We start from the raw sequence: 118,051 nt of genomic DNA, 5'->3' as shown, positions 1-118,051 counted from the left end.
AATGCCTATTTCCTCCTGTTAACATTAGCTTCAAGATGGCACTTTCACTTTTTTTTTTAAAGATTTATTTATTTGTACAAGAACCAGGGTACAGACCAGATGTGTGGGAGGGTGAGAGGAGTCACCAGAGACAGAGCGGGGAACAGAACAGGCAAACTGACGAAATAGACTGTTAAGGGGAGCAGTGAGCGAGACAGTGGGACCCTTGTCAGCTGGCGGGGATCAAACCCACACTGCAGAGGCTGCGGACAGCTTCACGGTGCGGTGCTCAACCGCCTGCTCCACCAGTGAGGCCCAAGATACTGATTTTGCAAAATAAAAACTCTCATCCTTTTCTTAGGATGTTTAGTTTCCTGAGTTGTATCTATCCTCTGTTAAATTTCAGAATTTATTCATAAAATTATGTTTGTGCAAATTCCACTTCGGAACATGTTTTGAAATTAGTCCCAAATTTATAAAAATAAAATCCACAAACAACTGTGGTAATGTCAATTATCTATGAAGATTCTTCTTGTTCAAAGAAAAATACTGTCAGGCAAGTTTCTTCTTGTTTTCAGTTTTTCTCATCACCATAAAATCTGCTTACTTTTAAAACATGTAAACTAGAAGTGCTAAGTACATAAATTAACTGATTTCATTTATTTAAGGAGAAATTTTCTGGAAAAATGAAATTTTTATGTAAACAGTTTATAAACTACATGTGAGCTTTTGTACCTTGATATCTTTGGAAAGGCAGAACCATTCATTTCTAAAATGGGAAAACTTTCTCTTTTAAACTGATTCCTTTTGAATATTCTACATTCTGATTCAAAAGAAATGCTAACATTACTCAGAGGCTTTGACATTTCAGTAGAATGAGAGTGCTACCACAGGGGTCCCCTATTATTAGTTCTAGCAGCTTTTACCTACTACTATCACATGTCTCCAAACCTGGAGTGTTAAAAAGTCCAGTATGTTCTTATTGGTGAATAACTGTTTTGACTGTCATCAACTATCTGAACACTGAGTGTGTCTGGTCCTTGACATTGACCTAAAATTCACATGGTGTTTACAGGTGAACTAGGAATCATGTTGTTGGCACTCTGTGAGCTTAATAAGTCCTGAGAACTCACACGAAGAGGACAAACAGGATGGAAACATGGCACTATTGATTCTATTGATCACCTGCTTTGTGATTATTCTTGCTTCTTCCCAGCCTTGCCAGACCCCTGATGATTTTGTGGCTGACATTTCTCCAGGACATATCATGATTGGAGGTTTGTTTGATATTCATGAAAAAATGCTGCCCTCTGAAGACTACCCTAGACGACCAGAATTTCAGAAATGTGTTGGGTGAGTAAAGCTTCAAAGAACACAGATTTCAAGATTATACCATAAAACTAGAACATATGAATATATTTGTATTAGCATCTAAATGGTTTTAATATAATCTGAACATATATTTTAAATTGCATGTAGTCTTTCGATCCTTCATTATCAGCACTACATGTATTTTTGACCTCCAAGTACAGAGGCAATGAATGCTTCACATTAACATACTTATTTGAATTTTGCCTAAAAAAGTAATCCCTGAAGACAACTGAGAAGACCAATAGGAAGACGCTATGGTCTGTCCATTACAAGTGAGCATAGAACACTTATATTTCTATTGCACATAACATGTATTTTGTTTTGAACATGAATCCATAATTTCTTTGTTTAAAATAAACTATATTTAAATTTTTCCTCTATATTAACATGTTTGTCAATATGGTATTCATTTTCTTTTCGAAATAATCTTATTCTTTCATGCTACATTAAGACCTTACCTAAATTCAAAATGTTCCTTCTTCCTGAAACACTTCACATTATGAAATTTCGACTACAGAGAAGACATTTGGCACAATGTACTATGAAAAGGTAATGCTGGGTGAGGATGTTACAAATGAATTTTATTTAGGAGAGTAAGAGATTAGAATTATAATTTCACTTTGGGGACAAATTCATTTTTAACTAAGATAAATCACATAAACTCTTCAAGTTCCAGTTTCCAGTGTTATCCTCTGTAAAACAAGGGTCTGCATAACTTCTAAGACAGCATCAGTTTCAGTTGCCATGGCAATGTGACCCCAGGCTTATTTCTAACTCAAAAATCCTGAATTCTATCTTGATGTTTGTGTGTCCATTTAATCTCTTTTTTACTCCTCCCTTTTCTCTTTCTTTGTCTACAAACCTTTGCCCAGTCCTGTAAGAATGCTTTCAGATAAAATGTGAGTTATCTGCATCACACTGAGATTCCTTTCTGTTATTCTCCCCAGAAGCTGGGCACTAAGAACTACTTTGTCTTAATTGTTACTTTTTGGAAATACCAGGGGCCACTCTAAAAACAGTTAATAAAGATTTTCTCAACCAAAAACTATGAACCAGAGACACACTATGGGGGGAGGGAGGGCAGGGAAAGGAGAGATTGGGTCAAAATAAGGGGGTTGCAATTGTATGGGGAATATAAAAATAAAATTTTAATAAAAAAAGTTCATTGGGAAAAAAAAAGATTTTCAGAGCACTAAATTGGTATCCAAAGAACAGCTATGGATTTAAGCCCCCAAATCAAGAATGGAAAACACTTCAGGGTCAGGGTCTCCCTGGTGGTGCAAGGGGTTGAGATGCTACCTATGAAGCTAACCACAGCCACTGCAGCATGAGTTCAATCCCTGGCCAAGGAACAACCCACATGGTGCAGCAGACCTCTCCAGGCTTGCCCGCTGCTCCCCTCAGCAGTGTATTTCAGTCAGTCGGCCTGTTCTGTTCCCCGCTCTGTCTCTGGTGAGTCCTCTCAACCCCCACACCTCTGGCCTGTACTCCAGCTCTTGTATTCATAAATAAATAAATCTTAAAAAAAAAAAGAGAGAACACTTCAGGGTCATTTGATCTAATAAGGAGATTGATGGTAGAAGATGTCTCATGAAATTGAACATATTTTCACCTCATTGTTACAGTGAAATAGTATTCAGTCAACATTAAACAACTATTTATTGAATGTCCAAATTATCTAGACCCTTTTCTAGGTACTGAGGTTACGGAAGTAAATACATCAGAGAGGTTCTATCCCTCATGGAGCTAGTGTGGGGGAATCTGAAAATGCACATTTTGTCAGACAATTTGTTACTTGAAACTTACTTTGTCCTTTTTTCCTTTAAAGTAAAAACTTAATGCTGGTTGCCAAACTTTACAATGAAAGAGCACACTATGACAAGTAGCATTAGTTAAATAGTGGTATTTAATGTATCATAACTCAATGAATGAAAAAGAAATTTTAAAATATCAAAACCCTGAACAATACCACCCTTTATTATTCATTTGAAAAACACTGATTAAACATTTACTGTTATTAGGCACTTTCTGTTACCTTTTACATACAGTTGTGGACTAAATAAATTAAAGAGTAAATAAACAGTCAAATAATTCAGTGCTGAGGATAATCACACATGAAGAAGTCAACTGCAAAAGCCCTCTGAATGAGGAAGCAGCCAGCCTCAGAACTAAAATAGTTCTTTACCTGGAAGAAGGTTATTGGGTTTTCACTTAGAGCTGTTTTAGATGTAATTTTTAAGAGACTTATCAATCTGGATTCCAACTACAACAGATTAGAATCAAGAAAGTAAAAGATGAGCTTATGAGTCTAAAAATTAGATACTTGTGCAATAAAATGATGCTAACATTAACTACATGAAGTCACAAGAATCAGACACATCTTTATACTACAGAATATAGAAGTGAATAGCCAAAATGACGCCAAAGTTAATCAAGCAAAATTTGCATGCTATTCTACAGACTTCATTTGAGAAACTGTGGATTATTACATACCAGTTAGATAGGCTTCCATCAAAAGTTATTTTTTAAAAATGTTTACACCTTTCAAGAGCTTCACTGATCCAGAAATTTTCTCTCATAAGACAGAGATGAAGATAAAACCAGATATCATGTTCTGACTTAGAAAAATCTTGTTTCTCAACAGCTTCGAAATATCAATTTTTCTTCAAACACTTGCCATGATACACAGCATTGAAATGATTAATAATTCAACACTGTTATCTGGAGTGAAACTAGGGTATGAAATCTATGACACTTGTACTGAAGTCACCATGGCAATGGCAGCTGCTCTGAGGTTTCTTTCTAAGTTCAACTGCTCAAGAGAAATTGTGGAGCTTACGTGTGACTATTCCAACTACATGCCAAGAGTTAAGGCTGTCATAGGTGCTGGCTACTCAGAAATAACCATAGCTGTCTCCAGAATGTTGAATTTACAGCTCATGCCACAGGTAGGTTTTGTTCTAACTCCTACCTAGGAGTATGTTCGAACTCTTAATATAATGGTTTTGCTTGTATTCATTATTATGAAAGGCTTGTGGTGACCTGGGAAACTAGTTAGTGAGTAGCTTTTATGTTAACCTTTCTTTATCCTCAGTCAAAGAAAATATGGGTCTTATTACAAGTAGGATAGTGGACAAAGCATGCAGGGAATAGTCACCCCTCAATCTTTCAGGTCTAGTTTCTGACAGTTTTCAACATGATTTTGATAAGACACAAACTTCTGAGGGCTTCAACTGCCTTGTTTCTGAAATAACATTAGTCAAGTGCTGTGAAGAAACTGAAGACAGAGTGAAAGGTAAGAAGTTATATAGGTCAAAGACTTCTCAAGGAGGTAACACTTAGCCTAAAACTTGAATAAGAAGAAATACTTCTTATTATGAAAGAAGAAATACTTAGAAGAAATACTTCTTATTCAAGGAGCTGGGAGAGGGGGAGAAATCATTTAGGTCAAGAAAGTAGGAAGTGCAAAGTGGAAATATCCAAAGAATTATAAAAGGTCAGTATGGCTAGATCAGTTGAGCAGACAGAAGCATATCAGAAATGCATTTGTAGACTTAGCAAAGGCCAGGACAGGTAGTACCTTCTCAGCTGTGATATGATTTGCACTTGTTATCACTGTGTTGTGAAGGCTTTGAGCAGAGATTGTGGAGCTACATATCTCCTGATAATGCAATCCAATAATCAGAAAGTAAGCAAAAAGTCTTTGAAAGACCAAAACAGATAGTAGAGAGCCCAGCACTAAGTTCTTACACATGACTCAGGCAGGGCCCTTGGCTTTCATCTTGAGCTACTTACTTTCCTATCATATTACACTATAGCTCGCTAAGTCACTGCTTCCCAAACTCAAGGAAAATTGAAAGCCAACTGTTAGAAAGGAACAAGGCTTATAGTTATATGATCAAGAAATGACCACCCAATGGGTGAAAGCAGTCAAAGATGCCAATTTCCAATTATAAAATAAACAAGTCATGTGGATGAAATATATAGCATGGTGACAATAGTTAATAATATTGTATTGCATATTTGAAAGTTGCTGTGGGGTTAGATCTTAAAAGTTCTCATGATGAGAAAACATTTTGTAACCCAAGCATGGTAAAGGACACTACTAGACTTATCACAGTCATCACTTCATGGTATGAAGTGAATGAATCATTATATTACATATCTGAAGCCAATATAATGTTACAAGTCAATTACACCTCAGTATAAAAAAATGACCACATTTTGAATATAAGAGTTCAAAATATATAGCTTTCTGGAGCTACAGTAAATACACTGGCCGATGAAGAACTTTGAGAATTCCATTATATTTTAGTCTAGTGAGAGGTTAATAATGAAAACTTTATGTCCAAAAGACAAAAAAAAATAATTACTCCCCCAACTAGCTCAGAGATGAGACTTTCGACTAAAAATTTCTGGACTATGTATATTGCTAGTTATATGATAAGTAAGAAATGATAGTATAGCAATGACTCTAAACAGACACCAGGTATTAAATATCATAATCTAAGCTATTTTTATAGTAGGAATTCAGTGAAGGGAAAGATAGAATGGACCTGAAAATTTAGGGAAAGTTTATAGAAACTTACAGAAATCAATGAGCGGAACATCTACTATGAACAGCCATCCAGAACTCATCACTACCATAACTGAAAATAGTCTGTCAATTTTCAGGTGAGTTTTGAATCAACTGCAGAAATCTTAAGTGACAAAATTCGATTTCCTTCATTTTTACGGACTGTACCCAGTGACTTCTATCAAACTAAAGCAATGGTTCATCTGATTCAAAAATCTGGATGGAATTGGGTTGGCATCATAACCACAGATGATGACTATGGACGACTGGCTCTCAATACTTTTGCCATTCAGACCACAGCAAATAACGTGTGCATAGCATTCAAAGAAGTTCTCCCAGCCTTCCTTTCGGATGATACCATTGATGTCAGGATCAGTCAAACTCTCAACAAAATCATGGCAGAAGCCCAAGTCAATGTCATTGTGGTATTTCTGAGGCAATTTCATGTTTTCAAGCTCTTCAGTAAAGCCATTGAAAGGAATATAAATAAGACCTGGATTGCTAGTGATAATTGGTCAACTGCCACCAAGATTAGCACCATTCCTAACATTAAAAGGATTGGCAAAGTTGTGGGGTTTACTTTTAGAAGAGGGAATATGTCCTCTTTCCATTCCTTTCTTCAAAATTTGCACGTTTCCCAGGGATAATAACAAGCCCTTAATAGAATATGCTGTGCTCTTGTCTGCTTGTGCGTACGTCAAGGACAGTGATTTCAGTCAATGCATTTCCAACCATTCTCAAGGGACTTTGGCCTACAAGGACAACAAGGATATTGAAAGGAACTTCTCCCTGAGAAATGACTTCCTGTGGGATTACACTGAGCCGGGACTTGTTCACAGTATTCAGCTTGCAGTGTTTGCCCTCGGTCATGCTATTCGGGATCTATGCCAAGCTCGCAACTGTCAGAACCCCAATGCCTTTCAACCATGGGAGGTACTAATTCACAGTTGAGAAAATTTCCCTACAAAATTTTCTCCATTTTTTTCCTTGGTTTAATTTGCAAAAAGTTACATTAATTACTCCTAGTTATAAGTTACATCAATTACTCCTAGTTATAAGCTACATTAATTACTCCTAATTATAAGAGTTACATTAATTACTCCTAGTTCTTTCTATAAGGAGATAGACTTGACTTTATTGGTTATACCTGATCTTGCAGTTTTCCAATGCTTTACATAAATATACACCTTTAACATAAGGCAAGGCATAACTGATTATCTTTTTTATCATTATTTATTATCATATCATCTTTATGTATTGTGGATGAAGAAACTAAAGCTAGGAAGTACGGAAATACAACTCCAGTCTGAGTCTTCTGATCCCATGTCTTTGCTTTTCATGATGTCCTGTGTAATATACACCCAAAGCCTCTCCTTATGAATTTACTTAGGACAGTCTCCCTAGAACTCAGATCTCCTTCAAACAAATGTCGTTAGGTCAATCATAGCAATTCCTATGATATCTCAGGTTTATATTAACCATGAATTTTATGTGAAAGAGGTATTCCCTTTCTTTAGTTTATAGAAACTCAAATTAAAACTTGTAAATGCCCATAAATGTCATTTAAAAGTGAGTTGCTGCCTTATATGTTGATGAATTTCATTTATTAGAAATAAATTTCTCAATAATGTGTGTTCAAAACGAAATTTATCTTGAGATAGAATTAAGTTCCAAAAATATATTCATTTTAAATTTGCAAGACAAAAAACTTGAAAGAGAATAAGACTTAATTCTTCTGATCATATGTATGGGTATCCAAAATAGACTATTTCTCCTACTTTTGTCATCAAATGCCCACAGACACAAGCTCCAGTCTCTGGGATGACCAGTTTACATCTGGCTGCATCATTTGATAGTCATAGGGTATTTAAATTTGCTCATTTTAAAACTAGCTTTCATCTTGTTAAATAAGACCAAAGACCTAATGAAGCCTAGAGACTAGAAAACTTTTCAAATTAGAATACTCTTTTTAAAAGAATATATTTAATTGTCAATATTTTAAGATACCTGCTTGAAAACATATTTTTTTCTTGTACAAACTTCAAGAGGGATTGGTAAAAACTATACATTAAAGGGACCACAATAGTGAAAGTTGAAGAACAAGAAGTTGAGGAAGAGTAATGGAGAGAAAATAGACAACCACAGAAACAGACCAGACAAGAGAGGGGATATAAACAACCTCATAAGAAAAGAGAAATACAAATGGCAAAAAGCTATTTATCCACTAAAAATCTGGGAAAGCATTTTGAAACAGGAAAAAGGCTTAAACATTCTGAGGAAAACACTTGAGAAAATATAAACCAAGCAGTCTTCCAAAATATTTTATTTAAACACTACGAACCTGAGGTCATTCTTTATGGCCCTGGAGCCTGTTTATCTAAAAACAAACAGAAACAGATTGGAAAGGATAACTAGGGGAGTGATTTGCTTCTGTGACCATGTGTGAGTGAGCCATGTCTGTGCCAGATTCAATGGAACAAAAAACACAAATAATTGTCTTTTCATGGAGAAAACTTAGACCTTTACTTTTAAAGATCTGTCACTATCAGTGATACAGTCCCAAGGATTAATTTTTCCTCTAGCAAAGTTCATTACTGTTTAAATGATACTTCCTGAATGATTTTAGGTCCAAATAACTTTACAGGGGCTACTTTACCCCCAATATGAAGATAACCCTCACTTTGGCTCTATGTTTGGGATGGTTAGGAGCAGTATTGTGGAAAAGCATGTTTTAATTCAATCACTTTTTAATGTTCTCAGATGTATGTATGAGGATACCCACTCCTGTACTAGTGATATAGTTTTCTTTTGTGTTTCCCTTTATTTCTTGTGATATACAAGGTAGTAAGTGATGACTGTGGGATAAAACGATGTCTAAGAGTCAAACTTTTATTCTTATGTGAATCAAGCAAATGTTGGTTTGATGTCTCAATATTCCAGACATTGTGCTGAATGAACAAGACAGAATTCTCTCCCTAAAAGAGTCATCTTTCTTGTGATAGATTATCTAACAATTTAAGAGCTGATTATAATGCAGGATGATGTATTTCAATGTTTCCCATGAATATATGATGGCAGAGAAGCAGGGAATTGAGGCAACTAATTTAGATTATTGATTCAAAGAACATTCTCCAAAATCAGGACAGCTCTGTGAGCATGACAGAGGAGTAGGTGTTACCCAGGAAAGAAATATTCCAGCAAAGTTCCAGAAGAGAGAAAAATTATGGCATCCTCAGGAAGCAGAAACTAGTGTCATATTGAAGGAGTATTTTTTGTAAACTACAGGCAAATGAAAATGGAGGGATGAAGACAGTTGAATTGCCTGGAAAAGTTTTTACTATGCAGATGCTAATTCAGTAGTCCTGGGGGAATCTGCAAGTCCAGAATTTTTATACTCTCTTAGGTGATGCTGAAACTCTGGCACAAGAACCATAATTTCAACAGAATGTTTGCAAACTATGTTTAAAGCTTTGGACTTGATAGAGTGAAGAGGAGCCAATTTCCAAACTGAAGAGTAACGATGTGATATGCTTTCCATTATATAAATATCATTCCTACTGTACATGCATTGATTAGAGGACACAGGACTGGAGGGAGAAAAGTAATCTAGGCATAGGAGAAGGATATGTTGTGCTACAGATGTGAATTGAAGACAGAGAGATATTATACATGGATATTTAAGATGAAGGATGAAAAGTATTTGGAGATAGACTGGATGTCAAGCATTATAGACAGAGAGAAGCTAAATATTATAAGTGATTCTAAATATGGGCAACTTGTACCAGTTGTTGATATGGAAACATGGAGAATAATGGTGGACTGGTGGGGAAAAGAAATTCTAAGCATTCCATTTGGAGATACCAGATTTGAAGAATTTAGAAGACATCCTAGTGGAGCCATGGTGGTTGGATATTAGGCCAGAAATCCAAAGAGACAAATGTCAAGCAGAGAGTGATTTTTAAATAATAAAGAAAATATTGACTAAAAAATATTAAGGCCTACTGCACCGGCACTGACATACATCACCTCTAACATTTATGTTATGGTAGGGCCACCGGTTCATGTTTTTTATATGTATGGGGAAAATACCAAAAAGAAAATGCATACATTATGCAAAAATGAAAAATGATGTAAGAATTATATAAAATAAAATACATTTTAAAAAAAGAAAGAAACAGACATAGGTTGGCACCATACAGAGATGTAAGGCTGCCTTCTCTGCTATTCTTTAATTTACTTACATAAATTCCTCTTTACACAAGCACAGCTTACTTGTGAAGATGGAGTGGACATCAGCACAGTTAGAGAAATGGAAAACAGTACCAATCCCGGCAGTTTAATTGGACCTCCTCACCTTATGTTCTCGAAAACAGGACAATACCATACAGAGGAGAACTGTGCAATAAAGGAGAAGCAAATCCTTCTCTACAAATTTTGTAGTGTCAATTTATAGTGACTTTCAGAGTTTCGATGAAAAAAAAATTAATAGCTTAATGGCTATAGCATTTATGTTCAAAATTTGCCTTAACCCAGAGCAAATGTTTTATTGTGTTTAATAAATAATGAAAGAACAGTTTTATTTGCCTCTACCCTCCTTCCCGTAAGAACAAGCATAGAATTGCACTAGTTTACTTACATCATAAAATGTTATCATTATTTACAAAATGTACATGTGACAGAACTTTACCCTATAAAATCAAATTAAATTTAGGAAATAGAAGCAGTGGAAATTACAGTTCAAATGCAAAAGTAGAAGAGGATATACTCCCTAAAGGACTGAGGGACTGGAGCTGATATGTGATTGTCCCTTAAGGAAGAAACAGATGAAAAGGGTAGAGGTGGCGACACTGAAAACAGCCCTTATTTGTACTTTTATATTCATTCCCTCCATATTTTTTCTTCCAGACAATTGCTAGAATAATATTTTCCTGTTTAATTTCACCACATTAGATCTGATAGCCTGCTTCTCTAATGTAATATTAATTAATTTAGATTCATTAAAAGAACTATGAAATATGTGAGTACATAGAGTAAAAATAGCTGTATTTTGAGATCATACTAAGTGACACTGGGTCACTGACATGACCATCACAGTTAATATATTCATCTTAAAATATAACTTGATTTTCTTTTTTTTAAAGATTGATTTATTCATGCATACAAGAACTGGGGTACAGGCCAGAGATGCAGGGGGGTGAGAGGATTCACCAGAGACAGAGTGGGGAACAGAACAGGCAGACTGACTGAAACACACTGCTGAAGGGAGCAGTGGGTGAGACAGGAGAGGTCTGCTGCGCCATGTGGGTCACCTCCCTGGCCCGGAATCCAACTCATGCTGTAGTAGCTGTGGATAGCTTCATAGTGGTGCATCTTTAACCCCTTGTACCACCAGGGAGGCCCCACTTGATTTTCTTATAAAACCCACATGGTATCATAAATTTAGATATTGAATGGGTCTGCTATGCTTGGAGCAGGTAATTTACTGCCATTATTACATATGACGTTAGTGGTGGAATCAAAACTATAGCCCCTTCTCCTTTCCTGCCTACCATGCTCTCATGCACTCAATATGGGTGTCTCACTCATCAGCAAAACATTTCCTGCCCTAGCTACGGTGCATAAAAGTCCTCACTGGACAAGTTGGGTAGCAAGACAATTTTTCATTGCATTTCTCTCCTCTCAAGTTAAAAAAAATCATTTTGTGAATTAAATTAGAAATTGTATTTAAAAGTCACTTTACTATGTACTCGATCACTGAAGCATACTTGAAACCACTGGAGATAAAATATATACCTCTCACAAAATGAGTAACAAAGCATGGACACAGAAGGCAGGTGCTACAGTGACCTTACTTACCCCTAGCAACTGAACTTATTTGGGGGGGCAGTGGGAGGCTACTCAGTACACACCCCAATAGCCAAATGCTGTTGTTACTGGACTGTCTCCCAGATTTTTAGCTGGGTACCTTCGGCTTTTATTTTAGAAATGGGGAGCATGATAACCACTAGTCGTGATTTCCCTTCAAGCCTTGTGAAGGATCTAAGTCAGTTGTGACTCTACAAGAAAAGAATACATTTTCTTGCCTTCCGTAACTCCAGATGGCACAATGGTGATTAATTTTGAGCCACAAAGAAAAAAAAGGAGATTTAAGTTAATATTTACTAGATGCAATGAAATGACCCCACAATGAAAGTCAGGACATGTGTGTCCTCAAATAAATCCCTTCACCCCTAGCCTGGAGGTCGTCATCTAAGAAAGGAGGAAGATTATATCTGCTCAGTTTGCCTCGCTGTCATGTTACAGAGTAGAAGGATGTTGCAGATTTGAGTATTAGGAATTAATATATATCAGGTGACATTATTAGTTGATAGGCTCAAAGTATTTTTACTTAGTTGTACTACATCTCTATTAGCTTATAACTACATCTCTATTAGCTAATTAGCTATTAGATTCATAGCTAAGTATCAGTCTAAACTTTATTAATCCTTAATCCATGCCAGATACTGGGATAACCTCTTTACATGCATATTGCATTTAATCCTTACAATGATCTTATAAGGTAGGTTTTACTTAACTCATTTTACCAATAGGAAAATTGAAACCTAAAAAGAAATGGTAACTGGCAAGATCACATCACTAATGATAAAATGAACCAGAAATGGAGCACAGGCACCCGCTCCATAGAACCCAATGTGAAATGTTGCAGTGTGAATAAATGAAGATGCTCAGATTGCAGTTTTATAGCCTAGAGAAGCTACTCTCCATAAATGTTAACTCACTTTCTCAAAGCCACTAAGTAATAATATGGCAGAAATTAAACTAGAATTCTCAAATAACTGCTGGTGGTTAAGAAGTTCTCAAGTGGTTAGCACACTCACTGATCCAGAATGCCCTTTTCCTAATTTTCTAAATGATATTCCTCATAAGGCTGTGCTATCAGTGAGATAACAGGTACACTTACAATATTTCTATTACTGTTTGTTCTTTAATTTCTTTTAGTTACTTGATGTGTTGAAAAATGTGACATTCACTGATGAAGGGAACTCATTTCATTTTGATGCCCATGAGGATATGAATACTGGATATGATGTGCTCGGGAAGGAGATCAATGGCCACATGACTATCACCGAGATGGCACAATACGATCTGAAGAATGATGTCTTCATCATCACAGACCAAGAAACAAAAAATGAGTTCAGGAATCTTAAGGTAATTTTGTATAGGCTGCTTTGATTTAAACTTATTGGTGGGGCCTCCCTGGTGGCACAGGCGGTTGAGCGCTGCGCTGTGAAGCTCTCCACAGCCTCTGCAGTGCCGGTTCCATCCCCGCCGGCCTCGGAGCAACCCACATGGCAAGCAGACCTCTCCTGTCTCGCCCGCTGCTCTCCTCAGCAGTGTATTTCGTCAGTCTGCCTATTCTATTCCCGCTCTGTCTCTGGTGAAACCTCTCACTCTCCCGCACATCTGGCCTGTACCTTGGTTCTTGTATAAATAAAATAAATCTTTAATAAATAAATAAATAAACTTATTGGTACCTCAAATGCACAAGTCCTTAATTCCAGCAGGACAAACTTCCCTCCTTAAATTCAATTCATGTCCTCTAACCTCCTGTGGGTCTTTAGTGCTGCTGGATAATGAAACCATTCCCCTAGTCCACTGCTCAACCACCTTCTATGGTTGTCTTATACTTTCTCTACACCCTCTGACTCCAACCTATCATCCCATCCTCACTTTGAGTTGGTATTGCTACAGTGTTCCCCTACTAACACATCTTTCCCTTATCCCTGCCTTCCTTCTGAACTATGGACAGACTGTCTGTGCTTGCCAAGGACAGTTCCTCCATTTGACCTCTGGATCTCAGCCCCAGGATGCCATACCTGCATTCTCAAGTATTTTCTATTCTGCATTATCTACATGATGACACAAATATGCTGTTTTCCATCCCATCTTATAAAAAAGAAACTCCATTTCTCTCCCACATCCCCCTTCTACATACTTCTCCATTCCACTATCTTTACAGCAAAACCCCTTGAAAATGACAAATATATACACTAGCTCCAGTTTCTCTTATCTAATAACTCCTTTGAACTCTTTCCAATTCATCAAAATTATTTCTGTTGAGTTCACCAATGTTAATAAATCCAAACACCATCATACTTCATTTATAGGTTAATTCTTCTCTTCTCTATGATGTGCTTTCTTTATTTGATTCCATGACATCAAACTCCCTTGAATTTTCTTCCTGTCTGGAACTGTTTTTGAGTCTCCTTTGCTGACTCCTTATCATTCCCACTGCCCATAGATGTTGGTATGCCCTGAGCTCAGACCTGTTCCTCCTTTTTGTCTACACTTTTCCATGGAGATCTCATCCAGGCTCGTGGCTTTACATAATACCAATATATAAAAGTTAACTAACGGGCCTCCCCGGTGGCACAGTGGTTGAGCGCTGGGTTGCGAAGCTGCCCGCAGCCTCTGCGGCACCGGTTTGATCCCCGGCTGCAGGCGAGGGTCCCACATGGCGTGCAGACCTCTCGTGCCACGCCCGCTCCTCCCCTCAGCAGTGTATTTAGTCACTGCCTGTTCTGCTCTCCGCTCTGGCTCTGGTGAATTCTCTCACCCTCCCGTGCTTCTGACTGTACCCAGTGCTTGTATAAATAAATCAATCTTCAAAAAAGAGTTAAATAGCTCCCAGATTTTTAGCTCCTGAAATTCAACCCAAATAAATATACAATTCCATAATTGGTATCTCTACCTGATGTTTAATAGGCATCTTAACCAATTATCTCCAAAATTGAGCTCCTGACATTTTCACCCAAACTTACCCCATCTCAATAAATAGCAACTCCCTTCTACTAGTTACACATGAAGAACCTGGTGAAATCCTTGTCAAATTGTTTTTCTGTCACAACTCATATCCAGTCTAAAGTTTACTTTCAAAATGAGTCCAGAATCTGATGATTTTTTGTCCTTATTCTGTTACTGACATTCTACTGCACGCTACAGTTATTTGTCACCCAGATTATTGCAGAAAGCTTTTAATTGCTCTTTGTTTTTACTCTTACCACCTTCAGGCTGTTCTAAAATAGCAGCCAGATTAAAAATACAAAACTCTGCTCAGGATCCTCCCTATAGATCCTTGCAATAACATGTTTTTATAAAAAGGTCTGCCAGCAGCACTCTGTGGCCTCACCTTTTACTACCTTCCCTTTAGAGCTGCCTCTTCTTAGAGGACTCAAAAGGATCACCTGCCTTCTTATTCTTCTATACATGCCTTTTCTTCTAGTTCAAGGCCTTATAGTAATCATGGTGTCTTCTCACTTGCTCTTTGTCTTTACAAATCATAAACATCACAGGAAAGCCATCCCTGTAACTCTATTTAAAATTTCAAAGTTAACCTTCTATTTTTTATACACTCCCATCTTTTGTTATCTCCTTAATGCTTATTACTATCTAAAATTCTGTATATTTTGCTAACTTTTATCCTGTTTATTGTCAATTAGAACTGAAAGTCTGTGACAGCATACATTTTTGTGTTTCATTTTGTGCTATGACTCCAACAACTACATCAGTACCTGGCATTATTAAGAGTGTTGAATAAAGAATTAATATACTAATGCTTTAAAGCTTGACTTTTATTCCAATTTTCCCTATCATAAGTTTCCATAAGGCAAGATACTTTTTGCTTGGAAGATGGAAATGTCGCCATCCTTCTTTGTCTTCATGCTGTCACCACCATCTTGATTATCATGAACCCAGAACTCTGGTACTCACTGTAATTTTTTAACCACACTGTGATTCATTTTCTACTGAACACAGAGAGAAGTTTTATTTGTGCAAGAAGTACAGTTTTTATTATTACTAAAATATCTCCAGACTTTGAAGAGGAGCTTGTCAATGAGGATAAGATGATAGGATAATAAATGAGTGGGGCTTCTAGTGGCTAATAAGAAAGGGGCAAACCACCATGAAAAGAGGGAGAAGACTTTCCTTCTGATGCTAATATCTGTGAACATTTCCAGGAAGTAATAAAAATCACAATGATCTTATTTCAAGGTACACTTGTCAAAAAGTAGCCTAGTTGTGGGTATCAGCATTTCTGGAAAGTCTGAAATTCTTAGTGCAAATCACCAGACAATCCTAAATCTATTGTTATCTCAAAGTTATCAATACTAGATTTTAGAAAGCTGTTCTCTCTTGATGTGGAAGACAGAAAGAACTGTTGCTGGGGAGAAAGGTTTACTTTTCTCCCCCTAATGATATCCAGCTTTATTTCATAGTTAAGTCCTTTTGAGTCCTCTGAAGCACATTCTTGGAGTGTGGCTACTTCAGTTTACTGGGGAATCCATAAGGCAGATATCCCAACTGCTGCAAACTCAGGTCAGCAATTACTATATTGAGAAGAAGAAAGCCAGTGCTTATCACACAGGGTTACTGAATCTCCGCTGCATTTCTCTGTTAGCCAGATCACTTTCATCTCCCACAGAAAACTGTTTAGTTAGTGCACTGGGTGTGCTGCATGTTCAGGAATGGCTGGTAAATGAATGAACCTCATTTATTCATTCTACTCTGGTGTATCAAGGGTAAGAGTGAGATGAAAACAGATTTATTTCACAAGCCATGCCATGAGAAAGAGACAATGAATAAAAATAACGTGTAGTGAAAAATGTTTGACTAGATTGGAAACAAAGGGTACTATGAAAGCAGAAGGCTGCATATTATTTTCAAGGTGACAGGAAGAACTATAATTTAAATTCTCAGGGTGGCTCAAACATTATTATATAGCTAGGGTTATCTTTTTAACTAAACTTCAATGGTTTAAATTTTTTAATTTCAGTTGTTTTGCTTTTTAAGATTAGACAGCGTCCGTAGATGGTATGATTGATAGCCTCCTTCTAAAAGAAGGTAAAAGTCCAGTAATTTACTATTTATGTAGATGAACTCTTCATACAGCACAAAATTAGAAATTTCCATACATCATTTCCTTCTTTAGTTCCACCACTTAACATTTCATCCTTTTCTGGGGACTTTTTGAAAGAGCTGTTTTCCGTTGTTTGCTGACAGAAATTATTAGTGGGACAAAATTAAGTTCTTCCTCAAGCAGTTTCTCTATGTGAAATATCTATTTTTTAAACTTGGTCACATTCCTTCAGATGACAAAGCAATTCCATTAAAAAAATGCTACTTTACTAATAGAACTTTACAAATAGAACTTTAAATCAAAGTTAGTTAGCATCGATCTTTTGAAAAATCTATTTGGTATTTCCTTTCATTTTGTAGCGAATTCAGTCTAAATGTTCCAAAGAATGCAGTCCTGGGCAAATGAAAAAGACAACAAGAAGTCAACACATCTGCTGCTATGAATGTGTGAACTGTCCTGAAAATTACTACACCAATCAGACAGGTAATTACAGTCACTACAGCAAGTACAACAACATACCTCAGCATTTCTTCCTAGATTTTCTTTCTTTTTCCTCCCCCCTCCTCTCTTCTCTCATCTCTTTCCTTTCTCCCTTGCCGCCTTTGATTCTATGCACGTTTTATTTTAATAAGTAACCAATGTGACAATTATCTATATCCATTTTCTAGGAAGGACTATTCCTGAGGAGTCTTATTTGTAGTAGCATGTGGATGATCATGTGATTTAAACGTTTGCAATGTCACTGAGTCTCCTCTGTCTTTCAGATATGGATCATTGCCTTGCATGCAACAATGAAACTCATTGGGCCCCTGAAAAGAGTACAATGTGCTTTGAAAAGGAAGTAGAATATCTCAACTGGAATGATTCCTTGGCCATCCTACTCTTGGCCCTCTCCCTCTTGGGAATCATGTTTGTTCTGGCCATTGGCATAATATTTACAAGAAACCTGAACACACCCGTGGTGAAATCATGCGGGGGACTGATGGTTTGCTATGTGATGCTCTTCTGTCATTTCCTCAACTTTGCCAGCACAGGGTTTTTTGTTGGAGAACCCCAAGACTTCACATGTAAAACGAGGCAGACACTATTTGGTGTGAGCTTTACCCTCTGCATTTCCTGCATTTTGATGAAGTCCCTGAAAATTTTGCTGGCTTTCAGCTTTGACCCAAAGTTGCAGAATTTCCTGAAGTGCCTTTATAAACCGGTCCCCATTGTCTTCACTTGCACGGGTATCCAGGTTGTCATTTGCACACTATGGTTAATTTTTGCAGGACCTGCTGTTGAGGAGAATATCTCCTTGCCCAGAATCATTATCCTGGAATGTGAGGAGGGATCCATCCTGGCATTTGGCACCATGCTGTGCTATATTGCCATCCTGGCCTTCATTTGCTTCATATTTGCCTTCAAAGGCAGAAAACTCCCTGAGAATTACAATGAAGCCAAATTCATAACATTTGGCATGCTCATTTACTTCATAGCCTGGATCACATTCATCCCTGTCTATGCTACCACTTTTGGCAAATATTTGCCAGCTATGGAGATTATTGTTATTTTAATATCTAACTATGGCATCTTGTGTTGCACATTCTTCCCCAAATGCTATGTTATTCTTTGTAAGCAAGAAACTAACACAAAATCTGCATTTCTCCAGATGATTTACAGTTACTCTTCCCACAGTGCAGGCAGTCTTGTCATGAGTCATGCTTCATTGGACTCCACCAGCAGCAATATCACGACCACCCATCTCAGCTCCAGCAGTGAGTTCGCAGACTGGCAGAAAAGCAGGGTGCTTCAGGCACAAGCATTTGCACTCACACACAGAGAAAATGCTGCAAGTGTATCTAGATCTTGGCCTCGAAAAAGAATTTCAAGTATATGAACGAGTCTTTAAGAGATGGAGTTCCAAACTAAAATATTTCTAAGGTCATTGCCGTTAAGATGTATTTACTTTTCAAACAAGTATGTCCAATGTGTTTCTTCACTGCCATTGTTTTTACCAAATTTGTGTAGAATATTCACTCTGTCCACCCATAAGTTTCACAAGGAAAATAGAGGCCTCCCTTGAAACTCCCTTCATCCTTTATCACCTTCATCTGCCTCCCTCTTTACCTCTTAGGCCCTTAGAGAGATCTTTTCAATTAAAAAGTAACCCATAATATATCCTTCCTATTCTACCCTTTACTGCCTCTTCCCCGATCTCTTTGTATTGGTTCTACTTCTTTATCATCTTCACCCTCATGTTCCCACTGCTCAGTTCAGTCCATGTAGGCATCATTTCTGGCCTCATGGAGCTCAAAATCCAGAAGGCATAGACTACATTAATATCCAATTTTCCTCCCAAGTCTAAAATTCTACAGTTCTAACAAGATTAACATATGAATTCCTTCAATGGAGAGTTGTTATCTATTTTGGTATCCAGAATTTCTGCACTTAGTAGGATCTCAATAACTGTTTTCTATCAAATTGAAAAGACGTTTTAGACATATGTTCACAGGTTCTTTGTGCTGGAAAGGGAGCTACATAATGTAGATTAAATTACTGAATGCGCTTAATCACCAAGAGAGAAATACACATTGCACTGTAAATCTGATTTCATGGGAAAATTAAATATAAAAATAAGTTATTTATAGGCATAGTCCTAACTAAGGAGAAAAATTACTAGTCATTTATTTTATAATGAACTTTAAGATTTGATATTTCTTCCATTTGTAGGAAAAGGGGGAGGGGAGACATAGAAGGATTTATTGCATTAGTAGGTAAAAAAGTTATAAACCAAGTTTTGGAATTTTATCTCATACCTCAACTTTTAAGTATCCCTCAAAATATATATATCATTTGACCCTCCAGAATGGGGGAGAAAATAAATCACTTTGCGGGCTTCCCCGGTGGCGCGGCGGTTGAACGCTGGGTTGTGAAGCTGCCTGCGGCCCCTGCAGCGCCGGTTCGATCCCCGGCTGCTCCCCGGCCACCGGAGGAGGGTCCCACATGGCGCGCAGACCTCTCCTGCCGCCCGCTGCTCCCCTCTGCAGTGTACTTCGGTCCTTCTGCCTGCTCTGCTCCCCGCTCTGGCTCTGGTGAATTCTCTCACCCTCCCGTGCTTCTGACTGTACCCAGTGCATGTATAAACAAACAAACAAACAAATAAATAAATAAAGCATGCCTCTATTAAAAAAAAAAAAAGAAATAGCCCTGCATTTATTTAAAAAAAAAAAAGAAAAAGAAAATAAATCACTTTGCTAAGACGCGAAATAGGGTCCTTTGCCTGTTCTCCTGTAAGACACAGAACAGCATTCTCAGACCAATGCTTATTACCTAAAGTGCAACTTCCCCAGAAGTTTTGCAAGGTTCCAAGTCAGCATTGTAATGAAGTTCTAGTGGAATCTGAGAAAACAGAATTTACTGGTTAGATGCATAACCAAAGCTTAAGTGATGACTGAGGAAAGAAAACTTGACCATCTTATTTTCAGTGGGCATAAGTGACATGAATTAATATATAAAAGCAATATCTGTCCTGTAATTCTCAGTATTTATATAACATACACATTTGTAAGTCACACAATACACATATCTATTTTCTGGTCATTAAACTTTTCTGTATAACAATATACAAAGAACCTTGTAAGGAAAAGCAGAGGAAGAAGGGCTTGTCATAGTAAACATCTGGAAAAATATTGAAAGAAGAAATCATGCACACACACTCACACACACCCACATTATTCCTGAAGCTCCTTTTCACAAAAGATTTATAAGGTTTCCTTGGCCTTGGTATCACCTCTGCATAGTACCTTTAGCTTCTCAAAGAAACATTTCTTGATATTGTTAACAAATCTGTGACTTAGTTTTCCTATGTTAAAAAAAATGATTAAAATATTTGTCCTGCTGCCAAATGAGGTTATTACAAGGATTAAAAGAGATAATACACAGCAAAGTGTTTTAAAAACTATAGAGCACTACTCAAAATATTATTACTATCCTCATCACTGCTATTATTTGTTTTCACAACAATCTTGTGACTTTGGTAACTTTACTAAGGAGGAAATTAAGGAACAGTAGGATTAAGTGTCTTGCCTGAACTCACACAGCTGTTTGGTGACCTAGTTGTCATAAATTCAGACATGCTAAATTGTTATTCAGTCACACAAATGTGTGTGTGCTGAAAAACAGATTGCTAGAATAGTATCTGAACACTTTTTATCATGCCTTTGATTAAAAATGTTTAAACTTTTAAGGAAAAAACATATTAAATATTCTTACAGATAGGCTGGTCAAAATATCAGGGTAAGGACCTCCCCGGTGGCGCAGTGGTTGAGCGCTGGGTTGCGAAGCTGCCCGCAGCCTCTGCAGCGCCGGTTCGATCCCCGGCCACATGGTGCGCAGACCTCTCCTGCTGCCCGCTGCTCCCCTCAGCAATGTACTTCGTCAGTCTGCCTGTTCTGGCTCTGGTGAATTCTCTCACCCTCCCGTGCTTCTGACTGTACCCAGTGCTTGTATTTATTTATTTATTTATTTATTTATTTATTTATTTATTTATTTATTTATTTATACAAGCACTGGGTACAGTCAGAAGCGCGGGAGGGTGAGAGAATTCACCAGAGCCAGAGCCGGGAGCAGAGCAGGCAGAAGGACCGAAGTACACTGCTGAGGGGATGGGCTGGGGAGCAGCCGGGATCGAACTGGCGCTGCAGAGGCTGCAGGCAGCTTCGCAACCCAGCACTCAACCACTGCGCCACCAGGGAGGCCCAAATAAATAAATCTTAAAAAAAAAATAAAATCAGGGTAAACTCGTAAATCTGTTTCTCCAGTGAATAAATAAAAACTAGACATGAAACAAGACAAGAGTGTGTTCCATAGTGTTTACCCAACCAGAAAGAGACAGATATTCTCAGACTTTTAAAATATGTTAATAGAACTAGTTTTTCAGTAGGAATTTTTACATACCCTATGTGGTAAGAGAATTCAGAACAACTATTTATAGGCTAATTTGTTAATATTAATCACCATTAAAGAAGCAGTGTGACCTACCAATTCCCCTGCTAGGAATTTAGAACTCAGGAATAGATTTTCAACTACACAGAGATACACTTATTTACAGGATGGTCTTTGTAAAAATCCTTAGAGCAAAAAAAAGTTTATAAGCTCCAGAAAACTTAATTGTCCACAATTTATTTAGGATTCCCTTTTTAAGTATTATTTAACTAGTACATTTGCTGGCTTAGAATTATTCCAATAAAAATCATAAAAAGATGTTTTATGTAATAAAAATAGAAAAATAGATGGTAACAATATTCTAAATGAGACTAATGATCAAGAAGGGAGAAGTGGCACATCCCAAGTCCTTCCAGATAAAGTAAAAATAACTAAATTATGCAATACTGACATGAAAAGCAAACACAGCAAAATGGCATTTTAAGTTTATTTATATATTTAAATATTCAGTGAAATAAGATTCACATAATTCCAGGAAACTAAATGTAATTGTAAATAGAGGGGGATAATTGTAGTGCAAAATAAAAAGAACTTATTCAGATCTAATCTACACCCAAAATGAACTCTATCTCATTTGACTATAGAAATGCAATATATATATATATATATATAGTATTAGTTATAAGGTATAAAGCTCTGCAAACATTACTTGAACTTTAAAAAAAAAATAATATGAAGAAACATCATAACGTCGTATCACTCAGACATTTTTTTCTTTGAATTGTTTCCTTAAATCAGATTCCCGAGGTAAAACTGTTGGCAAACACATAATCACACATGAACACACACGCACACATGTTTCTTGACAGGTGTTGGCAATCAATTCAGAACACATGTTTTGACAAATATCAGAATATTTTGCAGAGAGAATTAAACAAAGTATCTGAATCAAACCCAACCAGAGCATCATGTATTCTGTAATTACAACAAATAAAATTCGAATCTGTCTTCACCATAGAAATATAACAAATGCTATCTTTATAACAAAATACTAAGATGCCACATAAAGTTAAATAAAATGACTAGGTTGCAAAATGGAAATGGTTTGTGAACTAAAAAGTTAAACTTTTTTTATACAGAGACTCTAATTAGAACTCTGCATAAGGGGCCTCCCTGGTGGCTCAAGGGGTTAACTAAGCACAGTACTGTGAAGCTATCCACAGCCTCTACAGCATAAGTTCAGTTCCCAGCTAGCCAGGGAGCTACCCACATGGCACAGCAGACCTCTCCTGTCTCGCCCACTGCTCCCCTCAGCAGTGTATTTCAGTCAGTCTGCCTGTTTTGTTCCCCACTCAGTCTGTGGTGAAACCTCTTACCTCCTGCACCTCTGGCCTGTACCCCAGTTCTTGTATGCATAAATAAATCCTTTAAAAAAAAAACTGCACAAATCTGGATTCGAGACTTTGAGGAAGCACAAAGAAATAGAGAATATTCATGTTCAGAATTTGAAAATATGGGATAATTTTATGTAATCTTTAATGTTATTTTAACAATAAATAACCTAATATAGTGAAATATGTAAGAGATAAGAGTAAGATTGTGAACATGCAACTCTGTAGCCACTAATTACATTTAAATGTGCATGGCCTGAACTAAAAGCACAATCACTTTTTTATAAATAAATGTCAGTTTCAATTGCCTTGAGCCTGAGAAAAATCATGAAAAAACACAATGACTGAACTCACATATATATTTAGTGGAAAGACTAGCACAGATGCCTGCTTCATTTACATTTGAGGGATGTGGTGTGTGATGCTATTTTATAACCTGATTTCAGGTATGTCACATAACCACTTGGTAGCTTAGGCTCCACAATGGCAAAATGGCTATAAAAATTTCATTTTTTTCTCCTGAAAGTTGATTATAGACTAAACTTAGAATTTTTAACTACCAAAAGAAAAACAAAATGTGCATATATTTGAGCTTCAGAATACAGACTGTGAGTTAGTTGAGGGCAGGGACTCTGTAGGCCTTTGCAAAACAATTTGCAGATACTGCTGCCACCTGCTGGACAATTACATTTTTACACATAACTGGAATGAAGTCCTTGGAAAACTTCTAGAATAATTTCATAATATACTGTAATGTTGATGTTTATGTTTAGCCCAAGACTGATGAATATAGACATTGAACTATAATGCACATTTTATTGGTTTTCCAAACAGAAGTAATTAAGAAATTATAATGTAAAGGCATTTTTAGAAGCAAAAATTTCCTTTAAATTGATTCTTAGTTGGAAAACTAAAACTTTTCAATTTGGAAAGACAGTAATCCCTCAATTTCAACTTTAATGTATTTCTGTCTTCTGGGGAAAGTGATCACAGAAAGTATCCTTCTTTCCCAGATCCTTACATGATGATGAACAAAATCTTCATGGAAAAATTTTAAACTTTTTCACCATTTAGTCATTAATTCAGCATTTTCTAATGTTTATGATATTCACTTTAGGGACAAACAACAAGAAAAGTTACTTCAAATGTGTTCCCTAATTCATGCCATGGATCACTGCTATAATAGTTGCTAAACATCATCTGGTGTCACTGGTTTAACTCTTTGTAGCAAGTCAGTACTAAATGTATTCTCTAGCTGTATATCTGCATCTACATTTATCTGTTTTTCTGGAGAATTCTAATAAATCTCAAACTCAATATATCCAAAACTAAACCACAGATTCCCCCCCAAACCTTTTCCATACTATTGTCTCCCTATCTCATTTAACGGCACATCTTTCAAGTTTTTGGATTCTTTAATCCTCTCTTTATTTCATACCCTACCACCATTCTATTTGGAAATGTTGTTGACTGAACATTTGAAATATACCCAGGATCTGACCACTCCCAACTCACCTCCTCCACTGCCAAGACAATTCACTTAACTGTTTGCCTGGGGTATATGCAATGACGTCCTGATCAGCCTGCTTATGTTCCTGCCTCACTACCGGCTATTCTGAATATAGTAGCCATGATGATTCTGTTAAAATTACTGTTTGTTTGCTGGTTTGTTTGTTTTTTCAAAATCTTCCAAAGACTGTCAAATTTATTTAGAGTGAAAGACAGATTTCAAAGGGTTTCACTCGTCTGCGGAACATAAACACCTGAGAAATAATTACAAGCAAACTGTAGAAGAAGAAAAAAATTGAACTGGACAAAAAAGACGATAACAGTCAGCAGAGGGAATAAAGGAAAGGATGAAGGGTATGAGGCACCAGGGCAGGTGGAGTATGGACACAGTGGTTTGGTGGAGGAAAAAAAAAAACACATAATTTCTACAATTTACCAATATTTTATGTAAAAAATAAAAAAATGCTTCAAATGATCTCCTCTCCAGGTGTTCCAAATATTCTTTAACCTTATATTTAAACATTTTCTCCTACAATAGTCAACACACTAATTTTTTATTTACTGTTCTTTTTATTATGTGTCCTCCAAATAGACTGTGAACTTTAAAAGCACAGAGATTGTTGTTTTATTTATTGATATTATCACAGTGTTTAGAGTTGTTTGTCACAAAGTAAGCAATCTATAAATAATTTAAAATAAATAGTAAAGTTAAAAAATAAAGTTGACAAAAATCTCCAAAAAAATAAGTTAAAGACAAAGAGGTGAAAGTAGTAGGAAGAAAATGAAAAGACCTCTCTAAAAGACTCACATCTAAATAAAGTTTCCAGAAAGACTGCAGAGAAAATGAAGTTGAATTACCAGAGAAATATTTCAATGAATTTTCCATTACTCTCATTATTAAACGATGTTAAGTGTTTTGAAGAAAAAAGATCTATACCAAAGTACCATAATTCGAAATTTAAAATCATGAGAGCCAGGAGAACATTCTAAAAGTTTTTAGGGAAAAAAAGTTTACTTCTAAAGATTAAGAATCAAAATAACATCAGACTTCTCAACAGCAACACTAGATGCTAGAGCTCAATGAAAACATCTTGAAAATTCTGAGGGAATTTTTGGCTTACCATAGAATTCCAGGCCCAGTCAAGTTTGTTTGTTTTTTTAAGATTTATTTTATTTATGCATATATGAACTGGGGTGTGGGGTGAGAGGATTCACCAGAGACAGAGTGGGGACCAGAACAGGCGGATTGACTAAAATATGCTGCTGAGTGATTAGCGGGGAGACAGGAGAGGTCTACTGCGCCATGTGGGTCACCTCCCTGGCCAGGGATTGAACTCATGCTGCAGTGGGTACAGATAGTTTGACAGTGCTGAGACTTAACTCCTTGTGCCAAAAGGAGGCCCTCTGGTCAAGCTTTATTTTAAGGATGAAGGGCATTTTAAGAACTCTATTTGTTAAATTAAATTCATCCATGTATCAAAAATAATATAACATGACAAGCAGTTTTTAAGCTAAACAGCCAAGTTTCTGTTTGTACCCTCATTTTACCTAAAAATATAGAATTACTTTTAATAAAATAATATTATTTGTTTAAAGTTTCTTACAAATTAAGGTAGAAGAAACTTCCTTAACCTGCAAAATTCTATACACATGCTGAATAGCACCTTCTCATATTCATGGCCCCTGAGACCTATGAATATGACTTTTGGGGGCGGATAAGATAAGACAAAACCAATACAAGCCCTAGAGATCTGACTTTAGAATTGAGGGTCACATAGTGGGAAGGGGAAAGTGCAGAGCAAAGTCTGGAGGGTGCCCAACAGACTGTGGTGGAGTACAATGGGTGCCTTGGTAGGTGTGTGGGTGACGTACTCTGAAGGGGTGTGACCTCATACCTTTGAATCATACATTTCACACATTGTGATAGAGTCAACCTGTCTTCATTGCAGCCAATCACTATATAAGGCAGAATATTTTTCATTTATAGTATTACTAAATCCATTTTATAAAAGCAATTTATAGGATTTATAAATTGACCTTAAAATTCAATTGTTAATAAAACACATAACTTGCGAGTGCTGTAAGTATCAAGTACTTCTTTAAAGGTCTCTTATAAAACAATCTAGCTTTTTTATGAACTAGCTTTCAAGATTTCAAATGATGACCAGAGGAAGCTAGGAAACACTTCAAACTCAGAACATAATTGCTGTAATAAAAGTAAAGACTATTTTACACTTAGATGCGCACGTGTCTTTCCCCATTACCTTTCTTGCAAGATATAAACAGAACTTTATTATTGAATCAAGTCACCTCATCCTGTCAGTGTCAGATTATTCTTCTTCAGAGTTTGCATTTAGTCAAAGTACTCATAGATGTTCAATAACATTTACGTATATAGTCAACAAAACAGCAGTTTGTATTTTTAATTCAATTTTGTATAGCTAGTATTTTTAATTGATACTAGACAACTCTTGGAAATCAAGTAGTACCTAGCTCTGTGAACAGATATTTAATCTATACTCTTTAGTACAATGAAAGAATGTAGGAATTGGGCCTCCCTGGTGGCTCAAGGGGTTAAGATGCACCTATGAAGCTATCTGCAGCCACTGCAGCACGAGTTCAATTCCGGCCAGGGAGCAAACCACATGGCACAGCAGACCCCTCCTGACTCACCCACTGCTCCCCTCAGCAGTGTATTTCAGTCAATCTGTCTGTTCTGTTCCCCACTCTGTCTCTGGTAAATCCTCTCACTGCCCCCCCACACCTCTGGCATATATTCCAGTTCTTGTATGCATAAATAAATCTTTTAAAAATGTAGGAATTAATGAACAAATAAAACAGCTGATATTTAACCACAAGAACTTCCTGTCTTTTAGGTTATCCAGTATCAACCTGGATGTCTGAGGGACAGTTTGCATAAACTGTATTTCAAAAATGTGCTTGCATTTCATATTTGCCATTTCTAGCAAAAAACAAAAGCTATGTGTAATTAAAGATAAAAAAGATTTTTTTAAAGATTTATTTATTTATTCAAGAACAGAGGCACAGGCCAGAGTTGCAGGAGGGTGAGAGAATTCACCAGAGACAGAGCAGGTAGCAGAACAGGCAGACGACTGAAAACACTGCTAAGGGGAGCAGCGGGAGAGGTCTGCTGTGCCATGTGGGTATCTCCCTGGCTGGCTGGGAATCAAACCCCTGCTGCAGAGGCTGTGGACAGCTTCACAGCATTATGCTCAACCCGCTGCACCACCAGGTAGGCCCAAGATAAAAGATTTTAAGCAATGCTAGAGTACTTAATTTAACCTGTTTTCTTCTAACTGTACTTCTCAGGCTAATGTTCAGAACCACAGGACAACAAGCAACTCAACCAAACAGAATTCGGCCATGTTGTGATAAGCACCTGCCATTATGCACAGCGCTAGCAAATAGCTGTCATGTATCGCTGTTAGTAGAGCAATTTAATGTTCCACCTTTCTGCAGGTTAGTGACATTTTAAATGTCTAGGGACATAATGGCAGAGAATTTAAATCAGAGTGTCCTCTTTGCTTCCTTATGATTGCTCTCTGGATCTTTTTTTGTAGTCTGAGGAGAGCCATGTGGGTGCAGGGTTAGAAAGGATTAAGTAAGTGATTGGCACCATGAACGTTTTACATGATTACATCTATATTCTAGAAAATTCTTTCTGGAGGGTGGGAAGAGAAAAGATTAGAGAAAGAATTGACCAGATATGGGCCTCCCCAGTGGCGCAGCGGTTGAGCGCTGGGTTGCGAACCTGCCCGCAGCCTCTGCAGCACCGGTTCGATCCCCGGCTGCTCCCCAGCCACCGGAGGAGGGTCCCACATGGCGCGCAGACCTCTCCTGCCGCCCGCTGCTCCCCTCAGCAGTGTACTTCGGTCCTTCTGCCTGCTCTGCTCCCGGCTCTGGCTCTGGTGAATTCTCTCACCCTCCCGTGCTTCTGACTGTACCCAGTGCATGTATAAACAAAACAAACAAATAAATAAATATAAATAAACATGCCTCTATAAAATTAAAAAAAAAAAAAATTGACCAGATATGAGGAAAATACATTGGAGGTCGTTCTAAGATGGTGGAGAGAGATTAGCAGAGTGAAGGAGAGCAATGTAAAAGGGAATGAACAGGAGTAACTTGATATGGATGGGGGAATGCACTAATGGTTTTTGAAATCTTACTTTGAGCAGGGTAAAGAGCCAGTTTGCTGAGAGCTGAAATGTGAATATGAGAAGGCAGAATGGAGGATATCGAGAGTATACATCTTTTCTGAGAATCTTGGTGGAAATTAGGCAGTATCTATCATTTTTTTCTTGCACACATTCATTCATTCAACTATTCATGCTTTTATCCAATACACACTTAAGAACTTATAAATATGCTAGGCATTGTGCTAGATCCTGGCCATGCCTTAATGACCAGGACAGGCAAGAAGATCTTGGTCATGGAGCTTGCATTCTGGTGATAGAGACAGATCCTATACACAGACATACATAGCATGCCAACTGCAGAGAAAACAAGGTAAGCAGAGGATGACTCCCAGCAGCCACGATAAAAGTGAGGTGGGTTTACTTTGCTAGGATTGGCAGAAAAGGCCTCCATGATGTGATAGTAGCTACACTGGGACTTAACACATAAGAATATGTGAGGAAAAGCAAATGTAAAGGCCTTGAGATGAGTGACACCTTGATCTGTTTGAGAAACTCGAAGGAGACCAGTGTCACTGAACATGAGGAAGAAGGGAGAGGGTCAGAGATGAACTTGAAGAGGGAGAAGAGCTACATCCTGTCGGGTCCCATAGAACATGGAAGACTTTCAATTTTATTCTAAGCACGATGTGAAACTGTTACAGGGTAACCCCAATGTGAAATGGATTGGCCTGCGTGTGGGTCCTCACCCACACTTTAAAAAAAAAAATCTAATAGTAAGACCCAACAGCAGGCACAAAAAGGTTAATAAAGGGTTTATTTACAAAAAGGGAGAATGAAGAGAGGAATAACCCAGCGAGGGAGAGAGATAAATTGGTGAATGCATCCTACCAGTTCTGCTGAGCTGGGACCTCAAGAGCACGCTGAAAGCCAGCAAAAAACCAACCAACCTAGGCTCATGTGTCTCTGGTTATGCTAAGTCTGGCTGCTTAACTCCACCCTCAGTTCCCAGCAGTCCTCCATTTGGTCCTGATGACATGGGATTTGCAGTCCTTGGTGCCTTGGATCTCTTTGGTCTGGGGTGGGGGTGGAGCCCATAAACCTGTGTTTGTGGAGTTCATTCAGGACAACCTCTCCCCTCAACAAAACTATTAGAAGATTTTACAGGAATAGGGAGATTATCTAATGTCTATTTTTTTAAAAAAGAAATCATAAAGGGGCCTCCTTGGTGGCGCAAGGGGTTAAGACGCAGCCTATGAAGCTGTCCGCAGCCTCTGCAGCCCGGGTTCTATCCCTGCCCGGCCAGGGAGCAATCCACATGGCAGAGCAGACCTCTCCTGTTTCACCTGTTGCTCCCCTCAGCAGTGTATTTCAGTCAATCTGCCTGTTCTGTTCCCCACTCTGTCTGGTGAATCCTCTCACTCCCCACAGCTCTGGCCCGTACCCCAGCTCTCATATGCATAAATAAATAAATCTTTAAAAAAAAAAAGAAAAGGAAAGAAATAATAAACAAACCAGGTTTTGATGTTATTATCACAAGAACCCAGATGAAATGAAGATTTTTGGTATGCTCAAGTGCTGAAAACATTCTGGTCTTCCATAGAACATTCATCTGTATTTATGAAATAAGTGGAAGGGCTTTAAACACTTGTGATGTTGCTGTGAGACTTTTTTTTAAGGTCTAAATGTCAATATTATTTCAAAACGTTTTTCATATTTTGGTGCCCATTTTTTCTGCTGGGTCCTAAGCACTTAGTGCCTACTGGGTAATCAGGACCTGACCTGGACCACCCACTTAAGTTTGCCTGAAGCGCTGAAGACTTCTCTGAGCTGCGTCTACAGGTAAACTGTCAAACTTCAACACTTCCCCTATAGAGAAATTGAAAGGGGTTGGAGGACAAGTTATTTAAAGTCCCTTCCAAGCCCATCCTTGGAGCAAGGCATTTCCTGATGGGGGTACCATCCCAGTCAGATTGGGGGCCTCTCCAAGACAGCCCTGCAGTGATCTTCATATCTCCTGCCTTAGCTTATTGCCCAGCACTCAGTAAATCAGTAATAAAAAAATTACCCACACTTTCCAATTAGTCTACAAAATAGCTTTACTTAAAAATTTTTTCCTCGTTATAACAGTATATCTTAAGCAGCAAGTTAACTGTAGTAAATGGAAATATAAACCATACTAATTAAGACCAAATCTTGAAGGAACAAAACTGAAAATAGCATAAAAAATTGGATGGATTATTGGATTAAAAAATAATGTACTATAGAATGGGTAAACTGAAACCACTGTGGATTAATAATAAATTCTGTGAGGGGCAGAGTATTCTGTGTTTTACCTAATATAACCTCAAAGCCTAGAACACAGCCCAGCACATAGGAGACATGCCAATATTTTTTGAATAAATACACGTTCTGTCCTGGCTTTTTAAAAATGAATACAATTAGCTTTTTCTTCTATTAGAAGTTGGTTCAAGTTTTTAATTTGTCCTTATTCTGGAGCTAAAGAAAACATTTCCCAGGCAGCTGTAATTTTTTTTAATGGCAGGCCACTGCCAAAGAGTGATGTTTTAATCCCACTAGGAATAGAGAGAGAATGCAAATTGTTCTTTCTCTCATGACATGAGCCCTTTTTCTCTTGCCCTGTCCTTCTGCTGTCTCAAGAAGCTTGAGATAGAAAATCATGTGTAGATGCTTGACATTTGGTTCTCTCCAGGGAAATAAATTTACTTAACTAGCTTAATATTCCTCGGTGAACTCTTATTGATTGATTCAGAAAGATGCTTCTCTAGTTCTACTGATAGTAACACAAATAAAACTAAAAAAATTTTTTTAATTACGCATTTGAATAATGGGATAATTTTCAAGTAGCATAGTCCTGTAATCATCAGATATTTCTCTTTTTTTTAATTTTATTTTTATATTTCCCATACAATTGCAACCCCCTTATTTTGACCCCAATTCCTCCTTTCCCCGCCTCCCCCACCCCCCATAGTGTGTCTCTGGTTCATAGTTGTTTGTTGATTTGATTTTTTCTTTCTTATAGTTATTCTTTTTCCTGGTCCCTTATTTAGGTTTTCTAGATTCCTGCTATGAGTGAGACCATCCGGTATTTTTCTTTTTCTTTCTGGCTTATTTCCGTGAGCATGATCCCTTCCAGCGCCATCCATGTTGCTGCAAATTGCATGTGTTTATCTTTTTTGAATGCTGAGTAACATTCCATGGTGTATATGTACCACATCTTCTTGATCCAGTCATCTATTTTTGGGCATTTGGGTTTGGAAACAACCCAAATGCCCAAAAATCATCAGATATTTTTTTGGCCACCATATTTTGCCAGGCAGGAATTCTTTCAGTTCATTGCGCACACATTCTCAAGCATTTTAGTCCTTTCTTAAACTAGCCCAGAAAGAATATATTCCCTTAATGAGATTTTCATTCATCCATTCAGTTATTTAACACGTACTTATTAACTATCTAATGTAAATTTTTCAGCTAAGGCACAGAGAATTTAGTGGTGATAAGACATAAGAGCTCAGAGGCTCCTGCAATTCTCTTTAGATTTCTCATAAATTAAAATGCCATTGTGTTTTGGGAATAAACTAAAAAAGGGAAGAAACCATAACATTTTTTGAAGTGTAACAATGTTCCAGACACATTTAGAGGGTTATAACCATCCCTTCCAAATAGTTTCCACTCTACCCCTACTTCCTTTCTTTCAGTTCTACTTTATTTCTCTGATGTACAAATCCCTACTGGACATTGTTTACTGCTCTTTTACCAGCTCTAAGAAATGACTGTCATATAGTAGGGTTTTTGCAGTTATTGCACGAATGAACTTGAAAGATAGAAATTCTTGTGTTACAAATGAGATCAAGACTGATGAGATCACTTGACCATGGATGTTCAACTCTTAAGTCACAAATTGTAGATTTACATCTTGGGATAAAGGCAAAGCCCATGTTCTTCCCACAATTACTCCTGCAAATGCGTATCTCTGCAGAGTTTTAAACTGTTCCTTTTTGTTGAACCTGTTACATGAAACACAGTTGGAGTTACAGAGTTCTTTGCCTTGCTGAACCTGACAGTCTAATTAGGGAGAAAAAAAAATCTGGAAATCCAACCAACGGTATAATTAATGCAGTGTCTGAGTATGGACGAACCTTAGAGACAAAAGCACGGGAGAGTGAGCTGGGTCTGGTGTTGGGTCCTGCAGAGAACATTCACCTGGCAGGGGTTGTTGACGCTGCAGTAAGAGTTAGTAGCATTAGTATATGCCTTCAGAGCAGACAGCTTTCCTACAAGCCTTTTCTCTCCACTAAGAGTCCCCGTTCCCATTTAGATGCTAGAAAACAGTAGATTCTGTGCTCCCCTCCCCTTTTGCAAAGACAAGGTGGTGAAAGATGGAAGACTCATTTTGAAGGGAGCTTAGAGCTTTTGGCCTTACTGTGAAATGAAGAGGCCGAGAGAAACAACCATTAACAACTGAGGACGTTTGCCTAGAAAAGAGGAAAAGCATAGGAGAGGAAGGCGAGTGAGAAGCTAACTTTAAAACATTTCCCACCTGGGAAAATCAGGAGTTTGTTGCATGCCTTTAAAACACTTACTTGGTTAAATATTTGAAGTTTCTTGCACTTGACAGACTATTGGCGCTTTCTGGAGGGGAGTTTAGATTTATTTCCACCAAACAGTGGACCCAAAATGTGACAGCCTTAAGGAAATATATTTCTACTTAATATATATATTTATATGTATATATTCATTTACAACACGAAGCAGGGAGCTGTCTCAGAAGGGGGTGAGTCCCTGCGCGGGACTTTTCTAGCAGAGGAAGCAGCTTGCAGGCGAAGGAGCTGGCCCCCAGAGTCACGAGGTCCTGGTGGGGCGCCCGGGGGGCGGGCACCCGGAGCCGAGAGTGCGCGCGTCGGGTCTCCAGCTGCGCAGTTGGAGCTCCCCCTGGAGCGCGGCGGGCCAGGCTGGACCCGGGGTGGGGGACCTCACGTTCTGTTGTGCCTGAGGCTGCGGGCACGAAAACGGGGCGCAGCATGCTGGTGCCCGTGGGGAACCTCGTTCGCCTCCGGTTGGGACACTTAGTCCGTTGCGCCCCGTGCGCGCCTCGAGAAGCCCTGCGGCGACCCCTCGAGTCTTTCTGTTCCCAGGGTCTACCCTGCTACTCCAGCGGCGGGGCCCCCAACGGCTTTGGGCCCCAAGGTCAGGGTGAGCCTGGGCTGGGACTGGCCGGGAGGGGAGGGGTCTGCGGAAGGGCCGGCGTGGAACCCGGCCGGGGTTCGGAAGGCGAAAGCTTGCCCTGACCCGCTGTGCCCTCGAAGTGTCCGTTCCCCCATCCTTCCTGTCGCCCAGCAGGGAAGGTTCACAGGGTCCCCGCCGAGCACAAACCTTCGCAATTCGACAAGAAAATTCTGCTGTGGACCGGGCGTTTCAAAGCGATGGAGGAGATCCCGCCGCGGGTCCCGTAAGTGCGACGCGAGCCCTCGCCTGGGTTTCAAGCGCCCGGGAGGGTGGGGCCGGGCCTGGAGGGCTGTGGGGTCCAGTCCCTTCCCGAGCTGCGTGAGCCCGGGTGCGCGGGTGGCCACAAAGCCTCAAGCTAACTCTCAGGAATTTACTTAAAAAAAAAAAAAAGATTTATTTATTTATGCATACAAGAGCTGGGGTACAGGTCAGAGGTCAGAGGTGTGGGGGTGTATGAGAGGATCCACCAGAGACAGTGTGGGGAACAGAACAGGCAAATTGACCGAAGTACACTGCTGAGGGGAGCAGCAGGCGAGTCAGGAGAGGTCTGCTGCGCCATGTGGGTTGCTCTCTGGCCGGCCGGGGATTGGACTCGTGCTGCAGAGGCTGCGGATTGCTTTATAGTGTGGTGCTTAACCCCTTGCACCACCAGAGAGGCCTCCTCAGGAATTTACTTATCTGTGCCCCACTAATGCAGTTGATAGTCAAGTTCCTTCACCAGACGTTGGTAGCTAACCTTTCCGGGGGAGATTGTTGAAGCTGGGTCAAAACACAGTTTAGTGACACTTTCACCCTCGCCCATATGCCCCATCGCAGGGCACGGTACTGGAGTGCGCCCCCAGCTGATTTCAGGGGCAGAGTGCGAGGGGGCGCTCTGATTTCAGGACGGCTCTCTGCGCCACCCAAGGCAGGGGTCAGTGATCATCGCCTCATGGGAGATGAGGGAGACGCCTGGTGGACAAGGTTTTGCTGCCCTCTGAGCACTGGGTTTGGGCCTGGATGTGGGCCTCTGGACATCATCCCAAGCCCAATATAGAGGTTTGCTAAGTGATAGAACTCAAGCTACCGATTTTCGGGGTAAATGTAACTTGTAGGAAAAAAGTACACGTCACCTATGAAAAGTCATTTGCCTACAGTTCCAGTCATGCCAAGCCCAAAACCCTCCCCAGCACTTTTACTAGGATGGGGGCGGGGGGTTGCCGCGGGAAAGGGGGGGAGATTATGAATCAAATCTATCTAATATTTTTTAAAACTGATCTGTTAAAAAGAGGGGGTAGGGGAAACGAACTATGAAGTCAAATATGACTTGAGATGTTCTGTATGCTTGTAGAATGTAATCAGTGCCTGTTGGGCTAGATAATGGACATGGCCCTACATCTTTTTCTGTGCATAATGCTTACAGCTTATTGTTTATTGGTTTACCAGTTACCAAAAGCACCTCCAATAAATGGGGAAAAAATACGTGGGAAATGTTCACTCAGTAGTGAACATTTTTATTCATCAACCATTTTTATTCATTTCTTGGATCAAGTTATTTAATGAGAAATGGACATGGAATTTGAAATCTTTTTACAGCATTTATTCAACCAGAGACATTTTTTGGTATGATAAAACAAATTCTGTTTTCTTTGAGATCTAGACTGCAAAGTACAGACTAATCCTGAAGCACAAATCAGCCCCAGAAAAGTCTTTATCATCACAAGCTCTGGCTGTCAAATTGGAATTGATATCGGAGGATTTTGTACTTTCAATGTGAAATGAAGAAATAAAGAATGCATAAACAACAATAAAAATAAAATTCCATCATCAGTTTTTGTGGATTTGATGCTAGTGTTATAAGGGAAAAAATGAGAATGCAGAAACCAGTATAATATGAATTAATGTTTGTCAAGCAAGAGATACTATGGCTAATATTGCATTAATATAGCTGAATATGTGAAGTGACCTATTTTACAAAAATAATTTTATTTCCCTAGGATCACTGTCAAAAGAGATATTAAAAACAGGAAAATTAAACTTTTAACAAGATGTCAGGAAAAGTATTGTAGTTTTAGGTTGGAGACACGAAAGTATTTAAATAGTTTTCATTTCATTTATGTAATTTTTTTAAAGCACTGATAATCGGGAGATTTTTCTTTTGAGCAAAGTAATAGACTTACAATGTAAACAGCTTTCACTTTTTGTTCTCTTAATGGATATATAATTAATAAATCACCTATAATTTTTGTACCATGCACTAATGATATTTAATAACTGTTCTTTTTTTTCAGCGCTAAACTAATTTGGTATAACAGATCAAAACCAGATGGATGGCTTAAAAAAAAATCAGGTCTTTCAGGTTCCATTTAGAACAAAAATCAACAACAAATATAATCTAATAATGTCTCCATATTCATCTGTTTGCAAGTAATATCTTAAAACTTACCACTAATCGGCTTCAAATATAAAGAAAACAGGCTAGATAATTGGGTTTTTATGTTCTTTAAACTAGTGGAAAAGTTAAAAAGTTCTTTTAAGAGAAATGGTGATCTGTTTCCCTGAAGGTTTTTTAAAATATAATTATGTTCCATTTGAACTTGACAGATAAGAAGGAATACTGCTGAATATGTTCTCAAGAATCAAGGGATCAGTTTCTTGTGTTTCAAGGGATCAGTGTTTATAAACTGCCACTTCATATTTTTGCATATTGTTAAGGTTTATTTTGATATGAAAGGCCCACAGGCATGATTACTTTTGTAATAGTACTTGGTAATAGTTTGCTGAAATCTAGGAAATGTGAATAGAATTTTTTTTAATAAATTAGACTACCCAATATTCAAATAAACCTATAAAAATTCAGAATAATAATAAGAAAATAAAGGTGTCTTTGTCTCTTTTTTGACCAATTAATGTGATTTTGATCACATTTTGGGAAAACGTCATGCAAAAGCCATGAAGCAAATACCTTTTCCCTAACATTCATTCTCACAAAATGTTTATTATATAATTACAGACACCCTCGGAAAACATATAATGGACTCTTTAATAGGGTTAGGATGGGAGGGGAGCAAAAGAAATTGGGAAATCAGTGGGGAATAAAATGATGAGAATGAATTTTGAAAAAGTAACCTGTTCACAGTTGTAAACAAAGCCTACTTAGTAACACAGAGGCCAAATGAAGACAAGTCATAGACATAATGCACTTTCTTTCTTACCTTTACCCTGATTAGTGGGGCAGGGGGAGGGGACAGGATGGAGAGTACAACCAAAATTTCTAATAGTTATATTTTGAACAATTAGAAACTAAACATACTATACTGTGGTTTCATAGTGGCTGACATTAGTTAAGACGTGACTCAATACCTGTTATTTTGAAATTAGTAATGGTTAGCATTTAGAAGTTTTTCATATTTGCAGTTTGTATTCAGGAAACTGTCGTATTTACATAACAAATAGTTGTCTGTTATAATAGTCAGGAAATCATATTAATTTAATACTATTAACAATTCTATTGGTTTAGGCCAGAAATGATAGATGCTGCAAGGAACAAAGCTCGAGTGAAAGCTTGTTACATAATGATTGGACTCACAATTATTGCCTGCTTTTTGGTGATAGCATCAGCCAAAAGGGTGAGTACCTCTTTAAAATAAAGATAGACTTATGATTTTTAGAAATAATATGGATGTTGTTCTCAATTTTAGGATTATTGCTGTTCTTTTTATGTAAGAATAGTTTTGTCTCAAGATACCTGGAGCCACCCACATATACCAATCACACTGGAAACAAATTTGTTCCTGGAATTTTGAGTCACCAAATTAACTTTGTAGCCAGGAGGCACAAATGCTCGTTTCCATTTATAAATATTAAAAAAAAAAAAACCCAAACAGGTTAGCAATTGGTTAAAATCTGCACAAAAAGGAAAACACTGTTGTGTTTTACACTGTTAGTGTAAAAGTTATGCAGACTAGATCATTCCTTAATTCGAACTCAATTAGCTATTGAATAGCATCATAAGATGCAAAAGTTGGGAGTCCTCACCAAAGTTTAATTTGTCTATACACTTTCCTCGCCATTATTAGTGTGTGGCTTGTGTTTAATACTCTGCAGAGAAATTAAGAGCTGATTACTCTTTTTTTTCTGCCTCCCTAAGTTACCCTTTTCAGTAGTGCCACAATAACTGGAAGATCCCTAAAATATCCCTTTAGTCTCCTCAAGTTTTAATTTCTCTATTCTTGACAACTTCCCTCTATTTTGGAACTCTTCTGGTTCATCACACAAGTTCAGCAGTGTACCTCTATGACTGCACTAGATTGCGATTATAACTTCCTCGTCAATTTTGCATTTTAGCAATGCAGCCAGCGTTGGAACTGATTTTGGCAATGACATCACAGAATAGCTTGTTGTGTCCATACATCTTCACTTTCTAGCATATTAAACCAGTTACCATTCTGGCTGGCCCAATGATTCTGTCCTTTCCAAGTTTTTAAGAGGATGTGATCCCAATAATTCACTAAGGGCCTAGGGCCTATGTACTGATGTGTGTATGTAAGTCCATTCATTTCTATTACCTTAGCAAATAACTTATGCTTTGAAATTATCCTCAGCAAATGGGAAATTCTAAATATACAAACTAAGCTGAACATTTAACATAGAAATAAGTAAACTAGGTCATCTCCTACTTTTAACCTTCTCTAGGTAAAATGATTATTCATCAGTCTGGTGATTCTCTAGTTCTTAAGGATATTTTAAATGTTGATACAGTATTTTTTCCACAACAACAACAACAAAAAAGAAAACTATTAATTAAATAGTGGTTTACTTATAGCCCTCTAATGTTTTATTTATAAAAATCACCTTAAAATAATGTTTCCCACACTGAGAATCACAAATCCCTAAATTTATTTTTTTTAACTTTTTTTTTATTTTTTTACATCATTGTTCATTTTTAAACAATATTTGCTTCCCCCCACCCCCTCAGGTGTAGTCCCCATAGAGTTTCCTTCACCAATGCACCTGTGCACCTTCACCTCAGTCCCCTGTGCTCCTCCCTCCCTCCGATCCCTCTCCCTCCTCCTCCACAAATTCCTAAATTTTTTTTTTAAAGATTTATTTATTTATTTATTTATTTATTTATTTATTTATTTATTTATACAAGCACTGGGTACAGTCAGAAGCGCAGGAGGGTGAGAGAATTCACCAGAGCCAGAGCAGGGAGCAGAGCAGGCAGAAGGACCGAAGCACACTGCTGAGGGGAGCAGCGGGCGGCAGGAGAGGTCTGCGCGCCATGTGGGACCCTCCTCTGGTGGCCGGGGAGCAGCCGGGGATCGAACCGGCGCTGCAGAGGCTGCGGGCAGCTTCGCAACCCAGCGCTCAACCGCTGCGCCACCGGGGAGGCCCCAAATTCCTAAATTTAACAGAAAGGCCAGTTATACTCAATTTATCTAGTGGCATATTAGTGTGCTACTGAATGTCATTATTTGATTTTTGAAAGATATGATTTGACATGAAAGTTTTTTCTTGTGGATAAAAATCCCATATTTCAAATGTAATTATTTTGTGAATGTATCGTCAATAGCCAACACTTTTTCCTGTGTGAAGCAGACACAAATAACTGGCTAAAAGAGCAACTGATAATGTATTCCAGTTATATTACACCATTTATTTTTTTCAAAATGTGAGAGCAGGCACACCACAACTAAATATCCCGGCCACTTGCCAGGTATTATGCTTTTTGCTATGAAATTCTGTGGCAAAAAGAAAAATGATAGATTTGTAGCTTATTTCCTAGTGGAACAAAATGAAGATTGATCAATAAATGAAAAGAGAATTAGGAATTTTCAGTGCAATGAGGAAAGGAAAGGATGCTAACAGAGTGAGTAACTCTACACGGCCATTTTAGATTGGGTGGTCAAAGGAGAATGATCGGAGAGAACTAGTCTGCTAGGGCAAACTCCGGGAAGGAAGGACATCATGTTCAAAGCCTGGAGATGAGAAAGTGTTGGCTAACTAGTGTTGCTGGAACACCATGAATGAAGGGGAGATGGACCTCACAATAGTAGAATACCACCAGGGCTTAGCCCTGGTTCTCCTAGTTTCTAATCTCCAGTTACTCCCTTGAGGATCTTATCAAGTTTTATAGCCTTATATACATTATATTCCAATGACTGGCCAATTTCTATCTCAGCTAATCTCTCTGGAACTTCAGATTCACATGGTCAACTATAAACTTGACATGTTTCCTGGGATGTTAATAGCTATCCCAAACTTAACATGGTAAACATTGAACTCTGCACCATCCCTGAACAACCCAATGCCACCCCACCCCTATCAGTCTTCCTTATCTCATTTGATGTCAGCTCTATCTTCCAGCTGCTCCTGAGTCATCACTCATCAGCAAACCTGTTGGCTCCACTTTAAAATATACCCACAATTGGGTCACTCCTCATCAACTCTCCTGATGTCACCCTGGCCTGAGAGACCAGAAACTGTTTATTGTCCAGTTTATTGCAACATCTTCAAAATGGTCTCACTCCTATTGCTCCTTCTTCTGTTCAGTTCACTTTTAATTTTGCATAAGTAATGTTATATATACCTTATCTATTTTTATTTGTTCTGCCAATGATTTTGTTTTTCTCATCATCAGAGGACTATGGATTTCCTCACTTCTGAAAAAGTCTAAGCTTTAACTTGAAATGTAGCTTCTATTTTATCTATGCTCTCACCTATCCTGTAAGCATGTCGTAATTTCTATTCTCTGTGACGTCTACTTTTCTATTTTTTGGTATCTTTTTCTTTGAGTTATAGATTATTTCCTCAGATCTATTAATCTAGCTAGAATTCTTTTCTCCAAATTATGATGTTCTTTTCGCAGTTGATTTGCCCCCCAGATAAATGCCTCATTTCCTTGCCAGTTTATAGGCTGGTGAGAGGAATTTTAGTCATTTCAGAGGAGGATATTTTCCTGATTCCTCCTGCTGCTTATTGATAGCTCCACTCTATGCTCAAGATCTAAGTACACGATTTTGCTTCCTTGTGTAAATTTAATTCCAAGCCTATGGCTGTTGAAGCCAGCTTTTCTCCTCAGTGCCCACTGACTGAAACCACGTCCTTCCATCTCGGCTTCAATCTTTTCATTCCCCACCAGTTCATGTCTTTTGATTTCCTTCCATTTCCGGTACCTGAGAATTTCCCTTTTTTAATTTTGAACTTAAGCATTTGAAAATAACTGCTCCATTTTATCCAACAATCATGTCATATCATGTTTGGGGGTATCCAAATATTACCTATTGCCTCAATTAAAAATTACTTTCTTTTAAAGATGAAAAGAAAATCCATGTCACGTCCCAAGGGCGAGTAGGGTCAGATTTCTGACATCGGTGTTCCTATTGACTGGAAGTCTAACAATTTATGTATTTTTTTATACCAAATCATTTTTCTTGAAGAATATTTTTCTCCTTTCTATTTTAGAGTCTGTCTCTAAAATATTTTAGTATGTCTATCTAAAATACAAATTCCTTCTAGAGAGTAAGTGCTTGGTTTTGCTTTTTTTGCAGGCTGCAGAACGACATGAATCTTTAACAAGTTGGAACCTGGCAAAGAAAGCGAAGTGGCGTGAAGAAGCTCTGGCCGCACAGGCAAAGGCTAAATAATATTCTAAATGACCAAGTGTGCATTAGGATATCATCACTACTATCAGCAACAATAAAAGATTGGTGAAAGAGAGTAACAAAATACTTGCCATGTTTTCTTTTGGTGACAAGAAGTATAGTCTTTATTTTTAAGTAAACTTTTTTTTTTAATAGAGGCATGTTTTTATTTATTTGTTTGTTTATTTGCTTTGTTTATACATGCACTGGGTACAGTCAGAAGCGCGGGAGGGTGAGAGAATTCACCAGGCCAGAGCGGGGAGCAGAGCAGGCAGAAGGACCGAAGTATACCGCTGAGGGGAGCAGCGGGCGGCAGGAGAGGTCTGCGCGCCATGTGGGACCCTCCTCAGGTGGCCAGGGAGCATCCGGGGATCAAAACTGCGCTGCGAAGGCTGCAGGCAGCTTCACAACCCAGCGCTCAACCTCTGCGCCACTGGGGAGGCCTTAAGTAAACTTTTATTGAAGTATAACTTACATTCAGCTAAGTACACAAAAATGTATACAGCTTGATAGATTTTTCCATAGTAAATACACCTGTGGAAATACTGCCCAGATCAAGCTGTAGAACATCCGTTACTACCACCTCCAAGGCCTCTTTTCTACCCTGTCACTGTCCTCCAGATGTAACCATTGTTCTGACTTTTACTAGTATAGACCAATTTGGCTCATTTTTAAACTCTTTATATAAAAGAAATTGCACACAATACCTGTGAAGATTCTTATTCTCAACATTATGTTGTGAGCTTCTTCCACCAGTTGTTTGTGGCATGAGTTCATTTATTTTTATTGCATTGTAGTATGTCACGATTGATTTAATACTTTGGTCCAGTTTTGGCTCTGCAGATAATGCTAAAATGAGCACTCTGTCCATGCCATTAAGTGAGGTTGAACTCAATCCCTACAAGCTCTTTAAAATCTAAAGTAATTTCAACCAAAATTCTATATCTGGTAATTGGATAGTTCCTCTAAGTTAGTCTTTTCATAGTTAACTACTAGGTGAAACAAATTTGAAATAAAAATTTTTTAAATGGAATTTTTTTTTAAAATTAATATAAGCACTGGGTACAGTCGGAGGCACCAGAGGGTGAGAGAATTCACCAGAGCCAGAGCGGGGAACAGAACAGGCAGACTGACGAAGTACACTGCTGGGGGGAGCAGTGGGCGGCAGGAGAGGTCTGCGCGCCATGTGGGACCTTTGCCTGGTGGCCGGGGATCGAACCGGCGCTGCAGAGGCTGCGGGCAGCTTCGCAACCCAGTGCTCAACCACTGCGCCACCAGGGAGGCCCCAAATTTGAAAAATTTAAAACCCAAGAACTCTTGATTTTAAAATCTATTCTGATTAAAAAGTAGTAAAATAATAATCATACTTTTGAACAAAAAAATTAAAGAAACCTGTTTAATGATTTTCAAACTTGCTAAAACCCTAAGATAATGATCCATGTCCTCCTCATATGGACATTTGGCATCTCTGATTTTTAAAACATTAAACCCAAGTCAGTGATATAACTTTCATTTTATTGCATATTAAATTTATTTTCCACCATGAACTTGAAGTTACATAATTAGTTCATTCCATTTATAGAGAATGTCTGCTTTGTAATGTTAAGGACAAGGTCAGTTGTTACTGTCAAACTAATAAGCCAAATCAAACTTAGACTTTTTGTGAAAATCTGTGATTTGAAGATAAAAATGTTAATAGACATTCCTGGGATAATCCCATTTCTAATTTGATGCTAAGATCAATAAAGCACAAGGCATTAAGAATTCATCCCTTGAATGAACCATGATATTGGCCACCTCAGAATTTTGTACAGTGGGTAGGGTCAAATTTCTCTGTTCTTTGTGTTTGTGGAACTCTTGCTCAGATCACCAGCTCTAATTATCCCTTTGTCACCCTAAGGTTTTTGCCCCACAGCCCAAAGCACAAGAAAGATTCAAAAATGGATATTTTTTACTCTACAGTAGTACAAGGTTGATGAGGAGAGGAGAAAGGAGAGCCAACAGAACATAGGCAACTGGCTCGTCTTAATTTTAAGAGGACATATGGAGAGGGGGGGATTGCACAGGGACTATAATCAAGATGAAAATGGATACATTGTGCAAAAATGAAAAATAATGTAAAAAATATATAAAAGAAAAGAAAAAAAAAGGAAAAAGAAGAGTACATATAAAGTTAGATCTGGAAACCAGTTCTCTTAAAAGAGTATTATTCTGTATGCCTTTTTCAAAATATTTTGCTATGTCCTGCTGAAAACTCCTAGGATTTTTTTAAGTTGTATAGAGAAATACCAAAGAAAATATTTCTAAGAATGAATGTGGCATTAATATTATTTCTGGTCAGATAAAAGAATTGATGTCCAGAAAAGTCTTCCAGTATTGAACTAAAATTTCTGGATAAAATATTTTTAAACTCATCTTTTGAAATACTTTGCTGAACTATTGGGAAAAAAGGGAAGATCCTTTACTATAGACAATAAATTAAACTTGAACTCAACCTACCTGATGCTACTATCTGCCATGGGTATCAGGCTGTCTGGCTATCCCAGATGGTTGATGGTATGGAGAAATGACAAAAACATGAGGCTTCTAAAAATGGACAGGGTGGGCTGGGAAATCATCCACATAAAGCCAGAATCCCAGAAAATTTACACTGATATATGTGGAGGTTGTTGTTGGGGGGCAGGGGGTGCCTCTGTCAGTCAGGATTCTACCAGAGAAACAGAACTAGTAGATTATATGCGTGTGTATGTGCGTGTGTGTATATACCCATCTATATATAGATATAGAGGAAAAGATTTTTTTATAGCTATATCCTAGGTGAACATGTGTTTATTACACATATGAAAATATATTTATTGCATATTTACACATATCTGTAACTTATTTAAAGGAATTGGTTTACACAATTGGGGGTTGGAAAGTCAGAGATCTGAAGCACAGGCCAGAAAGCTTAGAATTCTCCAGCAAGATCTAGAGCTATAGTCCAAAGGCAGTTTTTTCTCCCTCAGGAAAATGTCAGTTTTGCTCTGCAGGCTTTCCAACTGATAAGATGTGATCACCCAGAGGACATCTCCTTTACTTGTAAAGAAGATAGTATAAAGAGTACTTGAGCCTAGTCAAATTGATACATAAAACCAATGTGAGAGAGAATGAGAGGGAAGTTAACCTGTTTAGCTTCTTTAGAGTTCAAGTAAAGACAGAGGAGTAAGTTTGCTATCACATGTGTTGAGGGTCAGAATCTATGACCAGAATTTATGTTTACCTACACCCCCTGATAAATATACACCAAGTACTTAGTAAACAGTGCTCACAACAGAACTTACTGTGGTGATGGAAGTATTCCATAAGTGGAATGCAGTAATGCACAATTTATCAAAACTCAAACTGTACTTAAAATGGGTGTAAGGGCAGGAATGACACCGAGCAGGTTTTCTATGATCCAGCAGACCAGACCGTTAGTAAAGGAGGAGTCCTGGAGCCCACAGTGGCTTTTGCAGGCTTTTATTGGGATTACCAGGTACACAGCAGGCAAGGGCGCTAGGGGGCTGGGAGGCTGGCAGGCCTCCCGGTCCCCCAGCTTAATCCTCATTCTATCTGGGGTCTCCGGTGTTCTCCCTCTCTCGGCTTCTGTTCTGCTTCCTGCTTCTTTCTCGGCTTCTCTGCTCCTCTCTCGGCTTCTGCTGGCATCCCCATGATGCTGCCCTTAAAAGCCCAGTCTCAGCCCAGGTGAATCCCATCTATCTATGCCCACACCCTATTCCAGGTGCCCGCCATCAGGCATGCCTTCAGGACCGCAAGGATCCATCCTCTATCCTGATGACGGGAGGGCAGAAAAGCCTGATACTTTTTACCTTACTCTACAATGGGTGAATTTTATGGTTTATAAATTACACTACAATAAAGTTGCTGAAAGGAAAAAAAAGTAACCTGAAGAACATAACTATATTTTCAAAGCTTTGAGTAGGAGGTCCTCTCAAATGCTGCTTTTCAAACCGAAAGACAGTATGACAGCTATATAGGAAATTTGATAATATCTAGCAAAACTGCTTATTTATTCATTGAGCCAGCAATTTACAGTGATATTTATTGCCATGCCATTTACAGCAGCAAAGACTGAAAACAATGTTAATGTCCATAAATAAGGGATAATTGAATAATGGTATATCCAAAAAAAAAGAATTCTATGGAGGTACAACAAGGAATAAAGAGCTTTATATTTTGCTATGGAATATGGTACAGAATATGGTCAGTTGAAAAAAACTACACCAGAGAAAAGCATATGTCAATTTACTATTTATATTAGTATTTCACATTTCTAATGTCTATTATTTTTAAAACTTAAAATGTCGTGCTTTGCATTAAAATCTCAGAAAAAAAAATAAGCTCAGTTAAAACATGTGAATATCCACTAATTGCCAAAGCTTGAGATACAAAGATAATTAAACATGTTCCCATTACAGCAGAAAATGTAAGTTTTAAGGGCCTCCCCGGTGACGCAGCGGTTGAGTGCTGGGTTGCGAAGCTGCCCTCAGCCTCTGCAGCGCCGGTTCGATCCCCAGCAGGTTCCATCCCCAGCCGCCGGGCGAGGGTCCCACATAGTGCACAGACCTCTCCTGCCGCCTGCTGCTCCCCTCAGCAGTGTACTTCTGTCCCTCTGCCTGCTCTGCTCCCTGCTCTGGCCCTGGTGAATTCTCTCACCCTCCCGCGCTTCTGACTGTACCCAGTGCTTGTATAAATAAATAAATAAATCTTTAAAAAAAAAATGTAAGTTTTAAAATAAAAGCAATATACTCCTTTATCAGATATGCTACAAAAATTTTTTTTGGTTTTAGAAATTAGATGAAATTTTAATCAATGAAGGCACCTTTTTTTTACTCTATTAGGAAAAACATTAATCACAAGTGACAACAAAAGACACATTTATAAATGCAATTGTAAAACAGTATTTTATTATTTTTAATATAATACTGTAACATTTCATAATATTGCATACTGCTCAAATGGTGGTTTAATTAAGCAAGAATATCCTTCCCTTATCCCACTCCTCAATCAGAATTTAAAGACACATTATCCTTTTAGAGCCTATCATACAGCTCCTAGCAAGTCACATTTCATAAAACAGTAACGCTATGAACTAAATTGAATAAAGGTTAACAGTTATTTTGATTTCACAGTTTCACAATTAAGTAGTCAGATGATTGCTGAATTGAGAACAGCAGCAAATATCCATTAAGACTTAATAATATTTTTGCCATAATGCTCCTTCGTAAAAGAAGAAAAAATACGAAGGCAAAGGTAATGTTTCTTTTAGCCCCTAATCTAACAAATCAACCTTTAAATGGAAACAGGTTTCAGTTACCAAATGATATGTTATTTCTGTGCCAGCAGATTTTACTACTTTTTTTTTTTGATGTGCTTTCTTGTTCCGGTGCTACCAATAAGTTAACAAAATGACACTAAAAAATATGTCATAAAAACAATCTCTCAAAATACATCATAGAGTTAAAAAAAAAAAACAAAAACTAAGCCAGTGAGTCAAGTACTTAAAAATATAAAACAAATAAGTATAATTGCATAGATTAGTAAAAATTCAAAGTTAGTAAAAATTCAAAATTCAAATTACACAAAACAGAACACCAAATTAAATAAACAAAAAGAACTCTTTCAAGTAATGTCTTGATTTTTGCATTAATATTGCATGCATTCCCCTTTAAAACGTATCTTAAATATTTTTGGCACAGTTTCTCTCAGATTTAAATATACCTTAAGAAAAAGAGTTAAAACAATCTGTTTTTCAGTGAAGATTAATGAAGATCCATGCTGGAGTCCTTTAAATGGGGTATTTGAAAAGAGTAGTCATCTTTAAAAAAATATGTAAGAAAGAAGTACGTGATATTCTTGGTCAATAAACATATCCCCAGGCCAGTAGGTGGTCCCAACTATGAAAGTGTGCCCCCTTGCCTTCAGCTCTAACCAAATTAGTTATGCAACAAATTAAAAATGCTATCTTATTTAAATGTTTAAAACATAAATGTTTAAGTGTTTAAGATTTAAATGTTTAAGATATAAGAGAGATAACATACTTCATACTTTGCTTCACTGGCAAAAATTTAAAAATCCTCCCCTCAAAGGTCACTCCATTTTGTGTGTCTGCATACAGAGAGACACAGACACACACATCTAGTTTATCTCCCATAAGAACTATTTTGCTTGAAAGACTTGACTTAGAGATCTATTAATATGACCACAGGGTCCTCAAGGAAAAAAAGCAGGCACAGCTGGTTAGTTTATGAATTATGCTGCATTGTCAAGTTCAACTGATTAGAAAGAATAGAATATACCCTGTCACCTGATACTTAGAACCATTTGCACCACAAGAAACAGTTTATCTGATAAAGTCATCATCAATTTGGTGATCTTTCATATAATTACCCTGTTCTTTTGAATACACAAAATGCAAAAGAAAAACTTTTTATACTAATCTTCATAACGCCCACTACAATAAAAGGGACATAGATACAATCCTCTACTTAACAATATAAAAAAGGTTTGGCAGATGCAGTCAGCATTACAGACACTATTTAAACCTTTATGTTATAGTTAGAGGTTTTAAGTGTCTTGCCAAAAGCTTCATTTCATGATATATAATTTACAAAGTGTCATACTATTTAAAAGTACTCCTATATACTTTTTTTCCTTCTTGTAACATGCCCCTGATTTCCAGCAGAAACATTATAAATGCTATCATAAATGAAATCTTTCTTTACAGAATAGACTATGAATCTTATCAAAAATGATTTAGGTTTCGTCTTAAAACAGTTATAAACTAATTTTAAATAAGTGTTTTAGGTATATAAATGGAAATGTTAACAGCCTGCATGTAACTTATACATGAAAGACTAATTTCAACAGTACCATATTGGCTTAGAAAATACCATGTTAACAGTGCTGTGAGAATAACAAATACACAAACATATGCATCTATATGTATTTGTAAGTAAATACATATATATAATTTTTCTGTTGAAACTTTTTAAAAGTTTCAGTTTCAAGAGGTTTTCTCTGTTACACATAAAACACACACAGTTTATATTGACCAGTCTGATATAAATGTAATCTGATATATTGACTCACAATGAGCAGCAGGATGACACGCTATTAAAATTTTTTTTAATATAGACTTTAGCCATATTAAATAATCCTTAGCAATTTTCACAAGTATCATCCTTTCATTGCCAAAGATTATGTGCGCTTAGTAAAATGTAACACATAAGATGTTTTCTTTAGGATAATTTTGCCTTTCAAGTACCCTAATTATTACACAGAAAGTGAAACTTCAATTACTGCTCTGGAAAATCAGAGGAAGAACTACAGTATTATTTTTCTATGCAGCACTACTTTAGATTCATGATGGCATCTTGATCATGATGCTCTTTAAAATAAAGAGTGAAAAAATAATAAAACACTTTCAAAAGTGGTAGCATATTCAGTTGAAATATAAAACATACTAATATAATGCCATTTATATGTTAAAAAAAATATTAAATGTTTCATAATCATTTTAATGTGTTCAACATGAAGAACAGCTTCTCTCTTCACAATTGCCACATTTTAATTGATTATCGGTATATTTCTTCCATTTTTTATAAATAAATTTTACAGGTTCTCTATTGTAATTTTTTTGCAAAGTATAACCTACAGCACAGTGATTTATAATTTTAAGTAATAAATATTTTCACATTCTAATTTAGCTTTTACACTATTTCATGCTCCTGAAGCTTTTCTGTTTTGTGTTTGCTTCAAGACAGAGGTAGATTTAAAAGACTGGCTGTGTCACTTGCTGCCAAAATGTAATTATCAATAACTCTACTGCTAATATGCAGTTCCAAGTATACTAGAAAAAACTCAGAGCTATTATGTACTACTTTACCAAAGCTCTCCTGTTTAAGCTTAAGTTGTTAAATGATTTCATAATGAATTTAATTGTTCACAAAAAGATAAAAAAAATAGATAAAACAATAAGAGACATAAATATAGGCACACCAATATAAAAACAAAATCATAAAGTAAGATTGCATATGAATGGAAACTTGTGTTTCATTTTGCTTTTTAAAAGTGCACGAAATTATTTCTATTCTGTTCTATGTAAAAACGTATCATACATTCCTACTGATACTGCAACAAAGAAGTGTTATCTAAAGTTACCCTTTTTAAACATTAGCATTTCCTCCCACCAAGTTAAAGTTGAAACCCTTCCATTGGTGTTTCCTGCTGCTGGAATACAAACTGTTGTTGGTTTTCATCCACCTGAGGTACAATGCTGGGGTCATCGTCTTCTACACCAAAATAATGTTCAATCAGGTCAAAAGCCTTTTGGTAAATTTCCTGATTCTCATGGCTTTGCAGAAATTCAATTTTATCCAGACCTATTATACAAAGCATATATATTAATATACAAAATTTTACGTAAGTTTCAATATATATTTAAATCAAAATAAAGAATCAATAGGACCTATCAGTCCATCAGCAATGGGACTTTTCCCTTTATTTTTTGCACATACTGATAGTTAACACTTCAAGAATAAGAGCATGAGGCAGTACAGTATGAGGAAGGCTCACAGGCCTACGAGGAAGAGGATTAATCTCTCATTCAGGACAGGGAGAGTACAAAATAGGGGTGAGAAGAGCATGGTGGAGTGGAGTAAAGGACTATGGGGCACTCTCTGGTGGTGGGAAAACTATGTGATCACACCTGAAGAGAGAAATCTTATGTTGTCAAAATATAAACAAGGATCTTTAAAAAATTTTTTTGATTTTTTTTTTTTTAAATATCACAGTCTCTGTTCTGCTAGCTGTGTAATTCTGTCCAAGTAAGTTTGGTGCCTCTGTATTTTGGTTTCTCAATTTTAAAGTGACAGCTTTCGATTATGTACCTCCACAGGTTCATTCCAGAGTAATTATGCTAAAGAAAAGCAAAAAAGGGAAAGCAACAAAATAAAAACAAATGAGGAACCTAAAACACAAATGCAGCTATACGTGCATATACACATTCTCTCACAGAATGAGCTACAGTATATCAGTGAAGTTTAAATGAGTTTATTTGCAAACCCAATATGGCTCATCTATAATTTATTAAATGAACAATTGATAAGTGAAAGAGAAAGGTCCATTTTGAAAGGATAAGGAGAATCTACAGCATTTTTTATTGCTTAAAATAAAAAAAGGACATAGAAATCTGGGTAATGCTGAAAATATATTTCATTTAATAATTGAAAAACCTCTTCAATCATATTATTGGTGAATAGAAAGAATAAACGAAAGTAGTCATATTTATACAAAGAATAATCCAAACTCTAATCTAAGCTGGAGTCAAAATGACTATACTAAAATTTAAATCAATGATTAACATCTTGTATTTGACATTATACAATCTGAAATAAAGGCAAAGTGACATCCCAGGCTCGGTTTAAGAATCATAATAAAGCTTGAATTAACCATTCAATTTAAGAGGACTAAAGGCAAATAAATATTTAATGGAAATAAACTGAAAGGAAAAAATCAATTTAAATTCCTTAGTTCAAAAATAAATTCCATGTGAATTAAATGTTTTAAGAATCCAATGAGAAAATGCTAACCAAAAAAAAAAAAAATTAGTTTCATCAAATCCATGTGGGGGCAATGATTATGTAAACTTTGAAGGAATAGAACATTAGACTGAGTCATTTGTTAAATATGAAAGAACAAGGTTTATCGCATTACAATAAAAATGCAAAAGAAAACTGGGAGAAAAGCTGCATGAAAATAAAGAACTTTAAAATAAAATAATTCAAATTGTCAAAAAAGAGTCATACAGGTAACTGGACAAAGAAAATTATTTACAATTATGTTTGCAATTTGCGGCAAGGCACTAATGCATGGAAAATACACAACATCTTCTATATGAAATAAAACAGAAAAATGTATAGAAAAGCAATTTAAGATATTGCTATTTCATATTAGCTAAACTGGCAAAATCAACAAAACAAGAAGTCGTGGAATAGATTCAAACAACACCAGTAACACTGTCAAGTAACATGCCTCTGGAAAGTAAAAGCAGAAAATATAACAAAAGCTTAAAAGGAAGCTTGTGCCCAAGATAGCAACTGCATTCCTGAGAATTTTTTTTTTTTTTTTTTTTAGAAGCTGAGTACATTTAATTATTGAAATGGATTATAATATGTATTTTTTTGGGGGGGGAGGATTTTTTTTTTTAATTGTTATATTCCCCATACAATTGCAGCCCCCCCATTCTGACCCCAATCCCTCCCCTCCCGCCCCCGCCCCCCTAAAAGTGTCTCTGGTTCATAGTTTTTTGTTGATTTTGATTTTCACTTTTTTAAAGTTATTCATTTTCCTGGTCCCTTATTTAAGTTTTCTAGATTCCTGTTATGAGTGAGACCATCCGGTATTTTTCTTTTTCTTTTTGGCTTATTTCGCTGAGCATGATCCCTTCCAGCGCCATCCATGTTGCTGCAAATTGCATGTGTTTATCTTTTGTGGCATTCCTGAGAATTTATCCCAAGAGAGTAACACAACAGAAGGAAAAATTAATTGCAGAGAGATGCTTACTTAAGCATATATAAACTAGTAAACAAACTGAAAACAAACTAATGCTCAATTGTAAGAATATGCCTCAACAATATTCACTCAATATAGCATGATGTGGCTATCACAAATTATAAAAATTGAGTAGAAACATAAAATATCTCTGAAACATTAAAAAGTAGAAACAAAATTATATGTATGCTGCAATTAGATCAATATAAAGTATTGGTACAAAAGGACATTGCAAAAAAAAAAAGATAATCAGAAGAATTTATTAGGGTAAAAGAATTAAGGTAACTTTAAAAAAAAAGGTTTCTCAAATATTATACTGCCTTTTTTTCACAATAAAATATTTTTATAGTACTAGAGGTGGGAAATACCAATGGCAACTAATTAAAAATTGACTTTAATTATAAATTTTTAACTGATTGCTTACCATATGCTTCTTCAATGAGAGCACAATATGGATTAACACCTAGTCCATTTTGCTTAGATTCTTGTTCTCCAAGACGTAAAATATTTTCAAGTCCATTTAAAGCCACTTGAACTATTTTAGAGTCCATAACAGTCAAAAGGTCACAGAGTGGTTTAATGCAGCCCAAGGCTACCAAATACCTTTAAAATAATTAAAAAATAAAAGTGGGGGGAGGAGGCATTTAAAAAGACTTAGTTATTAAAATATTCTTCATAAGGAAATGTTATCTAATCAACTAAGAAAATTACTCCTATACAAACTCAACATTAAATTTTCACTTATATAGGACCTAGAAAACTTTTCACAACATAATTAGCAATAAATGGTATTGCATTTATTATAAAATTATACACACATATTAGTGCTTTGGCTGTTTTTGCATGGCACATGAGCACAAAGAATAGTGGGTTCAAAAAATGAGAGTAAGATACTATCCACAGACAAAGGTAACAACTGATTAGGAAAACATCAATATTAAATACTGATATTTAAATATTAAGTTTTTTAAATATTAATTGATAATCTATTTTCCATTCTTAGCATGCAAAGTTACAGGTAGAAACGAAGAGAAAGAAAACTCATCTTGAAGTAAATTCACATTTAATTAAATGTCACTGATATTAAGTTATCATTTTTGTGTCACAAAATTACATGTATCTGATTTTAATGGCATAATAAATATTTGAGGCTCACAGTAGTGTATTTTGCAGATTAATAAGGACTTTGGTTTTTCAGATATTTAATCTGATTGTTCATGACTAGTATGCCAAGGAGAATTATGTTAATTACAGTTTAAATGAAAAAAAAAAAACCCCATTGTGAATGAATGATAACTGATGTAACAAATGCCTTTTTATAAGAGAAATGTTTATTAAACTGACATAGAAATGTTTGTTCCATCAACAAATAAAATGTATCAATTCATATTTTATCCCATTTATATTTAAAAAACAATGGGTAAAAATCTTTCACACCTTATTTGTTCTGGAGTACCTCCTGATGTTGCATTAGTTATAGCCCATGCTGCTTCTTTTCTGGTTCGAAACTCTGCTTTCTGAAGAATCTCAATCAAAACAGGAAAAATATTTGCATCTATAACAGCCTAAGGAGCAAAGTGATATAGTATAATCAATACAAACACATTTTAAAAAATATTACTAAGTAGAGGAATACTGAAACTCAACGGCCTTAAAATGTCAGGCTTTTAGGAAATACCTTTGGTAGCATTTTATTTCTAATCTATCATGAAACTTTAATATATTTTCCAAGTGGCAGAATATGAATTTTGAAGATTATGAAACACAAGTCATATGTTTGATCAAAATAGGTGATTACTTAAGGAGATTTTTAGTACCGTTATCATTATTTAAAAGTTTTTGGAGGAAGACCATTACCTAATTTACTTTAATCTAATGAAAATCTGTCCATTTTAAAAGATTAATCATTATGTGGCAGGCTCCATGTTGGGCAATTAGTTATCTATGTATCATATATATACACACACACACACACACACATCTATATCATATACATGTGATACATATTTCATGTTACCATTTTGAGTTAGAAAGGCCATATTCCTTAATATACTTTTCAAGAATCATTTTTTTTTATAGTTCACTAAAAAACTAACTGAGGGCCTCCCTGGAGGCGCAGGTGGTTGAGCACTGCACTGTGAAGCTGTCCACAGCCTCTACAGCGCGGGTTCGATCCCGGCCAGCCACTGAGAATCCCACATGGTGAAGCAGACCTCTCCTGTCTCACCCACTGCTCCCCTCAGCAGTGTATTTCAGTCAGTCTGCCTGTTCTGTTCCCGGCTCTGTCTCTGGTGAATCCTCTCACCCTCCCATGCATCTGGCCTGTACCCCAGTTCTTGTATAAATAAATAAATCTTTAAAAAAAAAAAAACCTAACTGATAAAATGCTGTTTTTTGTCCAAATTGATTTGTGAGGTCTTCTTGTTCTGTCCTCAGATCTGAAAGGCATTTACCTGAATCTGAGCTCTATTACCAGCAGTGATGTTAGAGACAGTCCAACATGCTTCTTTCCTAATTGACTCCTTTGGGCTACTCAATAAATGCAAGAGACAGGGTAATGCAGAGCAATTCAAAATCACCTAAAACAAAATGTTAGAAATGAAAACACAAAGTTTGATACCACATAAAAAAATACACTAATGAATTATTTAGAAACACAAAACCATCCTGACAGACTAAGATTAAAAAAAAAGAAATTCCTCTCAAAGTAAAACTTAAGGTCTTTACTATCTTTCATTTTCCTTCTTGCCAGCAATTGACTTATTTTGTGTAGTAAAGTGCCCTGTTCTTAATTCACTAAAATGCAAATACATAGGCCACATGGTGGTATACCCCTCAAGTTTACAATTGCACTTAAATTCAACTGATATAACTGTAAAAAAAGAGATTAAGTGAGGTCAGTATTCAACAAAATTTTGCCAAAATTGATGAAAAAAATTCAAAGTATCTAATTTTATAACCATTAATAAATCTTAATGTGTAGAACAAGGCTATGTGTTTCATTAAAATTTTTATTGTTCCACAGTATTATTGGTTTGCATATTTTGCTTTAAAATAGTATAGATGGTTTAATGGGTTTAAAATAGACCAAAAAAACCAGAATTTTCATATATATAAAATATATAACAACTTTTTGAAAAACTTTTCCTGTTCCACTTTTCCTTTGTACAGAATATATTGTTTTGTTATTTCATATTCTATATATTAATTATTTTCCTATTTTCCAATGATTTATATAAATTTACTTGACAAACAATGTATGAAGCAGTGCACCAAAATTCTGCTGGAAAATGTGATATATGTTTAGAAGGGCACTTTCATTTAAAGTGCTATTTTAAATTAATAACTATCTCTAAGGATCAAAATTTATTAACTAAGGAATCTAAGTAGGATTTTAATGGATTAAAGCTCAAAGAAAATATGTATTAGAATAGTTTATTGTATGATGGCAAACAAAGAAGAACCACTATTCACTGCAGAGTTTAAATTTCCATCTCCAAGAATGATTGTACCCCAGATCTGAAAACAATCTTGACATCTCACCACCCTGCATAGACACACACAATAACAAATCCCATAATGTTTCCTTGCTACCTTTCCTTCCATTCTCATATTCTAGGTCTTCAATGTACTATAAAACACCCTTCCATTTCTAGTCCCACTTTCAACCTATTTAAAATCAATCACCCTCTCAAAAACAGTTTCTTTTCAAGTCAAGCTACCTCTTAAACATACCTCACACACGATTGCCTCTGTATCTATGGTAACATAAATCTTTTAAAGTCTAAGTTATTTCTACTTTTAAGATCTAGCTTTAGTTCCTATTCCTTTATGAAACTCACAGATTTCTTAGCACACTAATCCCTTTTTAAAACCTTCACAGCATTTAATGAACAATCAGATCACAGTATACGTGTACTACTTTGTTTTACTACATTTTCTCCCCAAATGGAGTCATAAATCACTCAAGAGCAAAGTTCATATTTCTTTATTGATACAGGACTAGGATAGTACTTTCACATAGAGGTATTTGAGGTTCATCATGTATTATCAAGAATCTGCTTACTATTACATTATAGATGCTTGTATAATTACGGCAATGCTAAAATGGAATAATAGGCAAACATCTGGTATGAAATACGACAAACTTAAATCTGTTATCTTAACAATTTATCATACTGAAGTCTGAACTTACCTGTGTTTGAATATCATCACCAGTCACAATATTTCCAACTGCTCTTAATGCAGGTGAAACAACTTTATAATCATTGTGCCTAGAAATAATAAAAATATGAACTTATATACTATATAAGAATCATTTATAGAAGTTTCCAAATAGTACAAAAAAATTCTGTAAATTCTTTATCCAGAGAGCCTAGTAATATCTTTATAACAAAGATTGCAATATATCTATAACAAGAATCTAATCATGTGTAGCACAAAGTTATCATATCCTGTTTTCCACTCTTTCAATTCAAAACAGTTCCTTAGCCTTTCCTTGATTTTCTTAACGTTGGCATTTTTGATAAACACAAGACAGTTGGTTTTGGCCCATGTCTCCTTATGATTATGAGCCCAAGCTATATATTTTGGCTAGGAAATCACAAATGCTATGGCCTTTTCATTATATAATTTTGGAAAGTATATGGCATTTGTTTTATCCATTATAGTGATGCTGAACACTGGTCTTCAGATGTTATCTGCCAGATTTCTTCACCATAATATTACTGTTTGTCCCTCTGTGTTTAATATTTTGAGAGGAAATACTTTTAGATCATGTAAAATTCCATTTTACCAGTAGGGTTAACACTCTTGATGACTTTTGTCTGATTTTATAGTTACCAGTATTGTTGCTAATGATTTTCTAATACTGCCACTTAGACTATATGCTCTATCTATCTATCTATCTATCTATCTATCTATCTATCTATCTATCTATCTATCTATCTATCTATCTATCTATCTATCTATCCATCCTATCTATCTACCTACCTCCCTACTTACTTGCCTGCCTGCCTACCTACCTACCTACATGCTTGTTACTGATGTATTTATTTTAGTGTGAATTCATCCGTTGTGATTTTATTCAATAAATTATACATTACTATAATTTTGTTTCAATGTTCCAATTGTCCCAGAGTTGAACAGTAGTTCAACCTTCAAGTGGATTTCTGTGACCTTTTGACATTTCTCCATTCTTTGAGCATTCATTACTTCCTGGTTCATCTTACCATTTTTTTCTCAGTCTATTTCTGGTAATTAGCCATTTCTCCAAGAACCACGGCTCTTTTTAATGGAGAGTCTTACCTTAGAAACCAAGATTTGGGCATTTCAGATTCTGAACTGCTTAGTTTAACTGTATGGCTACTCCTAGACTCTTTAAAACACACACACACACACAAATATATTAATTTCTACATCTCTATGTTGAAAGTCAAAAGTTCACATTGATTACTTCAATAAGTCTAATACCACAAGATTATTTATTCTGGCAATCCTCCAGTTAGACTGCTACCCTATGTATGTTGACTCCCTCCCACCCCCAACTCTAGCCTACCTGCTTGCCCCAATATGGGTAGGATTCATCCCTGATCCCTCCTCATTGGACCTGCCTGCTCAACCTCCTCTGGTATCCTTCTCATGCGCAGGCTATCACTCCTTATTAGACCTCTCTTCTTGTGCCTACCTACTGGCTTTTTTTTTAACAAAAGGAAAATTTTGTTTAAAGAAGAAATTCTTTTAAATCTTTTAAAAGCAAATTTCTTATAGGTTTATAATTTCTCTGCATAAAAAACCCTAGTTTTTAAAAGAAGGTACAATAATAGCTGAGCAAAGAGAAACATTATCTTTAAGGTAAGTGAAATACTACATGATTTTTCAGAACATGGACTCTTTCACAAAATAATTATTATAATGAAAAATTAAGCAGATTATTTGTTCTGTGAGAGCAGGCACTTCATTTATGATGTCATGTACAATACTCCAGGAGGGAACAGATATTCCATTAATTCCCTCTCATTCATAAAGAGGACATATAAAAACTAATGAAATTCATTAACAAAGTGCTTAGTCCCAACTACAGGATATGAGATATAATTTTAAGAGTCAAATTTTCAGTATTATAGCTATTCTGCAACAGGGAGTTTTACTTTTCAATCCTTCCTAAATAGCAACTAAAAGATATTTACCAGGCCAATACTCTAACTGCTAAACTTAATCCACTCACACAAGTATTAATCAAAAATTATAGTTACATCAAAAGTTCCACCAATCTCCGACAGACTCCAGAATCAATAACTGCTTGAATTTTATCATTAGGTCCATCAGAGAGGTAAGACAGGGCCCAACACACATCTGCTAATACATCTGGGTCACTGCTAAACAGCAATTGTGACAGGACACTTAAGCAAGGTGAGACCTGGAAGGGAAGAAATAGTCAATATTTAAAATTTTTTTCTATCTAAAACCAAGTTTCTTTAAAAAAATACAGAAACTCATTTTAAAACAAAAATGCAGTGCTACAAAAACACTAGATTAAAGTACTCTATTGTTTTAAAATTGTGATCATATATATAAATGTGAAACTGATTACAATACTATTAATCTCATATAGAATATGGATATGTGGTAATTCAGGGTGTTCTTTCTTTAAAATATAGTATGTATTTGGGATCCCCTATCTATGTCCAAATTATACACACACTGATAGAAGTCAAAATGTTTCAGGTAAGGGTAATATACTGATCATAGAATATGATATAAATGAACCAAATTAACCTTACTTTACTTTTTACATGTACTTTATTGGAAGTAAATATAATAATCATTTGAGGAGTAATAGTATAGAAAATACAAAAGGAAACATTAAGGGTTTTTAATGGAAGTCACTATGCTTTTTTAGTATATTGAAACCTAAATCTTCAATTAGAAAATGTGCGCATACACACAATAGGAATTGTTAATCCCTTTAGCATTAACACTACAACTGATTAATTGCACGGTGAAGTCACTTTACCTCTCTAAGACTCAGGTTCCAAATCTGTGAAACAAAGATACTGCATTGGATAAAAATCTATCATCCTTCCTTATCTCTAATCAGGGAGACCTAGTTTCAAACACTACATACTACCATGAGCAAATTATTTAACATATCTAAATCCCAATTTCTTCATATATAAAACATGGAAAGTATGGTACTGTTAAATTAGTAAGAATAGTGATATAAAAAAACAAAGTAGTACCACACATTTTTAGGTTTATGTTAAACTCTTTTTTTTTTTGGTAACTTTGGTTTACAACATTGTATACTAGGTGCAGGATCGTATCTCTTCTGATGTATGTTATCACAATACATATACCACCAAGGCATCCACAGTCCTTCCCCACAGTTGATTGGGCCCCTCCACACATTGCTGCCCACCATCACTCTCCCCATCTGACAGACTCTCAATTCAGCTAGGGTTTGTTTTGGTTTGCAAAAGAAACTATTATTAAAATGAAATGGTATAAAATATTTGTACCTCATACAAACACAGAGTTGATATCCAGGACATACAAAAATAAACTCATATAATACAACAAAGAGAAAACAGCCCAATCAAAAAATGGGCTGAAGAGCTTAATAGATACTTCTTCCAAGAAAACATACACATGGCCAATGGGTACACACAAAAAAATGCTCATTATCAATTACGATCAGGGAAACGCAAATCAAAACCATGATGAAACATCACTTCAATCCTGGAGAATGGTCCACATCAAAAAGATGAGAAACAGTAAGTATTGACAAGGGTGCAGAGAAAAAGGAACACTTATCCACTGTAGGTGGGAATATAGACTAGACCAGTACCAGTGGAAAACAGTTTGGAAGTTTCTCAAGATACTAAAAATAGATCTACCACATAATCCAACAATTCCACTCCTAGGTATCTACCCAAAAAATGCAGAATCATGAATTCAAAGGGATAAATACTCTCCCTATGTTCACTGCAGCACTATTTATAGTCAAGTTATGGAAACAACCTGAATGCCTAATGACAAAGAAATAGATTAAGAACATGCACTTACAGAATACTACTCAGTTATAAAATAGATGAAATCTTGCCATTTGTGACAAAATGAATATAACTGGAGCAGATTATGCTAAGTAAAATGAAGTCAAAAGAAGAGAGTCAGACACCAGTAATTTCACTCATATGTGGAATGTAGACAAAGCAATGGAACAGTCAAAACCATACAATTGTTTTAAGAGCAAAATATCCTGTCCCACTGTGTTCTCAGAAACAAGGAAAAAATAGAACTACAAATCTTGTCTTTGAGGAAGAGTGGACATTTATAATCCTGCCTATAAAGATAAAGATAAAAATGAGTAAGGAATGGTAAAAGATAAAAATGAGTTAGGAATGGTAACTGATTTAGGAGAGAAAAGTAAAAACTCAAAATCTGAAGAGGGAGCTATTACTAAGAATAAAGCTAATATTTCCTACAAACACTACCCAAAGTGCCTTAAGAATCAGAAACACCAGGTAATGTGAAAGGCAAAAGAGGCAAGGTACTAAAATAGAAGGAAAGATGAAAAATATAAACAAGAAAGAGGTTAGATCCTGTGTCGTAGGCATGGGTAGGTCTAACATTCTTAATAGTGGAAGAAATATTTTTAACAAGATTAATAATAAATAACAAAGCACAAACTATGTTAAAAGGTGATTAAAAAAATAGCAGAAAATGTGAGTTAGGAATACACATGCTCTGTAGTAGTAGCTGATGACATTATTATATACAGGGTAGAGCTGTCATGGGTAAGGTGACTTCCTAGCATTCACTTAAAGGAGATGAAAAGAATTAGGTGGATATTAACTAACAGTGTGGATCAGTGGTTCTCAAAAGTAGTCTATGGATCCCTGGAAGATTCTTGACAACCACCTATTTCCAGAATTGTACTAAAATATTCTACAGATATTTTTCATTTTGTGGCATTCTTCTATATTCTTCTTCCGATATATTTACCACACAGGAATTTTTACATTAATGCAATACTATTATCTACAATATAAAGCAAATTCAATTTTTTAAGATAAAACAATGCCTATTTGTGAACAAATCAATAATTTAACACTGTATTTGTTGATTCTGTAGTGTCTTTTTCACAAATCAAGTTTAATGAAGTATATATTATATAGAGAAATTTTTAAGTCTAGTGTTCTAATCAGAGTTCTGACAAATATCTAGCTATATAGCTACCACCCAATCAAGATACAAAATATCTCTATCACCCCTCCAAATTTCTATTCTGTCTCTTTGGATAAAGTTCCACCAATCTTTAAAAACCTATTATAAGGACACTTAAAAGTTTATGTAGATGGGGCCTCCCTGGTGGCGCAAGGGGTTAAGCACCACACTATGAAGCAATCCGCAGCCTCTGTGGCATGAATTCGATCCCTGGCAGGCCAGGGAGCAACCTACATGGCGAAGCAGACCTCTCCTGACTCTCCCGCTGCTCCCCTCAGCAGTGTATTTCAGTCAATCTGCCTGTTCTGTTCCCCACTCTGTCTCTGGTGAATCATCCTGTCACCCCCCGGATCTCCGGCCTGTACCCCAGCTGTTGCATGCATAAATAAATAAATCTTTTAAAAAATAGTTCATGTAGACAAATTTCTTAATTTGTATATTTTACTCATACCTTACTAAAATTTGGAGGTGGATTTTTGCCTCTACATAAATTTGAGAGGGCCCATACAGCATTTCTGGTTGTTGTAAGTCTGTTTGAATTTGTTAACAATCTGCCAAGAAAAAGAGAAAAGGAATTGTGCTAATATATTTAGTTTTCCTCTTTATTTTCTATCATAACATGAAATTTCTCAATATATTTTATAAGGCATTCACAATGACCTGATAAAACAGATAAAAGAGAGATTTTAAAACTCATTGCATTTTAAGAATCAAAATAAACATACTGCGTGAATATTAAATCACATACTCTTAAATAACCAATGGGTCAAAGTCATAATTAGGAAATTCTTTGAAATAAATGAAAATGAAACACAGCATAAAAGAACTTAAAAATACAGTAAAAGCAAAGTTCAGAGGGAAATTTACAGTTCTAAACACCTACATGATTACTACTAGTCATGTTTAAAATCTCTTTAGCACATTTGAAGGAATCAGATTTAAGAAATGCTTACCTACTATTTTAAAAACCATTACTAACTTAGACAATAACAAATAATAAAGTGATGTAGAGAAAGAGAAACAAAGGTAAAAAAAAAGAAGAAAGAAGGTGCTCAGTTAATCTATAAACCTGATAGGTTCTGAAATTATCAGATGCCTTGTAATAACAGGGAACTTCAAAATGGTTATGACAATGAATTCTAAGTCAGTATTCCTGTTATAGCTCAGCTACATCAAACATTAACTTTGGATGAGCCCAATGGAAATATAGTGTATAGTTCAATAGCCTGCATATAGTAGGTACTTACCATCAGTTGGACAAAATCACTGAGAAATCATTTCTGTCCACAGAAAGCTACTCTCTTTAAACGAATATAATATCTTTTGAAAACTAGTGTCTAAAAATTTATTTTTCCTGTTCAATTCCTTATATTGGATAAGAGTAGAAAAGCATAGAAACGATAAGAGTAAAATTCCCCCACCACCACCACCACCACCACACTACATGTTACTTTTAGGCTAAAGAGCCTCTTTAGTAAATGATAACCAAAAAGGGTTTTAAAAAATCTCCCTTTTGAACAACTTTATGACATATCTGTAAAGGACCTTACATTAGAGGGTAATTGCTTTTAAAAAAAAATGTGTGAAGTATTTGAAAAGGAAACCACTAGAGATGTCATCACAAGCAAATTCTAATACTAAAAGAAAAATCTAAGTTTGCTATTCTCTGAACATTTCAAAATCAAATATAAAAATCTACTGACATCCTAAAGACACTGTTCATGTATTACAGATTCCTTACTTCAGCAACATTTTTTATTGTATACAAACACATATCCTTGTTTGTAGAATAATTGTTTTAGCACAGTAGGCATCAGTAAGCCAAGATAACATTTAAGAAAACATAGAAGACATATATGATACAAATTTGGTTTTGTTTTACCTATTTTTAAGCTATTGCAAGCATGGCTGAACATAAGTCAAATTTAAAAGCATCAATGAATAACTTAATTGTATATATGTAAAAATATATTGGAGAATACGGTTTTCTTTTCCAAAAGTAGTATTCATTTAATTGTGGTAAAATTAAACAAAATACTTACTCTAAAAGTGGTGGAAGTATTTCACAATTCAAAACAAAATCTCTGCATTCTGCATTGTCACCAGCAATATTACCAAGTGCCCAAACAGCCTTAGAAAAATAAGAAAAAAATTCTTGCAGGACAGTATCTTAAATAAGGTGCTCTCTCTTAAAAATAAGATTTTAGTATAGATAGGGCAAACTGATAGTTTTTTAAGATGTGAAAAAAAAAAATGCTATTAAAACAGTAAGACAGGGGCTACACCAGAGAGGAGAAAGTATTCCTTGTACAAAAGGAAGAATGATGTAAAATATATATAAATAAAAAAATAAATAAAACAGTAAGAAAGGAAAAATTTTAATTACCATTTAATATTTTTATTCAAATTGAAGGACACGGATTTTAAAAATAGCGAAATATATACTCCATTCAACAAAGAATATAGTTTGTATGCTCTGAATCTACATGAAAAGATAGAATGTATCTATTTAGCAAATTTTCCAATTACCTATACTAGAAGTTTGCTCTTATGCCAAGAAATACACTTAGTGGAAGAAACTAATTTGTAAAAAATAAAGGAAAAAGGGAGAGACAACGTATAGAAAAGTGAGGTAATAGCTAATGTGAAAATTAGATTGGATATGACCCTTTGAAAATAAGTCTAGAATTAGAACAGTTTCACCGTAATTTTTAAAATAAATGGTAAAGAGATCAAATTATTCACATTAATTTTTAATAATAGAAACAATGTAAATGAAAATTATCATTTTATTATGTTCTCATTTTTAATTTTTCAGATAAGAACAAAAGTAGCCATGTTACTTTTTCAACTTGAAAACTTTTATGTTGACATTTAAAACATGAATTAATACTTTTTATATCTATTTGACCTAAAATTATTTTCTATTTTTTTTAAAGAAAAATCTCTTAATGATATTTTCCCCTGGTAATTCCAGTATCTGTTGGTGAGATTATCAACAGATTTTTGGAGGTCAATATAGCAGTTCAAATTAAAAACATACCTGTTCTTGAACATCTTCATGTTCTGACTTGAGAAGTTTGATAAAAATTGGAACAGCACCAGTTTCAATGACCACCTTAGTATGCAGGAAAGTTCCTGATGCTATATTAGTTAATGCCCATGCAGCTTCAAACTAAGGAAAAACAAAAGTAGAATAAATGAAATCACCAAGAAATGTCAAAAAGGGGAAGAAGGGGGAAAAAGGGGTAAATACTTAGTGGGACAAGTAAATGACTGACTTAAAATTAATAAGAGTTAGTGTGAAATCTGACTTCAAAGATGAAAACCCTTACTTTATTTATTTATTTTTATTTGTTTATTTATTTATTTAAACAAGCACTGGATACAGTCAGAAGCCCGGGAGGGTGAGAGAATTCACCAGAGCCAGAGCAGGGAGCAGAGCAGGTAGAAGGACAGAAGACACTGCTGAGGGGAGCAGCGGGCAGCAGGAGAGGTCTGCGCGCCATGTGGGACCCTCCTCCAGTGGCCGGAGAGCAGCCGGGGATCGAACCGGCGCCGCAGAGGCTGCGGGCAGCTTCGCAACCCAGCGCTCAACCGCTGCACCACCGGGGAGGCCCAAAACCCTTACTTTTAATAAAGGACTCTTCAACATGGAAAATAAGAACTTAGAAAGAATATAGTGAAAATTAACAAAATCATGAACAATAAATAAAAACATTTGAATTTGTAGTGCATAAAATTCATAATGTTTACTATTATAGAGCTAGATGTTCTAAAGCAAGTGATTTAAAAATAAGAGAATACTTGTTCTATTAAGTATTAGAATCATAAATTATTTTGTTTCCCTAATGATCTTCTGGTCCCAAGCTCCTCATTAAGAAAAAAAAATATATAAGTCCAGAGATTTAGGTGATTTGTTCAAGGTCAAAGGGTTCATTATTAGCAAACCATGAATAAAACTTTGGTATTTTTTTAAGTAGCAGCGATTAATAAATGTTTCATTTCTAAATGTTCTTATTGAACACACTGTGCTCCCTGAATATGCCACTCTCACAATCAGAAACTAATTTTCCTCTTTTCAACCTGCTAAACTGTCCTTTATTCACAAGACTAGCCTTGGAACTCTGCCTTTGTGAAGTTGTCCTAAACATCCCCTAACAGGTAAGTTGATACATTTGCTCTGCTCCCAAAGTGCTTTTTTTTGTATTTCTGCTATAGCATTAATCATACTATTGAGTTGTTATCACAAATCTATTTGTCTTCTCCAATGTGGTATAAAGAACGTATACAGACAGGGCCAATATCTTACTCAATTTTGTAACTGCAATGGCTTAAACTCTACAATTCAAGCCAGCACTCAATTTTACAGATATATATTCATTCATTTCCTCTTTCATTCATTTAGAATTAAGGAGGGAAATAATACTGGAAGATTTAGGTTTTTATCTGAACTTGGAACTTACATATAAAGCAAAGAAAACAGATGTCATAATCTCTGATCCTTACAGAATTACAATCTAAAGACTTTGAAAACTAATTGACAGTAAGACTGTAACATGAATAAAGCGGCTTTTTTTTCAGAGACCATTACATGCTTACAAAAACATTCTCTATAATTTTTCAGCATAAAATTCATGGTGAGTAACATTCACATGTGCAATACATTTCTTGCTTATACCTAAAGTGTGAGGACCTTTCTCAAATTCAGTGAAACACTATTCTAAATTACAATTTCAACAACTACTACTCAAATACAAGTAGCAGTCTTCCATTACTGATAAAAACATTAAATTGTTGTCTTATTATAGGGTAAGGAAAAATGTCAGGCTTTTCTGCCCTCCCACCATCAGGATAGATGATGGATCCTTGCGGTCCTGAATGCATGCCTCATGGTGGACACCTGGAGTAGGGTGTGGGCATGGGTATATGGGATTCACCTAGGCTAAGACTGGGCTTTTAAGGGCAGTGTCACTGGGACGTCAGCAGAAGCAGAGAAAGAAGCTGAAAGAGAAGCCAAGAGCAGAGAAGCAGAGAGAACGCCGGAGAGCTCAGAAAGAGTAAAGACTTGCTGGGGGCTGGGAGGCCTACCAGCCTCCCGGGCCCCCAGAACCCCTGCCTGCCGTGTACCTGGTGATCCCAATAAAAACCTGCAAAAACCACTGAGGACTCTGACTCCTCCTTTACCCGGTCTGCTGGATCAGAAAACCTGCACTGGTCTATTCCTGACTTTACACTTATTGAAGACAAAAATTGAAGAAATTTTTAAAACAATGACATGAAAAATTTTTAAAAAAAGATAATTTAGCTATCAATAATCTAAGTGCCAGAACTCTCTTTATGACTTCAGCAAAAAGTATCCTCTTGTGGTCCTCCAATAATTTCCTTGGTGGTATTCCTTTGGGTTACTTTTCTTCTCCTTATTTATTCTCTCAGAATATTTATTTATTTTGCTAGTTTAATTATCACTTATGATAGGGATGTTATTCCTGATAAATATAATTTCACTCCATAATCTTAAGAATATAAAGTGATGGAAGTGAGGAAGAGCAATCTTTTTTTAAACAGCAAAATATATGCAAACTTTGAAAATTTACTACCAGTAGTCAATTATTTGGGAGACATCTTAAAATGTCTCTATAGTATAATTGACAAGCAATGCTCTTTAAGATAAATTAACTTTGGGGCCTCCCTGGTGGGGCAAGGGGTTAAGCACAGCACGATGAAGAAATTTGAAGCCACTGCAGCACGAGTTCGATCCCCAGCTGGCCAGGGAGCAACCCACATGGTGCAGCAGACCTCCCCTGACTCGCCCGCTGCTCCCCTCAGCAGTGTATTTCATTCAATCCACCTGTAATCTGTTCTCCACTCTGTCTTTGGTGAATCCTCTCACCCCCTGCACCTCTGGCCTGTACCCCAGCTCTCGCATGCATAAATAAATCTTTTTTTAAAAAAAGATAACTTTGGTGATTTTTTAGCAGATTATACTAATATCTTCCTTTAAAAAAAATCAGATAAAATATTTTAAAGAGAAAAAAAGAGTTGACATTAAAATGTTACAATCCTAGTTAAGAGTCAGAATAAGTTTACCATTAATAAACATTTCAGTTTGAGGTTTTCTAAAACAAAAAAACTATTAAAGGTTAATAAATACAAAATTTTTATTGTCAGTAGAAATGATTTCTATATATTTTTCTCAAAATTGTTTAATAAAAAATAACATTTCCTATAAGAAACAGATATTGCAATCATGACCAAGTCAAAACATGAGGCATAAACTTTTAATTACCTGGTATTTACCAAATATTTACAACATTCAGCACTGTAGAAGTTTCACTAGGAAATTCAAACATGTCATTTCTAGAAAGAGATTTTAAAAGAAATCTACAGAACTCACTTGTAAAGTACAATTTTCATTTCTCTCAAGAAATTTCACAAATCTCTGTACAACTCCTGGTTTCTGTATAACTTGATCTATTGGTGGATTAGGTTCTAAAAATGAAAAAAGAATTACGTTATTTCATAGACACAAAAAGACAATGATCTGGTCCTTGGGTCAATTAACACAGCACACAAAATAACTAGCTCCCACTGATCAAGTTTAGAACTTTCAGCTGGATACACAAGAAGATGACAAATGTTCTTAAAACAGCAATGCTTAATGCAAAGATAATTCTTTTTCATCAACCATAGTAAGAGAATTTAAAAATATTTCCTATAAAAATATTTAAATTTCTTAAGTTGGAGGATATGTAGGAGGTCACCGTCAAAACATGCAAAAACACTAGGGGAGATAAAGTTCTTTATAATTCTACTCTCAATTTCCAGGAATATCTTCTTCACTGTCAGCTGTGAATTGCCTAATTTCTCTAAGGCAGGTGAGGTTCTATTTTTTCAGGGTATAGTTCATTATTTACAGACGTGGTAACAAACTACATAAAGTTCTTGGTAAAATTTTCGTGAAATACAGAGGGCTTTTAGGAATCATAAAATCTCTAAGAAATTTTGAAACGAAGATATGCAACATTAAAATAAAATATTTCAGCTACTGGCAATCTAAGTACCAAGAACTTTTTCTTCTACCTTGACTTTAGTCAAAAATATCCTCTTGCGGTTCTCTAGTAACAACTTTGTTTTCTTCACATTATTTATTCTCCCCTTAGAATATCCATCTACTTTGCTAATGCAATTATCATTTATGATTATCATTTGTGATAATTAACAAATCTGACCTCCACAATTAATTCTTCTTTCCTAGATTCTAGACCACATTTTTAAGTGCCCATTGGCCACATTTTTTTTTCAGTTTCTTTAAATTATGCACAACCAAAATCAAATTCATAATATCACTATCCTTACTCCTTCCCCTTGCCAAATCTATTAGAGTTAATTACATGAAATAAATCATGTAATTTATTTGAAATTACATGAAATAAATCTACCTAATTACATGAAATAAATCTCATCCATTTTTGACATTTTCTTAAATTCCTCTCTTGGAGTTACAAATTATAAATAACAGTAATAAATGTTATCATGTTGTGTTTAATCAGTAAAAGGAATATATAAAACTACTATACAAATCCTGCCTGTCTGATATAGAAATGTCTTATGTTTTAAGTCAGTTTAAATCTTAGAATCTTAAAATATCACCCAATTATTAGGGTATAATTGGACTTTTCTCTAAAACTTTTTTACTTCTAACTTATCATAAATTAGATCTTTGGACACCTATAAAGTTTTGTTCAGGTGTTCTAAATGAATGGTGCAAATTCTTCAAAATGTAAATTCCAGACTTAAATTGCTGTTATAAAACAGCAAGAAAAAAAAAATACAGGGGCCTCCCTGGTGGCGCAAAGGGTTAAGCACCACACTATGAAGCAATCCACAGCCTCTGCAGCATGAATTTAATCCCCAGCCAGCCAGGGAGCAACCCACATGGCACAGTAGACCTCTCCTTTCTCGCCTGCTGCTCCCCTCAGCCATGTATTTCAGTCAGTCTGCCTGTTCTGCTCCCCACTCTGTGTCTAGTGAATCTTCTCACTCCCCGCATCTCTGGCCTGTACCCCAGCTCTTGTATGCATAAATAAATAAATCTTTAAAAAAAAAGAAAAAGAAAAAAATACAGGTTATCAGTGCTTCCTCCCTCAATTGTTAAAAAATTTCAAAACATAATTATAAAGTTGTTGTTACTACCTGTACCTTCTAGTTTTTTTTCCTATTATTGAAAAAAAATTCTAATACTATCCATTTTTTTAAGGGACAAAAATTTTACCTTGTGCTTTTCATGTGAGAAAAAAGGGGAAGGGTTAAAAAAGGAAGAAAATGTAGGGTTTTCTGGTTAAGAGATAGAAAGAAGTGAGTATTAAGACTGTCAGCTATATCTACATATGTGGACAGATACATATATATAATATATACAAAAAATCAAGAATTTATATATTATTCTCCTTTCAAGAATTAAAGGCAACACATTTGTGATTACTTTTATCAAAAAGTAAGCAATCAAAGTGTACTTGAACTATCAGTTAACCCCACAGGCATGATGAACTATTAATATCTACATTAGCATTATATTAACTGGCAGATGAACTTGCATAGAAAAGACTTTTAATCAATATGGAAATGTAGATAAGACTAAAATAGAGGAGGGCCTCCCCGGTGGCGCAGCGGTTGAGCTCTGGGTGGCAAAGCTGCCCCGCAGCCTCTGCAGCACTGGTTCGATCCCCGGCTGCTCCCAGGCGACCGGAGGAGGGTCCCACATGGTACACAGACCTCTCCTGCCGCCCGCTGCTCCCCTCAGCAGTGTACTGTGGTCCTTCTGCCTGCTCTGCTCCCCGCTCTGGCTCTGGTGAATTCTCTCACCCTCCCGTGCTTCTGACTGTACCCAGTGCTTGTATAAATAAAAAAATAAATCTTTAAAAAAAAAAAAAACACTAAAATAGAGGAATATCTGCTTCAGAACTAAAAGCAAGCATCACCCACAACAAAAATGCTTTGGGAGAATAGCTACAAAACTGAGATTAAAGAAGAGGCTAACTTAGGATTTTACTTCCACATGGGTAGCTATGACAGGCAAATAACTAAGAGATTTTAGTAAAATATCACTATCATGACTTAAAATTGAACAAGTAATAGTTCTAGCTCCAGATTTAGTTTAGTTCATTTTCTGAATGGATCCTGCAATGATGAAATCAAGTGAAATTACAGTAAATATAGTATTTTTCTAGGCCTGAAAGATTTGGCAGGAATTCACATCAATACCAATCAGTATAATAAAACATCTATAACTCCTACTGTGTGTCCAACCCAGGCAAGCATAAATCCACTACCAAAAAAAAAAAAAAGTCACTGACTCTTAAGAAAAAAGATCCAGTTTTAAAAAACAAACAGAATACCATGAGGAGGTAGGGTAAATGAGAATAAAAATCTGATACCCAAAGAATTCAGTAACTGGGAGGTTGTATGGTAAAAGCTAATAGTCTTAAACAAGTTAAATTTAAAAAGAAATCTTAAAGGAGAATATGATGATGTAAAACAGATCTAAAAATATTAATTTGATGCATAAAATAATTCCAATTACAAAAAGCAAACCCTTGGAGTATGAAGAAGATAAAGCCACTTTTTCCAGGTCAAACTTTTTTTTTTCACCTTTAAAAACGTTTTATTTATTTATTTTCAACATCCTTGTTTATTTTTTCACAATAAAGGATTTCTCCTCCCAGTGTGGTCACCATTGTTTTCCCACTACCAAAGCACCCACAGTCATCCACAACAGTCCAGTGTGTTGATTGTATATGGATTTCCGACATTGCTAAACTACTTTAGCTTAGGAGGTAAGGAATGGAAAACAACAGCTAAACGTATTTATTATCAATTACAACAAGAAATGCCTTGTAACCTATGCTGACCTGAAACAAGATTTCTTCTATATTCATATGTTACTGTATCTTTTAGTTATATATAAGGCAGTTGGGTCAAGGGCATTTTCAAAATCTTATTAGTTCATATACAACTCAATAAAATTATACTTATTAATTCTATATAAGAAATGCAAAAGAGTAAAAGTTAAATTTTTATCTAGAATTTTTTTAAATCAATATAAAATTGAATAAATAACAAATAGGCAATTATGAATTACAAAGATCAATAATAAAAGAAAAATATTCAAGCTAAGTACCCCAAAATTGCCATACAATGAACTGCTATAACATATGAAACTATAACATTTCTTTTTAAAAAATAATTGCTGGCAAAAATGAAATAAATACTTGTATAAATTAAAGGGGAGAGTATAAACTAAAAAGCTGTTTGTCTTGACCCACAATTTCACTTTTATAAATCTATGCCAAGAAAGTTAGAGCTAAAATAAGAATTTATGTAGCTTTGCTTATAACTAAAAATTGATCATTATAACAAATGTCTCATGATTATTTTCTATTTATACTCTATTATATTATTTAAAAACATGTATGAAAACACTTCTAAAAGAATTCAAAAATATATATTTACCTTTGTTTCTTGGCAACAGGACTATTAATTTTTGTATCTGCTTCTTTAAATCTTTTCTATTTGCACATTTCTACAATAACTTGTTGCTTTAATAATACAATGTTTAAAAAACAATTGCTATTAGTTAAAAATACTTTGTAAGGAAAAATTATGACCCTTTAGAAAAGTGTCTTAAAATAAAAAAAGTAATAAAACTCTAGAAATCTTGTAATATCAACTACACTTGCCTTTAGAAAGCAGCTTTCTAAATTTCTGTGTTGCTGTTAGTTGTTGTTCAGCATTATTAGAAAAAATCATCTGAACCATATCTGTGGTAATAACTTCTTCCTAAAACACAAAATATACATATATATAAAATTTGTCATTTGAAAATTTGGCATGAGTTGTACTTGCTGTATCTACTATCTGTGAATTATTTAAGTATAATTTGAAATATTTTTATAATATCTACCTCTGGAATGGGTACCGTAGAACTGACATCCGGATCCTGGATAGGACTCTCTAGCATAGATTCATCATTTCTGGGCAGAGAGACATTTCTGCGTTTGAACAACTGTAGTAAAGAGAAATGAACACTTTATACACTGAACTTTCTAGCACACTGAATTTCCATAGAATTATATTTTTATTTAAATAAAAAAATTAAAAATTTTATCATTTAAAATATTTCAGTATTTCTAATCATATCAGGAAAATCTAAATTATTTATGAGAAATTAAATTCTTCAGGCTGGTTAGTTCTTGCACTGTAGACTGCATGGGTCATCTTAAATCGCATGTCTTTTATTAATGGTCTTTTATTAATCACTACGGGTTATAACAGCTCTAAGAATTTTTCCAAGAAAATTTCACAAAGCAAAATTAGAGGTAACACGCAGTATATTAACAGACTAAATATATCAGATTAACAAGAAACAGAAAACAGTTCTCAAAATAAAGACATCGCTGTGCTTATTAATTCAGAAATTAATAAAATTAAAAGAAAATAAGAGAGGAGGAAAGAGACATGGAAAGGTCACTAGGGAGCATTACTGCTATATCTACTAAATAGAAATTGAGGAGAAAAAAATTCTGTTCTATTTTTTTGAGAATTAAATACTAATCTTCACATTATATAGTAGGATCTGTGCTAGATATTACAGATAGAAGAGACAAATTATCATCATAGATATAAAACAGGTCTTTCTCCACTTTTCAGTGCTAATCCTTTGCACACATTTATTCAATATAGCTGCAGAACTGAAGCAAGGCAAATTCCAACTAAACAACCTAATACTATACCTAAAGCAACTTGAATAAGACATAAAACAAAGTTAGTGGAAGAAGGAAATAAGAGCAGAAATAAATGATATAAAGATCAACTGACTACACAAAAGATCAATGAAAATTAAGTGCTGGTTCTTTGAGAATACAATCAAAATACATAAGCCTCTAGCAGAGGTAACAAAGAGAGAAAACATGAACAGACTGAACCAGAAAGGAAAGAGGAGAAAATGCCACAGGTAGGATTTAAATACAAAGAATTATAAGAGATCATATGCTACCTGTGGTATTTGCAGCAGTTATATCTTTAGATTCCACCTATAATTCTAATTCTCTTGTTATTTCCACCACTTCTGCAGTTACCTCCTTCACTAAAGTCTTAAACTCCTCAAAGTCATCCATGAGGGTTGAAGTCAACTTCTTCAAAATTGTTGTCCCAAAATATCCTTGTTCCTCTATTCCTTCCAAAACACGTGGCTGATATTTTGACATCCTCCCATGAATTACACATGTACTTACTGGCATCTGGAATGGTATATCCCTTCCAGGGGCTTCAATTTACTTTGCCAGATCTATGAGAGGAATCACCAACTATGACAACTATAGCCTTGCCAAATATATTTCTTAAATATCAGGACTTGAAAGTAAAAATGACTCCTTGATCCATGAGTTGCAGAATGGACATAATAGCAGGGTAAGAAAATTGTATTGGTTTCTCTGTATATCTCAATCAGAGCTCTTGGGTGACTAGGCACATTTTCAATAAGCAGTAATATGCCGAAAGAAATCTTTTTCTCTGATCAGTAGGTCTCAACAGTGGGCTAACAGTAAACCATGCAATAAACAGATAATGCTGCAATCCAGATGTTGCATTTACAGAGCACAGACAGAGCAGACTGAGCAGAATTCTTAAAGGCCCTAGAATTTCCAGAATGTTAAATAAGCACTGACTTCAACTTAAAGTCATCAGCTCCATTAGCTCCTAACCAGAGAGTCAGCCTGCCCTTTGAAGTTTTGAAGAAAGGCAATGACTTCCCCTCTCTAGTTATGAAAGTCCGAAATGACATCTTTCAACAGAATGCTGTTTCATCTACAATGAAAATCTAGTATTTGGTGTAGCCACTTTCATCAATTAACTTAACTAGGTCTCCTGGTAACCTGCTGCTGCTTCTACAACAGCACTTGTTGCTTTACCTTGTATTTGTTACAGAGATGGCTTCTTTAAGTTTCACGAACCATTCTCTGTTAGCTACAAACTTTTCTTCTGCAATCTCCTCACTTGTCTCAGTGTTCACAGAATTGAAGAGAGTTACAGCCTTGCTCTGGATTAGGCTTTGGTTTAAGGGCATGTTGTGGCCAATTTGATGTTCTAGTCAAACCACTAAAATTTTCTCCTTATCAGAGGGCTGTTTCACTTTCTTTTCCTTTGTATGGTCACTGAAATAGTACTGTTAATTTCTTTTAGGAGCCTTTCCTTTGCATCTACAACATGGCCAACTGTTTGGCATTAGAGGCTTAGTTATCTTTCAGCCCACTTCTGTTTTTGATAGGCCTTCCTCCCTAAGTTTATCATTTCTAGCTTTTCATTCAAAGTGGAGATGTGCTATTCTTCCTTTCACTTCAACACTTTGAGGGTTATTAATTGGTCTAATTTCAATAATGTTGAGTCTCAAAATAGGGAAATCCAAAGAGAGGGAGAGAGACAGAAGAATGGCCATTTAGTAGTCACATACAACATTCACTAGTTAAGTTTGTTATCTTACAGGGACATGGTTTGTGGTCCCCAAAACAATTACAATAGTAACATCCAAGGTCACTGATCACAGATCACCACAGATGATAAAATAATAATGAAAAAGTTAGAAATATTACTAGAATTACCAAAATGTGACAGAGAAACAAAGTGAGCACATGCTGTTGGAAAAATCACACCAAGAGACTTGCTCAATACAGGGCTGTCATTAACCTCAATCTGTAAATAACACAATGCAATGAAACTCAACAAAGCAAAGCACAATAAAGAGACATGCGCTGTACATATAGGGCTTGGCACCAACTGAGGTTTCAGGTATGCAACAGTGGTCCCCAAAGGTAACAGAGGGAGGGAATACTGATTACCACGGAACAAAAAATGTTGGGATGCACTCTCTTAAGTGATTTTTCTATGCCTTATGTTATATACATAAAATTCAAACAGAGAAAGCTAATGATACTATCAAAGGAAGAGCATGAGTAACACTGGAAGAATAACATAGTTAACTTAAGGGTTAAAGCTAGGAAAATCACAAAGCAACAAATGAATAAAAGCAATGCTTTTTTCCAGGGGGCAAATTTTACAAAGATAAATGGAAGTGGAATAAATAGACTAAAAAGTAATTTTTGAGCAGTGATATAGAAATAGGATTAACATAAAAAATAGGATTAACATAACATAAAAAAAAATAATAAAATGGAAAAGCCATTTCTGACAGTGATTGAAAATAAAAATAGCCCAGGATTCTGAGTCACAAATTTGTTAATATATTCCTGGAGCCTAACAAATTAAAGAACAAATGTATCTATTCAATACCCTGAAATACTTTTTCAATTAAAATTGTCTAAAAATTAGCAAAATAAAAAGAATTCTAAAATTGGTATATGATGTTTTTGGGTTAAACAGAATTAAATATTTAAAAACACCTACCTGTTCTTCCCTTTTTTGTTTTCTAAGTTGGATTCCTTCTTCTTCTCTTCGCCTACGCATCTCTTGGGGATTTAGGGCTTTATTCTTGTAACTTTTCATTCTATAGTTTTCTTTCCCTGGACTAGCCATGGCATCTTAAGGAGAGAAGAAAACAGACACTGATAATTCTCAGAACAACACAAGATGTTTATACTCAGGGCAACAGAATTCAGTCTTCTAATTAAACAGAACAACAAAACCCATTCTAAAATTATGCAGAAGGAAAACATTCCCTCACTCCCACATCAAAATTGGAGCAAAATGACCAAATACTTTAGGAATAACTATTAAACAAATAATACATTTGAGTCTAAACACAAAATCATTACCCTAATTTCACCGACTCTAAGATGCACCTTCCCAAATCTGGTACTTTAACCTTTCTGAAATGGGATGCATCTTAAAATCTTAAAAACCGCTCAGTCAAGAAATAAAAATGATACTGTGTGTGGTGGGGGGAAGGAACTTCTAAATTACAGCAAGATCAAGGCATCAGAATATCTTATTTTCAATGGACTGTGGCATTTGACTTTAATGAGCACACATCAAATATTTATTGAGGTCTGGCTTCTTTCATTTACTTAAAACACTGTTTTATAAACTAAGGCCATGTGGATCAATGACTTGAGTCATGACAGTAATACCAACTTTCAGTACTACAGTACAATTAGTTCTTTTTAAATACAAATAAACTTGTATTTTTTAAAAAAATATATTTATTTATTTATTTATTTATACAAGCACTGGGTTCAGTCAGAAGCGTGGGAGGGTGAGAGAATTCACCAGAGCCAGGGCAGGGAGCAGAACAGGCAGAAGGACCGAAGTACACTGCTGAGGGGAGCAGCGGGCGGCAGGAGAGGTCTGGGCACCATGTGGGACCCTTGCCTGGTAGTCGGGGGATCGAACTGGTGCTGCAGAGGCTGTGGGCAGCTTCGCAACCCAGTGCTCAATCACTACACCACTGGGGAGGCCCGAAACTTGTATTCTTTATTTTAAATAGTACTATAACAAATGTATTTTAAAACATTAACATTATATAAAAGTATATTTATAATATCTATTTTACATAAATATTTGAAACACATGTGCTTTTACTTTATAAATGAATTATATATAAACACTTTCTAAGTTTTATGGAAGTAACATTGGTTTATAATATTATAGATTTCACGTACATATAATTATAATTTGATACTGTATATGCTACATTATTCCCACAAAAGTATAGTTTCTACTCAGCTCCATATAACTGCCATATTTCTCCTGATCTCCCCATTCCCCAAGTGGTGACCCCTCTGATGACTACCATTTTGTTGCATAATCTGAGTTTGTTTTGTTTAACTGTTCATTTTTTTTAATTGTAGACATTCTAGTAAGTGTACTGACTTTCATTTTAAACAGTTAAATTTATAGTACTTAGGGTTCATATTGAGGTTTTGATGTGCAGATGATTAAAAATTTGGGTCAGAAGCCAGGAAAAGAATTGATTGGTCATCCAAGATCCCACAGAGCCATAAAAGATGACCAAAGGGAAAAATGTGAGGATGTTCACATTTTACTGGAAAAAAGAAAAGAGCAAAGAAAACTATCAAAAGGAAACCTAAAAGAAATAGGTCAGAGAAATAAGAGAATGAGAAAATGAGTCTTAAACAACAAGGGAATTCAAAAGATAAAGGAGCATTTAAGTTGTAGCAGCACTAAAAACTGACCACTCAATATATCATTTATAGATTCCTGCAGCAAATATTAAGTGTCTGCAATAAGACAAGTACCATATTAAGCATCAGATTTGATAATTAGGTCACTGGGTAAAGATAATGAGAGAAATTTCATTAGTGGTGAAGCTAAAGGTAGAATGGAATAGGTTGAGGACTTCAGAATGATTTAAGATGTACTTTATGCCTTTGAGTGTAATGCTTGTATAGTCTAGCTATTAAAATAAATTTATAATCAACCAAAATCTCTCTTTAAATATTTAATAAAGTGACTTCAGCAATAATGTGCACCTACAAATATGTATCATTACAAACAGCTTAATCTAATTTCATTAATAATAATAGATTTATCCCTTTATTTCTTTTTTTTTAATTATCTCAACTTTATTTTCTTTTTAAAGATTTGTTTATTTATGCATACAAGAGCTGGGGTACAGGCCAGAAGTGTGGGGGGTGAGAGGATTCACCAGAGACAGAGTGGGGAACAGAACAGGCAGATGACCGAATTACACTTATTATTAAATAAGCCTCACAGCTGCTGAGCGGAGCAGGGTCTGTTGCCCATGTGGGTTACTCCCTGGTGGGCAGGGATCGAACCCACGCTGCAGAGGCTGCCGACAGCCTAACAGCACTGTGCTCAACCCACTGAGCCACGGGAGAGGCTCCCAACCTTAATTATTTCTTATATGAAATTCTGCCTCATTAATAAGAGCTTTGACTCTTAGAAAAGATAGGTCAGAGTCATTACAGAGCACACTGGGCTTCAACATTAGTTGCTGAATTATAATCACTAAGTGTAAGCTATTTTAGCAAAATGAAATGTTCACAATAAACCTCTTAAAATATTAATCACTGATAATTTGGCATTTTCAAACTTTTTTGATAACATATCTTATATATACAAAATAAATTTGTATATTCATCCTTAGTATTTACTTACATAAATGTAAGAGTGGCCTAATAAACATGTAAGAGTAGTGTAATAAACAATCCCATAAAAAATTTATATAGAAATGTTGAAAAAAGAGCAAGTTTAAAGGTAAGCAAATATTTTCTTCCAACATGTGACTGGGTCACCTTGTGCCTCCAACCCCAACACATACACTAGATACTACTTCTAAAAACCACTAATCTAGGCAACTACCATTAAAACCTTTTAATATAACTGTTAACAAAATTCAATCCCAACAATTCATGTATCATTTGTTCTTTCTTCTATGGTGTATTCTTGCTTTTGATTTAATAACTGTAACTTCACTGTAGTAGCTGTAAGGGCCCATTAAGTGCAAGGAAAATGATTTCTAAAGGTGCCCCATCAAATGGGATTTAATTCTCTGGACCATAACATTAAAGGCTGTTGTCTCATACAAATTATTTTAAATATAAGAAATATTACTCAAACACTTCAAAGCTGCAGAACAGAAATTTTTTTCAGTCATGTTTTATTTTTAAACAGCGTTGAAAAACTGTTGAGGCTGACCAAATAACTGGAATCCGAACTTTTCCTCAGATCTACTAGTGGAATTCCTTGTGCCAGTAATGGGTTTCCATGGGTGCCTATAAGTAAAATTACAACAATCTACACAAAGGGGAAGTGTGCCGGCCAGAGCCCCAGCACCCAAACAAGCAGTACTGAAAAACCTAGGACTGAGTTGTTTCTTGTTTACCCATAAAGTCAATCACTGTCTTAACCATATGAATCTCTTGAGTGCTGTAACTGAGCATCGAATCAGTTTTTCCAGTGTATTCAAAAAGCCCAAGAATAAATGTCAATGTCATATTCCGTGTAGGTATCAGCCCTTTCGCAGCTCGCGAATCCTTCGAGCCTTACGTGTTATCTACAAATACTATTTTTATCTGGAAGGGGAGCTGACACACTATGAGTATTAAAGAGAAGCGTTTGATCCCCGCTGGCCGGCAACAAGCCTGCGCTCACCCGGGGTCCCCGCATCCAGGTAGAGGAAGACCGCGGGCCGAGATGGGGTGCGCGGCTGGTAGGCGCCCCAGCACCGAACCTGCCCCCGTCCTGGACACCGCATTTCTAATAAGCCGCGGGACTCAGGCAGACGCTGAGTCCCAGAAGCGAAAGGCAACACTCGGCAAGACGATGCAGGGAGCAGAACCAGCCACAGAGCGGCGAGACGAGATGGGCTCCCCAAAGCTACTTCCGCAGCCCCGCTCCGCTGTGAGGGGGCGCTGGACGCCCCCGCCCCCGTGTCCCCCCGGAGAGGTCCGCTGGCCACGCCTCCGCCTCCGCGCGCTCCCTCGGGGAACCCGAGGAAAACCCACACACAGCCTGGCACCGAGGCACCCTCAAAAGGAAAGGGGTAAATAAAAACAGCACCCCCTGGACTCGTCGCTCCCAAGCTCCCCCCATCTGGCCTGTGCCACCCCCACTTACCCATTAATGTGGCACTATCTGGCAGCAGAATTCCCAGTCCAGGCTGCGACGGCGGCTGAGGATACTCGCAGTGGGGTCGCCACCCCGCCCCTGAGTGGAGCGTAGCCACCCGGTTCGCAACTCAAGATGGCGGCCACCTGCGCCCCTTCCCCGAGACCCCGAGGCTCGGCTCCCAGAAGTCCTTGCACGCGGGGACGGCAGCGCGGAGGCGGCGGCTCTGCAGCCTCTCACCTCCTCTGGGGGCGGGGAGAAGCGCGCCCAGCCCCACCCTCAGAGAGGGGCGCCGGCGCCCGCCCCGGGACGGCGGGGGTGGCGGGAGAAGGGGGGTTCTCCGAGCGGGAGCTTCAGTGTTCGTTCACTCACGCGCTCTCTTTTTCATTCATCCTTCCTTCCCGCACCCTTTGCCTTCCTACCTGCATTCTAGAAAGCAGTATTAAATGAGGGGATTGTGTCAGGTACTTTCTTAAATATTAGGGCTACAAGAGTGTACACAACAGATAAAAATCCCAGCCTTACGGAGCTTTACAGAGGTTTTGGCCTTCATCAACCCCATCTGCTGCTTCCTATATGCGCTGTTAATTTGTTTCAAGCTTTTCAATGTACCATTTACAAGTTTGTGATCTAGAACATCTAAAAAAAATGTGGATTTTTTTACACAAAGTAGTCAAAAATATATCGATCTATTAAATGAATACTTTCAGAAAAAGTACACAAGCTAAATTATTACAACATAGGTATAGCTTTGTAATCCACCTTGGAATTCAACAGTCTTGAAAACAAGTGTTTTCTGGAAGTAATGGTAGGGATAGAATATACAAAATAAATACCATGAGTATTTATTTCCCCGAAGAAGAGATGCCCCATCTCTTGTTCTTTTTGTTCTCTTCTGAGAAATTTCTTGAATTATCTTCCCACTTTCTATTTTTTTTAATTCTGTTGTTGTATTTTTCTTTTTTTTTTAAGATTTATTTATGTATGCATACAAGAGCTGGGGTACAGGCCAGAGATGGGGGGGAGGGGGAGAGGATTCACCAGATTGGGGAATAGAACAGGCAGACTGACAAATACACTGCTGAGGGGAGCAGCAGGCAAGACAGGAGAGGTCTGCTGGGCCATGTGGGTTTCTCCCTGGCCAGCCGGGCATGGAACTGGTGCCACAGAGGCTGCGGATTGCTTCATAGTGTGGTGCTTAACCCCTTGCACCACCAGGGAGATCCTGTTTTTGTATTTTTCAAGACCAAGCACCATGTCCTATTTTTGATTCAAAGATTATATATCTTTTCGTGTCTCTCTGAAGGTATAATTTCCTTGTGATTTTTTTTTTCTTATTCATTGTCTTTGGTTTTTCAAAGTTCACTTTTTTCTTTTTGATCATTTAGGTTTTCATCTTTTCAGCCACAAACTGTACTCAACTGTAGGGTGTCCTGGGATATCCATTCATATTTAAGAGTAAGACACTATAGAAAACTATTATATGCTATGTGCATTAGTTAGCGCTTACTTTCAGCCATATTGTTAGCATGTGTGATATGCTAACAGTGATAAAATGGGATCTTGGCTGTTTCATTTGGAGGACTTTCTTTTCATCATTTTTTATTGATTTACCATTCATATACAAATTATATGTTTCAGAGGTACAGCTTCACACCCCAATAGGTATATAAGCTTAATTCACCCAACAGCAAAGTTCTAGTGCCATCACACTATCAAACTGACTCCCTTCAACTTTTCCTGGCCTCCCCTACAACTTCTCCTTCAGTAACCACCATATATTTCACAGTCTTGGGGTTACTTTTTATTGTATTTTGCCAGTTTCTTTTCTTTGGTTATTAATATTCTACAAGTAATTGAAAACATCTGGTAATTGCCTTTCACTTTCTGACTTATTTCATTTAGTGTAAATGACATGTAAGGAACCAGAAACATGGCCAGAGGCATGAAGAATGAACCCCTGAAACACACAACGGTGAGCAAAGCAAAAGAGTTTTCTTAAAAAAACAGGCCAGCTCCTGTCAGCAGGCCTGAGGCAGTTTATGCAAGGACATATAAGAGGCAGAACATCTTCTCCAAGGGAGGAATCCCATAAAACGGTTGCTGTTAAGTGAAGATCACATCAGGGTTTTTATAACAGTGCTCAAATTTTGCATCTAGGGGTGTTGTTGGGCATGCTTTTGCTCGATTGGTGGTTTGGGACTTTAGTCCTACTATCCCTTTAATACTGTATTTCAAGTGTGTCCTCTCTTTATGCATATTCTAGTATTTCCCTCCTGTTACACCTCCCCAGGGCCCTGTCCCTATCTGCCTGTTAAGGTTTAACTCCTCATAACCACCTTGAGTTCTGTCCGTATTGTCAAGAAAGGCAAGGTTTCATCTGTTTTAATAGCTGAGTAGTATTCCATTGTATGTCTATACTACAACTTGTTTTTTTTTTTTTTTTTTTGTGGGACCCTCACTGGTGGCGGGGGATTGAACTGCAGGCTGCGGGCAGCCTCGCATCCCAGCCCTCAACCACTGCGTCACCAGGGGAGGCCCTATACTATAACTTCTTATCCAGTCATGTGTTGATCATTTAGGTCTATTGTGAATAGTGCTACCATGAATGTAGGGGTACGTGTATCTTTCCGAATTAGTGTTTTTATATTCTTCAAATCAATACCTAGGAGTGCTATGGTTGCATTTCCTTTTTTAGTTTTTAAAGGAATCGCCATACTGTTTTCCATAGAAGCTGCAACAATTTACATCCCAGGCAACGCCAAATGAGAGTTCCTTTTTTGGGCAGGGCTTTTTTAAAGCCATTATAGGTCTTTTTTATAGGTCTTTTTTCTCTTGCAACAATGCTTATCCCTGAAGAACTTTCCAATTGTGTTTAACTCAGATATCACAATGTGATGGGAGACTAGGGGACTTAAAATTTAGTATTTGATTTTCTCTATTACCCATTTTCAGTCCAGCACCTTGACTCCCACTATAAACTGTGAATGTCTAACTTCAGAGGTTGTCTGTCTCTTTCTCTTCATAAATCAAACTTGTTACTTTCTGTCTGAATGGGAAAGATGAGTCACTTGGCAACCTGGTGAAGGATAAATCTGGAGGAAGGGTTAACTGCTACTTAAAAAGGATTTCTAGCATATGAATTGAGCTGTTTCTTAGCTAACTTAGTTTCTACTCATCTATCATTCTTCCAGCTTTCAAAATTTGTTAGAATCTCATTAGTCTTTATCTTTCATCTACTGTCATTTTAGTAGATTTTGAAAGGCATGAAATATAAATGTGTATGTTCAATCTGCCATGTTTAACCACTCAACCTCCAGAATGATTTTTTTTAAACTATACTGTATAATATCAAATCATGTCACTCTCTATTTACAAACTCCTAAATTCAACAACATGATCTGGTCTTTGTCTACAACTATGATCTCATATTGCAACCACTCCTTCCTCCAGGACATTATAATCCGATCACAAAATGTTCTTTTTTCTCTAGCCTTAGAGCATTTGTTATTATTTTCTTTGCCTGGAATGCTTTTCCTCCTGTTCGTCAAGATTTGCTTGTAAACACACACATGTACTCAGAGAGACTTTCCTAACTGCATGTACTCAGAAAGACTTTCCTAACTGCATTAGTCCCTTCTATAAATAACCCAGTTTTATTTCCATCACAGCACTTAACATAAGCAGTTTACACTTGTTTATTTTCTTTCCGCCTTACTAGAATGTAAGCTACAATTACTTGGATTTTTGTGTTTTTGTTGTAGAGCAACCCCGATACAAAATGGGGTGCCTGACTGTGGGTCCTCACCCGCGCGCTTAAAAGGACTTATCAATGCTCTACTACAGGCACACGTAAAAGGTTAATAAAAGGTTTATTTACAAGGAAAGGGGAAATGAAAAAATGTACAACTCTGGAAAAAAAGTGGGAGATAAAGTTTTAAATGAGTCCTACCCAATCCACAGATCAGGAATCCCAAAATGGCGCTCTGAGAGCTGGCCACCAGCCAGGAGCCGTGAAGCCAGGAGGCAAGTGATCACAAGCCAGCGAGAGCCCAAGGCCCACGTGTTTGGTTTTTATATCCAACCTGGCTGCCCAACTCCACCCTCAGGTCCCAGCCACCCTCCCTTGGTGGTGATGGGATTTGTCTTTCCCAATGTCTTGATGGCTTTAGTCTGAAGTGGGGGTGGGGTCCACAAAGCCTGTATGAAATTAACTCAGGACATCATTTCCCCCTAACATTTTGATTACTGCTGGAGTCCCAGTTTCAAACATAATGCCTTTCGATTAGACTCTCATTAACTGTTTTTTCCAATGAAAATAAGACTGATACATAAAAAGAAAATAAGACTGATACCTAAGGTACCTGTGACCTTGTAATTGTGAAGCAAAAAATTGTCTTAGTCATCATTTGTAGAGCTTGGAGTTTGACAGTAGCATAAGCCCTTTGCTAGTAATAGAATAGACTACTACTCAATCTCTAGAAAATGGATATTGTAGACTCCCGTAATGCCCCGGGATCCGCCCTAGGAATTCATTCAGAAAGCTCTCACAGCATAGTTTCGGTCCTAGTAAAATCAGGAGAGTCAGCACCCTGACCGGAGAATGCAAGAATGACTACGACTCCCAGAATGCACCGAGGTCGGCGTGGAGTGGTGCATGCTGGGAGCTCTTCCCTTCCGGGGCATAGAAGGAAGCTTTTCGGATGACACAGGAGGCTGAAGTTTTTGAGAGTGGCCGGTGATTTTCTCAGTCGCTGCCCGTCTTAGTGTATAGTGAGCGTCAGGTTTCAATCTCTCCGCCTGGTAAAGGTGTCGGGGGCCGAGCACGCACCCCTCTGCGTGCGCAGTAGCCGTTGGCAGCCCGGGGTCCCGAAGAGGCAGGCAGGCGTAGGACTGTGCGGCGGCCGGCTCTCCGGCCTGGTAAGGACTGACGGTGTCAGCGCTCATTCCCCTGATCGAAACTTTACCCTAGTTAGTGCTGAGTCTGATTTTGCGGCCTGGCTCGGGCCTTTGGGCCGGAACTGAGATGCCTCGGCCCCGCGGCATTGCGGCCCTTACTGCCTTCCTTACTATGTACCCTCAAACCCCCCTTTTGTCATGGTCTCAAAGTATTAGGAAACCAAGTGTGTCCTTCTGTGTGTAGCCCTGTCTCGCGATGGAAAAAGAAGAAACTGTCTGGATGTGACGTTCTTTCCGCTGGGAATTTGCAAGAATTGCCTTATAAAATCAGACTGTTTTCACTTGTCCGAAGAGAAGTTAGAAAAGGGAATATTATGTAGGGAGGTCTTGTAAAGCTAAATTTAAGAGATGGGAAGTATCATTATTTTTTGTTACGTTTTGTTTTAAATTAATCCTTAGTTGGATGGTGTTCTGTAGAAAGGTGGTGGCGGTGATTACCTTTAATATTATTGATATTTCCGGGAAATCACATTGTTGTGAGTGGCCAGTACTTTATGAGCCCATAAAACCGAAAATTGAGTGCTGACTTAGTGCAACTCATTTTACAGACCTAACCTCAAAAATCTGAAGTGTGTTTTCTAAAACCTGAGATTATTACCCAGTTCTCTTGACTCTGGAATCAGCCAAGATTTCTACTGTATTAAGTGCTTTTATTCTATAGTTTTAGAATAAAACCATACTGAGACTCTGGGGCCTGACTAGGTTAGCATTTTGGCTTCTATTGTTTTCTGGCTGTGGTTACAGATAACTGAGCTGGGGTTTCCGTCATGTAGAAAGATAATGAAACCAAAAATATTTCGACATATGTAAAGCTCTTTGTTAACTGCTAAAAATAAGATGTGTTTCTTTACCCTCTCCATCTTATATTTACATACATCAGTTGGTAAGGGTTCTTTTCTGTTCTCTTACAGACTTACTTTACCCAGAGAGTTTTATGAAGCTTATTTTTCTCCACCTAGATCAAAAGCACTTTTTGAAATATTTTAAAAATTATTTCAATTTGCATTATTATTGCCTTTGTTTTATTGAAACCATGAACTGAAATCCATTAGTGATATTTTGAGATTTAGAAATAAATTTGTGAGAATAAATTTGTTTGAGGAATAAACATATTGAAAATTTCTTTGTCTAAATTCATTGTTAAATAACAATTGTAATTGTCACAAATCATATGATAAAGTGCATTTTATTTTTCTTCAACTGTTACTTTCCAACTTAAAAGAATATTGTGTTCTTTTCTAGCTACCCCATGTACCATGCTTTATTGTGATATTTGTGGTGAAACAGTAACCTCAGAACCAGACATGAAATCTCACCTCCTGATTGTGCACATGGAAAATGAAGTTATATGTCCATTTTGCAAGTTGTCAGGTGTGAATTATGAAGAAATGTGTTTTCACATTGAAACTGCACATTTTGAACAAAATGAACTGGAAAGAAACTTTGAAAGGATCAATACAATACAGTATGAAACTTCAGATAACAAAAAGGATACCACCCTACAGTGTAGAATGGAAGTTAATTCAAGCGTTCATTCAGCTTGTGCATTGAATCCAAAAATTTCAGCTCCAAGTCTGCCTAAGGATGTTACTTTAAAACATAAAGATGTTTATTCAGGAAACTTAACTGAATCAAAAAAACTCCTGAAGAGGAAGGAAAAGCAGTGTGACTTTTCTGAAATTAAAGGATCAGTGTATGGAACAACATATAGTCCTCCTGAATGTCCATTCTGTGGAAAAATAGAAGACTATAGTAAAGACATGGAAACTCATGTGAAAACAAAGCATGCGGATCTTTTAGATACTTCCTTAGAAGGTAAAGCTTTCATTTTATATTATAAGTAAAAGAATAAGTTCAATATATGGCATCTTGAGGTTGGTTTGGAAATCAGGTTACTACAGATGTGTTTTTATATTTATATCTAGGAAATTGTTCATTTGCTATTATTGAAATATGAAAATACAATAATGGAAAAGAATTTTGATTCAGAAAATGTTACAGCTACATTGTATATAGTTTTAAAATCTTTCTGAGGAGAAACACACTCAAATCCAGTTTCCGGAAGATTTTTTTTTTTAAATTTTTTATTTAGTCTGTGACATTAATACTGCCCTTGACTCTTACTTTCTGTTATTGAGTTCTTGTGCTAGCTAAAAAACCTCTGTTCTCCTACAGCATTACCTAAGGAAGCCATTTACTACCTTTATCTTTTAGTGCTAGTTGTGCAAATATTTTCTCAGTTTTACAAAATATTTTCTTGAGGTTTGCCATTGATTTTTTTCTTCTAATGATTATATCATTTAGATTTAATATTTTCATTTTTTCCTTTCTGACATTTTTGTTTCCTAATTTTCTGTCGTGAAATGAAAGAGGGAAGATTCAGTAGTTCCCTCCTTTATTTCATTGAAGATTTTCAACATATTTTTTTTTAAGTTCTCTGGATTACTCATTTCCATTTCCTCACATGTGACTTCCTTCAATTGTGAATTTCTGGACTTTTTTTCGTGGTATTAGACCTTCCCAGTATATTTTGTAACTCACATGTTATATAGGTCATCTGTTATGGGAATTTTAGTCATAATCCCTTCTCAATGAAAGTTTCATGGTTTCTTCACCTTGGTTGTTCACAGTCTCCATCTCTAAACCGACCTTACATGCATGAGTTGCTCTATTCCTTCACTTTGTATATATGCACTTCTGGCTCCTTCTTCTGTGCACAATATTGACCAAGTCTTGATCTTATGGAGGTACCAGTTCTTCTGTTCTGGGTGAGCTATACCTGTTTGCCTGCCTGAGGTGCTGATTGATGGATCAAAAAGCAACTTGATCCCTTAGTCACAAATCGGCAATCTCAATTCCCAGTTATATGTTGAATGCTTGAGTTCTGTACCTTTCCGTTTAGTTGGAGGATGCTGAGACTTTAACGCCTGAAAAGTCCATATCCACACAGACCCCTCCTTACCATCTTGATTTTCCTTTCGACTTGTTTATTTCAACTTCACATTTGTTTATTAATAATATTTTCTTTGTTAATTGGTAAGAGAGAGTTGTGCTTATGCTCATTCTTTCATCTTGCCTAGAAGTAGAAAAATAACTTTACATACAACTACAAAGAGCTTTTATTTATTTAACAAGGCTAGTAAGTAGTATACAGTCCTTGACATAGAGTGGAAGTCTGACAGTTTTTAAAATAAAACCAATTTAATTATGTCTCTACAACAGACTGTGATCAACCACTATATGACTGCCCTATGTGTGGGCTCATCTGTACAAATTACCCTATTCTCCAGGAACATGTTGACTTGCATTTAGAAGAAAGCTTTGGACAAGGTATGTTTATGATTTTAAAATGAAATTGTCACTTAATTTCTACTTCCCATGACACGCATCTAATTTTTACATTAGTTATACAGAGGGGAAAAAAAAGCTTACTGATTAAAAAATAAATCTGTCCTTTTAAAGAATTCTAATCTAGCTTTAACCTTTTTTAGAAGTTGTTTGACAGAAAAGTTGTAAAGGATGAATATTGCGATCAACAGCTGCGTTAGAGGCAGCACATGGGTTTTGTCTCAAGAGTATCAATATTTAGAAAATAATAAAATATTGTGCAATTAAAAAAAAATCTATCTGCATTGTAAGGTGAAGTTTTTTTTCCCCTGCAGCTAGTAATAAATTTAGCATCTGGTCAGCAAAAAATTATCAATGAAGAGCAAAGGTATCTTATGGCACATAAAACATTTTTCAAAGAATGTGAATGTGTGATTTTAAAGTCTTTTAAATGCATTTCCAGCTTGTTGGCCCACCTTCTAAAGTTGCAACTTAGTAATTTTACAAGTGACTCTAAACATTTTCCTCTGTGCCCTATCCCTTTTTAATAATAGCATTGATTAAATAATCATTATAGTGCCTTAGAAGTGGAAAAGTCCTAAATGAATTTCATGGTTCCACTGAAATAACATATAAAGTAAACCCTAAGAGAAACCAATTGTGTTCTGTTGGATTTCATTTCCTTAAGTTACATAGGTACCTCTTGTTAAGACAGTGGTCTTTAGTGTCTATTATTAGTGATCCTAGTACCAATCAGTGATCACCTCGGACAATATTCCCTGCCCATTCAGCCTAATCTAAGATTAGAAGCATAGATGGAATTGTCTTCTCTAGATGATTATCTTCTAACTACTGTGGAAAGTAACCCCTTGAAACTGAATGTCTAGTAACTGTTAACTATGTTAACTATTTAGGCTTTGTATGGGCACATAAATTATTCTGTAAGCCTATGGTAGGCAGTGAGAGAAAAGATAGGGTGTGAGTAAATCAATGTAGATAGTCTTAGAGATGTGCAAAAACCAGTTGTGAATTGCTTCTCTCCAGCAAAGGAGGTGAGGACCAAATAAGAAAATGTAGAAGAGGCAGAGATTTGAAAGAAAAGAAATGTATAATTAAACCATCAAATTGGGAGGTCTAGGAGAGAAGATGCTGACCAGTGCATCTGTGGGATACCGAGTAGAGGGGAAACAGGGTTGTGTGTTGCGAAGTTGTACTTTTTGTTTGGGACCAGACTTTAATCAAGTTATGATCTAACACCTGTACTTCCCAAGTGTGGATTTTTATAATTTCTTTTTCCCCCCATAATTTCTTTTTTTTTTTTTTTTTTTAATTTTCTAGAGGCATGTCTTATTTATTTATTTGTTTGTTTGTTTGTTTGGTTTATACATGCACTGGGTACAGTCAGAAGCGCGGGAGGGTGAGAGAATTCACCAGAGCCAGAGCAGGGAGCAGAGCAGGCAGAAGGACCGAAGTACACTGCTGAGAGGAGCAGCGGGCGGCAGGAGAGGTCTGCGCGCCATGTGGGACCCTCCTCCGGTGGCCGGGGAGCAGCCGGGGATCGAACCGGCACCGCAGTGGCCGCGGGCAGCTTCGCAACCCAGCGCTCAACCGCTGCGCCACCGGGGAGGCCCTCCCCCATAATTTCTTTAAAAAAAATCTGCTTTAGTTGTGTTAATAAAGAACACCAATGAAGGATATTGCTTAATTTCTCTGAGTTCTAGTATCCTAGGTATCTAAGAATAACTCCTTTATGTGGTTGTTAAGATGTTCAAATGAGATCATTATTGTAACTTACACACTTAGTGAATGTTTGTGATTTAAATGGAGGTTAATACCTTTACAAAAGTAGCTCTAAGTTCTGCTAGATTAGTACACACTGCTTCCATGACATTATAGTTATGAATAAATGACAAAAGCATTTGCTCTATTGTTAAAATGTGTTAATAAATAAGTCTTAATTACAGTAATGATCTTATTCTAAACATTAAAAATGTCAAATAGGCATGGATAGAGTCCATTGTTCTAGTGATCTTGAATTGGCTCACCAGCTTCAACAAGAAGAAGACAGAAAGAGGAGATCTGAAGAATCAAGGCAAGAAATGGAAGACTTTCAAAAGCTGCAGGTAAAAAGATTAATGGCAGTTGTAATATATTGGTTTGGTAGAGGTCTTAGTTTTCGGTCATGCTGAGTCCTTGTTTTTGTACTTGTTATATAAAATATTCACATATTTACACACACATATACACATAATACAGTAAATGACAGTTACTATTTATAAGTATGCATTCTGGTCATGTACAGGTATAAACATTTCATGTATAGTGTCTCAGAATCTTCACAACTGAGGTAGGATTTATGTTGGCTCTTCATTTTATTGTAGATGAAGAAATAGAGACAAAGAATGTTTAATTAACTTGCTCTGGATCAGGCACTGTTAAATGATAAAGCCTGGACTCAAACTTATGTTGTGGGAGAAAATTAGGAAACCAAGACTCAGAATTAAGTGTTTGTATAACTGCTTAGAAGAGAAATTTGAATTTATTTTTCCTGTTCCTTAAATTCTTTTAATGATCACAATTCAGATATTTAGAAAAAAACATTTTTATTTTTATTTATTTATTTTTAAAGATTTTTTTTTCATTTATGCATACAAGAACTGGGGTGTAGGCCAGAGGAGCGAGTTGTAAGAGGATTCACCAGAGACAGAGAGGGGAGCAGAACAGGCAGATTGCCTGAAATACACAGCTGAGGGGAGCAGCAGGGAGGTGGGAGATGTTGGCTGCGCCATATGTGTTTTATAGCTCCCTGGTGGTGGATTGAACTCAGGCTGTCATGGTGATAGCGCTGAGACTTAACCACTAGGCCAACAAGGGAGTCCTGAAAGAACCACTTTTTTTTTTTTTTTTTTAACAGATTTATTTATTGTGCATACAAGAGCTGGGGTATAGGACAGACTTGTTGGGGGGAGGCTGAGAGGATTCACCAGAGACAGAGCAGGGAACAGAACAGGCAGATCGACTGAAGTACACTGCTGAGGGGAACAGCGGGTGAGTCAGGAGAGGTCTGTTGCTGCACCATGTGGATTGCTCCCAGGCCGGCCAGGGATCGAACTTGTGCTGCAGAGGCTGCGGACAGCTTCACAGTCTGCATCTTAACCCTTGCGCCACCAGGGATGCCCAGCCAAAAGAACCATTTTTAATAGAAAATGCTTTTTGATGATACTAGAGATTTGATTTATATTAGGTGGGTGGTAGTATCATACTAAACGACCAGCATCTATTATGTTTTTAATGCATTTAAACTTTTTATAGATTTTTCCACTACTTTCAATCCTATTTTGCTGTAGACTGTGGTATCTTCAGTGCTAATATGCTCATGGTTTTTAAATGTTCATTTTAGGATAATGTGTAAATAAAAAGAGTTTATGATTGAATGTGTTTTAAAGTGTTCAGTGAAGTAAGTTTGTGTACTTCACAATTTTCCAAGATTAATTTAAACTCTGACTTCTTTTCTTAGTTTTCTAACACATTGCCATTATTCCTTGGAATATACTTAGAAATATCTAATATAGGTATTTTTCTCATGATGATTCATTTATTGGCAAAATATTCTTATACCAGAACTCGGGCGAGAAAGAGTTGGATTTTCCTCATTCTTCTTTACTTTGTAGATTTTTGAACATTATCAATACAAAAGTTTCCAATATTTAAGGGAGTTTGTTTTATAACTTTACAAGTTACTTGTTTAGATCTCAGGAACTTTTCCAAAGAAATTTTATTCATATTTTTTGAGATTCATATTCATGTTATTCGTATTACTTGATATTTCTGTTCATTGTACAAAAACAGTTCATTTACTATGTGGAATGACTACCTGAATGAATTATGGGTTATATTGGGCTGGGAACCAAATAAGCAGTACTATCAAGTTTTCTTGAAAGAATCAACAGTATGTTCATCTGCCTTTCACAATACCTTTACTAAGTAAACCAGATTCTCTCCTTACACTACTAAAGAAAGCATGGCTCTTGCTACAGTTGTTGTTTATATACAATGACTATTTAAGGCAAAGACTATTTAAATAATTTTTTATAAAAATATTTAAGTTGATATCTAAAAGTCTAAAACCCAGAAAGTTTCCAAATACACTTCCAAATGAAATAGTGATTAGGTTTGCCTCGGCATCAAGGTAGGGGACATTAAATGAAGTCATTTGTTTTTATGTTCAATAGAGACAATATGGTTTAGATAATTCTGGAGGATATAAACAACAGCAACTACGGAATATGGAGATAGAAGTAAATAGGGGAAGAATGCATCCATTTGAATTTCATAGAAGAAAAGCTGATATGATGGAATCATTAGCTATTGGTGTTGATGATGGAAAAACTAGAACTTCTGGTAAGTACTTACACACCAAAATCATGGTTTCAAAGTATTGTTTTGAAACTTCTAGACTACTATTTATAAATTTATTTTTATGCTGTGTTGATTTACTTTGTATTCAAAAATGAAACCTTTAATTTAATCTTTAAAATAATCTTTGTTGAGTGCTGTGTTGTAGATTTGTGCCATCTAATGCAGATGTAATATGAACCATGTAAATTTTATATTTCCACTAAGTCACATTAGAAAAATTCAAAATGAATGGGTGAAATTAATTTCAGTATTTTAAACCAAATACTTCTATATTATTATATGTATTTTGAAGTTCTATACAATAGCATATATGTAAGTTAAGTTATATATATAAAAGATTAAAGAACACTGCTCTGTATAATGCTTACATACATTTTATCAGCTGCCTTGAAATTTAGAAATGAGTGATTAGTGGCAAAGATTTTTTTTAATTATTCAAATATTAATTGAAACAACTCTCATATAAAGGTGTCATAATTTTAACAATAGAATGTAATTTAACAAGACAATAGGTTCATCTTAGGAAATCATGTAAAGAAATTTAGTTGCCAAAATTTAGAAAGTACTTTATTATGTGGAAATTTTCCATTAAAACAATTACATGATGTGGTTTCCATAGCAGTGTTTTCCAGAGAGTGAGGTACCTCTGTGTTATAATGAGTATATCAAAGAATTCTAGATACATATTGTTTTCTTTTCTGTTTTTCTTGGGGTGTTTATCCTCTTAAAGGGTTGTCTCAAATCTTTGCTATCTTCACCAAAGTCTGTGGTACTGAAGCCCACATTTTAGTTTCTCTCAATTCCTACAGTGCCCACTTCATGATGCAACATTTAATTCTCTTTTTATAACATTGTTCTTTTTCTTGAATGTAAGTCTTATCTACTTAAGTTCCTTGGATATTGTTATAAGCTACATTTTATACTTCATGGTGCTAGGCACAACTACAACTATTGGTTCATTTGGCTGTTTTCATTTATTGACCCTATGTTTTTCAAAACAAACACCCATTTTCCTATAGGATACCCCTCATTCACGTGAAAAGCACTTAGTGATTATCTTTTTGGTGCCACATGCCATATGAGAATGCTATCTTAATAAGACATCTGTGCCCACAAATGTGACAAAGTCTGTAAAGTAAGTGCAATATGCACAAAGAACTGTAGTATTCTGCAATGATAGAATATGGCTAGTACTTAGGAGACCTAAAAAATATATGTGAATGTTTAGCGCATCTTTTTTTTATAGGGGTAGGGGTGGTTTAGAATCAGAGTTTATGAAAATGGTAGCATTTGATCCTTGAAGGATCTGTAATATTTCAAAATACAAAAGAGAATAGGAGGAGGAAAGGGATAGAGTCAGATATACCTTATTTATCTGTGTTATAGCCCTTGTTATAGTTTAGGTCCATGAGATTTCAAGTTACATTTCTACATTCATCCTTTATATCCTCAGTGCTTAACATAGTATTAAGTATGTAAAAAAAAGTGCTTAGCAAGTATTAGAATTGAATAAAAACTTCATGGTCAAAATCATGCTTAATGTGTTTAGTTAGGTCACAGCCACAATTATGGCAAGAAGTATGGTTTGAAACAAAGGTAAGTTAGAGGATAACTTACTTTGGGCTTCATATGCCATGGATTAAAACTGTTTTGTAGTTTTAGTAGAAAGCTATTAAAGATTTTTGACAGGAAGCAAATTGATTTAATTTTATTACTCTCAGAGAGAGTAATATCCAGCAGTATGTATAAGAAAATGGAAGATGCAGAAATGGACGATGCAAAGCAATTTCAATTCAGTGAAGAAGTATATGCTAATGTCAGAAACCTTTCATAGTAGTAGCAGTCAGGACCTGAACTAATGTTGTATCAGTAAAAAGGTAAAGAAGATGGAATGACAGGATTTAATGGGGAATTTGAGGGGAAGATTAATATTAGAAATACTTGAGAGCCATAGAAATGTGATAACAGCTTTCTAAATCTTTTTAATCTCTTTTCTACTATAGGAATTATTGAGGCACTTTACAGGTATTATCAAAATGCTGCCACAGATGTGAGGCGTGTGTGGCTTTCTACAATGGTGGATCACTTTCATTCATCATTTGGTGACAAAGGTTGGGGCTGTGGTTACAGAAATTTCCAAATGCTTCTTTCATCATTATTACAAAATGAGGCTTATGATGATTGCTTGAAAGGTATGTGAAATACGGTACTCTGAACATAAGATCTGTGAAGGTACATATAATATGGAATGCATTAATACATAGCAGGCATAATTAACTTTAATAAAGAATTATTCTAGTTAGTAAAAAAAAAAAAAAAAAAAAGAATTATTCTAGTTAGTATTTACATTAGGAACTGAAATTCTGGTTGGAGGGAGAGAAATTAATCGAAGATATCAGGAATAAAAACTGTTGTAGGTTCCTCTAGACTATATGGTGTACTGCTGAATGATTTTATTCAGTATTTTAGTAGTTGGCATGTAATTTAGTGTTTCCTTGTATAATTTTAGGTATGTCAGTTCCTTGCATTCCAAAAATTCAGGCTATGATTGAAGATGCATGGAAAGAAGGTTTTGATCCTCAGGGGGCCTCTCAACTTAATAACAGGTTACAGGGAACAAAGGCTTGGATTGGAGCATGTGAAGTATATACACTCCTGACCTCCTTAAGGATAAAGTATGTACCTGAAAACCCCAGTAAATATTATTGTCCTATCTGGGAGGTGGTTTTCTGTTTAATTATTTTTATCAAAGAGATAGTTGAAAAGTAAAATTAAGTAGCACTGACTTTTAATGAAAATCAGCAACTCATTTCCTATCTCGTGCTCCTATTTTCAAGTTCTGGTCTCAGAGACAGTTTTCAGTTTCATTGTTTTTAAATAATGTGCTTTCATGTTTTTTTTTTTCTTAGTTTATCAGTTTTAGACATGGTCTATTACATTCCTACTTCATCTCCCATCTGTTCACCTGTCCTAATATAGTTAAATCTCAGTTTTTATTAAAATCAGTTTATCTTTATGTAAATATTATGTAATATGTAAATATTATTCAATGCTGACTTAATTTCCTTTTCTGAAAAACCTTTTAATATTTTCCTTCATTAATAATTGCCTTTCCTGGGCCTCCCCTGGTGGCGCAGGTAGTTGAGTGCCGCGCTGTGAAACTGTCCGCAGCCTCTGCAGCGCTGGTTCAATCCCTATCGGCCTGCGAGGGTCCCACATGGTGCGCAGGACCTCTCCTGTCACGCCCACTGCTCCCCTCAGCAGTGTATTTCGTCAGTCTGCCTGTTCTGTTCCCGCTCTGTCTCTGGTGAATTCTCTTACCCTCCCACGCATCTGGACTGTACCCCAGTTCTTGTATAAATAAATAAATAAATCTTTAAAAAAAATAATTGCCTTTCCTTTTCACTTTCACTATTTGATTACATCATGGTCTCAGGTCTCTCCAAACATTCCACTTATATAATGTAAAGTATTCCTTATTCCCTGCCTCCTTCTTGAATCCTCCTGTTTTCTGCTGGATTATTTGCCTTATAGATACCCTATGAATAATATCTTATATAACATTTCTGCACTGTTATCTTGAATTAGAGCCTGGATATTTCCTGGATTACATATGTCTTGCTCTTCTTTTTAGATAACTTTCTTTGTGTGAGCACTTCCTTCCTTAGTTTCCTAAGAGAGGATGCCTAGTCCTTATTATTTAAGTGATAGTTTGGGTGATTGTATTTTTCTGAATTAAAAATAATTTATTTTGAATTAACCTTTTAAAATTAACCCTTTAAAACTGCAGTGAATTTTACTAGCAAGAAGGTAAGGATATATTCTCTAATCCATTTCCTCAATTTTTCATAGGTGTCATATTGTTGATTTTCACAAGTCAACTGGTCCTTTGGGTACACACCCTCGCTTATTTGAATGGATTTTAAGCTATTACTCTTCAGAGAGAGAAGGGAGTCCAAAAGTAGTGTGTACATCAAAACCTCCTATCTATCTTCAGCATCAAGGTTAGTGTAACTCATTTAACTCATAACTATATGAAAACTGATTGGCTTTGGCTTTAGAAAAGATTACAATTCTGAAAATGGGGAGGAAGGAAGTATTGTGACATTAGTCTATCTGATTGTAAGAGCTTTGTACTTCCGAGTAATGAAGATGATATCCCTGGCATCGACAGGAACACCTAGTTCATTCTACCTTTATTGTTTTCCTCTTACCTTCTTCAAGATCTTTACCTATATGTCACTCTAGTGAGGCTTTTCCTGACCACTTTATTTCCAGTCCCTCTTCCCTATTTTATTTTTCTTTAACATAGTATATAATTATCATTTATAGACTATTACAATTAGGATAAAAGCTTCATGAAGCCAGGAATGTTTGTTATGCTTGCTTCTATATAAGCTAGCTGCCTGTAATAGTACCTGTACTTTGTAAATTTTGTTGAATGGATGATTTGTATGGAGAGGAATAAAGCGAAATAAATGTTAGGAATATCATTGTTTAGGAGCATGAGCTATAAAGATTAAGCACTCCTCTTTGAAATTCTGGTCTATATAAATTTATTTTTGTTTATAGAGCCATTTGAATTACTTGAATAAGAAGGATCAAGGAATTTGGAAAGTAAAAGTAAAATATAAATGATACATAAATTTTTTGAAGTAGAATTTTTTGTAATAAACCCTCTAGACAACTAGAATTGGATTATGAAGAACTACTTGCTTTGCTTGTATATTAGGGATAAAAGAGTTTAGATACTTAATGTGTCAGAGGGACTGAACAGACATGTGCACACACACACTATACCAAAAGAGAGAAATATATAGAGAGAAACATCTATATGCATAGATATGAAATACATACATATATGTCTGTTATTTTATTTTTTGATAGGTCATAGTCGAACTGTTGTTGGAATTGAAGAGAGAAAAAACCGAACATTATGTTTACTAATATTTGATCCCGGATGTCCTTCTCGAGAAATGGAGAAATTATTAAAGCAAGACATTGAGGCCAGCAGTATCAGGCAACTTCGAAAATTTGTGGGAAGTTTAAAACATAAGCAATACCAGATATTGGCAGTAGAGGGTGTTCTTTCTGCAGAGGAAAAAGTTGTAAGTATCTAAATATTTTATTACATGAAATGCAAAACAGAGTTTTAAGAGTTCAAAGTTTTTAGTGGTGATTTTAATGTCGTGTATGCACATTTTTTTAATGATTACTCCTGAAACTTATATGCTGTTACAATGGAATGTCACTGCAATTAAAAAAAAAAAATTGCCTTCAAAAACACAAGTAAAATTTCAAAAGAAGAAGAAAAATAAAATAGGTTGAAATTGAAAATTTTAGTTAAAATCAATGTTAGACCATTTAAAAAAAATCATTTATTTATTCGTACAAGAACCGGGTTTAGGCCATAGATGCAGGGGGTGAGAGGATCCACGTGACACAGAGTGGGGAACAGAACAGGCGGATCTACTGAAATACACTGCTGAGGGGAGCAGTGGGCAAGACAGGAGAGGTCTGCTGTGCCATGTGGGCAGCTCCCTGGCCGGCCAGGATCAAACTTGTGCTGCAGTGGCTGCAGACAGCTTCATGGAACTGCGACCCAGCCCCTTGCCCCACCACGGAAGCCCTCAATTTTAGCCCATTGTATCTCATAACATCTCATTCTGTTTTATTAAGTTGACATTTTGTTTTTTTGTCATTTATTTTCTGAAATCAACATCAATAAATTTCATTAGGCACCTAATGACTTTCAAATACTCAGAACTTAATAAAAATATTTATTTTAATATCAGATGAGTGGTGAAAAATGATAAAATGTGGTAAGAAAACCTAACTTAATCAAAGGAGACCTAACTTACATTGTTCTTATAATTATTGTTTGTTAAAGTTTGAGTCTTGTGAATCCCAAGGCTTATTTTGTTCACTTGTGCTTACTGAATAGAAACAACTCTAAAGTTTAACTTTAGTTCAATGTATCTTTATTACTTGCAAGTTAAGTTTGAGTGATATAGAAAAATTTATAGAACTTGAAAACCCGGGCCTCCCCAGTGGCGCAGCGGCTGAGCGCTGGGTTGCGAAGCTGCCCACAGCCTCTGCAGTGCCGGTTCAATCTCTGGCCACCGGGCAAGGGTCCCACATGGCGCGCAGACCTCTCCTGCCTCACGCTGCTCCCCTCAGCAGTGTATTTCGTCAGTCTGCCTGTTCTGTTCTCCATTCTAGATCTGGTGGATTCTCTCACCCTCCCGCACTTCTGACTGTACCCAGTGCTTGTACAAATAAATAAATAAATAAATAAATAAATAAATAAATAAATAAATAAATAAATCTTTAAAAAAAAAAAAAGAACTTGAACACCCTCTATTTGATATAAACTGAAGCTATGTGGTAGTATGTCAAGTCTGTAGAATGCACAGTTTCCAAAATCTTACAGAAAAAATGTCTCTATTAGATTACTTCACATTGATTTGTTTCCCCATAAAGAGAGAAGAGATAGAGGACAAGAGAGGAACATTTATGGGGAATAACAGGGTTGTGAGGGAATGGACTAAAATTGTTTGAAATGGAAGCTCTTACAGCATTCTTTTCAGCCTCAAAACTTGGGGTATAAAGGCAAGAATTGTTGGGCCTCCCCGGTGGTGCAGCGGTTGAGTGCTGGGTTGCGAAGCTGCCCGCAGCCTCTGCAGCGCCGGTTCGATCCCCGGCTGCTCCCTGGCCACTGGAGGAGGGTCCCACATGGCGCGCAGACCTCTCCTGCTGCCCGCTGCTCCCCTCAGCAGTGTACTTCGGTCCTTCTGCCTGCTCTGCTCCCCGCTCTGGCTCTGGTGAATTCTCTCACCCTCCCGTGCTTCTGACTGTACCCAGTGCTTGTATGTATATATCAATCAATAAATAAATCTTAAAAAAAAAAAACAAAAAACTTTAAAAAAAAAAAAGGCAAGAATTGTTGAGAGGTTCTTCAGTTTAATGGTACACTAAATGTCTCTTTGCAATAATTTAAATACCAAAATTGTATTTTTTTACCCTATCAATTTGACTGGATAAAGTTAAAGGTTGATTTTAATCATAAAATAGCGAGATCCATGTTCACTGTAAACATTTTTCATTATCTTAAAAAAAAGCAAATTTTATTTTTTATAGAATAATAATATATACTCTAACTGATTTCTTGCTTACATTGAACAATTTTTTTTTTTTTTTAATTTTTTTTCCAGGCCAGAAGACAAGCTTCTCAAGTCTTTACAGCAGAGAAGATTCCTTGAAGAAGCAAGCATTTCGGTGATGATGTAATTTCATTTTCCAAATTCATATAATTAAAATCTAATTCAATTTTATGAATCTGTGAGTTCTCTAAATGCCAGCTTGTAATTTAATTTTTAAATGTCTAAATTATACTTTAATATTTCACTCTTTAGTAATTACTTAAATAAAATTTCTTGTTTGCATTGTGGGTTTTGTATTTATCTGTCTTTAAGAAATTGATTTTATATTATAGTCATATGTAATATTGATTGGATTCTTACTTATGTTAGGTATTTTTAGTATTTTCCATGTATTAATTAATTTAATCTTCAAAATAATTCTGTGAGACAATTACCATTTATTAACTTTGTGCAGGAGCTGAAGCTTTACGAAATTAGTAATCTGTCTAAGGAAATTGCTATAATCTAGAGTGTGAACCCAGGTTGTAGCATTTCTAAGCTCTTTCCATTTTAACATTCTGCTGCCTTCTGTTATAAAACATAAATAAATAATGAAATTTCCTCCACACCACTTAGAAATAACCTTAATATTTATCAGACATAGCTCTAAAAAGATAGCTCTAAAAAGTTTGCTTTTGTTAAATAATTATACTTTTAACCTATGTAACTGATTTAGAGTTTGTGCTTTCAGGATAAATGAAGAAATGGCTATTACACAACAAAAAACTTAAGCAACACCATGGGGGAAAAATGAACAAAGATGAGTGAAGTTTTATAAATAGCAGCTACTCCATCGAATACTGAAAATTACACTCTTAAGATTCTGTAATATTACTGGTTGAAAAGTTTTAGAAAACTTCCTTTCTAATATTCTGTTCTTTGGTAACCAATTTTCTGCTTTGTATCCCATGCAGTTATCTTATGTCATGCCATCGTTATCTCTCACCTAGATAACGTGATCACCCCCTAACTGATCCTATCCATCTTCCACGCTGAACCCAGATGTTCTAAAATGATTTTGTGACTTTCTAATTTGAATCCACTTCATTTCTTATGGATAAAATTCAGACGTCCCACACAACCTGGCCCCTGCTTACCATTCCAGGCTCATGTCTCACCACTCTCAAGTTCACTCTTTTCAGCCTAACATCATTTTTTTTTTAAAAGATTTATTTATTTTTATACAAGAACCAGGGTATAGGCCAGAGATACAGGGGATAAGAGGACTCACCAGAGACAGAGCAGAGAACAGAACAGGCAGACTGACTGAAATACACTGCTAAGGGGAGCAGTGGACGAGACAGGAGAGGTCGGCCACGCCATGTGGGACCCCTGCTGGCCGGCCAGGATTGAACCGGCGCTGCAGAGGCTGAGGACAGCTTCGCAGCGCGGCACTCTACCGCCTGAGCCACCAGGGGAGGCCCCAGCCTAACATTTTTCTGAATATAATTAGTTCAGCTATGGACTCTGCTCCCCTTAGTTCTCTACTTCTTAGAAGGGCTTCCTCTTAGATGTACTTCCTGACTCTCAAGTCTGGATTACATGCTGTGTTAACAGTAGATTACATGCTCTAAGTGTTAGCAATGTTTCCTGAAGTGATCTGCAAATTACCAGTCTGTGACTAAATAATTACAGAAATTAGAGTTTCTGGGATGTTTTTATTTTGCCTTACAAAATAATAGCAGTGGATTAGGAATTTTTTTTAAATTGGTCCTTCACCATAGAGTTAGAGAAAGACTGTTCTTTGGTACCCTATAATATTTGCTTCATAACCAGTTAAGTTGCAATCTATTTTAATTTTCTATTTACTTTTTATTCATATCCCCCACCCCCTTGAATGTAAGTGCTAAGACTTCAGAAGTAATGTCTCGTTTTTAATGGTAGCTTCAAGGAGGGTGCTTAGGTTTTTTGTTTGTTTGTTTAGTGAATGAAAGTAATAACTAAATGAGAAGCAATGGTAGAAGTGTGTTTCTGAAATCTTTGGATATCCCAGCTAGCCATCTCTGTGCAAATCATCTAATTTCTGTATTATGAGGGAGAATGCAGATTAAGAAAGTACTTTAAGAAGTAACAAATAAAAGCATTAAAAATTTGAGTGTTCCCCCCAGTCTGACCAGTTGGTGGAATTAAAAACCCTTTCCCTAGCCAAAAAAAAAGGGGGAAAAAACAAATGTATACATGCAATATTTACATAAAGTATTGCAGCATGGTTAAGAATAGATGCTCTGATTCTGCAAGTATCAATAAATTTGGTCTCAGTACCCTGTTACAAGAAATTTATGTGGGTTGTATATGTGCCATATTAAAAATTGAACCTAAGACTTCTAAAGAATATTATCTAGGCACTATTCCTTTAGCCATCATGACAATGATGTAAAAACATTTCATTTAGCCTCTGAAAACTCTGTTGTGTATCTTCCTATTAATATATATTAATAGTTACACATATAAAATTCCAAATTTGTTATTTTCAAGGGAATGACATTTTGCACATGAATAGTTTACAATTTTTTTTTTTAAAGATTTATTTATTTATTTAAACAAGCACTGGGTACAGTCAGAAGCGCGGGAGGGTGAGAGAATTTACCAGAGCCAGAGCGGGGAACAACAGGCAGACCGATGAGATACACTGCTGAGGGGAGCAGCTGGCACGGCAAGAGAGGTCTGCGCGCCATGTGGGACCCTTGCCCGCGGTCGGGGATTGAATCGGCACTACAGAGGCTGAGGGCAGCTTCACAGTCCAGCGCTCAACCGCTGCGCCACCAGGGGAGGCCCAGTTTACAATTTTTATATATATATTTATATTCAGTTCCACATAAATTATATGTGTGTATCAATCTCACATAAAACTGGGCTTAATTTATTCTTACTGATCATAATCATCTTCCTCATCTTCATCTTCCTCAGTTTCTTCATTTTCCTCAGCTGGAAGTACAGCTGCTGCTTGTGCAGTCCTGAAAGCCTGCTCCTCTTCCACACTTGGGTCATCCATTTCTGTAATTTCTGGTCCACTGGGATATTCTTGTTGAACTGGTGGTGACACTGGGGGTGTATAGTTATCTGGACTATATTTATGACCCCAGCCTATGTAGAAATTTTCAAATTTTCTGTAAGTCAAAAAAATTGGTTATTATATAATTTCCAGTAAGAAGAATATTGGTGGAGGGAAAGAAAAAAAAAAGAGGAAAAAACCTAACTCCTAAATGAGTTTCTCTTTGGGGAAAACAAAAGGCAAGTACGTAATATATTGAATAGATTTAAAATATATATATATATATTTTTAAAGATTTGGGTTTTTTAATGCATGTAAGAACTGGGGGCCTCCCTGGTGGCACAAGGGGTTAAGCACCACACTATAACGCAATCCAAAGCCTCTGCAGCACAAGTTCGATTCCTGGCCAGGGAGCAACCCACATGGCGCAGTAGACCTCTCCTGCCTTGCCCGCTACTCCCCTCAGCAGTGTATTTCAGTCAGTCTGCCTGGTCTGTTCCCCACTCTGTCTCTAGTGAATCCTCTCACCCCCCACATTTCTGGCCTGCATCCCAGGTCTTGTATTCATAAATAAATAAATCTTTAAAAAAAATTAAAAAAAAAAAAAAGAACTGGGGTCTAGGCCAGAGGTGCGGGTGGGGGCTTAAAATATATTTTAAAATATATTTTGCCTTTTTTTTCTCACTCAGTGTCAATACAACTGTCAATTTGAAGAGCAGGTAAGTCAAAAAAAGGGACCCACAATTAAAAAGGAAAAAACACTTAAAGTGCTAGAGATGAAATAGCCTTTATTAATTCTTCTACCACAGGAGATACTGTGGGCCAAACTGCTTAAACTAGTGAAGAAAATGATGGGGCCAGACCCTGACAAAATGTATCTTTCACCTAGGCCACAGCCACTGAGCTAATTATTTTCAGAAAAATAAAACAAACAAAACTTTTTTCTAAGGTTACTGTGTTTCTTAGAAAAAAAATCTAAAAGCTGCCAAACAAACTCTTGGCTGAGTGAGGAGTCTGACTGGGTTAAAAATCTATGTGTGATTTTTCAGGCCAACCATAGATAATAACAGAAGATCTATCTAGATGGCTTTGGTAGAGTGACCCATACCCTTTTCCCCCATCATCCTTGGGTCTCTCCCAGGTCATGTGAGTAGCTGACCTGACCACCCACCCAGGGCAGCATCTGTTACTCTTGGGTTTCTCTTATCCTGAGCTCAGGTTTCTATCTCCCATGGGGAAGTAGGTGGGGGAGGGAAGAAAGAAAAGGAAGAAAAAGCCGAACTTGGAATGTGACTTAAAATTGCCAGTGATAGCTTATAATTTCCGGGATTTAAACGTCACAAGAATGATTTTGTAAGTTGTCAGATACTTACTTGCCATTGGAAAAGGCATATGCTCCAGGCCAAAGGTTGGATCTAAGGATTGCAATAGCATATTGAGGAATGAGATTTGAGGACAGCCGGGTTGTCCAAGGTGGGGTATTCTGGATCTCTGTAAACCAAAGAAAAACTCAAAATCTTAATTCCTAAATGAAAAGGATCTCTGTAGTAAAGACGCAGTTCTTATAAATCTTAAAACACAACATAGAAAAAAAAGTTAAAATTTCAAGCAACTAACAGAATCAGGAGGGTATTTTATGAATACTATAGAACAATGAAATTTGAATACTTGTGTGTGTGTGTGTAGGTGTGTATGTGTCCACTGTGCAATAGAAAAATGTTTTGTTCATGGTGAGGAGGCCTATGTAGTAGAGTAATATTTGATGACCAAATGAAAGATAAAATAATTATGAAATAGAGCAAAGGATATGAGCATGAATGCTCCAAAACTGAGTAGGAACAAGAATATGAGCAGACTTTTAAAAATACCTTACATAATATTTTACTGTAACCATGCCATGCATTTATGGTCATGATCTGCAGAATGTCAGACACAAATGATACCCAAGGTAACTCAGCATTTCCAGGAAGAGCTATAGTGAACTTACACTTCCTCCCTGTGTGACCCCTGCAACTTCTGTTAGAGAGTTGGTGCTGTGGCTAGCCATATTCTTTACTCCCCACCAGCCCAGAACACATGATGGTGAAGGGGCTGAAACCTCGACACCCACTTTTTAGAGGTCTCCAACTCCCATATATTTGCCATATAATATCAATACATACATATCATATATATATAGTGTACTGTAGTATGTATACAATATAAAATACATTGTATAACAGTATATGCACATCTCTGTAATATACAATATCTACACCTCTATAATATACAATGCACAGTATATTATACAGTTTGTGTCAAACTACCTAAATCTTCAGAGATTGGTGTCAGAAGAGGAGGCCCCACTTCCTGCTCGATAGAATCAGGCTCTTCTTTTTCTTCTTCCTCTTCTTTCTCTTCATCTTCTTCTTCTTCCTCCTCACTCTTTTGTGTGGGATTGAACCAATTACAACGACCCTGGGGATGAAAATGCAATGTTTAGTAGACTAAGGAGGCCCTTAAAATGTCAGAATATTCATTTGAATTGAAGCAATTACCTACAAGAGGTCAACTTTGTGGGAATTAAGCCATTTATTCTTTCAAAATATAAACTGCTATTTTGTTTGTTCAAGCAAAGATTGTACTTTTTAATTCCAAAATTTGTCAACTTAGTAAAGTTATAAAATATTTATATTTTAAATTACTAGAATCTTAGTGAAAAAAGAAATAATACATTTTACTCGTTTATCATAAAGCATATATATGAAAGTTGTTAAGGTACTGTTATTCTCATTTGCCCTAACATTTAAAATGTCATGATAACATTAGTTACAGAGCTCTGGGGTTATAATTTCCCATTTGATTAACATATACTTAATTATCTCTTACCAAAAAATTCACAACATACGTAAATCTAAATCTTCGCAAAAATTATCAAAAAAATCCATAAAAATATTTAGTTTATTTCCATTTGAAATAGAAATTTGAGTATCACAGATCTATACTACATGGCAACTATATACTACGCTGTTATCACTTGATTTTTTTAATGGTCTCTGTTGAGAGTCTAGAGATCTCCATTTTGTATATATTTGAACATTGTAGGGAGTGTTTAATGAATATTTGCTAACTGGGTGATAAGTTGAGAATTACAAACCCCCTACCTGAGGGAGAATATGCTGTACATGATGAACCCAATTGGACAGGGATTCCACTAGGTCAATGACTTGGATACCTTCAAAATCAGGATTTTCTTCAAAGCTATCTCGTCCACCTTCTACTTCCTCCTCTTCCTCCCCTTCTTCTTCACCAAACTGATAGAATCCTAGAGGACTGACATGGGTCCCTGCTGAAATTCTGGCAATTTGTGCTCGTAAGTAATTGCTTTCATTTCCTGGGAATGGAGGGTAGCTTATGACGGGAGCATCCAATCGCCCGGTGAAAAATTTCTTGATTTTTCTTGCAATAACAATTTGTGCAGGTACAACTGATGGTAATTTCACCCATGGTCTTCCTGGTTCATTGCAAACAAAATAGACATATTTGTTGGTGCCTGTTCTACTTTCTTCTTTTGGTATAACCTGGGGAGCCTTGTGAAAGGACCTTGGTAGCTCATCTTCATCTTCATTGTCTTCATCAGCTTCACTCTCTCCGTTGTCTCTTTCTTCCACTACATCTTCCTCTTCCACCTCCTCTTCATCTTCTCCTTCACGATATTCCACTTCAGCTACAATATAATTCATTTCCATACCCAAGATCTTGCCCCAGAAACGGCATTTTTGTATTGGGTGGGTGTCAGTAAGCTGCTTGAGAGCAAGACATATTCGATAAGTCTCATCTGCGCCCAAACCAACTCCAGCTTGTTCAAAATAAAAAGCTGACTCCATTATATTTGGAAGACAATTTTCTACCTGGGAACATAAATACTGTGTAAACATTCCATCCATAAGAGAACTGCTTGCTTCCAAAAATGCTTTTTAAAACATCTTGATATTAGCTCACTTTCTCTTTCCACTACTTCTTCAACATTTTTCCCAAGATTTGATCAAACCCTACTAATTTCTAAATTTTAATTCTTCTCATATTATTTATAAATGTAACTTCCTCCACTGTGTCCTATGGCTCACCAATATATTGTTATCTTGCATGTGTGTATCTCAGGCAGATAATTTAATATCACTATGAGTAATAAAAGTTCAACATCCTCCTTTCATTAAAAATATTAAGTGACTCCTTTTACTATCTTGAATTAACCATATGTACTAAAACCTACCTACGCATATTTACAACAAAATATATTTATATGTTTATATGTTTTTATATATGATCACATATTTCATATTCTAGTCATATAATATGTAGGTTAAATAAAAATCACTATGGTACCTTTAGTGTTACATCAATTGGATAAATAACAGGAATGTAAATTAAGTGCTGAGGCGTGATTACATTTAAAGATATAGTTTAGTCATATGTTTTCCCCTACTTTTAGTAACAATTGGTCTACAGGGATTATCAGAAATACATCATGCCTCTTCTTAAATTATATCCCATTAGCATAATATGCATAATATCAAGATATGAGTCAGTTGCTTGAAAGAGTATTTCCAACAGAGTAGAAAATGTGCAACTTGATTTAAATGCTAATTTTTAATTATCTGACCATTCATTCAAGAAAATATAATAACAGACACCCAGTTCTGTACCAAGAACCTAGGAGAATATAAAGAGAAACCATTTTCTCCGATACCAAGGAACTTTAACACATAAACATACAGCAAACAGCTAAGTCTGTGAAAAACTGACACACTGAAAAAATAAGAAACTCTGAATAAGGAAATGAATGGTATGAAATGAAGATGCAAATACAATTTAGGAAGTTATAAAAGAAAGTTGCATGAAGTTAAACACATCACTCACTGGGGAGCAAAGAACCCTAAAATTAAACTATTTAAATTCACAGCAGTGACTTACTATTTCCTCTTCCAGTTCTTGGTCCGCTCCTTCCAAATTGCCCTGGAGAAAAAGTGCTTTTTGCTTCTCTGCTATTTCATATGCTGGAAGCATTTCATTCTCATTTTGAAGTGTATCTAATTTTTTACTAAAATGTGCCATCTTTACATCTTGGCTAATATTTTCAATGATGTCCACAGGATTTTCAGGACGCTCATCTAAAATCTTGGTCAGCATATTAGAAAGATGATCATATCTACCCAGAAAGAGAAAATTCCAGATAATAGCCTTGTCAAAAGCACTTGAGGAAGCATTTCATATGTTCTCTGTTTTAAAGAGATAACTGGAAACTTTCAAAACTTTTAAGTGGGTAAACACTGACAGTAACTTCTACCACATCAGAAAGAATCTATCTCAGAATTTCCTTAGGAAATGCTTCCAATATGATGTGACTATTTAGCCTATTAAAGAAAAATATATTACACAAGATACATATTTTTTTAAATCAGGAACATTTTCACATTTTCTTTGAGACTGAAAATTTTTGGTTTAGATATGTTGAAGTGCTTACGTCTATTTTTCATTTCATTTTTCATTTTACCTTTTCTATTCCCCTTCCCGTTTAAGAAATTTTCATACTGCACGCCCTACTTACACTCAGCTGAAAGAAGTATCATAAAATATTACTGACCTGTAATAACGTGATAAACTATTATTTTTGTTCTATTAAAAACACTGCTCTACTTTTTAATTTCCTAATTGAATTAGTGAAACCCTCTCTAACATCTCACTAATTCATTACATTTTATGCTTTTTTTTTTTTTTTAAGATTTATTTATACAAGCACTGGGTACAGTCAGAAGAGCGGGAGGGTGAGAGAATTCACCAGAGCCAGAGGGGAGAGCAGAGCAGGCAGAATGATAAAGTAGACTGCTGAGGGGAGCTGCGGGCGGCAGGAGAGGTGGGACCCGGGGATCGGGGATAGAGCCAGCTTAGCAACCCAAGCGCTCAACCGCTGCGCCACCGGGAGTCCCTACATTTTATGCTTCTGAGCAACTCCTACACCAAAGAAGAAATCAAAAAGTAGAGACTAATGAAAATGGGGAGACACACTACTGAACTCTATGGAATGCTCTAAAAGCAGTACCATTTGGGAAGTTCACAGGCCTGCATAAAGAGGGAAAAAAATCAAATAAACAACCTAACTGCAGCTGAAGGAACTAGGAAAAGAATAACAAACATATCCAAAAATCAGTAGAAGGAAAGAAATACTAAAATTAGAGCAGAAATAAATTAAAACAAAGACAGTCCAAATATCAGTGAAACCAAAGGCTTGTTCTTTAAAAAAAAAATCAACAACATCAACAAGCCCTTAGCTGGGCTTACGAAGGAAAGAAGACAGAAACCTGTAGGGTAAGGAAAAATGTCAAGCTTTTCTGCCCTCCCGCCATCAGGATAGATGATGGATCCTTGTCCTGAATGCATGCCTGATGGCGGGCACCTGGAGTAGGGTGTGGGCATAGGTAGATGGGATTCACCTGGGCTAAGACTGTGCTTTTAAGGGCAGCGTCACGGGGATGCCAGCAGCAGCAGAAGCCGAAAGAGAAGCCGAGAGAGAAGCAGAGAAGAAGAAGCAGAAGCAGAGAACGCCAGAGAGCCCAGATAGAATGAAGACTTGCTGGGGGCTGGGAGGACTGACAGCCTCCCGGCCCCCCAGCACCCCTGCCTGCCATATGCCTGGTGAACCCCAATAAAAGACCTGCAAAAATCCACTGAGGACTCTGACTCCTCCTTTACCCAGTCTGCATGGGATCAGAAAACCTGCACTGTGGCCAGGTCCTGACCTTACAAAACCCCAAATAAATAGAATCAGAAGTGAAAGTGGCAAAATTACTAGAGATGCTGCAGAAATACATATGCTCATGAGAACCTACTAAAACACCTCTATGCAAACAAACTGGACAACCTAGAAGAGACAGACAAATTTTTAGGTGCATACAACCTTCAAGATTGAATCAGGATGGAATAGAGAGCTTAAACAGTCCAATCACAAACACAGGAATTAAAAGAGTAATAAAAAGTCTAAGAACAAAAGCCCAAGACCAGATGGCTTCTTCAGTGAATTCTACCAAACCTTCAAAGAGGACCTAATAGTTATCCTACTCAAATGCTTCAAAAAAAAAAAAAAGTAAATGAAGATGGTGGGAAACTACCCAACATATTCTTTGAGGCCAACATTACTTTAGTCCCAAAACCAAAGACAGAAGAAAGCCAGAAAATTATAGGCTGATCAATAATTCTGATGAATATAGATGCAAAAATCATAGCAGACTGAACACAGTAGTATATTAAGAGAATCATCCCAGGGATGCAAAACTGGATCAAATCAATGAATGTCATTCACCAGATTGATAAAAAGAAAGATAAAAATCACACCACCATTCAACATTTAACATTCACTTATGATAAAAAACACTCAACAAAATGGGAATATAAGCACTAGAATTCTTAAATCAAAAACATGTGCACCTTATCACTGATAACAATTGATTACTTTTTAGAAGCATCTTGGAGAGATGCTTGAAGTTCACTGTCTTAATGGTCTCTTTCAATACCACAACTCCACAATCCCTAGGTTTTATTTCTGTGAGCCAAGGGTTTTTAAAGAAGGTGGAAGAATCCCTGCCAGCCATCTGTTTTGAGTCCTTTGATGAGTTATATTAGTCTCTTACTAACACAGATTTTTCTAATACATTTCCACGTACTCTTAGAAACACACTTTCACACAGATTAGATACTAATAGCCTCTTTTCTTTGACAACCTTTTTTTCCTCCAAGACTTACAGATTTAAGCCCGAATTGCTGCTGGTCTGCTGTAGGTAAGCCTTAGCATTCTGAATGGCAATCTCAAGCATGCTGGGGGCCACTTCAGAGGCCCCAGGCTCAGGCTGACTCAGCTCATAGTTACTGTTTGAGTCTTCCTCCTCTAAAATGTCAAATCTCAGTTCTTTTTGTTGAAAGTTGTTATTGTCCACTTCCCTTGGTTCTTCAAATAGGTGAAACTCAGGAAGCTGAGACTGCTGGAAGGTGTTTTCCTCCATTTCATCAGATGATTGTTCCAAATGGTCAGAGTGCTGTGTCTCACTCTCAGGAATCACACTGGGGGTCCTGTCTGACTGTGATGGTGACGGTGCTGCAAAGTCCTGCATGGCCAGGGCCAGGGGAGAAGGCATGGAAGAGGCCTCCCTCAGAGGGGAAGGTGGAGATGGTGCACCTGCTCCTATGACTTCACCCAGAGGTGTGCTGACTCTAGCCTGGGGGCTTGGAGGAGGGCTGCTTCTGCTCCCGGATTCAGTTTCCAATCCCTGTTCTGACTCAAAGGGCTGTGATAATTCAGGCTCAGGATCTTGGGAAGAAACTGCTGTCACGCCTTCCCATGGTGGTCCTATTTCTGCCAGTTCTTGATTTTCTTTCTCTTGCTTCAAGGAAGTCAAGTCTTCCATGGAAGTAGTAAAGAGGATAAAAACAATTCTGGAGGAAGGGAGTATGCAGATATGGAAGCAGGCTAACACAAGGCAGTCACTTTGTTGAAGTCTGTAAGGCTCCTAGTTGCTCTGCAAGTGGCAGCGTCCTATCTCTATAGCAACCCCACTTGGTTTCCCCTGACAGCAACAACTTAACACCTGTTGCTAAGAAGCTAGGGAGGAGACTAAGAAAGAAAAAAAATAGGTTTGTGATTCGGTGGAGTTTCTGCTCTTCTTCCCAGCACAGCCAATCAGAGTTGCAGGGGTTAACCACTCCTGGTTGGATACCCTAAAACAGGGGAGGGGCAGAGGGACGCAGGGAGAGAAAGACAGAGAGATAGAGAGACAGAGAGAAGAATTTCTGATTTTCACCAAAATGACATTTTATAGTATGGACATAATGTTTATTGTATAAAGTGATTGAATGTGGAGCAACAAAATGAGCCAATAATCCTTCTGCCACCCACTGCTCAGAGATAACCACTATCAGCATTTTGTTTTACATACTCAGATTTAATTTATATATGTGCAATACATATTTTCCTGTTCCTTGCTTTACTTTAAACATTCAACACTGGTCTATAGCTTTACAAATAAAATTGGGTTGCAGACTAGGAAACTCGAGTGGAGGTGAGTTATTAGCAGCTACCAGGTGCCTCTAGGGAGAAAAAAGTGAAAATCAAAACAGCCAGTTGGTCATCTCCCGTGAGTTCTTGGCTTCCCCAGTTCACAGTAGGGATGGGGAGCCAGTGGCCACGTTGAAAGCAGGAGAAAAGACAGTGGAGTATACACAGCAAAGTGTATTTGAGGCAAAAGCAAAGCAAATCTTTATTTGAAGCGAAAGCAGCAAAACTCCTGCCACCAGAGGCGTCGCCAATGAGTTGCCACCTGCGGGTTGCGGGAGGCTGCTTTTATCTGTTGGGGATTTGTATTAGGCTGAGTTCTCTTTTTTAGGGGGGCAGTTTTGCATTTTTGTTTCTTTGGAGCTGCTGTTCACTGGCCTTGATCCAGAGGTTGGGGCCACCATCTCCCCTTGGCCCTCTTTCCTCTCTCCCCAACGATCTCCAGTTGGTTTCATGATGGTCTGGCTCCATCAGACTAGAATCTAGAACAGATAACTGTTGTTCAACCTGACAGATTTTAGGATAGTGTGCTTGGGCCTGAAATCTGAGGTTTGAGAACAAAGGAAGGGATCTGACAGCCAGAGTGGAAGCGAAAAAAGTTCAGGGGCTAGCAAGGGGTGGAGGTGGGAGAAGGAAAGGAGGGCCATGCTTCAGAAACATGTGTGGGACTCCTACCTGGTGCAACCACCAGTAGGAATCATCAGGGAGGGAGCTGTTGATGTGATCAGACCGTCCCAAATCAAGGACAAAGCAGTAGCTTTATTCATCATTGATAACTAGTAAAAGAATAGAGGGTAGTTTGCCACTTATTTTCCAATTTACCATCAAGCCCTGTGGGACCACTTAGCCCTGGGCATAGGGTTGGGTCCTGGAAATGGGGCATCTAGGTGGATCCCATCCCTGGTACCATGCCCAGTAGTTGGGGTATGGCTCTTGTGTGTGGCTCTGTCCTTTGGATATGGGGACAAGAGATGTGTGCTATTTCCAGGTCTGTGTCATCTCCCTTGGATCTTAATTCATCCACTGGATAAAATGGAGAGTACCCATAAGATACTGAGGAGGACAGAGCTGTAAGATATTCCTGGGTCTTAGAAATATTGTATAAAATTGCTTACCAAATATGTGATGATTTGTGGATCATTAGATCCTACCTAATTTTACATCCCTGAGCAACAGATCACTCTTACCATTGCATTAGAGTAGCTGAAGTGAACTTCTCTGCTCCATGACTTTAGACTTGTCCATATTACTCACTATGGGCAATGGGTGTTAACCAAAATAACAGATGCTTAAAATGCTCTTGTGTGGTTGGACTTGTCCTATTTTCTTTTGTCACATACTCTGTTCACAGATGAAATCCTAAAGTGAGACATCCTTAAGTCAGGTCTTTCTGAAGGCGGGATACCTTTCAGACAAAGGACTAGGCTTGGGCAGCGAGGTTCTCTTTATCTGGAGAAGGAGAACTGCTTGGGAAGAACATGTTCATCTTGGTAATGTAGCCAGGCTAGAAAACAGAAAGTAGTTAGACTTGGTTAACAGTTAAGCAATGAGCAGAAAGAACTCAGGGCTATTTGGGGGATATATTTAAGCCTTTGGGAACACCCTGGTTTCAGAAATGAGAGTGACATGACAGTAGTGTGAGTGTATGTAATGCCACCAAACTGTGCACTTAAAAATAGTTAACATATGCCTTCCTATGCACAAATAATGAACTGGAAGAAGACATTAACAAAGCCATTCCACTTACCATCTCACACACAAAAATTAATTACCTGGGAATAGACTTAACAGAGGAGGTGAAAGACCTATACCAGGAAAACTATAAAACATTGTTAAAAGAAATAGAATACACAAAGAAATGGAAAGATATACCCAGCTCATGGGTTGGAAGAATCAACATTGTCGAAATGGTCATGCAACTCAAAGCAATTTAAAGATTCAATGCAACCCCAATAAAAATTCCAATGGCATTCTTCAAAGAAACACAACAAAGATTACTGAACTTCATATGGAAATACAAAAGACCCCAAATAGCCAAAGCCTTCCTGATATAAAAGGGGGGAAATGAAGGTATCACAATTCTGACTTCTCACTCTAGTATAAAGCCATAGTAGATAAAGCAGCATGGTAATGGAAAAAAAACAGACACACAGACCAATGGAATTTAATTGAGAGCCCAGAAATAAAACCACATGTTTATGGACAATTAATGCACAACAGAGGAGCAAAGTACATGCACTGGAACAAGGAAAGCCTCTTCAATAAATGGTGCTGGAAAATTGGACTGCCACATGTAAAATAATGAAACTAGATCATTATCTCATACCATACATGAAAATCAACTCAAAATGGATAAAAGACTTGGATATAAGACCTGAAACCATCAAATATATAGAAGAAAACCTATGCAAAACACTCCCTGACATAAATCTCAGAAACATCTAAAGGAGAAAATAAACAACGGATACCTTAGCAAACTAAAAGTTTCCTGTATTTCCTGTACGGCAAAAAAGACAGTGACCAAAACAAAGAGACACCCTTCTGAATGGGAGAAAATACTTCACACACTACATCTGATAAGGAATTAATATCAAAGCTCTAAAAGTACTTATACAACTCAACAAAAGACTAAAAATGGATCTTCCATATGACCTAGCAATTCCACTCCTAGGTATATATTCAAAGAGCACAAATGAGGGGCCTCCCTGGTGGTGCAAGGGGTCAAGTCAGCACTATGAAGCTATCTGCAGCCTCTGCAGCATGAGTTTGACCCCTGGCCAGGGAGTTGACCCACATGGCGCAGCAGACCTCTCCTGTCTCCTGCTGACCCCTCAGCAGTGGATTTCAGTTGATCCGCCTCTTTTGCTCCCCACTCTGTCTTGGTGAATCAACTCACCTGCCCCACACTCAACACCCCTGACCTGCACCCCAGCTCCTGTATGTATAAATAAATAAATATTTCAAGATAAAAAACAAAGAACACAAATGCACTAATCTGAAAGGAAACCTGGGCTCCTATGCTTACTGCAGCACTATTTACACTAGCTAAGATATGGAAAGAACCTATATGCCCCAGAACAGACAAGTGGATTAAGATGTGGTCTACATACACAATGGGACACTACTCAGAGATTGAAAAAGATAATCTCAAGCCATTTGCAGCAACATGGGTGGAGCTGGAAGGGATTATTCTAAGCAAAGTGAGCCAGAAGGAGAAAGATAAATACTAGATGGTTTCACTTACATGTAGACTCTAGACAAACCAAACAAAGAATCAGACAAATACAAACTGTAAGACCCTTGAAAACTCACTCTATATTGGAGACAGCAGGAGGGTGGGGGAGGAGAAAAAGGGGGATAGTATAGAAGTGGGGGCAGGAGAAAGGAAAAGAAGGAGGGATAGTAGGGAAGGGGGATAGAAGAACTTGGCAGAGTATGGGAGGACTGTGGGTGCTTTGGTGGTGGGAAAACCATGTTGACCACACCTGAGGGGAGAAATTCTATATTGTGAAAAAATAAACAAGGATGTTTTTAAAAGTAGTTAACATAGTAAAAACTGCTTGATGTTATTTTACATATACATCTACCATAATAAAAATGCAAGAGTTTAAAAGTAAATGATTTATAAACATAATTACCATATTAAACAATAAAATGGAAAAACTAATAATTGGAAAACTCTTAAATTTAGCATTCACTTATTATGCTAAGCAAAATAAGTCAGAAGGAAAAAGATACATATCCTATGGTTTCATTTATATGCAGAATACAGAGAATCTGAAAAAAAAGTCAAGAAAAAGACAAAACTTTCAAGTTATGTGCCATTAAGGAAAAATCTCCCTTCCCAACCTGAACATGCCACTGTCACCAATGAACAGATCAAGAAGAGAAAAAATAAAGAAGAACACAATAACCCTAAATGAAGATCTAGTCCACATGGGCCTAAGAGACCTCTGTATGACACTGTGCCTCCAAAAATGAATACAGACTTTTCTCAAGTGCACATGGATCATTCTCCAGGATCAATCACGTAGTGGGTCACCAAACAAACATCAACAAGTACATGAAGATTGAAATCATACCAAGATGTCCTCTGACCATAAATTCATCAAACTAGAAATTAACTATGAAAAGAGCAAGGAACCCCCACTATACATGGAAATGGAACAACTTGCAACTGAGAGACTACTACATTAATGATGAAATCAAAGAAAAAATGAAAAAGTACCTTGAATGAATGAAAATGAGGAAACAGCATTTCAGCAGGTATGGGACACAGCAAAAGCAGTATTAAAGAGGAAAGTATATAATAATTCAGGCCCACATCAAGAAACAAGAAAAAAAAAAAAAACAATGAAACAACCTAATCTCCCATCTCGAAGAGCCAGTAAAAGAAAAAAAGAAAAAAACCCAGGAACATAAATGAAAGAGGAGAAATCACAACAGACACGGCAGACAGGAACTGTGGTCAAGAAAAAGACCACATACTGGGTCATGAGACAAACACAATCCGAGATTACTATGGAACTCTATATGCAAACAAGGGCAACAATCTAGATGCGATGGACAGATTCTTCAGCTAACTAACAGTGGCGCCTGGGTATCTGGGAGGCGGCCTATCCGTGTATGGGACAAACCACGAAATGAAAACAATTTAGAATTTAGAAATGAGCTTAGTGTCCTTTACTCAAGGGAAAACCATCAGTGGTTTGGAGGTGAGGAGGATGGGACACACTTCCTGAGAAATTTTGGCCCAAAACAAGTTATATAGAGAATTGGAAGTGGCAATACTGAAATAGAGCATGACTGGCTGGGATCACTAACATCTGACATTATCTTAAAAGATCAAGGAACAAGGAAATAAACACAGGGCCTTGGCTGCGTGGTGTCTGGGGTCGGGCTGACTGGACGAGCAGCCCTTTCGGTGAAGCATCAATTCATGGGAACAGGAACACCCCGACTGACACCCTGTGCAAGCTGGCTCCATCCTGGGCTAGAGATTCACTTCAACACAAATAGGTAATGAGAACTTGGTCTTTCTTTTTTTTAATTCATTTACTATCTCCTCTCTTGCATTACTAATAAAATCCCTTAAATGAAAAAAAAGATCAAATGTAAAAATCAAGTAACAGGAAAAATAAAAATCAAAGGAGGAGGCAGCAACTTCAGTCTGCACACCACCCTTGCCCTTGGTTGCTGGGTTTCCCTGGTGCCCCCCAGAACTGACTTCCCCATCCTCTGTCCTTTGTCTGTAGTTGAAGATGTTATTTGAAGAGGTGTCTGAGGCCTTTTTGGCGGCTTACTCAGAGTCTCTGGGTCTTCCCCAGGTATGCAAGGAGGTATCCATGTTTATTAAAATGTATTTTCCTCCAACTAATTGGCCTTTTATTACAGGAAGGTCTCAATCAAGAACTCTGCAGGATAGAGGGGAAATTGCTTTTCCTCCCTTACAGGATCCTGACTCATGCACAGAGGAGTATAGGAAATGGGAGACAGAAGGTGTTACAGGGCAAGCCTGAAGGACAGGGTTGACCCAGGTTAAGAGTCCTCACCACATGCTTAAGAATCCAGGGCAAGGAACTCTCCTGCACTGCTGGTGGGAGTGCAAACTGGTCCAACCACTATGGAGAGCTGTGTGGAGATTCCTCAACCTACTAAAGATAGAGCTTCCATATGATCCAGCAATTCCACTCCTAGGTATTTACCCAAAGGACACAGAAACATTAATTCCAAAGAGCACCTACACCCCTGTGTTTATAGCAGTACTATTTACAATAGCTAAGCTTTGGAAACAACCCAAATGCCCAAAACTAGATGACTGGATCAAGAAGATGTGGTACATATACACCATGGAATATTACTCAGCAATCAAAAAAGATAAACACATGCAATTTGCAGCAACATGGATGGAGCTGGAAGGGATCATGCTCAGTGAAATAAGCCAGAA

At 36.6% G+C, this 118,051-nt stretch overlaps 5 protein-coding genes across 8 annotated transcripts; 3 read left to right on the top strand and 2 right to left on the bottom strand.

The window, feature by feature from the left end:
* The first annotated feature begins 1,138 nt into the window (after positions 1-1,138).
* GPRC6A (G protein-coupled receptor class C group 6 member A) lies at positions 1,139-18,775 on the top strand. The gene is given in 7 exon segments (XM_037520297.2): positions 1,139-1,332; positions 3,995-4,298; positions 6,025-6,560; positions 6,562-6,859; positions 12,926-13,135; positions 17,204-17,327; positions 17,609-18,775. Coding segments are annotated over 7 exon segments (2,781 nt in total). The 3' UTR covers positions 18,724-18,775.
* A 15,008-nt stretch (positions 18,776-33,783) lies between these two features.
* FAM162B (family with sequence similarity 162 member B) lies at positions 33,784-41,809 on the top strand. Of its 4 annotated transcripts, none has more exons than XM_037520970.2 (4): positions 33,784-34,035; positions 34,189-34,297; positions 37,574-37,682; positions 41,607-41,809. In XM_037520970.2, the coding sequence occupies exons 1-4, from the start codon at positions 33,870-33,872 to the stop codon at positions 41,700-41,702; spliced, it is 480 nt and encodes a 159-aa protein (XP_037376867.1). In that variant the 5' UTR covers positions 33,784-33,869; the 3' UTR covers positions 41,703-41,809. The 4 variants fall into 4 exon arrangements, with proteins under 4 accessions (XP_037376867.1, XP_037376866.1, XP_037376865.1 ...); XM_037520969.2 differs by having other exon boundaries at positions 34,186-34,297; XM_037520968.2 differs by having other exon boundaries at positions 33,784-34,041.
* Positions 41,810-46,648: 4,839 nt separating this feature from the next.
* On the bottom strand, positions 46,649-80,308 carry KPNA5 (karyopherin subunit alpha 5). The gene is made up of 14 exons (XM_037520295.2): positions 80,136-80,308; positions 75,981-76,114; positions 72,487-72,588; positions 72,263-72,362; positions 67,921-68,015; positions 64,567-64,698; positions 63,566-63,654; positions 61,975-62,074; positions 58,550-58,713; positions 56,491-56,569; positions 54,749-54,874; positions 53,733-53,860; positions 52,720-52,898; positions 46,649-50,125 (listed from the first exon to the last, which is right to left on the bottom strand). The coding sequence occupies exons 1-14, from the start codon at positions 80,137-80,139 to the stop codon at positions 49,938-49,940; spliced, it is 1,620 nt and encodes a 539-aa protein (XP_037376192.1). The 5' UTR covers positions 80,140-80,308; the 3' UTR covers positions 46,649-49,937.
* A 4,478-nt stretch (positions 80,309-84,786) lies between these two features.
* ZUP1 (zinc finger containing ubiquitin peptidase 1) lies at positions 84,787-100,291 on the top strand. Its single transcript, XM_037520292.2, has 10 exons — positions 84,787-85,046; positions 86,328-86,900; positions 88,308-88,415; positions 90,414-90,535; positions 92,645-92,813; positions 94,835-95,023; positions 95,341-95,506; positions 96,684-96,835; positions 97,719-97,939; positions 100,046-100,291. The coding sequence occupies exons 2-10, from the start codon at positions 86,342-86,344 to the stop codon at positions 100,091-100,093; spliced, it is 1,734 nt and encodes a 577-aa protein (XP_037376189.1). The 5' UTR covers positions 84,787-85,046; positions 86,328-86,341; the 3' UTR covers positions 100,094-100,291.
* A 2,540-nt stretch (positions 100,292-102,831) lies between these two features.
* RSPH4A (radial spoke head component 4A) lies at positions 102,832-111,460 on the bottom strand. Its single transcript, XM_037520965.2, has 6 exons — positions 110,802-111,460; positions 107,979-108,213; positions 106,169-106,915; positions 105,332-105,482; positions 104,399-104,516; positions 102,832-103,140 (listed from the first exon to the last, which is right to left on the bottom strand). Exons 1-6 carry the CDS (start codon positions 111,458-111,460, stop codon positions 102,900-102,902), a joined length of 2,151 nt encoding a protein of 716 aa, XP_037376862.1. The 3' UTR covers positions 102,832-102,899.
* Positions 111,461-118,051: the final 6,591 nt, after the last annotated feature.

This window comes from Talpa occidentalis, unplaced genomic scaffold (assembly GCF_014898055.3).
Source record: "Talpa occidentalis isolate TD23 unplaced genomic scaffold, MPIMG_talOcc4v2.1 talOcc4.2, whole genome shotgun sequence".
NCBI classification, from domain to species: domain Eukaryota; kingdom Metazoa; phylum Chordata; class Mammalia; order Eulipotyphla; family Talpidae; genus Talpa; species Talpa occidentalis.
This window is presented reverse-complemented; position numbering and strand designations above follow the sequence as displayed.

What these genes read in the sequence shown, in the direction of transcription:
- RSPH4A (XM_037520965.2), bottom strand. Translation starts at nt 111,460, where the DNA reads ATGGAAGACTTGACTTCCTTGAAGCAAGAGAAAGAAAATCAAGAACTG. An exon ending in AAGAACTGGAAGAGGAAATA is followed by an intron (nt 106,916 to 107,978) that starts GTAAGTCACTGC and finishes TTATGTTCCCAG; the next exon opens with GTAGAAAATTGTCTTCCAAA. An exon ending in TATGCCTTTTCCAATGGCAA is followed by an intron (nt 103,141 to 104,398) that starts GTAAGTATCTGA and finishes TTTGACTTACAG; the next exon opens with AAAATTTGAAAATTTCTACA.
- FAM162B (XM_037520967.2), top strand. Translation starts at nt 33,870, where the DNA reads ATGCTGGTGCCCGTGGGGAACCTCGTTCGCCTCCGGTTGGGACACTTA. An exon ending in CTTTGGGCCCCAAGGTCAGG is followed by an intron (nt 34,042 to 34,185) that starts GTGAGCCTGGGC and finishes CCTGTCGCCCAG; the next exon opens with CAGGGAAGGTTCACAGGGTC. An exon ending in TGATAGCATCAGCCAAAAGG is followed by an intron (nt 37,683 to 41,606) that starts GTGAGTACCTCT and finishes CTTTTTTTGCAG; the next exon opens with GCTGCAGAACGACATGAATC.
- ZUP1 (XM_037520292.2), top strand. Translation starts at nt 86,342, where the DNA reads ATGCTTTATTGTGATATTTGTGGTGAAACAGTAACCTCAGAACCAGAC. An exon ending in AAGACTTTCAAAAGCTGCAG is followed by an intron (nt 90,536 to 92,644) that starts GTAAAAAGATTA and finishes TATGTTCAATAG; the next exon opens with AGACAATATGGTTTAGATAA. An exon ending in TGGAAAAACTAGAACTTCTG is followed by an intron (nt 92,814 to 94,834) that starts GTAAGTACTTAC and finishes TTTCTACTATAG; the next exon opens with GAATTATTGAGGCACTTTAC.
- KPNA5 (XM_037520295.2), bottom strand. An exon ending in CACCTCCAAATTTTAGTAAG is followed by an intron (nt 58,714 to 61,974) that starts GTATGAGTAAAA and finishes CTTCCCTTCCAG; the next exon opens with GTCTCACCTTGCTTAAGTGT. An exon ending in GTAATAGAGCTCAGATTCAG is followed by an intron (nt 53,861 to 54,748) that starts GTAAATGCCTTT and finishes TTTGCTCCTTAG; the next exon opens with GCTGTTATAGATGCAAATAT.